At 45.8% G+C, this 139891-nt stretch overlaps 6 protein-coding genes and 1 pseudogene across 15 annotated transcripts in view; 5 read left to right on the forward strand and 2 right to left on the reverse strand.

Annotated features, from left to right (window-relative positions):
- Nucleotides 1-305: 305 nt before the first annotated feature.
- RTF1 (RTF1 homolog, Paf1/RNA polymerase II complex component) lies at nucleotides 306-40795 on the forward strand. The gene is made up of 18 exons (XM_043985218.1): nucleotides 306-500; nucleotides 13527-13637; nucleotides 20810-20957; nucleotides 21898-22102; nucleotides 24786-24900; nucleotides 27236-27347; nucleotides 27862-27997; nucleotides 29389-29566; nucleotides 31087-31169; nucleotides 35325-35412; nucleotides 35576-35683; nucleotides 36289-36366; nucleotides 37019-37140; nucleotides 37301-37358; nucleotides 37588-37665; nucleotides 38061-38156; nucleotides 38763-38874; nucleotides 39914-40795. Exons 1-18 carry the CDS (start codon nucleotides 306-308, stop codon nucleotides 40018-40020), a joined length of 2130 nt encoding a protein of 709 aa, XP_043841153.1. The 3' UTR covers nucleotides 40021-40795.
- Nucleotides 40796-44173: 3378 nt separating this feature from the next.
- LOC122738552 (carbohydrate sulfotransferase 8-like) lies at nucleotides 44174-50547 on the forward strand. Its single transcript, XM_043980558.1, has 4 exons — nucleotides 44174-44274; nucleotides 45879-45937; nucleotides 48455-48574; nucleotides 49533-50547. Exons 1-4 carry the CDS (start codon nucleotides 44174-44176, stop codon nucleotides 50366-50368), a joined length of 1116 nt encoding a protein of 371 aa, XP_043836493.1. The 3' UTR covers nucleotides 50369-50547.
- Nucleotides 50548-56678: 6131 nt separating this feature from the next.
- ITPKA (inositol-trisphosphate 3-kinase A) lies at nucleotides 56679-68995 on the forward strand. 3 transcript variants are annotated; one of them, XM_043989143.1, is made up of 8 exons: nucleotides 56679-57331; nucleotides 62408-62446; nucleotides 66769-66865; nucleotides 67051-67267; nucleotides 67436-67640; nucleotides 67828-67929; nucleotides 68076-68147; nucleotides 68248-68995. In XM_043989143.1, exons 1-8 carry the CDS (start codon nucleotides 56798-56800, stop codon nucleotides 68449-68451), a joined length of 1470 nt encoding a protein of 489 aa, XP_043845078.1. In that variant the 5' UTR covers nucleotides 56679-56797; the 3' UTR covers nucleotides 68452-68995. The 3 variants fall into 3 exon arrangements, with proteins under 3 accessions (XP_043845078.1, XP_043845079.1, XP_043845080.1); XM_043989144.1 differs by having other exon boundaries at nucleotides 56680-57331; nucleotides 62429-62446; nucleotides 68248-68991; XM_043989145.1 differs by lacking the exon at nucleotides 62408-62446 and having other exon boundaries at nucleotides 56680-57331; nucleotides 68248-68992.
- A 528-nt stretch (nucleotides 68996-69523) lies between these two features.
- On the reverse strand, nucleotides 69524-80507 carry LTK (leukocyte receptor tyrosine kinase). Of its 5 annotated transcripts, none has more exons than XM_043980364.1 (20): nucleotides 80388-80507; nucleotides 78948-79094; nucleotides 78477-78642; nucleotides 77956-78073; nucleotides 77642-77788; nucleotides 77317-77476; nucleotides 77023-77205; nucleotides 76048-76146; nucleotides 74858-75010; nucleotides 74109-74207; nucleotides 73532-73727; nucleotides 73114-73204; nucleotides 72459-72523; nucleotides 72027-72156; nucleotides 71788-71885; nucleotides 71454-71546; nucleotides 71222-71323; nucleotides 70834-70968; nucleotides 70639-70729; nucleotides 69524-70263 (listed from the first exon to the last, which is right to left on the reverse strand). In XM_043980364.1, the coding sequence occupies exons 1-20, from the start codon at nucleotides 80428-80430 to the stop codon at nucleotides 69838-69840; spliced, it is 2742 nt and encodes a 913-aa protein (XP_043836299.1). In that variant the 5' UTR covers nucleotides 80431-80507; the 3' UTR covers nucleotides 69524-69837. The 5 variants fall into 5 exon arrangements, with proteins under 5 accessions (XP_043836299.1, XP_043836300.1, XP_043836297.1 ...); XM_043980365.1 differs by having other exon boundaries at nucleotides 72027-72114; nucleotides 77923-78073; XM_043980362.1 differs by having other exon boundaries at nucleotides 77923-78073.
- A 3969-nt stretch (nucleotides 80508-84476) lies between these two features.
- Nucleotides 84477-114067, reverse strand: RPAP1 (RNA polymerase II associated protein 1). Of its 4 annotated transcripts, none has more exons than XM_043986724.1 (25): nucleotides 113976-114067; nucleotides 101039-101304; nucleotides 100550-100698; nucleotides 100170-100262; nucleotides 99822-99942; nucleotides 97353-97520; nucleotides 96820-96996; nucleotides 95765-95880; nucleotides 95410-95511; nucleotides 95113-95214; nucleotides 94695-94862; nucleotides 94206-94379; nucleotides 93885-94019; nucleotides 93625-93795; nucleotides 92149-92306; nucleotides 90748-90918; nucleotides 90369-90570; nucleotides 89853-89962; nucleotides 88064-88259; nucleotides 87710-87862; nucleotides 87243-87385; nucleotides 86321-87077; nucleotides 85310-85486; nucleotides 85061-85120; nucleotides 84477-84951 (listed from the first exon to the last, which is right to left on the reverse strand). In XM_043986724.1, the coding sequence occupies exons 2-25, from the start codon at nucleotides 101214-101216 to the stop codon at nucleotides 84802-84804; spliced, it is 4131 nt and encodes a 1376-aa protein (XP_043842659.1). In that variant the 5' UTR covers nucleotides 101217-101304; nucleotides 113976-114067; the 3' UTR covers nucleotides 84477-84801. The 4 variants fall into 4 exon arrangements, with proteins under 4 accessions (XP_043842659.1, XP_043842658.1, XP_043842660.1 ...); XM_043986723.1 differs by having other exon boundaries at nucleotides 97353-97574; XM_043986725.1 differs by lacking the exon at nucleotides 101039-101304 and having other exon boundaries at nucleotides 97353-97574; nucleotides 113976-114039.
- On the forward strand, nucleotides 102743-103440 carry LOC122738553 (annotated as a pseudogene).
- A 19344-nt stretch (nucleotides 114068-133411) lies between the features above and the next one.
- Nucleotides 133412-139891, forward strand: part of TYRO3 (TYRO3 protein tyrosine kinase) — a 20139-nt gene continuing 13659 nt past the window's right edge. The window contains exons 1-5 of the mRNA XM_043983885.1: nucleotides 133412-133559; nucleotides 135909-136092; nucleotides 136405-136505; nucleotides 137451-137621; nucleotides 139245-139331. Of these exons, the coding sequence (XP_043839820.1) occupies nucleotides 133412-133559; nucleotides 135909-136092; nucleotides 136405-136505; nucleotides 137451-137621; nucleotides 139245-139331 (691 nt within the window). The remainder of the gene's footprint in view (nucleotides 133560-135908; nucleotides 136093-136404; nucleotides 136506-137450; nucleotides 137622-139244; nucleotides 139332-139891) is intronic.

Here is a 139891-nt window from a genome sequence, read left to right on the forward strand (position 1 = left end):
TGTGAACTCAAGGCGGGGGCGTGGCGAGGGGGGGGTTGTCCCATGAATAAAAAGGCGCCTGCAGTGCGGATAGCAAGCCATTCTCCTTAAATAAATCCCCCCCCCCCCCAGATGAAGCAGCACGAGGGAACGCGGACTCTCCACGCCACCGGTCCCGCCTCTTACTCTCCGCGCCTCCTCTCCCACTCCCTCCCCCCGCTGCGTTCCGTCGGGTGAAGGGGTGGATCTCTCGGCGACAGTGGGGCGGGGCGAACGGCGTGCCTCGGAGGAGAGGGGGCGGGGCCTGACGGCGGAGAGGAGCGCGCATGCGCGGTCGCCTTTGTGTGGGTCGAGCGGCGGCGGCGGCGGTGGCGGTCGCACTGGCTGGCGGGCAAGAGGGGAGTCCGGGCGGCGGCGTCCGGCGCGGGAGCCGGGGTGCCACCATGGTCAAGAAGCGGAAAGGCCGCGTTGTGATCGACTCGGACACGGAGGACAGCGGCAGTGACGAGAACCTGGATCAGGTAAAGGGGCAGGCCGCGGCGGGGGCGGGAAGGAAAGGGCTGAGTGGGGGCCGGGCCCCGGAGCCAGGACGGAGCCGGAGCCGGAGCCGGAGCCGGGGCCGGGGCCGGGGCCGGGGCCGGGGCCGGGCCCGGGCCGCGGGGCCTCCTCCTCCGAGCGTCCGGCCCTCCCTCCCTTCTGCCGGCTTCCTCTCCTACCCGTCTCAGCCTTTTCCTGGGGCTCCCGGGCCCGGAGAAGCCCGGCCCGGGCCTGAAGCCGGAGTCTCCGAGTACTTGGCGCCGTGAACCTGGGTGGTGGGGCGGGGACGGGAGCGAAGCGCCCCGGGGCATCGGGGGCCGGGAGAGCTGGGGGAGGGGTCTGTGCCAGGGGCACCGGAGGACTGGGGGCGGTGAGCGGGAGGGGGAAGTGGGGCCGGCCCGCCGATCCCTCTCTGGGGGGCTCTCTCTTTTCCAGCCCGGAGGAGAGAGTTAGGAAGTAGCGCTGTGCCTCTTCCTCCCCGAGGCTGGGAGGTTTCTATGAGTGAGTGTGTGTGTGCGTTCATGTAAAGGATCGAGTTTGGCAGGCCGGGGACTTGGGGCGCTGAGGGCACACTCAGGACTGTTTCTGGGCCGGGATGGGGGGTCCCTGCTGCATGTGCCAGGCAGAGAGATGAGATGGGGTTTGGTTGTGGTTCCGGAGTTCTGGAGACCAGAGCCATTTGTGGTTGTGAAGGCCCCCGAATGGGATGTCAAAACAAAGTTAACTGTAACGAGAGAAGGAAGCAGGTCAGATGCTGTGTACAGCCCTGGAGAGTTTTGTAAGGTGGCATGGAGGGCCTGTGGCAGAGGCCTGCTGGGAGGACCTTTTTACCCAGGCATCCCAGAATCCTTTCCTACTTGGGGTTTATGCAAGAGATATTAAAAAAACAACTTTTAGCCTAATGGCTTTGGAGTTATCTGGGATGGTTCTGTCCTCTTGAAAGTGCTGTAGGGAGGAAGCAGTCACATCCAAGGCACTTCCATTGCTAGCAGTGTATGCCAGAAACTAAGCTGTAGTGGGAAAAGCACGTTCTGTGTTTAATTAAAATACTAGAAAGGAAGGGAAGTTGGAAAGTGGGCTTCTCTAATGCGTTTATACCCACAATGAATTCTGGAGAAGCTTGGTCTTGAAGGAGGGGTGGGCAGTCTGTTTTATTGAGACCCAAATCCTAAGGACCAGAAAAGATATTAGGAGCTCAGGGATTACCGGGGCTTTGGGAGAGAGAGGGAAGCAAGGGCTATTTTGGAATTTAAGGTGAAGGAAAGAAAAAACCCAAAATTTTATTTGGAGACAAATGGGAGGAGAATTTCAGATATTCAAATAGAAAAGAGGTTCTATTTTGTTACAGATTTTAGGGTTGTTAGCAGAAGTTTGGAAAATGTTGGTAGAGAGAAATCTGGAAATCAGTAGGATTAAAGTCTAACATTCTCAAGTTGTAAAAATAATACTGTGTTGTAGTATCTGTAAAATATCTGAACTCCTTAGAGGAAACTAGCATAAAAATGAAAAAGATAGTTTTAAGATACCCAAGCCCCATAATAAACACTTGCTAGATACCTGTCCTTTTGGTGAATGAACAAGATCCTTGGCATGGGAGGTAAGAAGGGAACAGTAAGTTCAGTTCTTTCTTTCTCTCCCTCTCTCTCTCTCTCTCTCTCTCTCTCTCTCTCTCTCTCTCTCTCTCTCTCTCTCTCTCTCTCTCTCTCTGTCTTTTTCCAAAGTTTTGAAAAAGTATATGAAAGAATCAAGAATGTGGTGATGGTGCTAGTGGAGGTAAGAATTTTCCAGGACACTCTGAAGATGGGGGGGGGGGTGGGCCTTCACCTGACATAGATAACTTTAGAGTGGGTGTCAACACTTAAACTTAGAGGATTTCAAAGTAGAAAGGACCTTAGAAATCTAACCCTAACCCCTCATTTTACAGATGAGGAAACTAAGACTCCAAAAAGTAAAATGACTTGACCATTTAATTCATTCTCCTCTACTTCCACCTTGTTAAAAATCAGTGATCAGAATAAAATCAAAATTCCTTTCCCTAGTACATGTATCCACTAATAGAGGTGCTAATGAGTAGTAAATCAATAAGCATTTATTGAGTTTTTTACTGTGTGCCCAGCAAAAAGTATTCATCAAAAAGGCCTTCTGGAAGGGGGGGTTCTTTACAGTGTAATTTAGAACTATACTTTTAGTAATTTGGTTTTTTACCTTTTGTATTTTAGGCATTCTGAGCATTTAATTTAATTTACTAGTGTAATACTCAGTTTAAATTTGTGTCCTGATGAACTGAACAGTTTGAGTGACAGTTGTTTTATGTCCTGGTCCATGTGGAAAAGGCAGTAAACCATGAAATATTACTTAGTATTTTAGTGTCAAGATCAGAAATCTGTGCTTCATGAGGTAGGGCTAGTTCTTTGGGTGAAGAATGGCTCTTTTAAGTGAATATTTCTCCAGTCATATCACTTCATACCCTTTCCCTATCCTACTTAATGCTAGGGCCCTCCCTCTATGATTATCTCCAGTTTTTCTTGTTAGTGCCTTGTTTGTATATAGTCATTTGCATATTGCTTTCCTGTTAACTGTGGACTTCTTGAGGGGCACTTGTTTTCTTTGTAATCCCCTGGTACTTAGCACAGTGCCTGGCATTTAGTAGTTGCTTAATAAATGCTTGTTGACTTAACTTTTCCTAAAGGACAGTGGGGTGGGTGCTTCCTAAATTCTTTGAGCCTAGTGCCTTTTTGTTTGCTCACTCCAGCCAGTAGTTTAAAAATTAGTTTTAGAAGGTGTTTGTAAGCAAATTGGATTGGAAGGAAACCCATTCAACTTCCTTTCTCAGTTTATGTGCTCCAAGGTTGCAGGGACATCAAAGTATAAACACAAAAGTAACCTGGCAAATGGTGTTTAAACTTCTGTGGCATCTCTAAGTCCAATTGAAATTAGAGGAGGTTCTTGTTTGGGTAGAACCATCTTTACTTCAGGTTCATCTGTCTCTTCTCTCTATCCTATCTAAATATCTCTTCTGTCTATTTCAGAAGCAGGGGAGAAAAGTTTAAGTGTAGGATTAAGCGAGGATGGCTTGAAAAACTTCAGATTTGGGGCTGTTTTTTTTTTTTTAGAAATCCCTGATATAAAGCTTGAAAAAATTGTAAGCACAGGAATCTGCCTTAGTAAGCAGTAATCAAGTGGACTGCTTGTGTAGCTACATTTAAATTTAGGCAAATCTGTAAACTCTTTAGTTGGATTTTGTTGAAGAACCTTTCCACTTTGAATAAAAACCCTTTGGCCTTTTACCTCTAGCCTCTAGCTATACCAAAATGGTGTGCCTCCCATTCTGGCTTGGCATTTTGGTTCTATGTCGTTATGAAACAAATAGTATCCGAGGGGCTAGAAAAAGAAGCCTAAGTTATTTACTTTAGAGATCAGTGCAGTTTCTGGTGGTGTTTTTATATATATGCTAATACAATCTTTCCCAACCTTTTTGACTAAAATTTCAGTCTTAAATATATACATTCTTAACCCTTGCAACAATTCCAACACACTATCTCTCTGTGTCTTTCTGTCTCTGTCTCACGGGAGTCTGAAGCCCACTGGATGGGAACCTATTCTGTACTTTTATTTATAAATTTCTTGTTTTCCTTATGGTTTTATTGCTTTTACCTTGTTTTTCTGTACTCCTTGCTTCTGCTTTGTGCCTGGCAGAGAGAGAGAGATAGGGGCCCTTCCCTCAAGGAGTTTATAACTTGGTGTAGCTTCAATTACATTTATCTTTGAATAAGCCCATGAGTATTTTTAGGAAGTTTTCTTAGATACAAATACAAAAGAGCCTTCTTGTCCTCAAGGAACTTATAACTTCTAATAGCGTTAATTGCATTTCCTTTAAGAGACCAGGCCCATAAGTATCTTTAAGAAACTGTCTTAGGGGCAGCTAGGTGGCGCAGTGGATAAATCACTAGCCTTGGATTCAGGAGGACCTGAGTTCAAATCTAGCTTCAGACACTTGACACTTAACTAGCTGTGTGACCCTGGGCAAGTCACTTAACCCCCATTGGCCCCCCCCCAAAAAAAAGAAACTGTCTTTTGGAATTACATGTAAAATTTGTTGTTATAAACTGGCCAAGAAAAAAGCTAGAAAATTTTAAAGTCATATTTCTTATTATTAAATGTAGTTTTTATATTTTATGGGGTACATTTTTGAAGTGCACTCTGAACTTGTATGTGAGCAGTGTCATGTTAGAGTCTTACATTTTAGTCTTAATGTTGCATTAGTGGAGCCTGTTTGCTAATTTCATTTGAGTTTTCTTGAATAGCAGCGCAGGGAGAAGGAGAAGGCTGCTTGGGTTTAGACATATAGGAATTTGGGAATATATATATATATAAACAATTCTAACAAGAGTTAGCCAATTATCCCCTAAAAGTTCGTTATAATCTGACACTACCTGTACCATCCATCACACTTTCAAATCAAGTGTCTACTGTCCCTGGTCAGAGCATATCTGGAAGTATTATCTTCAGATTTCAAAACCATATTTTAGGGAAGACATTGATAAGCTGGAAGGCGTTCACAAGGCCAACTAGGATGTTAAGGGACCTCAAAGAAATTTAGTTGAAGGAATTGACACTGTTTATTCTGGAGAATAGAAGATGTGGGGGGAACATAATAGTTGTCTTCAAGTATTTGAAGGGTTATCTCGAGGAAGACGCATTAGATTTGTTCTTTGTCCCCTGATACATCCCCTACCCACCAGGAGACAACACCATCTTTCTAGGCCCACAATCTTACACTCTAAGTCTCATCCTTAATTCTCACCCTTACTCCTAACCTCCTCTCCTCCCCCTTTCCCCCAATGTGTTGCCAAAGTCTGTCAGTTTCACCTTTGCAACATCTCTGGAAAACTGCCCCCTTCTCTCCCTTGACAGGGCCAATACTTTAGTGCAGGTCCTCATCACCTCATGCCTTAATGATTGAAATAGCCTGCCTAAGTCTCTCACCATTCCAGTCCATTCTCCATTTAGCTACTAAAGTGATTTTCTGAAAGTACAGGTTCAATCATGTCACATACATCCCCACATTTCTCCCCCCCCCCCAATAAATTTGAGTGATTCCCTATTGCTTCTAGGATCAAATACAAAATGCTCTGTTTGGCATTCAGAGCCCTTTGTAAACTAGCCCCCTCCTCTCTTTCCAGTCCTATACCTGGCCTCCTGGCTATTCCCAAAACAAAACGAATTCCCTCCCCCCAACCCCCAAATGCCTGGGACTCTCCCTCATACACTGACTCATTTTGCAGGCTTCCTTTAAGACCCAATTAAAATCCCATCTTGTACTGGAAGCCTTTCCCAAACCCTCTGGTAATTATTTCTTATTTGTCCTGCATATAGCTTGCTTTGTACATATTTGTTTGCTTATTGTCTCATTAAATTGTGAGTTCCTTGAGGGCAGGGACTATCTTTTGCCTCTTTCTGTATCCCCAGTGTTTAGCATAGTACCTGGCACATTGCTTAATAAATGTATATTGATCGATTACTTTTTTTTCTTTTGGTGAGGCACTTGGGGTTAAGTGACTTGCCCAGGGTTGCACAGCTAGTAAGTGTCCAGGTCCTCCTGAATCCAGGGCTGTAGCTCTATGCACTGCACCACCTAGCTGCCCCGATTGATTACTTTCTAATATACAAGAAACTAAAAATATTGCATATGAAACTGTAAATGTAAATACACAAAGACCAAAAAAGAATTGTGCATGAAATGATAGTAAACTTCTTGTATCTATGTTTTTTTAAAAGCACATATTAAATTTGGCAAAGTTATAGCAAAATTTCCCTCTTTGATTCTGTTTCCTTCTGGACTTCATTTTCTGCGTATTTTTTTGTCTCTTCCTTTTTTTGTTTGTTTTTTTAAAGGGTTGACTTATTTAGATAATTGCTTAGCACCTCCCCTGAAGTCTGAAGGGGACTTTACTTACTGAGGCTGTAAGATGAAATGTATGACATTTAGTTAACAGTCAGTATATATTTATTTAATTTTGGGGGGTGGGGGTGGGGCTATGGGGAATTAAGTGACTTGCCCAGGGTCACACAGCTAGTATAAAGTATCTGAGGCCCGATTTGAACTCAGGTCCTCCTGAGTCCAGGGCCGGTGTTCTATCCACTGCGCCACCTAGCTGCCGTCTCTCCCTTTAAAAAAAAAAATCTGTCACTTTACACTGACTCGATCCATCCAAACTTCATCCAACCAAATATGACCCTCACTTGGAATAAATAAATATAGTTAGGCAAAACAGATCAGCACACTGGCTCTGAAAATGTATGTCTCATTCTGTCACCTCTATGTCAAGAAGTGGGGGTTATGCTTCACCATCAATGTCTTCTAGAACTTAGCATAGTGCCTGACACATAGTAGGTATTCTCAAGAGACCTTGTTTTGAAATTCTTTTTGGAGAAAGAGAAATAAGTAGCTCTGCTAAAGTATAGGAGGTTGTTTGAAATATTAAATATTTAATTTTCTAAGTTACTTAAAAAAGATGAATAGAAGATCTCTTAAAATAAATATCTCAAGATTTGTTGTCTTCACATGCTGAGACTAGAAGAAGGAAGCTAAGGATTCTAAGAGGTAAAGGTGAGAAAAGAGTGCATTCTAAGCATGGGGATGGCTTTTGCAAAGGTACAGAAATGGGAGGTGACATGCAAAAAGGTTGGTGATGAGAAGATGAAGGGAGGTGGTATGAAATGAGCTTAGGTGAAATTTCACTTAAGTGTAAATAAACTTCAAGGATTTTATCAGTGGTAGTCTTCTTGTCTTGTCATTTAATGATAAATATGATTCATTAGTGATACTAAAGAAGCTGTTCAAGAAGCTGAGTATGGCTCCTTGACCACATCTTAGTCCTTGGGTCACCTAGCTAGAAGCTCATGTTTTTTTGTGGGGTTTTTTTGGTGGGGCAATGGGGGTTGTGACTTGCCCAGGGTCACACAGCTAGTAAGTGTCAAGTGTCTGAGACTGGATCTGAACTCAGGTACTCCCTAATCCAGGGCCAGTGCTTTATCCACTGTGCCACCTAGCTGCCCCGAAGCTCATGTTTTATGTAGATCTTTGGTTTTTCTGAATGTTGTATTCCTACATTGCCTGTCTCTTAAAGGCATGTAAAATAGATCTTTGTAGATAATGGATAGCCTGAAAAAAAAAAGAAAGAAAGAAAAAAAAAGATAATGGATAGCCTGGTTGCTGTCGGGCAAACTGAAGTGAGGGAAGTGCAGGCATTTGACAGAAGAACCCCTAAAGCACATGGATGATTTTGTTAATGTAGAATTTCCTGGTATTGGCATTCCATCTGCCCATGAGATCATGACCCATCTATGGCTTAGTAGATAAGTCCTAGGGAGTTGCCTAGAGTCCATAGAAGTTATGACTTGCCTAAAGTTACACCTCTTGGTAACTGGGTTTTTAATATTTAAATGGAATATCTTTGTAGTGTGGAGATGGGATGCATTTCTGTATTGCTGGCTAACTAGTAACAGAATTTTAGGGTTTGTTATGTTTCAGGGGAAATTATTTAACTGGTATATACAAATCATTCAAGATCCAACAAATGTTTTTTAAGAGGCTGTGGTGGGGCAGCTAGGTGGCGCAGTGGATAGAGCACTGGCCTTGGATTCAGGAGGACCTGAGTTCAAATCCAGCCTCAGACACTTGACACTTAACTAGCTGTGTGACCCTGGACAAGTCACTTAACCCTCATTGCCCTGCAAAAAAAAAAAGGGACTGTGGTGTGGAAAGCTCTGTGCTTGGAGCTGGGGGGGGGGGGAAGAAGTTTAGATAAGATAAAGATCATCTAAATCCATCATATCCATATATATTTTGGGAGGGGCAGGGCAATGAGGGTTAAGTGACTTGCTGAGGGTCACACAACTAGTAAGTATCAAGTGTCTGAGGCTGGGTTTGAACTTGTGAGAGTTGGAATAACCCTTGCTGGGAGGAACATTTTGTGAGCTCTGGCCTGTGGACATAGCCATGTGAGACCAGAAGTTACATCTATAGAACCACCTGAGGGACTTGTCAATCAGAGCTACCAGCCAATTAGCTTGGAATGGGTGTGGGGGGGCCTGTTTCCGGTTGGAGAGAAGGTTTCTGGGACGAGGAAGGGGCATGGGAGCTCTCTTTCCCCTGGGACCTCGGTTTGAGTGGAACAGAGATGCTGGCTCCTGGAGATAGATAGATGAAGGGATCTTGGCCTCTTTCTCTCTCCTCTCCAAATTCTTATGCTCCTTAATAAATACTTAAAAGTCTAAACTCTTGCTAAAGTTTCTAATTTATGGCGACCACTCGTTAGATTTTTAGACAGTCTAGTTAGAATTTTAGCCACCATACAGATAGCAACTTTACAGACTCAGGTCCTCCTGAATCCAGGGCCGGTGCTTTATCCATTGCACCACCTAGCTGCCCCCTTCCATCTAGATCTTGATAGAATTTTACTGTATTTGTATACCTCCTGGAAAAGATTATTTACTGGTTGCCCTTTTCTACTTGTCTCCAAGGTTACTTGAGGTATTTAATTTAGTTGTTCATTTTTCATTAATATCAAAAATTACATTAATGGCTGAGAAAGAGTGCTGGGCCTGAAGTCAGGAAGACCTGAGTTCAAATTCAGTCTCAGATATGTTATGATGCTCAGCAAGTTACTTAACCCCACTGGCTGCTTCACTTTCCTGAAGAGACAGTATCTTTACATAGAGTATTCCAAAGCTATCTGGTACAGCCAAAGCCATAAACATCCCCAGGAGCTTCTCTGATTTGGTTTAGGTGTATGAAGATGATGTTATGATATGAGAGAGTTTTTTGGGTTCAATTTTTTTCTTTGGAATTGGTATGTCAACTCTGATATTGTAGACAGTAACATTTCAAGGGCCAGGGGAAAAAAAGAGCAGATGGTATTGACCTGAGAAAGTAATTTTATCACCTTGCTTTTTTTTTTTTTTTTTGGTAAGGCAATTGGGGTTAAGTGACTTGCCCAGGGTCACACAGCTAGTAAGTGTTAAGTGTCTGAGGCCGGATTTGAACTCAGGTACTTCTGAATCCAGGGCCGGTGCTTTATCCACTGCACCACCTAGCTGCCCCATCACCTTGCTTTCTAAGAGGAAATGACCTCAAAGTAAGGAGGCTATGAAGGAGGGAAAGAAATTCATTGTCAGTTTATTATTTTTCATTTATTGTCACAGGATTTGACAAGCAACCTATATGGATGGTACCAGAAGGATACGATAGTTAGTTGTGATGAATGAATTGTAATGCTCTCTGCACATCTGAGTTCCATTTTTCCCTTTTTTACAGATGGATAAAATGAGGCATAAAGTAGTCAATTAACTTTCTCCAACCACGAGTGTAACAACTATATTTAAATATGTTTCAGTAGCCTCTTTTTTTGGGGGGGGAGGCCAGGGCAATGAGGGTTAAGCGACTTGCCCAGGGTCACACAGCTAGTAGTGTCAAGTGTCTGAGGCCAGATTTGAGTTCAGGTCCTCCTGAATTCAGGGCCGGTGCTTTATCCATTGTGCCACCTGGCTACCCCCTCAGTAGCCTCTTTTTTGTTGCTTATGGAAGAAGCAGTAGAGAATATGTAGGTGGTGATGTCATTACTGAAAGTGCCATTCCCCCATGAAAGTATATTTCTGCCTCCTAAATTCAAACAGAGGTATATGGTGATAATGTGGGGATTATCGGTTTGGGTCTGCACAATAGTGATAGAATCATAGAATTTCAAAATTGAAAGAAACTTCAGAAACCATTTAATCCATCTTCTTACTTATAATTTGTTTTTCTATAACCTTCATGTGAGAGAGCTGCCTCTATTATAACAAAAAAAAAATTAAAAGAGGAGAAAAAGTAAAGCAATTCAATAAAACCAACACATTAACTGAGTCTATGATAAGGAGTGTTCCATACCCAGAGAAAGTAGGGAGGTGCATTTTCTTACCTCTTTGGAGCCAGATTTGTTCATCATTACACAGCCTTCAAGTATTTGTACTTTCCATTTTCATTGTTGTGACCATTGTGTCTATTTTCTTGATTGTCCTTACCTCACTTAACATCGTTACATGTCTTCTGTGACATGCGCCTCTTCCAGTTCTTCATAGTTGGATTGTTGTTGTTTTTTACAACCCAGTAATATTATGTACCACATTATGGGGTTTGGTTTTTGGGTTTTTTTTTGCGGGGCAATGGGGGTTGAGTGACTTGCCCAGGGTCACACAGCTAGTAAGTGTCAAATGTCTGAGGCCGGATTTGAACTCAGGTCCTCCTGAATCCAGGGCCGGTGCTTTATCCACTGTGCCACCTAGCCACCCCCACATTATGTTTTACCATTATCCAGTTGATAGGCACCTACTTTATTCCTAGTTCTTTGCACAAAAAGGTATGCAATGGATATTTTGATATGTATAGGACCCTTCTGTCTGGGATCTCTAGGTCTGTAGGCATTTTAGTTACTTTTCTTTTCCTTTTCTTTTTTTCTTAAATTACTTCCAGGGTGCAACTCGTACTTGAAAAGAATCTCCATTAGAACACATTTGATAAACGTCTGTCTAGACTTTCCTTGGAGAGCTTAAGTGAGAAGAAATCCACAACCTTTGAAGGCAGCTCAGTCCATTTTTGGATAATTCTTAATTGTTGGAAGTTTTTTCTTAGACAAACCTAAATTTGCTTCTTTGTAACTTCTGTCCATTGTTCTTCTTTCTGCTCTCTGAGATCAGACAGAACCAGTATAATTCCTCTTCCAACAGATAGGCTTTCAAGTATTCTAAGACGGATATTACGTTTCACCTCTATTCCCTCAAGCCACTTTCCCCCCTTTCTCTTCTCTGGGTTAAACTTTCAATTGATACTCAAGTGTCATGAACTTAAGGCCCAGTGTCTTTGATTGTGTGGTGCCCAGTACTGAATACAAGATTACTTATGTGGTCTGACCAGGGCAGAGTACAATGGCAGTATCACTTCCTTACTCACCAGGAAGCTGTACATCTCCTAAAGTCAATTAAGGTGGGTTTAACTTTTTTTGGCTGCTATACCATGTTTAACACACATTGACCTTACAGTCAACTAAACAACTAGGTATTTCTTAGATAAACGGTTTAATTTTCCCTCATCTTGTACTTGTGAATTCAAATTCTTGAACCCACATGTAAGAGTTATATATTAGGGGGGCAGCTAGGTGGCACAGTGGATAGAGCACTGACCCTGGAGTCAGGAGTACCCGAGTTCAAATCCAGCCTCAGACATTTAACACTTACTAGCTGTGTGACCTTGGGCAAGTCACTTAACCCCAATTGCCTCACTAAAAAAAAAAGAAGTTACATATAGGGACAATAACTAGACCCGTTAATTTCATTAATATAGGGAACTCCCAGGTGAGGAAATTTCCCCTACCAATGCAGGTAGAGGCACATTCTCACAACTTTGAGAATATATATTCCTATGAAATTCAGTCTTATTAGAATTAGCTTTGGTTTCTAACCTGTTACTCATTATGATAGCCCTCCTTTCCCCTACCTCCACATCTCCCAGCTTTATGCCATCTGAAAATTTGATAAAATTCCATTTTTGCCTTTATCCAAATCATTCATAAAAGTTAATAAATAACAGAATCAATCATAGATCCTTGGGAAACACCACTGGAAGGAAACCTTACAAGTTGACATTGAATCATTCATGAATAATATTTGAGTTCCTCCATTCAACCATTTCTAAATCCCAGTTGTATTACTATCTAGCCTATTTCTCTAGCTTTTACACAATAATAGTAGGAGATATTTTATCAAGCACTTTGCTAAAATCTGGGTAAACCAAATAGCTTTCCTTTGGTCTGCCACTTTAGTGACCTTGTCAGGAAAAAAAAAGGAAATGGGGTTAATCTGTTCTTAATAAAGCCTTTTCTAGTATTCCCTGTCTCTTTTATATATTAGACTTTCCCCAGGAATTAAAGTCAAGCTTGCTGGCTTATTGTTTGCATTTTCTCCTCTTTTAGTATCTTCTTACTTATCTTGGACATGAACTCCCTTTTGGCCATTTTGTTCTGTCCTTCATGGTCAAAAGTCATTCTCCTTGACCAAGAAAGCAGAAGCAAAGTAAGAATTGACTAGTTTATACCTTCTTTGATTCTTTTCTTTTCCCCAATATACCTTAAAATAAACTCTCCTCAAAATTCCTTTTCCTTATCTTCCTTTGTTGCCCTCAGCTTATACTGAGTTGGAGCATTCTGATTCTTTTCTTGCCAGGATCATGCTATGCTTTTTTGTTCTGTTCCCTATTATCTTCAGAAATAAACAGATCATGAACACTAGTAAATTAGTAAATTCTTCAGTTTACTAAACACCTAGTATGTGTAACACTGGAAAGAAGAGAATCTTGAAGTCCTAATTACTAGAAAAATAAAGTAGCCTCAAACTTGATTAGATTTGTCAGTAAAGATAGCCCATTTGGAATAGAACTGACAAGTATGGCATATGGTTACTATATGCCATAGTGGTTTTCTGGTGCAAGAAAACAAGAATTTGTCTAAAACCAAAGCTCATCTTTGTGGTTGTGGTTTGCTAAAATTCCAGATTGTAATAAGATTAGCAATCACGGAGGTCATGGTAACCGTGCTCCTTAGACCAATGAGAGCAGTTTTATTGTAAAGTTTGCTCCGATAAGATGTGGATTAACAGCATTAACTATGTGGTTCTCCCCAAGAGATAGTGACATATTTGGAATAACTTCCAGTTTGGTTTCTCAACTGCTTTTTCGTTTTTTTAGACATGTAAGTATATACAAGTAATTTAAGAGAAACTTGATTGTGAGCATTTCGGTCCAATAATTTGAAAACCCAGAAGCTCTGGCAGCATAGTCAGGTGGCAACTTCTAGATGGTGTTCTTGGATTAGAAGTACTTAAATATGGGAATAGTTTAGGTAATGCACATATTTTGCCATTCACAGATATATTTTTCTCTGTTGAAAAAAGCTCGTTATTCTTTCTATTCTATCCAGGAGCTCTTGTCCCTGGCCAAACGGAAACGTAGTGACTCTGAAGAGAAGGAGCAACCTGTTAGTCAGCCTGCAGCTTCTTCAGACTCTGAAACATCAGACAGTGATGATGAGGTAGGTTGCCAATGGAGTCCATTAATTTTAACAGAATTCTTACTCTCTGAGGTTTTCTTTTTCTGACGGTCATGTAGTATACTCCTAAAATAAGAAGCAGGGGCTTAGATCTAGGAGAGGACTTGGGGGGGCAGAAAATTTGAATGACTTGCTTATGGTCACATAGCTAATAAGCAGGCAAAGAGGGATTTGAACCCAGGTCCTCTGGCTCCAAATCCAGCAATCTTTCCAGTGCGGATGACCATCATGCCTCCTCTCCCCTAAGTGTTCTGTTCTCCAGCTTAAACATCTCGGATTCCTTCAGCTTGTCCTCACGTGGGATTATCTCAAGGTCATTAACCCTCTTGGAATTCTTCCTCCGAACTTGCCAGTTTTTCCTTTTTCAAATGTGGCATCTGGTATTTAACACAATACTAGAAATTTTCAATGGAAGAGTGGGCCCAAGACCCTGATAATCCTGTTCAGGATGATTCAGGTATCCAGTGTATCACTAAGAAATAAATGACAACACTCCCCCTTTTTTTTACTGAACTTTCCAATTCATTTTGGAGGAAGGAGATAGAGCTGCTTAAATGACACTCCCTCTTTCCCCCAATAAAACCTAAAGCAGTTCTTTTTATTGGTTCATTGACTGGAAGCTCTGTTTCATCTCTAGGCCCCATAGATTGGGACAATATACTTTTTTTATTTTAAAAAATTCGATTAAAACACGATATTTAGAAATACTTGGAGTTTGTCATAAAGGGATTTTACAACCAGTCCTGTGAATATTCAAATAAAGACTGCACTCTGGTTAGGTTTAGTGTTCCCATAATTTTGAATCATTTAACAAACAAAATCGCTTTTCATAGCGATTGTTGTTTCCTGACTTTAAATAAAAAAGAATTATACCCTTTAAGTTAGCAAAATAATTCCATCTGTTACCTGCCTAATGTTTAAGAAGTCAGGCACCATTACATTTTAATCCTGTGGTGGTAGTTTTAATCTATACTTTTGTGAGATGTGCTTGAAGTCTTTTTTTAAAGTTATTTTAAAAACTACAGCTTAGCAAGCTATATCCCCAAAGGGGAGTATAAACCAAGGCAGAGTCTCTGTGGGAGCTGTGAGGGGGGCAAAGGACTCCTAACCTCTTATGGTTCTCACCTCCAGAAAGGTATGACCCTTACAGCCTTTTAGCTGCCACACAAATACCTCTTGTTATTTCCGTGTTAAGTCTCTTTTTTGTTTTACTCTTCTTCAGTAGGATGTGGAGTTTTGTCATTCCTATAAGCTACAAGTGAGCCAGACAAGATAAGCAACCTGTTTTGACCTCCACAAAAGTAGAACTCATGAGGAATGAAACTTTCCTTACTTACTGAGATAGTCTTTTAGCTATGTCAGGCCCCTGACTTTGCTGAATCATTTTTTTCTGGTAAAGGTATTGCTTGACCTGACCGACAAACCACACCCTTCCTTTTGTCAAATAAGCCTTGATCCCCAGTTCTGGCTCTGTTGACTTCTGGACACCCTCCTTATCCTCCCATCTCTCCATTTTCTCCTCCTCCATGTCAGTTGAGGGTTCATGCTCTCATTTGCCTTAACTTTTTGCAACATCAGTAACCATTTATTAAGTACTTATGTTTTGCCAGGCACTGTGCTAAGTGCTGAGGATACTCTCAAAAAAAAGGCAAAAACAGCTCCACCCTCAAGAAATTTTTGAATAGGGGAGGCAACATGCAAATAACTATGTACAAACAAGATATATGGTGTATAAATGAAAGAAAATCTCAAAGGGAAAGCACTAGAATTAATGGGGAAAGGTTTCTTGCAGAAGAAAACCAGGAGGCAGAGGTGAGGAGGGGAGAGTATTCCAGGCATTGGGAGACATCTAGTGAAAAATGCATAGCTGGGAAATGGAGTGGCTTGTTGGAGGAACCACAGAGACTGCTATGTCACTAGATCATAGAACGAGGTGGGAAGGTGTAAGACTTGGAAGTATGGGAAGGGTTCAGGTTACAAAGGGCTTTAAAAGCCAAACAGAAGGGTTTCTGTTTAATAGTAGAGGCAATAGCAAGTCACTGGAGTTTGTTGGTGTGCGTCTGTGTGTGTTACTCAGACCTGTATCCTGTACCTGTACCAAATCCTGCCATGTGTCAATTTTTGAAAGGTTACTTACCCTTGGCCTATGCCATTTACCATACCTGATTCAGTTGCTACTGATTTATTAGCAAAGCATACTTCAGAAATTGAGGATGTATCCCAGTCTCAAGCTATAGAAAAAGATAACTCAGGAATTACTGTTTTTAAATGAGGTGCTAAATCATCTTGCTAACACAAATTCTTCACATCCTTGGAGACTTTATGGGAGGGGAAGTTGCCTTCTGAGAGATATTCAAGATTTCAAGTTATCTGAATCAGGATCTTGTTTGCTCCTTTCTCCTTTTTCATGCATCAGGAGGCATGCCTTTCCATGTGGTTGTGGTTGACCTTATCTATAAAAAGAAGAGTTTGGATTAGATGAGCAGTTACTAGGATAACAGTCTATATACAGCAGAAACCTGGTTTCCAAATGTGAAAGCAGACAGTTGTGTACTGAAGTTATCCTTTCTAGCTCTCATTTGAATGTTCTAACCCATCTTCAAGCCAGTTTATTAGAGCAGTTAGGTGTTAAAGGGTCCGTGGATACTTTATCATATGCTAGAGCAAGAAATCACTAGCCGATGGTTAGAAAGGGCACAGTGAGGGGCAGCTAGGTGGCACAGTGGATAGAGCACAGGCCCTGGAGTCAGGAGTACCTGAGTTCAAATCCGGCCTCAGACACTTAACACTTACTAGCTGTGTGACCCTGGGCAAGTCACTTAACCCCAATTGCCTCACTTAAAAAAAAAGAAAAAAAAAGAAAGGGCACAGTGGGGGAAAAGCAAAAATTGTTCAAAATTGTTCTCTTTGACAGTGAGTAGGTGCTGAGGGCTTCATGTATCGGGTTTATCTAGGATGCAAAGAAGGATATAGTTCAAAAGCATTAAGGTTTTATATGTGTAGTTTGTGTGTGTAGATAGATATTTGCAAGGAGGAAAGTTTGAGGTTAATTATGAGTATTGTGGTTAGAGAATGATACATTTTTATGTTTTGCTCTAGGCTCATTGGGTTGTTTTTGTTTTTTAACATACCTGAAAATACAAAATTGGAGTTCTAAGAAAGCCCTAAACCTCCTAAAATATGTAAAAGATTGAAATGTTATAGCACTTTGTTTTGTGTATTTGACAGAAACATTGTAACTAGTAAAAGTGAGGTCCTGGTGGTCACTATAGCTCTATTAAGCAGTTTGCGTAACTTTTTTTTTTTTTGGTAAGGCAATTGGTGTTAAGTGACTTGCCTAGGGTCACACCACTAGTAAGTGCTTAACCTTTTTTTTTTTTTTGTGAGGCAATTGGGGTTAAGTGACTTGCCCAGGGTCACAAAGCTAGTAAGTGTTAAGTGTCTGAGGCCAGATTTGAACTCAGGTACTCCTGACTCCAGGGCCGGTGCTCTATCCACTGCGCCACCTAGCTGCCCCAAGTGCTTAACTTTTTAATGGCAAGGTTCTGTGGGGGAGTCATTAGGAAATGACTGTGCTACAACAAAATGTATCATTAAAAAAAGAAATCACGTAAGTGACAAGGAGGAGAAGAACAAGTACAGGAGGATGTGAAATAGTAGCTTTAAACTTACTGGGCTGGGGTTGGGAACCATACACTATTATAGCTAAAAGGAAACTTGAAGTCTTAAGGTCTAGAGCCCTCCCCTCTTTTTATAGAGGCCAGCAGAGGTGGCATGATTGGCCTAAGGAGCAGCCTGCTGATTGGTGGGCTCTGGTTCATGCTGTGCATTGAAACCAAATTTATACTGGCATTAACATGCCAGTCCCTTATGACAGCAGGACTGCAGACTTCCAGCCTTTCTTTTAAGCTGTGGTTACTTGCCTTGTGAGCTAAATAATTGGATAAAGAGCCATGCCTATACTCCTGCTTCATACTCTTGGAACTTTCTATTGGCTGTGACAATTGTAACTGAATGTTTAAAGTTGAAAATACAAGCAGGGTCGACTCTAGGCAAAATGGCTAAATATATAGTCTGTGTTGATTCCCCTGGCTCCCAGCATCTTATTTTAAGGTAAAATTAATGTAAAGAGAAACTTCAGTAACAGTGATAGAACAGGCTGGTCAGGTGTCCCTAATTCCTCTTTGTCTTTGCTTCCTAGCACTGCAGGCCCCTTCTTCTCTCTTCTCTTACTCCTTTTGGTAACTTCACGTTCGATTTCCCTCTCAATTTTACATCTCTCAGAATCTGCCTTTTCCTCCAAATTGCTCTACAGTGACTTTTCCTGTCATCCACATCTGTTCCAGGTGTCTGCTAGTAATTGTCTTTGCTCTCTGTTGTTGGCCTCAACGTTTTTAGATTCAGTAAAGCCTCAGCAATTTGACCTAATAGGGGATGGAAGGGAGAGTGTGGGGTATGTGTAGGAGGTTCTATCTAAATTAATGATAATTATGAATAATATAACATTATTTTTGCATTGTTAATAACAGTAACAATAATGTTGACACAGGAAATAAAACTATATGTAGTAAAAGAATTTTCTAAGTACTCTAGATCATTTATATTAACACCTTGAATGCAATGCTATTCCTACAGACTTAACTCTGATCACTTCTGACCAAGTGCCACATGTTCTTGCAGTTTCTTAACTTGTCATCATATTGTTTCCAAATTGCTGCAAGGATTCAACATTCAAGTGCAAACTGATTTCCAGCAGATAGTAAGATGTATATACATACTCTCATTTGGGTTCTGTACACTTCACCAGAGTCTAAAATTTTATAATTATATAATATACATCTTAATTTGGTGTTTTGGGGGCAGAATTTTCATCATTGCAGTTAATGTAAGCACTGAATGAATAAATTTGAAAGAATATTATGAGTAGTACATCGGGTTATCCCGGGGATTTACAAAACACTTTTTTGTTGTTAAAAGAGTTCTACTGATCTAGTCCAAACTCTGCCCTCATTTTACAGATTGTGAAACTGGAACCCAGAGAGGCATAGTCAATTGCCCAAGGTCCTACAACTAATCAGTAGCAGAGCCCAGATGGGAGCCCAGTTTCTTTCGCTTCAAATCCACAGATTTTCAGATTTATTATATTTAGCTTCAAGAGGTATCATGATACAGTGACTAGTGAATGCCCTTTGGGGTCAGGAAAATTGGGTTCAGGTCCTGCCCCTGATTTGTATAGGGTTAGTCAGTTGACCTTAGTGCCTCCAGGCAGTTCAGAACTATAAACTGTAAGATATTTTTATGTTTGCACTGGCCTAGAAATCATCCCTAGATCAGTGAAGTCAAAGAACAGTCCAAACCCCACACTGATTTACATATTGTATCCCCAGAAGAATAGAAATCCCTTGGGTGCAGGGACTGTTTACTTTTAGATTTTGTGTTTCTGAATCAACTTTGAGATCACAGAATTAGCACTGCAGTAGGACCTAAAATCAGGTCTTAATTATAGCTTTGCTTATACTAACTGTGAACTTCATCAGTAAACCTCTCTGACCCTCAGTTTTTTCATCTGCAGAATAGAAGAGATCTCTGTCTTTTCCTTTTAGGATTCTTGTGAGAATTAGTGATGTAATGTATATGCAAGTTGTGAGATTTAAAATTGGATATTAGATCATAAATCTCCCCTACTTAACCTTTCCCTTAATTTATCTCCCAGACTAGTAAATGGAAGAAGCTTTTGGATTTCTAGATAGACCTTTTATTTATTGTTATGGTAGTCACAAGGTGATGTTGATTAAAAGGATAGGAAAGTAGAAACACAATACAAATCGTCTTAAGTCTAAGCTTAGTCTATATTCCTTATAAAAACTCACCAAACCGAAAAGGCCACCTTTGGAGAGAGACCGTCTGTGCCGTGCCGTCCGGAGCCCAGCCAAGCAGGAAAAGCCCCCACTTCCATTCTCTCCACCCCGGAAGTCGAGTGCCCCCCAGGCAGTCTGGGCTGCAGCAGGCGGGCTGTTCATCTCCTCCCCAAAAGGGTGGTCCTTCCAAAACTGGCGTCTTTCAGTTATCCTAACCGACTGTTAAAAACTTTCATATTTTTTTACCACAAAGTACTATCCAGATGTAAAGGTATAGTAGTGGTGCTATCCTTGGGGCTTTCTTCATCAGTGGATATCCAAAGTATTAATATAGCAAACCTCTTTTGGTTTCCCAGTTAAGAACCTTGCAGCCAGTCTGCTGCTTGACTTGCAGTTTTCATGATCATTCTCTGTATGCACTTATAAAATTTGTCTTCTCTTATTGTTATTTGGTATTGGCAAATACCTACACAGTAGGGTTGCTTGTGGGAATGCTTCACGAACATTGTCCTCCCTCACTTTCCCAGACTAATCCTGAGCAAGCCCTATTCAGTAAGATTCTTCTCCTTTGCCCCTTTCCTTTTCATTTAGGCTTCAGGTGCAATGCAAGCTGCACACATTCTCATAAAAACAATGTTCATTCTCTCTTTACTCGTGTTTGATGCCTTCTAAGTTCTCATTCGGGTTATGTGTTCTCTGATCAACAATATCCAAAAAGCATGTTAAAGGCACAAACTATCCTAGAGTAGTTTATTTCAGTATCAGTGTCACTTCTCCTAACAGCCCCTCCAGGATGAGAGGAGAAGAGCTTCCGTTCAGCCCAGTCCCACATTCTCCAGCTTCTCTACTCTGGCTGCTCTTTAATTTTGTTTCACTTCAAGTTTGTCATACATGACTTCAGTTTGAGTGCTCTGTGGTAGAGCCAATCCAGCCTTGTTACTCCTCACACATGACACTCCATTTCTTGTCTTTGCATATGCTGTCCCCCATGCCTAGAATCTTCTGCATGAGACCTTTCCTGGTCCCTCTCTCTCTCTCCCTCTCCAAATTACCTTGTGTTTATTTGACTATATTATAGTGTCTGAAGAGCTTATACAATATCCAAAACAATGACTGCTTCTTGAAGAAAGGGATTGTTTTGTTTCTTTCTCTTGAATCCCCATGGTCTAACACAGTATTAGGCACATGGCCGGTACTTAATTCATGTTTCATTCTCTTGGTATGAACTACATAATATTTTTTGTCCTCCTTTGGAAATTTGACTCCCTCTGTTATTTTTTCCCCTTCTCCTTGCAGTGGACAGTTGGAGGTTCAAAAAATAAGAAAAAAGGAAAAACTGGGAAGATAGAGAAGAAAGGAACCATGAAGAAACAGACAAACAAAGCTGCTTCCTCTGGTAGCTCTGACAAAGACAGCTCAGCTGAGAGTTCAGCCCCCGAAGAAGGTAAGACAGCAGTCTCTAGACCTAGATGGTAAAATCACTTCTCCACTTGAGAGTGCTACAGTTGTTAAAAAATGAAGTTGGACAATCTATATCATAGAGTAAGACTTTATCTGCAGTTTGTTAGGATTGCCATATCTTGTCATCTGCAGATGCTGAGAAAGCATATCAGCTGAGCTCCTTTTCTTCATTATTCAAGACATGATAGAAAGGAAAAGTCCCTGTGTGTGTGTCTCACTCACACACACACACACACACACACACAATAACTTTTAGAAATTCTTTTTTTTCAAAGCCAATTCCTGGAATCAGTTGCCATAACTAGATCTTAATATGAAATTACTAAGCAATTGATTATTGCTATTAATATTGAAATTGCTATTCTAATAATAAACTTAAATTTTCCTTCAAAATAACTTTGCCATTTATAACTGGCCTGAGCACAGACTTCCCCATGATAAATTGCTAATTTAATTTATGCCTTATGAGCACAAATTGGCATAGATTCTCTCTTCCTTTTCCATACCACTCTTCTCATCCTATTCTGTTTTAGAGTCTTTGCACTCTGGCTCATTGAGAATTCACGTTTGTTCTCCCATGTTTTAAATTTTCTTTCCTGTTTTTGCAATGAGCCAGAACTTGTGATAGAGCTTTGAACCATTATGGGGGGGGGGGGGGCGCGATGAGGCAATTGGGGTTAAGTAACTTGCCCAGGGTCACACAGCTAGTTGTGTCAAGTGTTTGAGGCCGGATTTGAACTCAGGTCCTCCTGACTCCAGGGCCAGTGCTCTATCCACTGTGCCACCTAGCTGTCCCTGTGAACCATTTTTAATTCGAATAGCAATGGGCGAAAGGATAGCAAGTCACGTCTTATACAACATGTGTGGTTTCATCAACTTCATTCAAGTATATTATCCTCTTAACATTTAGAATTTCATTTTAGGTGAAGTGTCGGACTCTGACAGTAACAGTTCCTCCTCCAGCTCGGATTCGGATTCTTCCTCTGAAGATGAGGAATTCCATGATGGTTATGGAGAAGACCTCATGGGGGATGAAGAAGATAGGGCCCGTTTAGAACAAATGACAGAGAAGGAGAGGGAACAGGAACTGTTTAACAGGATAGAAAAGAGAGAGGTGCTGAAGAGAAGGTAAAAGCTATGATTCCTGTGTCCTTTCTTCTCTTTTTTTTCTCTCCTCTTCTTCCCCTCCAATCAAACCCTACCTCCAAATCGAAGCTAACCTTTGGAAGTGTGGCTATTGCTGTAGAGCATTTAGACTGTGTCTTAGCTATATCTCATTGGTTAGTTATGTTCTGGAATCTAGTCCAACTTTCCTAGCCATGTCTCTGGGAGGAAAGGCAAAGTCTCATGCTTGATGTCCATCAGAGAGTATATTATAGTATCTTTGCTTTGTTCCTTATCTTCCTTTCTCTTTTCCTCTATTACAAATAATAATTCATAAAGATTCCTATACTGAAAACCAGTCTTCTGTTTAGAACAGAATTTGGTGGACATGTTTGATTTGCTAAAGAAAGTCATGAGAAAATAATAAAACAGACCTTAATTTTCAGGTATCAAAAAACAAATTTAAAACCCAGAACTTATGAGGTAAATATGCAGGCAGGCATATTAATATATTCAGGGATTCTGCATACCTTTGTGGTATTTAACAGATTTATCAATGACTTTGAGTAAAGATACAAATGGCTTGCTTATCAGATTTATAGGTACCAGAAAACTTTAAGCAGGAATTGGTCTCCCAGCCCACAAGTGATTCATGGATAGATTTCAAGGGGTTTGTGAACTTATATGGGAGAAAAAAAATACATCTTTAAATTTCAGTAATTTCTAACTGGAATTTAGTATTTCCTTCAATTATGAATGTATGCAACAAGCATTTTTCTGAGAAGCGGTCCATAGGTTTCACACACAAAGTAACTGCTAAAAGGGGTCTATGACACAGAAGAGGTGAAGAACCCCTGCTTTAGAGGGATAACTAACCTGATAGATGACAGTGTCTAAAAAGATCCTGATAGGGTAGAGCATTACACCGAATCTGTCATGGTGAAGTTTAATAGGAATAGATGCAAAATTGTTCACTTGGGTTCCAAAAAATCAGCTTCAGGTACAAACTAGAGGACACTTGGCTATAAAGTAGCAGTTCAGTCAAGAATGACCTAGGGCAGGTCTTTAGTGAGCTGCATGAGAGGCATAGGTGTCCAAGATTAAGGAAATGATCCCTCTGTACAGGTTAGACCCCATCTACTGTGTAATGTTCAATTATAGGCACTACGTTTTAAGAAAAATAATGACAAGCTAGAATATCCAGAGAAGGGAACCAGGATAATAAAGGACCTTAAGGCCATCTCCTGTAAGAATCTGTTGACTTGATTAAGAGTACTTAACCCAGAAAAGAGAAGGGAGGATCATTATAGCTGTCTGGGAGTAATCTGCAAAAGTTGTAGAAATGTAGATTTAAGCTTGATGGTAAAGGAAAAACTTCCTATAGGGGCTATCAGAAATGGAATGGCTATCTCAGGAAATGATAGATTCTCCCTCTTAGTTTTGCAAGCAAAGGTTAGATGAAGATGTCACGGTTGTTGTGGAAGGGATTTGTGTTCAGGAACTATATGGGCTGGTGAGATCTTTTCTACCTTTTTGATTTTGTGAAATTATTTTAAGATGAGCAAAACTTTTTCATAGCAGTTTGGTTTTACAAATTGGCTTTTGAAATTTTTGCATTCTAAATTAATAAGTGTATTCTTTCCCAAAATGAAGGCATTTAGCCCTGCTACTTAAATTTAAGATTTGGCAGTTCTCCTGTTACTTATCTATGGAATAGCTGACTGCCCTCCTGGCCCACTTTTCAATGTATTTGTTTAAGAGCCAAAATGAAATTTTTTTATGTTAATTGAAAATTGAGGGCAGCTAGGTGGTGCAGTGGATAAAGCACCGGCCCTGGATTCAGGAGGACCTGAGTTCAAATCTGGCCTCAGACACGTGACACTTACTAGCTACGTGATCTTGGGCAAGTCACTTAACCTCCATTGCACGCCCCCCCCCCCCAAAAAAAACCACACCCCAAAAAAGAAGAATCAATCTCAGGTATAATCACTGATGAAAATTGATTAGCAAATGCTTAGCTGATTCCATGTCCCCATTTTTAAATTTGAAAATTTTTTTTATCTCCTGGCAGGATTTTAAGGCAAGACTAGATTTAGGACTGGTCTCAGTGATAATGGCATCACATGTTTAAAATAAATATAAGGGATTTTAGAGTTCAGGGAAGGCAAGAGATTTGCTCAGTGTTTCAGTATTGCTGCTTCTTTTTTTTTTTTAAAGTGAGGCAGTTGGGGTTAAGTGACTTGCCCAGGGTCACACAGCTAGTAAGTGTCACGTGTCTGAGGCTGGATTTGAACTCGGGTCCTCCTGAATCCAGGGCCAGTGCTTTATCCACTGTGCCACCTAGCTGCCCCTCAGTATTGCTTCTGACATAGTAATATCCTCATCTATGACATTGAGTTGAAACTGGAAAGAACTTGGTGTCATAAAGATCTGAAGACAGTTATTCCTGGTTTCAAATTGTTTTGTTCTATTTACTGGGATTTTTCTCCCAATTCCTTCAGTGATTGTTATTTTTTTTTTAAGTATAGTTCCCTTATTCACTAATTTGTGTTAAGTGTACGGGTTTTTGAAGTCCTATTTCCAAAGGCCAAACCACTTATTAGCAGCTTCCTCCCATATCAAAATTTGCATTTCAGGTCATGAACATTCTTTATTATTAGCCTTTATATTTTATAGATTCTTTACGATTTTGAATATCTTTTCCTAGGTTTGAAATTAAGAAAAAATTAAAAACCGCCAAGAAAAAAGAAAAGAAAGAAAAAAAGAAAAAACAAGAAGAAGAACAAGAGAAGAAAAAACTCACACAGATTCAAGAGTCCCAGGTAGGACATTCATACAACTTCTGTGTCCTCTGAAAGACTGTATTGTCATGTAAAGATAGTTGATGAGAAACTTTTAATAAGATTAATGTTATGCTTGTCATATGTTCAATTTGTACCTGTTAAAGCATTTTACACCAGTTCTGTCTCAAGTTTCATTCAGCTCTGGAGATGTTTGTTTTTGGTTTTGATTTTTTGTTTGTTTTTTTCATTCCCACACAGTGTTAGTTCTGGCTTTGGAGCCATCCTTTAGGATTTCCTAGGATAAATATAGGGCTTGAGAAAATATCGTCTTTTCATCTTGGCCTTTCCTTGAAAGATTTTATTCTGGATTATGGCAAAAAATCAGGAGTCAACAAACTATAGCCTGAGACAAGTCCAGCCCACTGCCTGTTTCTATATGGCCTGAGAACTAAGAATGGTTTTTGCATTTTTAAGTAAAGATTTATTGGAACACAGCCACTTTTATTCATTGGTTTATTGTCTGTGGCTGCTTTTGCACTACAATGGCAGAGTGGAGTAGGTGTGACAGATTGTATGTGGGGCTTTTATCGTGTCACACTGCTGCTCAGTATGCTACAAATCCAAGTGACACAATTATAACTCAACTGTGTTTCAATAACATGAGGATTGTCATTCCATGACATTTTAATTTTAATCACTCATCCATACCCATCATGTCAAAACAAGAAAAGAAGTGAAAAAAAAGTTTTATGATTTTTTTTTTTAAAGCACAGGGCCCCACGATTGAAATGTATATGAACGAGAAGAACCATCCTCAGTCACCATCATTGAATACTGACTGGCTTTGGAAATTAGCTTTTTCATCAGACTCGATCATGTCTCTTAATGAATTTAATCCAAAATGGCAAAACAGCACAGTTATCCCTTCCATACTGCGGCTTTCCCCATTGTGGTTTTGATATATCACAGGTTGACCTAAGAAATTAAATGGGAATTTTGGGAGAGTTTTATAGAAGCTGCAGACAACACACAGAGGCCAGCAGATGACACAGAAAAAGTTTAGAAACTCAGAAATGCATAAAATGTGTGTGTGGTATTCTATGATATCAGCATATTTTATCTTTTAATACCATAATAATTCTTCTCTGGTACAAAGGGGGGGCCAAAAAATTTTACACAGATTTTCCAGATCATGGAGGCTCCATACTCCTGACCCCCGCAATGCGAAAGGGATAACTGTACCCATGCAAAATTTTTATTGAGGTAAAGTCAATTCGATGAGAACTAATGTTTGAAACAAAAGCAATGCTGAATTGCTTTATATATACATTTCCCCTGCTATCAAAAGTCAAAACAAGAACAAGATCTCCACTCTAGCCATACATTTTCAATGAATATATTTTCTGAGCTCAAACTATGGTTCTAGCAGCAATTTTTGTACTTCAGTGTAAGTGCAAAAGAAATCTCCACATTTTGAAATCCTTTTAATTGTGTAATTGAGGATCTTTCACCTGACTTTCAGTTGGAAGTTACTAATCTGAAATGTAATGACTTGATAAAAGGCAAGTATCAAGAAAAGAATGTAATAGCATTCTATAAATGCCTTCAAAAAATTAATATGCTCAGTTAAAAACATATATTTATGGGCTAATATCAGTATTTGGCAATACCTGTCTTATTGGAAAGATATTTTCAAAGTTGAAATATGTAAAGTCTTGTTACAGTTTAGTATTGGCAGATGAGCTTTTGCAATCAATTTTGATGGTAGGGAACACTAAATTTGATCCACAATTAAGTGAAAGGTCATCCCCAGATAAAGAATTCTATCCTTCTAATTAGTTCACCTGCATAACAAACAAATTGTTCTTTATAATAATTATTATTATATTTTTATTTTGTTAATAATAACTTTGTGGAAATTTGTTTTACCTCATTATACAAGTACCTGTGTAATATCCTCAATTTTGCCTCTTGGCCTGCAACACCTAAAATATTTACTATCTGGCCCTTTACATGTTGACCTCTGACATAGATCCATTTTTCTATTCACTACAAAATTCTGTACTTAACATTATCTTCACTCAGCAAATCACAGCCAAGCAAGCTTTGTGATACAAGTTTCTGTTTCATTCTAGAAATCAGGAACATAAAAATGGCTTCTGAAACATAACAAATTTTTATCACTCTACCTTGTTTGTTTACATGGAAATGTACTTTCCTTTCAGATTAAAGCTTAAATTTAAAAAGAATAATAATAAACTCAATATAATTTAAAGTAAGGAAAAGTGATTAATGCTATGTGTGTGGAAATTATCCATTGAGCTGCTAATTTAAAAGCAAGACATTATGCATATTCATCCCATCAATCTCCTAGGTCATGAGCCATAACAAGGAGCGACGGTCCAAGCGGGATGAAAAACTAGACAAAAAGTCTCAGGCCATGGAAGAACTGAAAGCAGAGAGAGAAAAACGGAAGAATAGAACAGGTGAGACAGAGTTGGTGATGATTTTGAACCTGATTTGACTTTGTGTAGGGATGGCATTTTATGACTAGTCCATCAGGGTGTCACTTCCAAGAGTGGTTAATTTCTCTACTTCAGGTCCCCCAGGCCCACAGTGAGATTTTCCCAAAAAATATGGTCTTGAGACTCTTGAAATTTTTTTACCTTACTTTTTCAAGTATCTTGAGTCCATCAAAAACTAAAGGAGAACACTAATATGAGATGATCAATTTATGCTCTGGTACACAGAGACTTATTTTCTAGGCATTCATTAATGTAGATAGTATTCAGTGCCTAGCACAATACCATGGGATCCTTGTATCATATTCTGAGATAATAGAATCTGGACAATTTTGAGAATCTGCCTCTTTAATTGATGTGCTGACCAAAACAGACATTTCCACTCCCTTCCCCACTGTGATTTTCTTGTAAGAATGAATGCTATTTTGGCCTCCAGTGTCATTGAGAGCCAAGCCAATGATTCTCCTTTTCTTTTCAGCTGAGCTGCTTGCCAAAAAACAGCCATTAAAAACAAGTGAAGTCTACTCTGATGACGAAGAAGAGGAAGAGGATGATAAGTCCAGTGAGAAGACTGATCGCTCCTCTAGGACGACATCATCTGATGAAGAAGAGGAGTAAGTGGGCAGTATCTTAGTTTGATGGGCTCTAGTCAAGTGTGTCTGATCATGAGGAAGAGCCAGGAGCTTCCCAGTATTGTGAAAAACCCCTCTGTTTCACTTGTGAACTTCCTGTCTGAGCTTCCTTACATTAGTACACCTGAGCTGAGGCTGTCTCTGGTCCTGGCTGACACACCCAAGCCACTTTGCCATCTGGCTACTAGGAGATAAGAGAACAGATTCTAAATCATTTCAACAAGTTCCTGTACTTTCCTGACTATCAGACCATCAGCTGTCTTAGAACAACCTGCTTTTTTTCTTGTTGGGGAGGTTGGGGGCAGGGGGTGGGGAGTGGCATGGGACACTACTGATGCAATGTGTGATAATTTGTCTTTTCTTTACAGTTCCTAATCAGTGATCATTTTCCTAAAGCTTGTATTTTTGCAAAGAATTACAGGATTTTTTTTTGATGAGGTTAATTCTGTGTGTCCATTCTCATAAATTCAATTTATCTGCTAGCACCTTTTGGGTTTGTTTGTTTTTTTTAATTTTAAATAGAATTTTATTTTCCAAAATATATGTAAAAAGAAATTTTAACATCAGTTTTTTAAAACTTTGTTTTCCAACTTCTCTTCTTCCCTCCATTCCCACCCCCCACTCACAAGAACTCAAGCAATTCAAAATAAGTTATACATGAGTAGTCATAGAAAACATTCCCATATTAGCTGCTAGCATCTTTTGTTTTTGTTTTTTTTTTGTTTTTTTGAGGGGCAATTGGGGTTAAGTGACTTGCCCAGGGTCACACAACTAGTAAGTGTTAAGTGTCTGAGGCTGGATTTGAACTCAGGTCCTCCTGACTCCAGGGCTGGTGCTCTATCCACTGCACCACCTAGCTGCCCCTAGCATCTTTTGTAATTTCTTTGAACTTATATATTATAGTTTACATTACAATACTTATATACTATCTTACCTCCCTTATTCATTGATAAATTACTTGAGGGCAAGGACTTTGCCTATTTCAGTCTTGCTCTCTCCAGTGTCTAGCAGGGTGATTCAGTGGATAAGAACACTGGACTTAGAAGCAGAAAGATCTGAGTCCAAATCCAGTCTCACAGACACTTGGATCGTCCTCTCTGCCTGCCTCATTTTCCTTATCTGTAAAATAGGGATAATAATGAAACCTACCTCATAGTGTTGTTGTGAGAATCCAATAAGATAATATCTGTAAAGCACTTTGCAAAACTTAAAGCATTATATCAATGCTAGTTAGCCATTATTACTAACAGTGCTTTACACAGAACAGGCATTTTTTTTTGGTTTAATTATATTTAGGGAGTTTGTGTACCTCACTTCCTGTAAAGCTTGATCATTATGAAGGCTTTTATCTAATCCTCCTATATCCATCCCAGAAAAGAAGAGGTTCCTCCAAAGTCACAGCCAGTTTCTCTGCCTGAAGAGTTGAACCGGGTGCGGTTATCACGGCACAAGCTGGAACGATGGTGTCATATGCCTTTCTTCGCTAAGACAGTAACAGGATGCTTTGTACGAATTGGCATAGGGAATCACAACAGTAAACCTGTCTATCGGGTGAGCATTTATTTTCTTGGCTTCATGGGGTGGTGAAGCATTGCCACAACATTGGAAAAGGATAGGGGTTTTTTTTGCCTGAAGAAAGTTGGGACATGTGCAGCATATTAAGGTTGTGATCTGAGTTGGTTGGTTGGTGACATCCACATCACACAGCATGTTCTATTTCCTTCTAGATCAGAGATAGGAAATGAGTCGTTGATATTTGAATAAAGAGCTATATAGCAGTTACTGCTCTTTTTTTCATACTCAAAAATTACTGGATTAGAAGCTGTTGCTGCAGTTGTGCCCTAGTTGGGATGGGTTGTTTTATCTCTTTGTTGTAATCATAAATTAGATTTCAGAGTTGTGCTAAGCTACCGTGCCTTATATTCCCTTCTACTGCTTGACCTTACACATGAGCACCATGGAAGATTTGTTTGCAAACAAAGTACAATAAAAAAATTATTAGCTACCCGAGAGAGATGCCTCGAGATCTCTCTCTTGCTGGCTTAACCCATGTGGTTCTTGAGGAAATCTCTTCCTGCTAACTTAGCTGCCAGATGACTCTTAGAATCCAGGAATAATTTCTTTAGAGATGCTTCTTTTTGGGGCAGCTAGGTGGCACAGTGGATAGAGCACCGGCCCTGAAGTCAGGAGTACCTGAGTTCAAATCCGGCCTCAGACACCTAACACTTACTAGCTGTGTGACCCTGGGCAAGTCACTTAACCCCAATTGCCTCACTAAAAAAAAAAAAAAAAAAAAAGAAATGCTTCTTTTTTGTCTTCAGGGCAAGGAGGAGGTTTGTCAGAATCTGGAAGGGAAATAAAGTTGGTTTTTTTCTTACGCAAAAGCACTTTGAGGAGCAGTGTGCCATAATGTCTAGAGGTCTGACTTTGGAGTCAAGAAGACCTGGGTTCAAGTCTGGCCTTTAACATGTATTAACCTGTCACTACTCCAGTCATCTCTCTTAAGACTAAATTTCAGAAGAATTGCCAGTCTGCATTAGTGGAGGGAGTTTCTATATGGGGAGCTTCCTATAAAAATGAAATCATAGACACCTTAAAAAATAAAATAATGGGGGCAGCTAGGTGATGCAGTGGATAAAAGCATCAGTCCTGGATTCAGGAGTACCCGAGTTCAAATCCGGCCTCAGACACTTGACACTTACTAGCTGTGTGACCCTGGACAAGTCACTTAACCCCCATTGCCCCGTAAAAAAGTAAATAAATAATAAAATAAAATAATGAAAAATTTCGGTATGATATAGATTAGGTATCTGAGGCCCTAAATGAATCTTATCAGTAAAATAAAAATCACATTAGATCTGAAATACTTGAGTCCCTAGAATTTTATACGTTGGCATAATTAAATATGTTTCCCTTATGTTTGTTTTCTATTCATAATAATTTGAGGGGTCTAACTCTACTATGTTCTTGTCAGAAGGGAGTCAAGTATCTACTTTCTTAGGTTTACTGTAAGAAAATTGTATATCTGGAGCTCTTAAGTATATTTTTGACTGGTGTTTCCTTCACTTTAGGTTGCTGAAATCACTGGTGTTGTGGAGACAGCCAAGGTTTACCAGTTGGGTGGCACTAGGACAAACAAAGGATTACAGTTGAGGTAAGAGAATCAGGATTCTTGTCCTTTATCATGTAGTACCTTTTGTCATTTGTTATGTTCCTGTTTAATGTTGAGGGTTAGAAATCAAGATAAGATAATGGATAGTGTTCATACAGGCATACACTCATTATATGGGTGTGGTAGACAACTTCTACTTTTTCTTGTCTACCTTTCCAGAGATATGTGAGAAAGCACTTATTCACAGGTAGGAAAACTGACACATAGAGAAAAACTTGACCCATGATGGCACAGCAAGTCATTAGTAAAGGTTAGAAGTAACCCTTCCATTACTTAGTTCAAAGTCTCAATATATTTTTGTCTTTATTTTCCATTATGCGTAAAGAGAACTAATGTGGGATGGGGTGAAGGAAATATAGAAGACTTTAAGGAAAATGGTTGACTAACCATCCTAAGAAAGTCAAGCTCTTTACGTGTGGTCTCCCTATTAAAATAGCAACAGAAATGCTGAAAAGAAACAATAGCCAGTACTTTTTACAAGAAAATTAAAACTTGCCAAAAATATATTTTAACAAGCCAAAAGAAAGCTTTGATATTTTATAAATCATTGTTTAAGAGAGTAGGAAACAAATGTTGAGAGCTGTCATTGCATGTAACTGGAAAATAATAAAATACTTTTTATTCAAAAAAAAGAGAGAGAGTAGGAAAGATGTCAGAAGTAACACTATCAGTATCAGAATAGCTTCAGCAGAAGGGAAATCTTGAGAAAGATGCTCAGATGGATAATGCAATGAAAGAATTAAGAGAAGAGTCCAACTTATCCAAAATAAATGAAAATGAAAAAGGGAATGAAAAGAAGTAGCTCCACCTAAGAATCTTAGGAAGAAAGCATTTGACATTTTCATTGGGTATAACCAAAAAGTGTAAGAAATTAGGAGCTGGAAAAGGAAAAGCAGCTCAGAAAATAACTTGTCTAGCAGAAGAGGTAGAAGTGGTGCAGAAAGAGGCTAAATCTCTGAGAGGAGGATCCACCAAAGGGAGCCTTACACTTCTTGGTGCTCCAGCATACTGTTTTGGTTTTTTTTAAGAAAATAATTGTGATTTTTATGTTATTAGGAAAAATTCCAAAAACTATTAAAAACAAGAAAATGAGTGAAGTCTAACCATCATAATGTAAATGGGTAAACAATATCAGAGGGTACATATCTGAAATTTTAAAATGATGTATTTAACCCATGCATTTTGAGATTCAGTATTCTGGGCTGGGCCATCCTCAGGCCAGGTCCCTGGTAGTTTCGAATCAACACTGGAACACAGTGAAATACTTTTAGGTCCTCCAACAGTTAATGGGAGGAGATTACTTCGCCCTGGTAACAGATTGGACAGGTGGCACTGAGGACACCTCAGTTGGTTCAGCAGGGCACAGTTGGAGCCTCTTTGTCCTCAGCCATCAGCAACCTCAGTGTCTAGGCCCATGAACCAGCCAGGACTCCCATGGTGGTGGACTCTCAGTACTCTTTAAAGCTTAATTTGGGTGAAGGATGGGGGGGGGGGGTATAGCGTTAGGATATTGCTCCTATTGCATTAGGCTTTTAAAAAATGAGAACAATAAGTATTGCGTGTCAAGTTTTATAGCGTGCACCCAAAGAAGTACTTCAACACTTGAATTAATCTGGGTTTTTGTTAATGTAGAGGGACTATCCAGCTGCCTCCCTTCTTTCTCTCTCTCTCACACACACTACAGAGCACACAACCCATCTGTGACTTCTCATCTGTTGTGATTTTTGGCCATGTCTCACTGTGAATATTCCATTCAGGGGTGTATGCAACATGTAGGGGAACTTCTATATCACATGAATGAAAACTTTTATTAAGCACTTAATTTGTGCTAGGCTCTGTTCTAAGTAAGGGCTGAGGATACAGATAAAAAATGATCCTACCTGCCCCCAAGGAGCTTACATTTTAGGGCAAGATAACACCGTAACGAGATAATGCTTACTAGGGAAGAGAGTCCATTTATAAAACATTTTCTAACTCAAAAACAAACCCTCTTCATCTCTCCCAGGAACCCTAGCTGAGTATGTGCTCTATCTGTGTTTTTTCTCTGATACTTTGCTTGTAGATTCTTTGGATTCATTCTCTTCTTTTTTTTTCTTTTTCTTTTTCCTTTTTTCTTTTTTTTGTTTTTTTGCGGGGCAGTGGGGGTTAAGTGACTTGCCCAGGGTCACATAGCTAGTAAGTGTCAAGTGTCTGAGGCTGGATTTGAACTCAGGTACTCCTGAATCCAGGGCCGGTGCTTTATCCACTGTGCCACCTAGCTGCCCCCATTCTCTTCTTCTTCATGCATGTCTTGAGCTTCCCTGCCACCATGATCATTCATTATGGTGTGTTTTTTTGTTGTTTGGTTTTTTTTGCTTGGCCATTCTTCATTCCTACTTCCTAGCTTTGGACTTGATGTGTAACTTCTGGAGGGAAGGTCTGAGCTGGTCCTGTTGCTGCTTCTTGGGTTATTAAATGTTTTGTTATTCCAGGATCTCAGGGACAGGCTGGAGAACTGAAAGCTTTCAATGTTCCCAGAGTGATCTGATCCAGGGCAAAGTCTGATGACTGTTCCCCTGACCTGAGCTCTGCAAGTTCCTGACTTGTGTTTGGGTCTAAGCAAGAGTAGCCTGCTGCTGGATTCAGCCCCATCAGCCAGCTGCAGAGCTGTGTTGGTTCACTGTGGCAGAATTGTAGGCTTCCCTTTGGTCTGGAATTCTTGCCCTGGTTATTCCTCTGCAGACAGTGACCCTTCCAACTCTAAATTATCTTGCTATACATCAGATATGAAAGTTAGCATTAGTGACATGCCTAAACCTACTTAGAGTTACTATATGTCTCTCCATTTCCTTTTGAGTCACCCATAATTTTGATTGTTCAAAGATTGTAGTGTTCCGTAATTGACAGCTCTGTAGCATCACCAAAAAAATAGTAGATGTTTAAAAAATGGATTTTTGTGTCTAGGAATATCTTGCCATCCTTCCAATGACAAACCCCCTTGCACTTAACTAGCTTGGTCTTCAGACACGACACACATATTCTTCACTTGACACACTCAGAGCCTTTTCAGATTACTAGAACTTTCCCCAATGGCATAGCCTTGAGCCTTCAGGAAACCAGGATCACCTCAGCATAAGGCATTGTATTAGGACTTCATCAAAGATAAAAGAAGATTATCAATAACAGCCTATCTCTCTAGCCTCTACCTATCTCTGGCCTTCTATCTATATCTTTCTCTCAACTCAGAAATATATACATATTGGTTGTGGAATGAATGAATAAATTGTAGTTTATTAATGTAGTGGGGCATTGCTACACTATTAAAAATACTGGAATACTTTGATGGATCTGTGATTTCATCAAGTTAGATATTCCCTTCAGTAATGCAAATCAGTCAGTCAATGCTTTTTTACCCTGTACAGCTCTTTCTACATGACCTTTTATAAATCCTTCAATGGAGGGATCCCACCAACATGCTCTGAGGTACTTCCTCTCTATCTTGACAGTTCATTAATGCCAGTGGAGCAAATAGACTGTGCATTAGTTGTCTTTCATTATAGTTATCTGACCAGCCCACCTCCTTTCTTTGGCCCTTCCTTTCTCAAACTTATAAATATGAAGACTATATAAAACATTGAAATAATGCCAAGCAAAGAAAGCAGAACTAGAGTAATGACATTGACTAAACCACAACAAAACTTTGTGTAAAGATAAGAAATTGGCAGGAAATACAAAGTAAAAAAGTTCTTCAAGGTATTTCTTTTATGTAAGTAGTTCTTATTTGCATTTGATATTGAACTTTTTTCCTCCTACTTTTATTTGTTGAGATGATCATTTTTGAGAAACATTTTTTAAAAAAATAACAATTTTAGGCCCTCCCGTCCCCCAACTGTGGGTCATTTCCCCTATGGCTTCCTGAGAGTCTACAAGAGGTAGAACCTCTATCCTCTCCAGTGTTCATTCCATTCAGAAGACAGGAAGGTACTAGGTTCTGGATTGATTGATGGAATTTAGTGAAAATTGTATTAGGACAGCACTGATCAGAATAGTATATAACTATGATTTAACTCTGTGCTGCCTTCGATAGTCACCATTTGTATACAGTTTGAATAGTGCTCTCTCTTTTCTTTTGTTTGTTTTTTTTTTTTTTTGTCTTAGGCATGGCAGTGACCAGCGAGTGTTTCGCCTGGAGTTTGTCTCAAACCAAGAGTTCACAGAAAGTGAATTCATGAAGTGGAAAGAAGCGGTAAGTTCATAGACTTCAGGTAACTAAAGATGTAACACAGTGACATTTAGAGCCTTTTTGTTTGTTTGCTTTGGTTTGTTTGTTTTTGGTTTTGTTTTTATAGAGCTGTTCTTGACAGATTATCTTTTTTTTCCCCCTTTTCCCTGGTGGTGGGGATATTCAGATGTTTTCTGCTGGCATGCAGCTGCCTACCTTGGATGAAATCAACAAGAAGGAAGTGTCCATTAAAGAAGCTTTGAATTACAAATTCAATGATCAGGATATTGAAGAGGTGAGAAGCTGATAACCCAGGGACTAACTGTTCATCAAGGACCGATGTCTAGTGAGGGCCAAGTTTCTAGGCTCTGCTAGATTTGTAGGTCTGACACCTTTTTTTAGCTATTTTGTTTTCTTAATGAGTGGGTAAGAAGATTCCAAGAAGAAAGTCATAGTTGAAGGAAATAAACTCAGGGTTTGGGGGTCTGAGTGCCTGACTATTCTGCCATGACTTGGTGCTTCACTGATTTTCCTTCTCCAGAGCATTTTGCTGAAGTTCCTCCTCCATCTTCTGCTCCCTCTAGTTCTACAGATCTTCTCTTTGTGTTCTTCAGTTTCTGTAGTTTTCTCCTAGGCAGCAGCTAGCATTACAATCCTAGATCCACAGGCTGCTGCAGAGCTTATTGGTATATACTCCTTTTTCAGACTGTCCCTGAAACTTCTCCATAGCTCAGTCAGCACCAGCCTATCCCTTGGAATGAACTCTTTCTGTGGGGCCTGGCTCAACCCTAGGAAGAGAAGCTGCTTCCAGGAAGGACTTTGTTTATCTCATCTGCAAAGATATTTTTAAAATAACAAGACTCTTACCTCATTCCTGATGTCTCCTCCTCTCCGGTACAGATTGTAAAAGAGAAAGAGAGATTCAGAAAAGCTCCACCCAACTATGCCATGAAAAAAACGCAGCTCCTGAAGGAGAAGGTAAGGAATAGTCCTTAGGCTGGGCCTCAGGATCCCCAGTGATGCTGTATTGAGGTGATAGGGAGACAACTGTTGTTTTGTGGAGTGAAGGGCTTGGGAAAGTCTCTGAACCCATTTGCTAAGCATTTAGCCTACTCTGACTGCAAATGTAGGTGCAGCTTGGCCCTTTTCACTTCCACAAACTAATCAGGATCATTTTCTTTTCATAAATTGATGGGTTCCTTTTGAAATTCTCTACCCTTGAGTTTACGCCTATAAAACCAACCCCTGAAGTAACAGGCAGTAATGTTGAACCTGGCAACATAAGTGGTATTGGCAAGCAGGGATAGATTGGATTTTCTTTGTTTCCCAGTGGTAACATTAAAATCCTGTATATCTCTTGCTGGCATTTCATCCTCCTTAAGAATTGGCTAGATGGATGTTGTTAACCATCTTGATCGCTAGGTGTCCCCGAGGAGCCAGACAAGTGGGTAGGGAAGGTCATCATATTACAATTAACAAACTTTTTCAGAGTACTTCCAGTGTGATTTTTATCTTGAAAACACCCCTCTTCCAGTAGGGATCATTGCCTTTACTGTGCCTAGAGTGAAAAAATGTCATTTATAACCTACTGTAAAGGAGGACTGTCAGACAGATGACTTTGTGTTTGCAGGCCATGGCAGAAGACTTGGGAGACCAAGACAAGGCAAAGCAAATCCAAGATCAGCTGAATGAGCTGGAGGAAAGGGCAGAGGCCTTAGACCGGCAACGAACAAAAAATATTTCTGCCATCAGGTGAGTTCATGAATTAGTCACTTACCTTTCCCATGGCCCCCTGGAGCAAAATCATTGAGAGCATTGATAGCCTCCTTCTGCACACCTCTGGACTACTGCTATCTCATTCCTTGTTTTAATCCACCACTTGCCTCTTTCTCATATTCTGCTTTCTCCACAGTTACATCAACCAACGAAATCGGGAATGGAACATTGTTGAATCAGAGAAGGCCCTTGTGGTGAGTGGGGCTAAGATGATGGGATTTCATTTTTGTGATTTGAGTTCTTTTTGTCACCTCTCTGTCACTAAATACACTGAGTTCTGAAGTTCAGGAAAAAGGGAAGCTTGGACATTAGGGAACATAACTGATATTTCTGACTCATCTCAAACCAACATGAACTTATCGCGGGTAACAAGGGAAGGTAACAAGGGATTCCGCTTCTGTAACTCATTGTTCTCTGTTTCAGGCTGAAAGTCACAACATGAAAAATCAGCAGATGGACCCCTTCACCAGGCGGCAATGCAAACCAACTATCGTCTCCAATGTAAGTGTAGGAGTCAGAACCAAAGAAAGCTTTTCTTTGGGCTTGAGTACACCCTGGAGATTAAGGGAGAGATGGCTAGTATTTGGCTTTTCTCGGGCTCAGGATTCAAACACTCTGATATTTCTTAAGCCAACGCCTCTGAAAGTCTGTCGTAGATGCAAAAGAGAATAGCTTTGCTGGGAGTTTGTATGGATTTATCCCCTGTCACAGAACTGGAATGACAGAATAAGTTCTGAAAATCCTATAGATTCAGTTACTTAGGAACCTGACAGAATGTGACTTTCAGGGTGGGGTGGGTTGTTTAGGGAAAAGGTGTTGGAAGGGGGGCAGTATTTCTGGCAGGCAGGGTGAGTGCTGAAGAGCCTTAAATGTAATTTTGTTGTTGTTGTTCTCAGTCCAGAGATCCTGCTGTTCAAGCTGCCATCCTGGCTCAGCTGAATGCAAAATATGGCTCTGGTGCAATACCAGATGCTCCAAAGGAGATGAACAAGGCAAGTACCAAAGTGGCCTTCTGGACCAAGTAGCTAGCTTGTATGAATACGTTTTCCCCTAGTTCACCATTCAGACACTACCTGAAGGAAAAGTATGTTGAAGCTCAAACTTGCCCTACTATCCATCGTTTATGAAGCTAATAAATAACTTCATGTCTCCTTATTAGAAAGAAATTATCTAATTAAAAGCAGCTTTTCTGCTTAGGCACCGGTGAGCCTTAAATCTTGTAAATGTAAATTATGTGGTTTACTCCCTTTCTCAGTGCAATCATCCAGATTGAAGGGGCCCGTTCCCTCTTGAAGCAATTGAAACCCTGAATGTTGAGAGGAACATACTTCTAGTCCTCATGTCAAGTTCACTTCTATCTCCCTCCTTCTGGGCTTCAAAGAAGTGACTTTCTTGTCCCTGACTCCATATACTTTCCTTTGAAATTGAGTAACTATCTGGGAAAGTGTGATTGAGCAGCTTTTCTTTAGTACTTGAGTTAGAGAAAAGAGACATTACCAAAAACTGTTGCTTTTCTCCCTTACTCTGTGTCTTGCCAGGGGCTCTCAGTTTTTCTTTAGCACTGTTCTTCAGTTTTCAGACATCTGTCTACATTACAGGGTCAAGGAAAGGACAAAGACATCAACTCTAAGTCAGCCAGTGACCTCTCAGAGGACCTGTTCAAAGTGCATGACTTTGATGTGAAGATTGACTTGCAAGTTCCCAGTTCAGGTAGGCCAGGGTGATGGGGGCCTGGAGATGGTCTTTAGAAATCTCAACAGGGTGGGCAGCTAGATGGTGCAGTGGATAAAGCACCGGCCCTGGATTCAGGAGGACCTGAGTTCAAATATGACCTCAGACACTTGATACTTACTAGCTGGGTGACCCTGGGCAAGTCACTTAACTCCCGTTGCGCCCCCCCCCCCACCCCCAAAGAAGAAATCTCAGCAGGACTGGTTTTTGGCGGGGGGGCTAGTGGCCTACTGATCTCTAATCTGGAGCAGTACTTAAAGACCCAAATAGATAGCATGTTTTTTGGGGGTTTTTTGTTTTTTGGGTTTTTTAGTGAGGCAATTGGGGTTAAGTGACTTGCCCAGGGTCACACAGCTAGTAAGTGCTAAGTGTCTGAGGTCAGATTTGAACTCAGGTCCTCCTGAATCCAGGGCTGGTGCTCTATCTACTGTGCCACCTAGCTGCCCCTAGATAGCATGTTTTGAATAGGCACAAGTGGCATTTAGAAGGTAGTTTACTTTTCTCATCCTAAAATTGTTTCCAAACCTGGGATGAACACATGCAAAGTGAAGTGAGCAGAACCTTCTCCTAAACATTGTACAAAGTAGCAGCAATGTTGTAAGGATGATCTCCATTGTGAAAAATTAGCCATTCTGATCACAACAGTAATATATATGACATTTCCAAAGGCACATGATGGAAAATGCTCTTTACCTCCAGAGAAGGAACTGGTGAACTTGGAATGTAGATTGAAACATACTTTTTTTTAAAACTTTATTTTTATTATTTTATTTTGTTTATGTTTTCTTTTGCAATGGATATATGTTTTGTACGACATCACATCAAAATCAAACTGCATGACTTAACAGAGGAGAGAGGGCTGGGATGGGGAGAATTTGGGATTCAAAAGCTGAAAAAAAAATTTTTTTTAAGTTGTCACCATGTAATTGGGAACTATTTAATGAAATAAATAAAAATTAATTTTAAAAAGCAAGAAAACTTTGCAGTCACTGAAAATTTCCATGATCTTTCCACATAGAATCCAAGACGCTGGCCATCACCTCAAAGGCTCCCCCAGCCAAGGATGGTGCTCCAAGAAGGTCTCTGAACTTAGAAGACTATAAGAAACGACGAGGACTTATTTGAGCCAGCCCAGCCTGCTGCTTCTGACCCTGCATGCACCATGATGATGTTCCTCTTCTCCTCTTCTCCCTTGGTTTGCCCTCTTTGGGCTGAAGCAGCAGGGGTGCTGGGAAGAGACTCTTTCAACTGCCAGTCATCTGTAACATACAACCCATTTACTGTATAGATCTCCCTCATCTGCCCACCCTCCCTCCCCTCCCGCTGCCCCACACCTGTGTGCATTCGAGCTCTCTTGGCTTTTAGCCATGTCTTTCAGTTTGCATTTTACTTTTGATTTTTATCATCACCACAGTTTGTTGGGCCACTCTGCCTATGTTCAGTATTATAGCAGAGTCAGGATTCCTGCCAGAGCCTGTGGGTGGCGGCAGCAGCCCTGGGCAAGCTTCTCCCTGTACCACCCTGGGCATGGCCATCAAGCTTTGGCACCCGGCCCACGTTGGTAGGGATCGGGACTGGTCACCTACAGTCTTCCTTCTCTCCTCTACATCTTTCTCCACCTCTGCAGAAGGGAGTTTTTGAAAACTGGTTTAGTTTCCAAAAAGTGTACATTTTAAGAGGGAGGTGTGTATATGTGTGTGTATATGTGTGTGTGTGTGTGTGTGTGTGTGTGTGTGTGTGTGGATTTTTTCCAGGTGTTTTTTTTATCATTTTTAAGATGCAGTACTCTTTGTATCAGTCTGTTATGGTTCTCTACGGCTGTTTCAAATTTCTATCAGCTGTATTTGAGCATCTGAAATTACAAGAAAGAAACTTATTAAATGTGATTCTTCTTATTAAACAGGCCTGGCTACTGTAGCTGTGTGACTCCCTCCCTGATTCCCTGTCACCTCTTTGAACTCAGAAAAACTCCCCAGTAAAGTCCCTACCCAGTGGATGGGGAAGGGTTGAGGGTGGGGACAACAGTCCAGAGCCAGGGTTCAAGGGAGGGCAGTGAGACTTAACTCCTCACTGATCCATGGAATTCAGAAAGTGGCTTCTCTGCTACAATGTGGAGTCTCTGCCCTCAGCCCTGTGCACATGTCTGCTCTTTCTATGCCCCATAATCCCAAGTTCCTAGAAATTTTTTTTGCTCTTTGAGCAATTCTCAAGTTAGCTTTTTTTAAAAAAAAGAGAAATTGTTGAACATGAGTGGAAAGGACACAAAAAGGCAAATTGAAAATGTTACAAGCATGTGCAGTTGTGTGTATGCATATATATACATAATGATATATATCCGATATACACATATAACTGTGTATATATATATGCACATGTGTGTGTGATATGATTCACATATATATGTGTGTGTGTATATATATCTTTATATATCTAGTTGGTGCAGCTAACGTGATGCCAGCACAAAAGTGTGTGTGTGTGTGTATGTCTTTATGGAATGTTTGAAAAGAGATCAGCCGACTGCTTGATAATCATTCTCAGGTGTAAAGCTCCAAATGTAAATAAACGTGGCATTTAACAAATCTTTTCAGAACAAAGTACAGCTAAATATACTAAACCAAGAACTAAGCTAAAGGAACAACTGAGGGCTTGATGCATTTCTTTGGAGGGAAGGGGAATTGGACGTTCTGCTTAAGCACCTCTCTAGTCTCTGACAACAGGGAGTTGGGGGCGGGGCGGGGGGGGGGGGGGAGAAAAGATCAGGGTTAAGTTGTATTTAATCTTAGAAATGAAATGGATAGCTTTCCCAAGTTTATCAGATCCTCAGTGTTTTTTTTAACTTAGTTTACATTTTTCCTTTAAAAAAAATAAGCAGGGGATAATTTTGAAGAAAGAGTCCATCGCGATTGTGTCATATTAGCAAATGGACTAAAACAGAGCTGCAGCTCGGCTCTATGGTGTGAAGGAGAATTGATGGGCTTATTTTAAAAAACAAAAAACAAACAAAAAAACAAAACAAATTTATTTACTTGAATAGTCCACTGACTGAAACCCTTTGTGGACTATTGTGTAAATATGGAATCACAGACTGTTAAACATTTTCTGGACTCTGTGCCTGAGTCAGGGCCTCTCAAATAACTATGTACTTGGACTTTTTTGGTTTTGGTTTTAAAAGAAGTGAATTTACAGAATCAACCAGAATTGCTGGAGTCATTTTGATCCACCATGTAGATCTGTATTTAGCAACATTTGGATTTGGAGAAGTGCGCCGATGTTACAGCTGTGTAATAAAATTTGTATTAAAAAGAATTCCCATTTGCATCACAGTGTAGCTGGTTTGCCACAATCTTCCCCACATACTACAGATGAAACCTTCAGCCTGAGACACTGAAGCACAGAGGGGCTTCCATTTGGACTGACTGCAATATAGTTAGAAAAAAAAAATCAACCAAAGAAGACTCAAGGGTGAACTCTGCTCATCACCTGAACAGCCCACCTGTGGTTGGCCTCCCTCCCCCACTAAGACTGCTAACTCTTCTCCAGGCTCGTTCGAAGCAGGTGTATCACTTGGTTCCAACAAACTGGCATTGTCACAAAGCTGTGGTCTCTGGGACCGTGCACAGTTGTTTCACACACTGTGGTGCTTCGGTGATGATGGGAACATTGGCAGAAGGGCTGGTTTACACAAATTTTCTTGTTTCTTCCAGGAAAATTAACACCTTCCCTTCTGTCCATTTGCTGAGCTCATGATGTACAGATCTGAATGTCAGTCTTGCTTTTCCTCTTCTGACAGGTGTGGGGTGAAGCCTCGTTTCCCTTCAGAAGGGATGATTTTATTTGCTTTTGTTTGTGTGGAGTCCTGACTTGTCACTCAAACTGTACAGATATCTGTAAATAAACTTTATGCCCTGTTTTAACAAGGGGATCAGATTTAATCCAATGATTACATCCCAAGTGGCAAAGTCTGGGGAATTCATCTCCCCTTCCTCCTGTTGCCTCACTTCCCCTTGCTCATGGGATAGATATGAAGCTTTGCTCTTTTTCAACCCTTAGGTGACCTGGTTCCCTAAGACCCGCCCCTCTCACCTTTTCATCACCCTCCAAACGGTAAGGCAGCTAGTTGATGGGGAAAATAGTAATATCCTACCTTAGCTATTCAGCAAAGGCTCTTCCCAGTGTAGTGGGAGAGAACACAATATCGCTGCTTTCTTCAGCACTTGTATTCGATGGAAGTGATGCCTCCTGAGGCCCTCACACACTGCAGAAAGTCCAAGCCTTGTAGGAGGTAGCTCTCCATTAAAGTAAAATTTGCTGCCTTCTTCCTATAACATGACTCTTCCTCTCTCCAGTCCTACTAGCACACTGCTTTGCAGAGTCTACATTTGAAAGAGGAGGATACATGGCAGCCTTCAGCTGAACTAAGTATCAAGAAAGCCCAGCCGGGGACTAGAGTCATCATCTGTGGGCTATAGGATTATGAGAGGTGTGGTAGATGTTGATTTGAAGATATTAACTTGTTCAAAGCCCTTAGAGGGAAATTCTAAGACCCCACCTTACTGTAAGGTGATAGTCCCGATCCAATTCTACAAAATCCACTTAGAATTTTTCCAGGGAGGGAAATTTGGACATTGTTGGTTAAGGTCACAGTCAGTGACAGGTGGGACTCTGCCTAGCATTGTTTCTGCTGCCTTAAGCTAGACTTAAGTTTGATTGATTCTATCTCCTGGTGTCAGGTTTTGTGAGAAAAAATTCCCAGAGAGCATCCGGTCCTGGGGGAGGGAATCCTTAATCTAGCCTGACACATTAGCTCAGGAAGCTGAGACCTGTCTTGTTCTTTATCACTTTGCTCCAAAAAGAGCTGAAACAATTTCCTAAGTTCCTAACTTTCCTCTTTGGAGGACTCCCTCCCTCCTTGCTTACACATCCACAGCGTAGCCCAAATAGTCCTTGCACTAGTTCATCCTACCCTCTTCCCAGCTGGTTTTCACTCCCTCAGCCCAAATGGGAGGAGGTCTAGGCCCACCCTTCTTCCCCTCCCTCTCCTGGAAGGGCTTGGCTCAGAAATGGGCACTGCCCTATTGGCGGGGGAGGTGCCTGGCAGAGCTGGGAGCAGCAGGCAGATTTTCCCAAGCATTGTTTGCAGCAGGGGATCCGGACGTTCCCAAGGTCAGGTTGGACCGGATTTGACTAATTTGAGGATGGGATGGGGTGGGGGATGGGATGAAGATGGGAAGGGAAGGAGCTCCTAAGAGCCCTGAAGGTTAGGTCAGGTATAAACAGCATGCATCCCTGCAGCGTAGACAAGAAGGGGAGACTTGGTTCTGGACCAGACTCTCTGGATAGACAAGAGACAGCCTATGTTACCAGCCCACACCTGAGAAGGTAACCCAGCAGTCAAATCCAAGGGACTAAAGTTTTAAGGTCCCAGGGAATATGGAAGTGGTAAAGGAACAAAGGAGAAGTAGCAAAATTGAAGTAAAAAATAGAAAATCCTGCTAAGAATTCATTTTTACCAGGAAGATTAGGATTCCAAGGGCATATAAAAAGTAGTAAGAGCTGAGGAAAGTTCTGGATGAACAAACAGCCCAACAGAGACTCAGAACCTGAAGGAGGCGGAAAGTGGGGGGAGGGGGGGCAGAAGGAAGAAATGTTGGGCTGAACCACTCAGAATAGGCTAATAGATGGAGGGGCCCTCAGACTGTCTTGTCCAACTCTTATTTTTTGTTTTTTGTCTTTTACAGATAAATATACTGAGTTCTAGAGAATGAAATGGCTTGCCCCAAGTCACAGTATAGTCCCAACTATGCCTGTAACTCAGGTGTGGCATTCATTTTGGTTACAACCCACCCCACCTCGAAAAGACCCAGGGCCAGAAAAGGCAAGTGTGGTATAGTGGAAAGCAATGGAATTGGGTTCAGAAGACCAACCTAGATTATATTCCATTTCTGCCACTTACTTACAATGTGACTTGTTTAAAAAAGGCAAGTGGAGTAAAGTGACTTGCCCAGTGTTACACACCAAGTGTCTGAGGTTGGATTTGAACTCAGGGCCTCCTGACTCAAGAGCCAGCGCTCCATCCACTGCACCACCTAGCTGTCCCCTTACTGAGTGACTTGGGAAGAACCACAACCCCTCTTGGCCTCTGTTTCCTCATCTATAAAAGGCTACAAGATTTGGGGGCAGCTAGGTGGCGCAGTGGATAGAGCACCGGCCCTGGAGTCAGGAGTACCTGAGTTCAAATCCAGCCTCAGACACTTAACACTTACTAGCTGTGTGACCTTGGGCAAGTCACTTAACCCCAATTGCCTCACAAAAAAAAAAAAAAAAGGCTATAAGATTTGGAGCCAGAATGGACTTTACAGGTGGTTATCTGTTCCAAACCGGCTCCCTTCATTTTACAGAGGAAAATGGAGAGAAATTGACTCATCAAAGGTCACAGAGGAGCTCAGTGGCCAGGGAGGGAGCTGAAAGCAGGTCTCCCTACACCACTACCTCAGGCTACCCCTTTTCGCTACTTCTATAAAAGAAATAGGCTAAATAACCTCTAAGGAGCAGCTGGAGCAGTTATATCTGGAAGGCGGGGGGGAGAGGGGGGGCGGTGCAGACAGCTCGGGGAAACAAGAAACAAATCAAACAAGTTTCCCTTCACACCCAGATAGCTTGAACTGCTAGGGCTGGGGATTTGCCCCCCAGCCCGGGATATATGAGAGGACAGAGCAGTGACCCTGCCTGGTCCTGGCAGATAAGGCAGCTTGGTGGGGAGGGGAACCAGAAGGGCTGAACCTCCAGCCTGCGAAGGGAGTGCTCAACCAGCTCCCAAGGGAGGATCGAAGGTCGAGGGTGTGTCTGTCCTAGGGATGAGCCAGCTGGGATTGAGGATCACTGCACTGTGCCAGGATCCTGGGACCCCTCCCAGCCCTTTCTCCACCCTCCCAGGGCACGCTTCGTTTTTGATTCGGGGTCCCTCCGCACGACCCTTCTTCCAGTCCTCAGCTCCTCCCTCATCCCTTGAGAGCTTTCTGTGGCTACTCTGACATCATTCCAGGTGAGACTCGGGAAAGCTCCAGATAACTCTTTCCTAGGGATATCTGAACCTAGAGCTGACTTGGCTCCCCCAACCCCCGACCTGGGGCAGAGGAATGGGAAAGGAGCCAGAGTACAGTCTTAAACTCTGGCTGAGCTGGGAGAGGGGGGTATCCTGTTCTTCCTGTCCCACTCCCATCCTTCTCTGGTCCAAAACCTTTGCCCTCTCCTGAGCCACCTTTATCCTCAAACTCCCCAAACTCTCCTTCCTCACCCACCCTGGGGGCCCAAGGCCTTGAATGCCAAAACCTCTGCATGCTTGAGGAAAGAAATGTCTCCCTCGCCACCTCTATGTAGAAGCCCCGGCTCACAGCCCTCACCACTCCCGCCCTAGTCCGGATTCTGCCTAGACACAGGGCTATTTTGACTGCATTGTCTAAACCATAAGGAAGGCACTTAAGGAAGTTAATTAAGCCCTTTGGCTGAAACCCAGAAGGCCAGAGGAATGCAATTTAACCTAGCCACAACCACTGTCTGTCGGACAGTGGGTCCCCGGACCAATAACTAAATCCTGAAGATAACCCCAGCAGCTCGGAGGACCTGTCAGGTGGGCCAAGAGTCAAGTGAAGTCCTGAGCTAGCAGCAGAGTTCAACCAGGATCCTAATTCTCCCAGGAAGAGAAGGATCAGCAATAGCACTCTTTCTTGTCCCCTAGTCCTCACCTTTTACTTTTCTCAGAGACAAAGCAACTCAAAGACGTTTATGCAGGCATGCTGGGTCAAAGGTGTGTATGTATTCACACTGGGGAGGGTGGAGATTCCCAGTAAAATGTCAGCTCTTTGAAAGTGGGGACTCTTCTTCCTTTTTGTCCTTCTATCTCCAGCACTTAGCATGTGGTAGGTGGCTTTGGTTTTGAATTTTTTTTTTTTAGTGAGGCAATTGGGGTTAAGTGACTTGCCCAGGGTCACACAGCTAGTAAGTGTTAAGTGTCTGAGGCCGGATTTGAACTCAGGTCCTCCTGACTCCAGGGCTGGTGCTCTATTCACTGCGCCATCTAGCTGCCCCCTGCTTTTGATTTTGATTTGTACTCCCAGGGAATAGCACAGGGCCTGTTGCATTCATAAATGTTTGGTTGGATTGGATTGGATTGGATTGGATGGTGCATCTCCAACTGCTGCTACCACACAGCCTTTGGAGGCTCTGTTCCCTCCACTCCTGCAGGAAGTGTGGTCCAAAAGCTCCACCTATCTTCAAATCAAAGGGGACAAGATTGACATCTTTCAAAAAGAGTTTTATGAGAAAGGCAGAGAGACAGGAGAACAAGATGGGAGGGGCAAGGAGAGGAGAGAGGGAGATAAAAGAGGAAAGGAAGAGGAGAAAGGAAGAAGACAGAGAATAGGGAGAGGAGAGAAAAGGGAAAGGAGAGAGAGAAGCAGGAGAATGAGATAAAAAAGAAAGGGAGAGGAGAGAGAGAAGAGGGAGTAGAAGAGGAAGAGAAGGAGAAGGAAGAGGAGGAGGAAGGAGAGAGAGAGAGAGAGAGAAAGAGAGAGAGAGAGAAAGAAAGAGAAAAAGAAAGAGAGAGAGAGAAAGAAAGAGAGAGAGAGAGAAATTTTACAGAGCACCAGAATTTTGTGTTGTGTAGTCACAGGTTATCTTAACAACCATAGTTTGAGGAGGTTACTCCTTTTATAATTCATCCCTACTGCCTAAGACCCCACTCTCAATTCCCTTCTCCCTCCCAATAAAAAAGTAAACCCTCAGGATAATAAACCTGTTAATGAGTGATCCTGGGTAGCTGTGTGACCCTGGTCAAGTCTGTCTTGGATTCCTCACCTGTGAGGTAGAAGATTAGATTGCAACTCTCCTCTGTTCCTATAGACAAGCCTTTATTTTATTTTATTTTTTGGTGGGGCAATGAGGATTAAGTGACTTGCCCAGGGTCACACAGCTAGTGTCAAATGTCTGAGGTCAGATTTTGAACTCAGGTGCTCCAGAATCTAGGGTGGGTGCTCTCTCCACTTCACCATCTAGCTGCTTCCTAGACAAGCCTTTACATGGAGTCACTTAATTTAGCTGTAGTAGGGGGTGGGAGGTGTGGGAAGGAGGGGGGAAAGGACGGGAAAAGGAAAGTGACAAGATATATCTATTCTGAATCAGTAGATGGTTCCAAGCCCTCAGAAAACTGGACAGGGAAGTGTAGTTCCAAGCCTGGACAGGTGGAGGAGCTCCTGCTGGAGGTATCTGTTCCAAGGTGGATTTGGAAACACAAGAATTTGGGTTCCAATGCCAGATCTACCATTTAGTCCTCGTGTGACCTCAAGTCTCACTCACACTCACACACACACACAGAAACAAGCCCACTTGACAGCCTGGGTTGATTGACTGAAACTCTGGTGCACAAGGGAGCCAGGGGAGACATTGGGGAGGGAAGGAAAATGCCAGGATAGAGGCCCTGAAATCCCTGCAGCTCTGTGGAAATAGGGAGGGAAGCTCGGGCTATATCTTTAGTCCTACTGATTCCTTCCTATGGGTTCCCCAGAGCTCTTGAAAGCCAGGATGGATCAGTTCTGCAAACTGCACTTTCTTTTTGGCCTGTGTCTCTTGTTGCTCTGGATCTATTATCGACAACTGCAAACTCCCCAAACTGGTAAGCCACTTAGGCAAAGGTGTGGTGGAGGGAAACAAGGGCCTAATTGGTGTATTACCACATTGCTTTCTTTTATATTTTTTTGGTGGGGAGGGGTTGGTTGGGAATGGTTGGCAGTAGAACTTCTTGTAAGGAAATTCCTTCTACTAATAAACTTATTTTCTAAGACTGCATTATAATTGCTTGAGGTCACCTAGATAATATGAGTCAGAAAAGATATTTGAACCTGTACCTTCCTGACTTGGAGGCTAGCTACACCCCAATGCTTCTCCAGCAAGATTGCTCAGTTGTAAACTCCTTGAGAGGCAGGAGCTGTATTTGATTCCTGAGTTTCTTCTGTAAAAGGAAAAGATTGTGGGAGTAACCTGGTACCCCCCCCATAGTAATAGCTAGCATTTAAAGACTTTTGTTTATTTTTCCCCCCAGGAGCAATGAGGGTTAAGTGACTTGCCCAGGGTCACACAGCTAGTAAGTGTCAAGTCTCTGAGATTGGATTTGAACTCAGGTCCTACTGAATCCAGGGCCAGTACTTTATTCACTGCGCCACCTAGCTGCCCCTAATAGCTAGCATTTATATAGTGCTTTAAGACTTGCAAAAGGGGGGCAGCTGGGTGGAGCAGTAGATAAAGCACTGGACCTAGATTCCGGAGGACTCGAGTTCAAATTCGGCCTCAGATACTTGACACGTACTAGCTGTGTGACCCTGGGCAAGTCACTTAACCCTCACTGCCCCGCCAAAAAAACAAACCCCACAAAGACTTGCAAAACGCTTTCCGTATATTAACTCGTTTGATCATCACAACAGCCCTGAAACGTAGGTGATATTATCCTCGTTTTACAGAAGGGGAAACTAAGGAACAGAAAGGTCACCCAGTTAAGTAACTAGGTCAAGATTCGAACGCAGAACGTCCTAATGCCAGATCCTGGGTTCTCTCCACAGCGCCCCCTGACGCCACCCCACCCTTTCCTCTCCGCACAGACACCCACGTCCCTTGGAAGCGCACGCAGCAGCAACGCCTGGCTCAGCTGAGCGCCGCCTGCAAGAGGTACGGACTCTGGAATTCCAGCAGCCTCCCCTTGCCCAAGCAAGTGGCCCGGCAGCTGCTGGTGGAGCCCAATCACCACCTGCTGTACTGCGAGGTGCCCAAGGCGGGCTGCTCCAACTGGAGGCGCGTGCTGCTGCTGCTCACCCTCAACCTGAGCGGCTGGGACCCGGCCGACGTGGAGTCCGCCACCCTGCACCAGACGCGCCTCCTTCGGCGGCTCAGCTCCTTCCCGCGCCCCGAGGGTGACCTCGTGCTGCAGAACTACACCCGGGTGCTGGTCACCCGGCACCCGCTCGAGCGCCTCGTCTCCGCCTATCGAGACAAGCTCCTGCACTCGGAGCCCTACTACATTCAGGTAGCAAACCGCATGCGCGCCGCCGTCCGCGGGGCCGGGGACCAGCAGAAGCAGCGCAACCTCACCTTCCCCGAGTTCGTGACTTTCGTGCTGCGCCAGGAGCCGGCCAAGCTGGACGTGCACTGGAAGCCCATAGAGTTGCTCTGCTTGCCTTGCACCATGCGCTACGACATGCTCATCCGCCACGAGAACTTGAGCTCGGAGGCGGGGCACGCGCTGAGCTTCCTGGGAATCCCCGGCCAGGGGCTCTTCCCCTCCATCAAGGAGCACTTGAGCGAAAGGCGCACGAACGTCGATCTCACTCTCCACTACCTTCGGCAGCTCAGCCCCAAACAGCTGAGTGGCCTCTACAGCCTCTACTTCCTCGACTTTTCGCTCTTTGGGTACCAACCACTGATCCCCTGACTCCCGTCGTGCCCTGGATGGGAGCAGGAGGTTAACGGCAATTCAGTCCGTTTCTGCTCAACGCGCCTTTGTGCAGTTCCTACACTGTGCCAAGCGCTGTGCCAAGCGGGGGGAAATACAGACCTAAAACCAAACAGCCCCTGCCTTCAAAAAGCTTACATGCACCTGGGTGTAAAACAATAAGTACACAGAGATGTAAATACAAGATAAGTGCAAAATAAAGAAAAAGCAAATTTCGTTGGGCCAAAACACTAAAAATTGAGAGGGATCTAGAAAGACCTTTTTTTTAGGAGGCAGAATTCGAGCCTCAACGATCCTTGAAGGCAGGTAGGGATTCAAAGAACAAAAAGCAGGAAGGTGGGGCGCGGGGAAGGGCATTCCTCCTGTGGAAAGGCACGAAGTCGGGAAATGGAGTGTGATGAACTGGGGAGCAGCGGGGATGCCAGTGTAACGAGCATAAAGCCCGTCTGACGGTAAAGAAGTAGGATCCCAACTGGGCTTCTAAACCTCAAGGGGCTGGAGCTGCCCCCCCCCCCCCCACACACACACACTTAGGGAAATTGCCTCTCAGTGACTCAGTCAGTGAGTGAGTAACATTATAGTGGCTTGTAAATCGGCTACGGGTGGGGACGGCGGGGAGGAGTCTTGCGGCCACAACACCCAGCCACTGGCTGGCAAACCACACACGCCTTTCCCAAGCCTGAATTATAACCCTGTTTGTTAAACACGCGCAGGGGAAAGTGTATTTACCTCCCAATTACAGGAATGCCCTCTGGGAGGAGCAGAGGGTTTTCTTGGATTAACTCGTTCCTTCCTTCTTTTCTTCCCTCCCTCCCTCCCTCCCTCCTTTCCCTCCCTCCCTCCCTCCCTCTATTTCTTCCTTCCTTCCTTCCTTCCTTCCTTCCTTCCTTCCTTCCTTCCTTCCTTCCTTCCTTCCTTCCTTCCTTCCTTCCTTCCTTCCTTCCTTCCTTCCTTCCTTCCCTTCCCAAACCCTTGCTTTTGGGTTACCAATTATGTCTGGACGTCCTGTTCCTTTGGTACTCTCTCACCTGAACTTCCACTAAAACAGATGATTTTGCCAACGGGTCTTTCTAGCTTCCAACTCCTTGGGGCTTCTGGGAAATTTGCACCTGAGAGAGTTAGGAATTTTTTTTTTTACTGTGTCATGAGAGTAAATGTTCTTATTCTGCATCCACAGGAGTGGTGACACATTTTGTTCATCATAGGTGAGAGTGATTTAGGGCCTTCAGGAACATTACTTTCAGAGAGGTGGATCCTGCTATCCTATCCTCACCCTTCTCCCATTCTCTATGAAGGGGTTCTCTGGAAAACCCATGATTTTGTTTGGGATTGGAAAGGTTAAAATATTCCAGAGAAATGAAAAATGGGTTTGAGTGTCAGAGCCTTAGAGACATCCTTAGATCTGAAGCGGTTGAGGACACACTGTGGGGCCACAACAGGGGCTCTTCATCTTTGGGATGTGTCACAGACCCACCATGGACAGTCAGTCAAAGCCTATGGACCGGAATGTTTTGAAATGTATAAAATAAGGGGGCAGCTAGGTGGTGCAGTGGGTAGAGCCCTGGCCCTGGATTCAGAAGGACCTGAGTTCAATCTGACCTCAGACACTTGACACTTACTAGCTGTGTGACCCTGGGCAAGTCACTTAACCCCCCATTGCCCCGCAAAAAAAAAAAAAGAAAGAAAGAAAAGAAAAAAGAAAGGAAAAGAAACATATAAAATAAAATGTGCAGAATGACAAAGGATATGATATTAATACTGAAATGATATTGAAATAGTTAGCAAAAACCATTTTTTTTTTAAGTTCATGAATCCCAGGTTAAGAACCCAGGCAAGAGGCCAGACCCCTAGTCCCTGGGTCCATGAGCTAGCCCAAGCTCTTTGCCTCTGATAAGCCAGCTTTCTTCCTCACCTTCCTCACACCCTTTCCAAGCCTCGTGTCTCTTTATAGAGCTGTACTAGATGACCTGAGCAAAGAGGATGTAGGTTTCAGGATGTAGACCTTCAAGGCTTAGGCCTTGAACTTGGACTGAAAAGTGTGGGGGGAGGGGGGAGGCTAGCAGCCAAGCTATGAAAATATTCACTGAGGGTGCTACAGAGTAAGTTGTACCATAGCAGGCACCTTTGCTTCTACTACTGCTTTTAGGGCTCAGAAGGGTCTGACCTAGCAACTCCCTGATCTTTTCCCAGAAAACACAGCTGCCTTGGATATCACAGATCCCCATCCCAGGGGACATCCTGCATCAGTGATGGAAGTAGGGCATTGTCTGGCACCATACAAGCGAGGGCAAGTTTACTTCTGTATTAAAAGCCCTCCTTTAACAGGAGGGAGCACAATGTCTCCTCTTGGCCTTCTCCTGGGTCAGTTTGCATCCTTCCTTCTCTCCCTCACAGACCCTTCCTTCTCAATTATGCTCCTTTCTAATCCCCAAGTAGAATCACACTCCTAACTCAGTTTGTAAAGGGCAGGAATGATCCAAGCCTGGGGAATAGTGAAAGTAACTCTAAGGCCTGGCAGGGGTCTGGGGTCCAGCTGTATTTGGGTTATGCCTCTCCTCTGGTGGCTTTAAAAGAGATACTTAGGGGGGCAGCTAGGTGGCACAGTGGATAGAGCACTGGCCCTGGATTCAGGAGGACCTGAGTTCAAATCCGGGCCTCAGACACTTAACACTTACTAGCTGTGTGACCCTGGGCAAGTCACTTAACCCCAATTGCCTCACCAAAAAAAAAAAAAAAAAGGAAAAAGAGATACTTAAGTCTTAAGTCCTCCACAAAAATGTATACTTTGCCCCTTCTCCCTCACCCATGAAAACTAGGGGGGCTAGATAGCAAAATCAATAGAGCACTGGGCCTAGAATCAGAAGGACCTGAATTCAAATCCAGTCCCAGACACTTACTAGCTCTGTGATCCTGGGCAAGTCATTCAACTGCTGTCTGCCTCAGTTTCCTTATCTGTAAAATGGGGATAATAATGGCAGCCACTTCACAAGGCTATTGTGAAGATCAAATTAGATAATACTTGTAAAGTGCTTTGTAGTTTCTGAGCCAATAGGCACTTAAATACTTGTTTCCTTCCTCCCTCCCTCCCACCCTCCCTCCCTTCCTTCCTTCCTTCCTTCCCATCCCGCTACCTGCCAAGCACAAGAGGAATAAACTTCAGAAAGGGCTTAGAGACAGGAACTCCATTCCCACTTGCAGCCTCTCATTCCCGTATCCTAAAAATAATAGATTAAATCATTCAACAAACATGTATAAGGACCTTGAATGCCAGTTTAAGGAGTATGGACATTATTCTGTAGTCAACTAAGGTGTAATCAAAAGTTTCTGAACAGGGGGCAGCTAGGTGGCACAGTGAATGAAGAAGCACTGGCCCTGGATTCAGGAGGACCTGAGTTCAAATCCAGCCTCAGACACTTGACACTTACTAGCTGTGTGACCCTGGGCAAATCACTTAACCCCCACTGCCCAGCCAAAAAAAAAAGTTTCTGAGCAGTAGATCAAATGCATTCATATCAAAGCATTAAAGAAATTAATGTTATAGTGGATAAGATGGAATGGAGAGGACAGACTGAAGGTGGGGAGATCAGTTAGGAAGCTACTGCAGTAGTTGAATGGGTAAATGATAAGTTCCTAAAGTATGAGAGATATATTGTGGGATGAGTAAAAATGAGAAGACAAGGGGCAGCTAGATGGCGCAGTGGATAGAGCACCTGCCTTGGATTCAGGAGGACCTGAGTTCAAATCCGGCCTCAGACACTTGACACTTACTGTATGACCCTGGGCAAGTCACTTAACCCTAATTGCCTCACCAAGAAAAGAAAAAGATGAGGAGACAAAGATAAACCTAAGGTTGCAAGCAAAGATAGAGATAGGGAAGTCAGGTTTCAGGTGTAAATGTTAATTCAGTTTTAGATTTTGCTTGAGTTAAACATACACTTAACCCTCTTTGCCTCAAATTCCTCATCTATAAGATGGACTGGAGAAGGAAATGGAAAACCAATCCAGTAGCTGGAGTTCTTAGCTCCCAAGGTGGTCTATGGTTAGATTTCAAGGGATTGGGGCAGCTAGGTGGCACAGTGAATAAAGCACTGGCCCTGGATTCAAGGAGAACCTGAGTTCAAAATCTGGCCTCAAACACTTGACACTAGCTGTGTGACCCTGGGAAAGTCACTTAATTCTCATTGGCCAGACCAAAAAAAAAAAAGGCAAACGTCAAAGAAATGATTTTTTTAAAGAAGGGGGAATCTTATCATATACATAGAGCCGGTGGAAAAGTAAAAGTTGAAGAGAGGAGAGGAGGGATGGTTGATGGAGTGAGGTCTTGGAGAAAATGGGATAGACCAAAGGCACAGGTAGAGTAGTTAGCCATGACCAGAATGAACCCCATCTCTTCCTTAGATATGGAAATCGAGGAGGGGAGAATGAATAAAAAGAGTTTCTAGGTGAGGAGAGGAATTGGGGACACTTCCATCAAGTATACTGGGTCTTCTCATTCCCACACTTTTCCAACTTTGCCAACCTTCTCCTAACATGGCTGCTACCCTGGGGCATGGGGAGGCATTGGACTGCTTAACCCAAGTTAACACTTATTAACGCTTTATAAATATTAGAGTATTCAAGTCTGAGGTCTTCCAAGGAAAAGGTATCCATCTCCCGGAAGGAATCAGCCCACTTCAGTTGTAACCTACACAAGAAAAGACACAGAACACTTCCAAAGCCGCAAAGCCATTCATTTGGGTTGTGTGACCCTGGGCGAGTCACTTAACTTGCCTCAGTTTCTTCATCTGTAAAATGGATGATACTAGTACCTACCTCTCATGGAAAGTGATGCGTCAATAGTAAAGCTCTCTAGAAATTTAAGTTGTTATTTTAGAGATGAGGACACTGAGTTACAACTTCTGTTTCTTCATCTGTAAAATTACATTCTCTAAGGTCTCTTCCAACACTCATATTCCATGACTTATTATATTCCACATAATAATAACAGCTCACATTTATCGAGACTTTAAGGTTTGCAAGTTGGTTTACACTTATTCTGTCAATTGAGCCCCACAACGATTCTGTGAGATAGATGAGTGATCCTCATTTTATAGATTAGGAAAAAGAGGCTCACAGAGCCTTGCCCAGCATCACCCACGAAGTATCGGAGACATGATCTGAATCCTCTATCTACTACATCAAGCCTCCCTAAATTTGCAAGGCTCTTTTAAAAGAGTTTTCATATCTTATTTTATCTCACAACAGTTCTTTGAGGTAGATGCTGTATATTTTTATTGCAATTTATTTCATAGATGAGAGAAATCCGTTAAGTGACCTGCCTCGGGTGACACAATTAATGGGAGATCTGGGACAAGAATCTGGTCTTGTAACTCACAGGCCTGGGTGAGTCCTGAGGCAAGTAGCGTGCCTATACTGAGGGGCTTTGGATTTAAGGAGCAATCAGTGAGACGGCCTATCTCTCTCTCTACAAGCCTGTCAGGGTCTCCACAAGCATAGGCCTGTGCTCCCAGGCCACGGGGAAGCTCTTGGTACCTGGGGAGGTAAAGTTTCCGCCCCCTGACCTTGTTCTATGCCGAAGGGTGGAGAAACCCGGCTAGAAGAGAAACCTTGGCTTAGGTAGTCCAGTTCCTTCTCCAGGGCAGAGTCCCTAGCTTTCCTGCCCACGCCCACAGGGTGGGAGCCCTGTAAGGGAGTCGGGTGGCAGAGAACCTTCAGCAGAAAAGAGAAGGAGGCGAGAAGGAGCCTGGAAAAGCACTGGAGACAGCGGGGAGTGTGAAACAATCTGAGCGAGGAACAGCCAAGGAATGCAAGAGGGAAGGCGACTGAAGGAATAGGTGGTCCCAGGAAGATCTGGGCTCCTCCTCCGCCCCCGCCGTCGCCGCCCCGCCTCTCCTCCCGTACAGAGGTAAAGGCACGTGGCCTTGAGCTGAGGGTCGGCGCAGGAACAAGCCCCCAGACTCCCGGAATCGCTTCCAGCCCCGAAGCCTCTGGACGCTGCGAGGGACTGGGCAGGCCTCCAGCTATCCTCCACCAAACGCCTGGAGGCGGAGACTGAGTCGCTGGGAAGTGGGCCTCCTCCCCACGGACGCCGCTGGGGGCTGGGCCCCAGGTTTCGCGTCTCCTCCTAGGCCCCTCCCCCGCAGGCCCCCGCGGGGTTTCCCAGAGCGCGGGGCGGAGCTGGGGCCCCAATTTCTGCCCGCCCCCCCTCGCCGCGAAGAGACCCGCTCCGCCCAGCCCAGGGTTTCTCCAAAAATGAAAGGAGAGGCCAGGGGGTGGGGACCGTGCGAGGTAGCTCCGCCCCCACGCAGCCCCGCCCCTCGGGGCGACCGGAGCTGTGGGCGCCGAGCCGCCCCAGTCCCCGCGGCGCCGCGGGCTGGTGGGCTCGCCTTCTGCTGCTCCGCCCGGGACATGACACTCCCCGGTGGCCCGACGGGCATGGCGCAGCCGGGGGACCCTGGGCACGGCAGCCCGGCGCTGGCTCGGGCCCCGCGGCGGAGCGTCGGGGAGCTGCGCCTGCTCTTCGAGGCTCGGTGCGCCGCGGCGGCGGCGGCGGCGGCGGCCGGGGCCCCTCGGGCTCCCCGGGGTAAGCGGCGCGGGGGACGGGTCCCTAACGGGCTGTCGCACCCGGCCCCTACAGCGACCCCGCCCCCGGCCCCGGCCCCAGCCCCGGCCCCAGCCCCGGTGATGATTCCCCAGCTGACTGTGACCGCCGAGGAGCCGGACGGGGCTCCGTCGAGCCCGGGGCCGCCGGAGCCAGAGGGCGACTGGCTCAACACCGCGGGCTCCACGCACCTGCAGCAGCCCCGCCGCCTCTCCACCTCGTCCGTCTCCTCCACCGGCTCCTCGTCGCTGCCCGAGGACTCCGAGGACGATCTGCTGAGCGACAGCGAGAGCCGGAGCCGCGGCAACGTGCAGCTGGAGCAGAGTGAAGAAGTGGTCCAGGTACGGGGAAGGGGGAAGGGGGGGGGAGCGGCGACAGGGACCGGGGTGGGGCGGGGCAGGGCAGGGTCGACCTTGGGGGCGGGGTAGGGTAAGAAGAGGCGACAGCGCTGGGGGCTGTGCCCTGGGGACACATCACCTCCTTGGTAGGTGACTGGCAGGGAGACCCCTTGGGATTATCGGAGGGGAGACGAGGAAGCCAAACGCCAGGGGGACGCTAAATCTGGGGTCTGGGCTGCATTAAAACGTATCTCCAGCCCCCTACCCCTTGGTTCCTATCCGGCTCCTGGTGCAGTCTGCTGCCCATATGCCCTAGAACGCCTGTTGGTAGAACTAGGAGAAAATTAGAGATGAGCTCCCCCACCCGGGAGTGGGCGGGCCAGCCTGGGCGGACTGGTCCCTTCAGGTTTTGAGGGAGGACCCCAGAGCCCCTGGGAATGGGTGAAATGATGTTGTCTCAGAAACTTCTCCAGGAGATGGGCCACGCGGACAGTGTCTCAACTCCGGGATGGAGTATCTGGAGGATGAGTAGATGGTCAGCAGCCCTTGCCCCAAGCCTGATTCCCCCTAATGTGGCTGTAAACTCCCGGAAAGAAGAGCTTGAATTTGGAGCTACACCCTAAGCCTTTGCACACAGTAGGCGTTTAATTAATGTTTATTGCATTGAATTGAATGGTGGAGAAGCGTGACATAACACACTCCACCAGTTCTGGCTCTCAGAGGGAGGGGTCACGGGTACTGGAGAAGCTCACTTGTCCTATTCTGGCGCAGGATTCCTCTTGGAATGGAGGGTGCTACCTCCCCCACCCCAGGGCGTCGTCTTTCCCATCCTCCGCAGTTGCTACGGTTTCTCTCTCCCGAGTGGGTGTGGAGTGGCTCTCCTGGCTCCTGCTCTCAGAACCGCCGCCGTCTGCTCTGGGCTCCCGGCAGGCAGCTTATTCCCTGACGTGGGAACAGGGGACCATTTGGGTTGGGGGAGGGCTTAGAATCCGCCCAGCGAGAAGGTGACCCCCAGTTTCCCCCAGTCCAGGCCTTGGGGAGAAACTTGCGAGAGTCCACCTGTGGTTCAAAACCCTGTCCTGCTGTAGGGGAGAGGGGAGGGTGTCATTCTGTAAGGAGGTAAATTGAGGCGGAGCACCTCTTTCTTGCTTCTGCTTTGACTGGAGGCTCCTGGAGATGGGAAAACTCAGGAATCAAAGAGCTCTCTTTCCCTGCCACTGCTTGAAACACATTCGACCCTTCCCCACACCCAGGTCTTCCTTCCTTGGGTCAGCGGGCCTAGGGATTTGACCACAGATGGGGTTCAGTCCTACTCTGCTCTCGTGGACTGGTTGGGCGGAGCCCGCCCCCACCTTGTGTCTGTGCGCTCCGGTGTGCGTGCCGGACGCTGCTCACGTGTGGACCCCAACTGGGGAGCAATCTCTCCTGTCCCTTTCTCTTTCTGACCAAAGCACCTTAAAATACTTAAAATAGGCGCCCACGTTTCATAACTGAGGCCAGAATGAGGGAGCTGTTCCATCTTCGAGCTTACATAAGAGCCCCGGGGAGTGGAATGGTGAAGGGGGGGAGCCAGGGGCACTCACTTTAGAGAGGAGGGAGAAGTTAGGATCCTTCAATTTAAAGCAACCTTCTTTCTCAGCGCCTGGTCTTTCTGGCTCTTCTGACCGAGGTGGCTCCCTGCCTACCCCGAGAGTAAAGGACCACTTTCTTTGGCTGCTTGGAAGCAAGGGTACAGGAGCAGGGCCTAGGAATAGGGCAGAGGGTGGGCACGGTGGAGTGCCAGACCTATCCGTGGGAACCTATGCTTAAGACAGTCCTGGTCCTGTTCCTGACTTTGCGGCAAACTTGGTGTACGTTGTTGGGCAAGTCACGTAATCTCTCCGTGACTCAATTCCCCACCATCTAGAGCTAAAAATACCTGTCTCCTGGGAATTTTGAGGGGGTTAATGACAAAAGAAGGAATAAAAAAGTCTTCTTAGAAGGACGCTGGTGCGCGCGTACACACACACACACACACACACACACACACACACACACACACTTCTTTTCCCAAGGTGTGCCTGAGCACAAGACAGGTTGCTCTAGGGACTGAGGTAGGGCCAAAAGCCTGGGAAGGCCTCATGCCGCCGAGTCAGAATAGGAAACTAGGAGACCGGAGAAGGAATGTGGGTGGGTGGACCATCCCGGAATGGGGCGGTGGGACTCCTTTGGTCTCCTTCCCTCCTAGGCCTTAGTCTCGACTCCTCTTCCCTCTCTATTCCCATCCCCCCTACTAGAAAAGCAGTAGCAGCATTTCGGGGGCGGCCGCTGTGCCACTCAAACCCGACAGCTGAGAGGCAGGCGGGGGCGCAGCCGGTGGGTGCAAGAGGTGTGAGGAGGGTCTCGCGGGGGCAGCCACTCGCTGTTCCCCCTCCCTCCTCTCCTTCCCCCCTTCCTACTTGGACTCGACGATACAGTTACTTGGGGAGACGTGGGTCATGAGGGAGCGAGAGACCTGGACTCGTGACTGTGAGGGGGTTGCCCGCAGTCCTGGCTTAAGTACGGACTGGGTGAGGCCCAGAAAGGCCTACTATGGTCCCGGTCCTTGGGAACTCTGGGCTGCTCTCCCCGGTCTCTTACCATCCCCCAGCCTAGCAGTGGGCCTCCCCGAAGGCAAACAGCGGCGGCGGGAGATAAGCTGGGGAATGTTGACCGAAGCTGCCTGGGGGACGGGGGAGGGACACAGGCGGACTTTGCTTCCCCACCCAGGAGTTTCGAGGCCTTACGCTGGCCCTAGCCTGACTCGGGACGGTGGGGATCCCTTCTGCCTTTTCTTACACCATGCTTTACCCTGGGACCCGCCGCCACTCAGCTCAACATCACCCTGGCCACAGGGCAGGAAGCGGCGCCCGGGGAGGATGCACCTGCCAGGGGAAGGGGCCGGATGCGCTTGAAGGCGGGGCCCCCAGGTTCGGCCCGGCTTCCCCAACACCAGAAGGGCACGGGCTCCGCTGTTGACTCTAGCCGGGTCTTGGTCAGACTCCCAGCACAGCGGGACTTGCTCAGCCTGGTCCAGACTGGAGCTGGCTTGTGGCCAGTCCACTGGGTTCTGATTCAGACAGGGGTTACCAACGACAGTCATCTCAGGTCCCCCGCCCCTTCCTTGTCCCAACTTGGGTTGTGCCAGGAAACTACTTTCAGGAGGGCGGGGAGCAGACGGGCAAAGGCGAAGGCTTGCACAGGAACAGAGGTGGAGGTTCGCCTCTTTGCGTATCTGTGCTAGCCAAGGAGTATCCCCCCTACCTATACCTAAGGCTTCTGATCCTGGAAGCCAAGTGACCTAGAACCTGGGCCTCTCTGACCTTGCAGTACAGTCTGGCCTGAGCCTAAAAGCTAGGACCATGGGTGCACAGCCAGCCTCCAATTTGGAAGAGGAGAGAGTCTTGGGGACAGGGGAGATGAGAGGAGCACTTTGGGGTCTTTTTCCAAACTTCGTGACTTTGGAGGTTGGCGTGAGGGATTAGGGACTGGAACTTGGATGGAGTCAGAGTAATAGACCAAGCATCAAGAGCAGGCTGGTAGATGAAGCCCCTGCTTTTATAAATGGGGAATTTAGAGGGAGTGATTAGTGTCTGAGGCTGGATTTGAAATCCATTGCACCGCATAGCTGCTCCCCCGCCCCCCCTTTTTTTTTTTTTTAGGAAGGAAGCTCCCTTCATAAATGCAGAAAGTGGTCTGGGGCATTAAAATGTTAAGTGATTTGCCCAAGGTCACATCACCTTTATGTGTTGTAATATGACTATAAAATCCGGGTCTTCCTGACTCCGCTTCGGGCTTTCTTAGCCTCTAGGCCACCCTCACTCTCCACACTTTCCCCACTTCCCAACAATTAGAGATTCATCTGGATAGTCCACAAGCTCCTTTTTCAAATGCAAATACCCTCTAGGGAGGGTTAGGTCTGCGAAATGTGAATTACTTGATCTGATTAGGCAAATTGCTTTCTTCTTACCTGTGGGAATGGAGATTTTTATTTGATGTCGCCCGTGGAAGTGCAGGTAATTTTAGAGTGGGGGGTGGGGAGGCGAGGGGGCCTCTTAGAGGCCTGGCTGACAAAGTCAGCATTGAAGAAGAGGCAAGAGGCTGCAAAGGGGAAGGCATCCAGAGACGTGGTAGGGGACCGTGAGACAAATGTCATCGTTTTGCTGAGGGTGGAGAGGAAAGGGAGCCTTGCAGTCACCTCCTGTGTCTGAAAATTCTCTCCAGGCAAAAGTGCAATACCTGACCCACATAATTGAGGGAACCCTTAGAAGGGGTTCGTTTTCATCTGCCGGCAATGGAGGTAACCTAACCTAACTGGGCTTTTTCTTGCGGTATTTCTTTTGATCCCCACCCCAAGCATATAAGATACGTAGGGCAAGGGTGCTGTTAACCCCATTTTGCAGGTGAGAAAAATCAAAGTAGTCTCTGAGAGATTAAGTGACTTGTGCCCAAGGTCACAGACTAGTAAATTAAAAGAATGAGGAGCAGAAGCTAATTCTTACTATCACAAATTTAGAAATAGAAAGACTTGGGGGGCAGCTAGGTAGTGCACTAAAGCACCTGCCCTGGATTCCGGAGGATCTGAGTTCAAATCCTACCTCAGACACTTGACACTAGCTGTGTGACCCTGAACAAATCACTTAACCCTCATTGCCCCGCCAAAAGAAAAAAAAATAATAAAAAGACTTCAAGAGGTAATATAGCCCAGCCCCCCCTTTTTTTTTCGGGGCAATGAGGGTTAAGTGATTTGCTCAGGGTCACACAGCTAGTAAGTGTCAAGTGTCTGAGGCTGGATTTGAACTCAGGTTCTCCTGAATCCAGAGCCGGTGCTTTACCCACTGCGCCACCTAGCTGCCTCACCCCCTTCATTTTACAGATGAGGATCTTCTGAGGTCCAGAGAGGATAAGAGACTTGCCCAGGGTCACACAAGGGGTAAATGACTGAAACTCAGCTCCTCTGAACCTAAAGCTACTGTGCTTTCCTTATGTGTCACCATGATTCCTACTGACTTCTGTATGTTTTTAATGTTATATCATGCTACGTAATGCTGCCAATTGAAGTGCCATCTCTGTATTCCCCAGCCCTGGAAGGCATCACAGGTAGGTTGAGTAGAACCCCTAAGAAGCACGAGAACTTCTGTTTTCACCAAACTTTAGCAATCAGATCTCTCCCCCCTTCTCCTCTACCCCTCCCAGTTACCCAGTCTGTCAATACGCATTTATTAATTGCCTTCTATGTGCCAGGCGCAGGGCTAAGCACTGAAGATGCAAAGAATGACCAAAGATAGTCCCTGCCTTTGAGGAGTGCGCAGTCTAATGACAGAGACAACTAACAACTATGTACAAACAAGCTGTATACAAGACAAATAGGAAACCATCAACAGAGAATTAAGCGTTAGAATGGAGTGTTTGAAAGCGGCTGCTGTAGAAGCCGGGATTTTAGATGGGACTTGAAGGAAGCCAAGAAATCCTGAAGGCAGAGATGAAGAGGGGGAGAGAGCAGCTATCCAGTTGTGGGGCTCTGCCTGTTAATTTGTTCAGACTCTTGTGTAAGGAGCAGCCAGGAGACCAGTGTCACTGGATCAAAATGGGGTGGGGTAGTAGGGATTTGTATCAAGTGTAAGAAGACTGGAAAGGTAAGGGAGGGGGGCTAGGTAATGAAGAGCTTTGAATACCAAACAAAGAATTTTTTAAAATTGATCCTGGAGAAGATAGAAGATTTATTTAGTGGGGGCTGGGGGTTGTGACATGGTAAGACCTATGCTTTAGGAAAATCTCTGGTGGCTGAATGGAGAGAGGATGGACCAACTAACGGCCTATTTGAGTAGCCCAGGCTTGAAAAAATGAGGGCCTTCGCCAGGGTGGTGGCAGTATAAGAGGAGAAAGGGGGTTGTATTGGAGCGGAGTTACAAAGGTGAAATCATCCATGCCTTAGTTCATAGACTGTGAGGAGTGGCTATGAGTGGCAAGACTGCTAGCTAACTCCCTGGGCTGGCCTCCAGGGAAGGGGTAATAGAGCCCTCCCTGTCCAAAAACCTATTGAAACTGCTCCTTCCACCCCACCCCAGCCCCTGGAGTAGCCATTCACTAGAAATACATTCACTAGAAATACATTCCTATATGTTTTGCATGATTTCATATGTATATTTGATATCTTATTGCTTGCCTTCTCAATGGGTAGGAGGAGGGACTGGAGGAATGGAGAGCATTTAGAACTTAAACATTTTTAAGTGAATGTTAAAAACAATAATTGGAGGGGCAGGGCAATGAGGGTTAAGTGACTTGCCCAGAGTCACACAGCTAGTAATTGTCAAATGTCTGAGGCAGGATTTGAACTCAGGTCCTCCTGAATCCAGGGCCACTGCTTTATCCACTGCACCACCTAGCTGCCCCTAATAAATTTACTTTTAAAAAAGGAAATACACTTTTTTAGAAAAGGCAATGATCCTCTTAGCCAGTAGATTGACTGTCCACCCCTACTTTGATCTCACAGCATTATTTAATAAATAGATCTATGGTTTGATTGCTGATGCCACAGGATTATTTGGCAAGCTTCCCACAGGGAGCAGATGGAACCTCCTCCCCTAAACACCCTACCCCAGTTTCTACTTCCTACCTCCCCAAAATGATATAATCATAGTATTTAGAGCTGCATGGGACCTTGGAGACCATCTTTAGTCCAACTCCATTATTTTCCAGATTTATTTATTTATTTATGCTCAGAGGCTTTTAAGTGACTTACCCAAGGTCACACAGGTAGCAAATAGCAGAGTAAGGAGGAGAACCCAGGTCTTCTGACTCTAGATAACAAATGACATTTTAAGTTTTATAAAGCACTTGATATAATCATCTCATCTGATCTTTTCAAAGACATGTAAGATAGTTTCTTCTTGTTGTTCAGTGGTGTTCTACTTTCATAACCCCGTATGCAAGTTTTCTTGGCAAAGATACTGGAGTGGTTTGCCATTTCTCCTGTCTAAGTCAGAGGTTAAGTGGCTTGCTCAAGGTCACACAGCTAGTGAGGGTCTGAGGCCACATTTGAATTCGGGTCTTCCTGTTTTCTGGCCCAGAGAGCTCTATCCATTGAGTCACCCAGATGCCTGTAAGATAGCTACTAGAGGTATGTAGTAATCACTTTAAGATTTATAAAGCACTTAAAATAATCATGTCAAGACTGGCTAAGTCTTGGCAGGAGGGATCTGACCACTAAGTTAGTCCTATAAGACAGTGGTATCATTATCCTCATTTCACAGATAAGGAATCCAAGGTCACCGAGCTAATGTGTGGAATCCCGTGGGAATTCAGGTTTCACTGGGTGGAGGATCTAGCAATCCTTTCCATACCCCCAGGCTGTCGATAAATCACAGCACTCACACCTCATTTCCCCTGCTCTAGGCTCATTGCTCAGAGGAAAAAGAAAGGATAGGTCTCCTTCTCAAAAAGCCCTAGGATCCCGGGGTTAAGCAACTGCCCCATCCTCAGAGATCCTCTTTTAAAAGGCATATATCGGAGGAAGAAAACATGGGAACACACCATTCACCTTCACACCCTCTACTTTTCGAGTTAGACTGGCCTACTTTACTGTTGCTCGTCAATGACTTGCCATCTCCCCTTTGCTTGGGTTTTTTTTTGTTGTTGTTGTTTTGTTTTGTTTTGTTTTTACTGTCTGTACCCTGAGCCAGTAATGCATTCCTTCCTCCCTGCTGCAGAATGCTTGCTTCCCTCAAAGGTTAGCTCAAGATCCATCACCTACAGGAAGACTTTCTTAATCCTCCCAATTACTAGTGTCCCCTCAGTTACTAAACACACACATATAGTATTACATTTCATCTGGTTTTTTTGTTTGTTTGTTTTGCGGGGCAATTGGGGTTAAGTGACTTGCCCAGGGTCACACAGCTAGTAAGTGTCAAGTGTCTGAGGCCGGATTTGAACTCAGGTCCTCGTGAATCCAGGGATGGTGCTTTATCCACTGCACCACCTAGCTGCCCCCAGTATTACATTTCAACTGTGTGACCCTGGGCCACTCATTTAAGCTCTCAGTGATTAAATAAGATTTGTTTATATACATATATACATCTATGTATATGTATTGATGTATTATGTATTTTCAAATCTTATGCTCTACATAAATGCTATTAGCCATTATCAGTGTCCCAGGAAACTCTCTAAGACTAAAATGGAGAGATTAGGCCAGTCTGTACCTGTGTAGGAACCTACACAGATGAAATCACAGGGCTGTCATGTATGTGTGTTTGCATATCTATCTATATAATATTTACTTATGTGGGGGCAGCGAATAAAGCACTGGCCCTGGATTCAGGAGGACCTGAGTTCAAATCTGACCTGAGACCTTTGACACTAGCTGTGTGACCTTGGGCAAGTTACTTAACCCCACTTGCCTCACCAAAATACATACATACATACATATATACATACACACATACACACACATACATACATATGTGTGTGTATATATATATATAAAAATATATATATTTACTTATATGTCTTTGCTGCTTGTCGTTCCCCTCTCCCCTACCCTCTCCCCCTGTGTAAACTCCTGGAAGGGACTGTTTTTTGTCTTTTTATCCTTAGTGCCTAGTACTGTGCCTAACATTGTAAGGGCTTCGTTAGTGCTTGTTGGTTAATTAATTAGTAGACTGATTGAATTAAGTGGTTAACAGCATGCTGGGAATGTGTTTGAGTAGCAAGCTGATCGCTTTAGAAATGCCCTTAACGAACCGGGACACTAAGTTTCTACGGAGAGAGAAGATGCAGGGCTGTGATTGGTGGGGTGGGGGTGGGAAGAAGACTGATACCTAGGGAGGTAAGATCTGGGGCGGGGTTAATGGAAGGGGCAGGGGTGGTAGGAAGGACAAGTAAAACTGCCAGACTACTGGCACCAGGAGCGTTTGTCCCTAAACGTTCCCTCTCCTTAATTTTACTCAACCCCTGGGGCTACTCCCGCTCTGATCGCAATCCCATGCAGGTTGGGAAGCAGGGTAGTTCGGTCTCTGTTACTGCCCTACGGTCCCTAACCACGTGGCAAAGCTCCAATGCACACGACTGCTGTCAGATAAGAGGCAAGGTCTTTAGCCGGATGCTAAAGTGGAAGAGAAGACACCATGAGAGTAGGAGCCAGTGCTCATGGTGTAGCTATGCGGGGGTATTGCCTCCCTCCTAATCGCCCCCACCCCACCCCCTATGCTAAAGCGTGTAGGGCGGGTAGGGTGAGACCTTTTGTCCCTAAGTCCCGCCCCTACTTGGAAAGCTCTCGGACTTGTGGACTGAAGGGGGCGGGAAGTCGACCCCAAGGGGAGGGGCCGTGGGGCATTGCATTTAAGTGTGTGGGACTGAGAGCCCCGCCCAGGACAGCAGAGCTCACCAGCCTCTATTCCTGCCCCCTTGTCTTTCTTCCTCAGAGAAACCCCTGGCAGAAGATCCGAACCATGGTGAACCTGCCGGTTATCAGTCCTTTTAAAAAGCGCTACGCCTGGGTGCAGCTGGCGGGTCACACGGGTGAGGAGACGAAATGGGCCCGACGTGGGCGCTGAGCCCCCACCTGGGATGGCCTGTGGGTCAGGGAAAGGAAAACTTCTGCCATCGAACTGGGTGCTGGAGGAGGGAAGGGGGGAAGTAACAATACTCAGGGGCTCGTCCTGGCTGGGTCAGGGAGGCTGATCGATGACCCTCTCGCTCCTCAGGAAGTTTCAAGGCTGCAGGAACAAACGGGATGATCTTGAAGCGCTGTTCAGAGCCGGAGCGCAGCTGCTTAGCCCGTCTGATGGGCGACGCGCTTCGAGGCTGCGTGCCCATGTTCCACGGCGTAGTGGAGCGCGACGGTGAAAGCTACCTGCAGCTTCAGGACCTGCTGGCCGGCTTCGACGGGCCCTGCGTGCTTGACTGCAAGATGGGCGTCAGGTGAGCGCCCTGCGGAGTGGCTGGGTGCCCAGCGGGGAGGGCAAGGGGCCGAGAGGGAAGGGCCAGCCCTGGCGCGCAGGCTTGGACTCAGACCTAGATGCCTAGGTGGGCACACCTTCCTTCACCCCGCCGTCTCCCGCCCGTCGCCTCATGGCACCTTTACGGCAGGACTTACCTGGAAGAAGAGCTGACCAAGGCGCGAGAGCGGCCCAAGCTTCGCAAGGATATGTACAAGAAGATGGTGGCTGTGGACCCCTCGGCCCCGACGGATGAAGAACACGCGCAGCGAGCGGTTACCAAGCCACGCTACATGCAGTGGCGGGAGGGGATCAGCTCCAGCACCACGTTGGGCTTCCGCATCGAGGGCATCAAGGTGAGCGCCTTGGGCCCGCGTCGCCAGGCATCCCCCGAATAGAGGTGCCAGGGCTTTTTAGTGGCCATAAGAGGAGGCATCTGTCCCCTCAGCCGCCAGACCTTCCCCAGCCGGAGCCCATTCGCCTACTTCCCTTCCGTCAGTGCTGATCCCACTCCCCAACCCATTCCCTTCCTTCTTCCTTTAGAAAGCCGATGGCTCCTGCAGCACCGACTTCAAGACTACCCGAAGCAGGGAGCAGGTGATTCGAGTGTTCGCCGAATTTGTAGAAGAGGATGCTGAGGTCTTGGTGAGAGAGGGAGATATGGCCGGGGGTGAGGGTGGAAATGGGGTTGTTTAGAATCTGGAATCCCGGATCCACAACCTGGAGTAGACCCTCTGCTCTCCCTGTTTCTTACCTCTTTTTGACACTGTCCCTTCCTTTCCCCTGTCCAGAGAAAATATCTGAACCGACTGCAACAGATCAGAGACACCCTAAGCGTGTCAGAGTTCTTCCGGAGACACGAGGTGAGAAGCACCCGGGGTAGGGTGGGCTGGGAAGGGGTTGGGCACACTTCGTGGAGCACGGTCTGTTACGCTGGTGGCCTCTGAGCATACTCCATTTCAGGTAATCGGCAGCTCCCTTCTCTTCGTGCACGATCATAGTCGTCGCACGGGCGTGTGGCTCATTGACTTCGGCAAGACCACTCAGCTGCCTGATGGGCAAACCCTGGACCACAGGAGGCCCTGGGAAGAAGGCAACCGAGAGGATGGGTACCTAATGGGGCTGGACAATCTCATCAGCATCCTGGCGAGCTTGGCTGAGAGATGAGGCTGGTCCCGTCCCCACCCCAGAGTTCCTCGGGTCGCCATCGGATAGACCTTCGGCTGCTGCTGCCCGCTGGTCTTGCATGCACAGGACTTAAGGAATCCAGGCTTGCAATCCCAAGGATTCCAAGATAGACCCTGCAGTACTCCCGGCCTCCACTGGGAGGGGGGGCTTGCAGATTGACTGACGGCTAGGAGTGTACATATGCCACAGCTCCGGCCCTCCTAAAGAGGAATGACACTAATTGGGAGGAAGAAGCAACAGTTTCTTTCTTCCTCCTTCCCCTTGCCCATCCCTGGGAGAGAGGGACTGCTATGGAGCCCTTTGGGTAGGGGGAGGGGGGAGGAAGGGAGACGATTTGGGAGTTTTAATTCACAACTGACCTGTATGGTCCCGCCTTTCAACACTAGGGGGAAGGGGCGAGTTGCCTCTCTCCTTCCCTTCCCTTCCCTTTCCAATAAAACTCACTGATGCAGGTTCCTGTGTCTTCTTACCCCACTCCCCTCCCGTAGAATCCAATAATTTAGGATTTGAAAGAAAATTTGGCTGTTATCAAGTCCTGACCTGACCAGCAGCAAGGTCTAACACAAAGACTAATAGCAATGGAGACATGAATCCAGTCCTGTCTCAGACACTTATTAGCTAGTGTGATCCTGAACGAAATTGCTTGTCTCTGGGCCTCAGTTTCTTCATCTGTAAACTGGGGGGGGGGGTGGCTGTGACCTCGGAAGTTCCATCCAACATACTCTGTAATCCTATCACCCCTTTCTCTCCCAGCCAGCAGTACTGTCTGTCCAAGCCCAGAAGCAAGGGTGAAGCGCTGGAAGGAGGAAAAGGATGGTGAGGTCTAAAATCAGCCTGAAGCGGCCAGATGGGGACAGAAACTAGAGCCAGCTGTGCATCCAGCCTTGTCTTTCCTGGTCCAGTCTGCAGCCCTTCACTTGGGCAGCAGCCTGGGCAAATGGAGCTTAGCTGATAAGTTGGGTCCACCCAACCCTTCCAACACAGTAACCTAGGGTGCTGGCAACAGCGTTTTATTCCAATGCACTATAGATACAAGTTCAGAGGGCAGACGTGGCAAAGGTAAAGGAACCCCCCCCCCCCCGTTTGGAGTCTCAGGCCTGCCACAACTTCAGGAAGCAAGAGCTGCAGCGGGGACTGGGAGCTGCTGCTCTGGCCACAGGCCGTCCTGGGGAGGTATGGATGTGAAGGAAGGAGCGGGGCACTCCTTGCTGCAACAGGGCCAAGCTTGAGGTGACTGGAGGGGGAGGGAATCATGTCCCTTAGAAGGCAGTGCTGGCTTATGATGGGCTAGGCCCCTCTGTGTCAGCCTGAGAGACTCCCCCGATGTCTCCCAGCTCCCACCCTGACAAGCAGCATGACCCCTCATCACAGGCTGGGGGGGTGGTGAGTCAGAGACAGGAGGGAATTGGGATTTGGACTACCAGGGTAGCTAGGAAAGGTGGGGGAGGGGCTGGGGGAGGAAGTGCTGCTCTCTTCGATGCCTGAGTCTTCGCCCTCAGCCATGGGGGTGGCCCAGGACCCATATGTGGGATTCCATAGACTCTGCCTCTTGTCCAGCAACTGGAGCCCCTTAGGCTTAGGGGGTTTGGAGCTGGGAAGGAGGCAGAGTTCCGGGGAACTCACTGCCCAAGTCTCAAGGTTGTCAACCCGTAGCTCCTGAGGCTGGGGAGTGTCTATGCTGCTGGTAGCTAGCAGGGGATGGGAGAGACCATTCCCCAGCACAGAGATCCCCTCTTCCTCTGGGGCTGGCCCGAGGTCCACTGGCAGAGGTGTGGTCAGCACATCCGGGTCCTGGAACAGGAGGGGATAGTTGTGCCTAATTTCATTGTGGAGAAATTTGTTTCTGAGAAAGGGGATAAGGGTTACTCAGGGATCTGAGGAGGTCTCTTAGACCTCTCTGTTTCCATTATGTGTGACCTGAGACATCATGAGAAGAAGCATCACAGTGTAATGGAAAGAGCATTCTTGGTTCCAGAATTAGGGAACCCAGGTTCGAATCCCACCTGTTTTGATGATGAACAAGTCACATGACCCTGCTGAGGCTTGGTTTCCTTCTCTGTAACATGACGGGGTTGGACTGCATAGTTTCTGAGGTCCCTTCAAGCTCTAGGTCTTGAGGTCTGAGGACCCCAAAGAATAAAGAACATGAAGGCAGCGACATCCCACCTGGGTGCAATACTGGAGCCGTTCCAGGATACTAGCAAAGTTGGGCCGGTGGTCAGGCTGATGTTGCCAGCACTGGGTCATGATCTGGTACCTGGAATACATCTGGGTTTTACTGCCCTGATGTAGTGGCTGGCTAGGTGCTCCCACCCCCACTCTCTGGGCATCACCCACCCAATGATAGCACCCATTACTCACACAGGGCCAGGGCAGCTCCGAGGCGGGTCCATCCTGCCTCCTCCAATGACAAAGTCCAGCACCTCCTGGTTGGTGCGGCCAGGGTAAGGCATGTAGCCCAGCGAAAAGATCTCCCATAACAGAACCCCAAAAGACCTGTGCCACAGCCAGGAATTAGCCTAACAGCACCTGGGCATGGCAGCTACACCTTTAGACTTTCTTTGCTCCTCAGGCTACTGGATCTTGTTGCCTCCCCCCAGACCCCCTCACTTCCAGGTCATCTTCAGTCCCTAGACAGACACCAGCTAGGGCTGCATTGCAATAAGTCCACTTAAGGAAATAAAAGAAAAGCCCTGCCCAAAGGGCTTCTTCCCTATACTTATCTATCCAGCTGATAGGATACTGTTACCAGGAGTCAGTCTTAGAGGTGAATATGCCCTCCAGGAAAGCCTCAGGAGGCATCCACTTGACAGGTAGCATAGCACGGCCTCCCTTTCGATAATAACTTGCTCTATAAAAAGGAAGCATGAAATTGGTGCCAACACATCCTCCGCAGGACATGTGATCCCCTCTGTTCCTGCTATTCTAACCATTTATAAGTACGATCTCTTTCCCTCCTTTAGGTATCCAAATCCCCTCACCGGTAGATGTCCCGAGCCATCCCGAAGTCACCAATCTTAGCTACTCGGCCAGGCCCACTGCAGGTCAGGAGGCAGTTCCGGGCTGCAATATCCCTGTAGAATCATTGCCTCAGTTCCCAGGAAAGGCGGTATCTGATAGATATCCCCAACCTCCCGGCCCATCATTGGCCCCTGGACACAAGGACTTCTTTGCCCCTCCCTCCTAAGACATTTCCTTCTTCTTTATCTGTCTTCCCCAACCTGTGATGTATACAGACTTGAAGCTCCCATGGGGCCTGGGGCTAAGGTTTTGTGTCCCTCTGAGCCAAAATTTCCTCCCCCTAGTCTCCCCAACCTGTGGATGAAGTGATTTTCTTCCAGGTAGTGACAGCCCTGGGCCACATCATGAGCTAGGTGAAGTAGATCTTGCATGGTCAGAGGGGAAGCCTGGCCCTGGGAACCAAGGGGCCAAAGATGAATCAGAGATTAATTGGGCTGGATAGGGAATTTGGCATCTCCAGGTGGGAGCAAGGGGGTAGTAAGATCACTCAAGATTTCGTGGTCTCTTCAGGTATTTGGGGGAGGGGTGCTCACCAGGTGAGGCCGGCTGTGCCTCAGGAAGCTCTTCATATCCCCACCAGCCATCAACTCCAGTAGAATGAGTCGAGGTGTAACCCGGAGGCTAAGGCCGACACACCGCACAATGTTCTGGTGGCTGAACTTACTGAGGGCATCCAGAAAGCCACACATGAGCATGCAAACCAAACCAACATCACATAACCAGACACAAAAATACAGTCACTTACAGAGAAGGAGATGTGCATGTCAGTGGGCACACACACGTACTCATACATGCCAGTATATATTTCTGGGTGCTAGAGAGGGTGGAGTGAAGGATGCCCCCTCTGTTCATCCACCCAGATACTGGGAGTCAGCCCATGGAACCAGTGGAGTCTGGGGGTGCCACTGCCTCCCCTTAGGTCTTTCTCAATCAGGCATCTAGTCCCCCCAAGTCCTAAGGGATACCTGATGATAAGAGCTTCCATCAGGAAATCCATTTCATCTTGTTGGGAGCAGAGCTCTGGGAGGGTCTAAAGAGAAGGGGAAAGAGGAGATTAGATGAAGAGACACCATCACTCCATAATATTCCTGGTCAGCATCAATTGAGAGAAGCTGGGCCTTCTTAGTGCCCCTTTCTAGACCCTAGTACCCACACGTGGAACCTCCCTCCCTCCCTCTATCACTTTTATGATCCAATGCTATGATGATTGTAAAGTGCTTTGCACAGTGCCTGACACATAGTAGGCGCTTAATAAATGTTTGTTTCAGTTCTTATATAGTAAATTGTGTAGTGGATAGAGAACTGGACGAACACTAGCTGTGTGACCCTGAGAGTGATAGGGCTTCAGCTTCCTAGAGTTTAAAATGATAGGGTTGGGGGCAGCTAGGTGGCGCAGTGGATAGAGCACCGGCCCTGGAGTCAGGAGTACCTGAGTTCAAATTCGGCCTCAGACACTTAACACTAACTAGCTGTGTGACCCTGGGCAAGTCACTTAACCCCAATTGCCTCACTAAAAAAAAAAAAAAAGATAGGGTTGGCTTCTAATGTTCCTTCCAACTCTAAGTCTCTGATCTTATGATAATCCTGAGCATCCTGGGTCTAGATCAGATTCCTTCTCACCTTGATAGCCACCTGAAGTGGGGTGGGGCCACCAGCGATGCCTAGCACCAACCCCTCGTACACCTCACCAAAGGCACCATGCCCCAGCGCTCTGTAGGAAGGCAAATCAGAATCAGGGGAAAGGCTAGGAATTTGGGAAGAACCTCAAAGGACTGGCAATTGCATGGAGGGAACAAGAGACTGCATTTCATTTATTCATACGGACATTTATTGAGCACCTCCTGCATATCCAGCTGGGTGGACCTGGAATAACTGAGCTCTCAGTGGCCCCTTGAAACGTTCCCATTCTTTAAAACCCAAGTGCTAGAAAATAATTCTGTCTGTTGAGGAACAACAGGGTTTGAAGGAAGAAAAGAAGGAAGGAGGTGGGGAGGTGAGGTAGTACCTGCCTTAGGAGAAGAGCTTTGAGGAGTCTCACCTGAGCAGAGTGATATTGCCTCTGGGAACCTCGAGAAGCCCTGGTGGGAGGGGCAAGGACAGGGGTGGACAAAGTCCAACCTGGCAGTAGTTGGGGTTAGGGGCAGTTCTGATGGCTGATGTGCGAAGTTTGCTGAGAGAATACTCGGTGCCTGGCAGCCTTGTCCTCCACAAGCCCCACCACTTCTGTTGGTGTGCTGTAGAGGGCAAGCATTGGTTTGGCACATATTCTCCCAAACCCATCTCCCAAGCTCTTCCCTCCCTCCACTAAGAATGCTGCCTCCAGGAGCAGCTAGGTGGCCCAGTGGATAAAGCACCTGCCCTGGATTCAGGAGGACCTGAGTTCAAATCCAGCCTCAGACACTTGACACTTACTAGCTGTGTAACCCTGGGCAAGTCACTTAACCCTCATAGCCCTGCCAAAAATTTTTTTAAAATTAAAAAGAATGCTGCCTCCTACTGAACCTCTTACCTCCTGGAGGCCCTGCCCATCTTCAATGGCTCCCCTAGGCTCTTTTGCCTTCATGGCTCAGCCCTCAATGGAATCTTATATGGATGGCCCAATAGGAGTTCCTTACCTACTACTATCAGACCTCCACAGATCAAAAGTAGACTCAGGGTTGAAGCCACCACCAACACCATGGTCAGAATCAGAGGGCTCAGAGGAGAGGGCAGTGCTGTGAAGAGAAGTCCCTTTATGGCTAGACCCCCTAACTATATCTATATGAGAAACCCTGCAGAAAAGAAAAGAGCTCCCCTCCCAGGAGACGAGACTGAAATCCTTCCAACCTAGAAGGTTATTCCGGGTTAGGCCCCCTTACAGCCACAACTAGCAGTTTCTTGGTGGCAATTGGCACAAAGTATTCCCTAGGAAAGGAGTGGGGAGAGTGGAGAACATGGCAGAGATCCTTAGACACTGTAAGGTCCCTGCAAACCAAGGCAGGGCCAGGTGGGAGAAGAGCTTACCTGGCCTGTCTGAGGTATAGGGCAAGGCTTCCTATTTTAACTATTTTTGACAGGTAGGTTCTAAGCATGTTTGTTTCTATGTTGCTGAAGGACTGAAAAATTCTTCAAAATTTTGGTAGCTTGGGGAAAAGTCCCAGTGACCTTGCCATAGTTCAGATTCTGGACCGTCTAATAATTAATGGATTGTGCCTCACCCCAGCTGGAAGATGAGGAAATAAGGCTTCTTTGTCCACCTTTCCTGGATCTTAGCCCTGCCCTATCCTACCCTAGACTTTGTATGCTCTGGTCTGAAAGCACTGGAGGAGGGGTTGGTGTGAGGTGATATGCCTTGAGGAGAGGTAGGGAGGGGAAAGGGTGGTACCTGTGCAGGTAATGTTATCTCCAACCAACATGGTGCCTTCTGGGCACATGCAAACAGCCTCTCTGAGCTCAGCCTTCCAATGACATTCTTTCAAAGGACAGTGGCTGCAGTTGAGGTGTAGCCTGATATCGACCTCACCGTGGTTCTCCGTGACTGTTGAGCACCAGAACAAGAAATGTCAGAGTAAGATGAAGTCAGAGATAGGAGAAGAGTCTGGGGAAGCCTCATCACAAGGTAGGGGAGAAGCACAGAGAGAGAGAGAGAGAGACCTTCTTGCCATTCCATTAGGGATATTCATGAGTCTAGAAGCATATCAGGTTTCTGTCAATTTTGCAGGCAGAATTAGGTGTTATCAGAACAGTCCTGAGGATGGGTAGCCTTGAAGGACCCCAGCCTCAGTTAACAAACAGCCCACACACCTCGCAGCTCAGATCAAAAGAGATGTATACTCTCTGGACCTCAGACCCAGTGTTTTTTTTCTTTCGTTCGTTCGTTCGTTCGTTCCTTCCTTTCTGTGGGGCAATGAGGGTTAGGTGAGTTGCCCCAGGGTCACACAGCTAGTGTCAAGTGTCTGAGGTGGGATTTGAACTCAGGTCCTCCTGAATCCAGAGCCCGTGCTTTATCCACTGTGCCACCTAGCTGCCCCTGGACCCAGTATTTCTGATGGGAGTACAGGTGGCATAAGGGATAACAGGACCTGAAGTCAGTCAAACCTGTCTTAGACGCATATCCTATGAATGACCCAAGACAAGTCACTTAACTTTCCTCTGTAAAATGGGGATAATAATAGTACCTATCTCAAAGGTAGGGTTATTGTGATGGTCAAATGAGACAATGTATGTAAAGCTTTTTAGGTGCAATATAAATGCAGCTGGGGCAGCTAGGTGGTGCAGTGGATAGAGCTAGTGCTCTAGGCCTGCCGTCAGGAAGACTTGAGTTCAAATCCAGCCTCAGACACTCACTAGCTGTGTGACCCTGGGCGAATCACTTCACCCTGTTTGCCTCAGTTTCCTCATCTGTAAAAGTGAACTGGAGAAAGAAATGGTAAGCCACTCCATTATCTTTGCCAAGAAAATCCCAAAAGGGGTCACAGAGAGTCAGATAGGCCTGAACAACAATAATAAATTTGGAGGACTTCTAAGAAGGTTAAGGGTAAAGGTTAGGAATATGAAGAGAGCAGAGCCTTTTACCCGTCAAAGGGTGCAGGTAGAGCTCACTGCTGGGATGTACAAAGGAAACACCATCTTCCCCATCTGTCCAAAGATCATCTGTCTCTGAAGTATCACCCCCTGGGGAGGGAGGGAGGGATAGAGGGATAGACAGACAGAGATAATCGGATTTAGGCTAGTAAGGACCTTAGATATCACAGAGTCCAACCACCTCACTTTACAAATGAGGATATTCAGACCCAGGGAGTTTAAGTGACATTCCCAACATCACACAGGTCATTTGAAAAAACACAGTGGGACTTCAGTCAAGGAACTCAGGGGTCCCATGGGCTAGGGTCCCTTCCATCTAGCACACAATTTTTGCAAATCTGAGGAGAGGGAGCAGGGGTATTGGACAATGGAAAACTAAGGGTTTTGAGGAAGAGTATGGAGTGAGTGCTGTCACAATCTCACTGTCTGTCTGTGGATTTGAAGGGAGAAAGCAAGTCACACTGGCCTAAACAACATTTTCAGAGATGTTTATGAAACAAGGGAGTTCATAAATCTTTTCCTCGGATGCCCCTCTCATATTTCAAAGAATGGGTTCTCTCTTCCTGAGCTTATCAAATAATAAGATGCAGTGTGATTTTAGAGGTGCCAGGAAAAACCCTGTTGTGTTCAACTGAACATCGAGAGTAGAAATGAAGATGGGGATGTCCATTTGCCTGGTAGATCCCAGAGCAGAGTCCTCAAAGGGAAAGTGGGGGAAATGGAAGAGTTTACAAGCTAAGGACAATAATATTTTACGGTTCATTTTACTGTTTGATTGCTGTCCCCTCCTCTCACCCCGCAGCCCCAAATCACTGGGTAGCTCTCGATTCTTGAAATGGGGCACTCCATCCTTGATCCCACAAATCATGGTCGTGCGTGCCCAAAGATAGGGCGAGCTACCGATTTTCCCCACTCATTACCCAGGGAGACCTCTTTCCGAGCCAGCCCCGTTGGGGAGTCACCTACCCCTGTAGCCTCCGCCGCCGCCTCCCGCGGTGCAGGGTCCGCCCCCGCCCCCAAAGCCGCCTGTTGGAGCCCAGCGGAGTGCAGCCCAGGCTCCGGGACAGCCTTGGCCACCCTCCGCTCCCTCCAGGAGCGAGCGACCGCCCTGGGCCGAGAGAGCCCCAGATCGCCATCCACCTCCTCCACCTGCAGAGCGGACAAGAGCCTGGGTTGGAGCAGGCAGCCTCAGGAAAGTGGACCCGTGGGGATGGACGCCAAGCTCCAGCCGGTCATTTAGGGACCCGGCCACCCCCTCACCTGCGGCCCCGCCCCTCCCGCCAATCCCAGGCGCAGAGGTCCGGTTCTCCAGCTTCTCCTGGGTCTGTCTCAGCCAGCCTCTCTGTAGCCTTCTCAGGTAGGCTCGGCCCCCGCCGCCCGCAGCCACTAGCAGAGGCTCCAATTCCCCGGACTGCAGCTGCTGAGAAGGGTATGGGCGCTATCAGGGGATCGGTCTCCCAAGGACCCTCCTTCATGTGAAGCCGGGAGGATAAAGGAGAGCCCTTGGGTCCTGGGGATGGAGACACGAGCTAGGAAGAAGGATCCAGGGAGTCCTGGGGTCGGTGGGAAAGTAGATGGGACCTACCCGGAAGACGTAGGAGGCGCCCCCACCGCCCCCGCCCCCTCCAGCCCAGCGCCTGGGACCCAGGGGCCCTGGGACTCCAGCCGCCTTCTCTTCCTCCTCTGCTGCTGAAGACTCCCCGAGGCAAACGTCTTGGCTCTCCGGGCTCCCCTGCCAGCACAGAGTGGGACAGGACAAGGAGGGAGCAGACAGTGGGTTCCGACAGCCCCTCCCTTCCCTAAACACTCCAGGCCTCCTCCGCTCCCCCGCCCGCCCCTTTCCCATACCCCGCCCCCATTGCTCACTCCGGGACAGGCATCCCCTCCCTGCTGCCCCACCAGGATGTAGAGCAGCTCCCCTTGGCGCAAGGTGAAGATCGACGAGATGAAGACCCCGTGGGACCGGGAGTTGTGATTCTTGGCGCCTTTGCCTCCTGCGGCCCCGTAAGCAGAGATCCTGGGGGAAGCCAGCCTGGGCTCCTTAGCCATCCCTAAGCATCCCTCCCGACGGCAAAGTTAAGGCTCGGGTTAAGTGCCTATGTTGGTGACTTCAGGGCGATGAATCTGCTCACTAGACGTATGTCCGTCTCCCTAAAGGGCTGGGTTTGGGCGTCGGGAGCAGGGCAGAGAAGGGGGCGAGGTGAGGCCGGGGTTCGCTGGGATGGGTTTTCTAGCCAAAGACCCTAGGCTTGCTGGACCAGGAGGTCGGAACCGGGAGGGATCCGGGCCCCGTTGCCTCCTCTCTCCATCACTTATGCTCCCTAACAGCAGTAGGGGCAGTCCCTTGACCAACACAGTGTCTGGGCTAGCGTGAGGCACTCTAAGCCTCCGCCCTGCCCTCCCTCAGCCCAGGCACTTACAGATAACGGGCGAGGGCCGGCACCTTCCAGAGCTGCACTCCTCGCAAGGAGCCCTCTGCTCCCACGGTCACCGCCACGTTGCCGCCCGCGTACGCCCCGTCGCACTGCGCCTGCGTGGGGCCGCGCCTCCCGCTAGCTCCGCAGGTGGAGAACTGCCACTGCCAGTCTAGTCCGGGGAACAGGGGGGAGGGGAAGGGGGAAAGGAGGGTCATTGAGGCCTGGGCATCTCCCACTTACGCCTGTCCAGCCGCTCATGGCTGATGTCCTAGAAAAGCTCGCAAGAGCGAGCCCAAAGCGGCTTCCTTTTGGGGCTCCCATGAGTTAGAGTAGTGAGACCGAGGTGGGGTGGCGGGGCTAGGAGTGTGTGGGCGTGGGCTCGGGATTTTGAGACTAGGAGAACGGGAGTAGGGGGGAGCCGTGGGGTTTGGGAGGGAGGGGCGGTCTTGCAGCTAGGAAGAACCGAGGTCTCACCGGAAAGGCCATGGGAAGCTGCGGGCTCCTGAGTGCCACTCTGGGAGGCGACACCCGTCCTCTCGAGTCCTGAGACAGAAGAAGGCAGAGGCGGGGGTGGCCGGGAAGGGACCGGAGACTTGGAACTCGAGGAGCAGAGAATGATACCTGCAGAAGAAATCCAGAAGTAACAGGGGGAGGGGTGGGGTGTGGATTCGAAAGATGTGCCAGCTGGGGTTGGCTTGAGTTTCAGCCCTGCCACGAACGGCTGTGTGAGCAAGGGCATGGGCCTCAGTTTCCTAGTCTGTAAAATTAGGTCTAGATCAGAGATGCTTAGCCTTTTTTTGTCATAAACCCTCTGGCATTCTCGTGAGGCCTATGGACGCTTTCTCAGAATAAAATAAAAGAGAGGATGACAAAGAAAACCAATGACGATGAAATAAAGATGTAATTCCCCCCCCCCCCATCCAAGTTATCTGGACCCCATGGAATCTATCCACAGGTTTGTAGACCCCAGGTTAAGAACCGCTAGTCGAGATGGTCTTTAAGGTTCCTTCTGGCTCCAAAATCCTATAATCTCTGTGGTTCTACGCTATTAGTCTTGGGCAGATAAAGCAGGGGATCCCTTAGGCTTAACCCCTCAAAACCTGCTTCCCAATCTTAAGGTTAAAGAGCGCTCTACCTTCAAAGCGTGGTGAGAAGTAGGGGGAGATAGAGATGCCTTACTGGGCAGGGAAGTAAGAAGGATCAAGGGTCAGGAAGCCCTCGGCAGAACCCTCTTGCCTCACTGCATTGGTAAAATTATCCAGACCCTCACGAAGGACGCACAAAGAGATGCCTATCTGTGTGGCCCCCTCCTCACATCACACTCTCCTTCTCCTCTCCCTAGTACTTGATTCTTCTTTTGCTCCTGGTGGGCAGAATCCAGAGCTCCGAGACATACTGATCTTGCATCCCATCGGCTCAGTGACCTACTGGGCTGGGCCCCTTCTCTCCCAATCCTCAGTTCCCAGTCACACCATTCTCCCCCATCTCCCCCCAAACTGAGTCTCCCCCAGCTCCCCCAGGGTCTCAGATCTATTCCGAGCGAAAGGACCGGAGCCAGGCGTGCCCCTGATCTTCTGGGACTTGGATGCAGGTGAACTACTCAGGGAAGGGCCCCCTGGAGAGTAGAGACACCACGGGAATAGTGGAGGGGCCATCTGGGCCACGCTACCCGCCCTGGCTACGGTAGGACGCCCTAGTGTGGACCTGGGAGGTGCAGGCGGTTTCCGGGTCCTTCCCAACACTCTTGCCCACCCTCTTTCACCCTGATAGGGTGCAGGAGAGTAGGAGCTTCTGGGCTCGGGGTCGGAAGACTCAGCTTGCCCCCGGTCCAGTCCAGACCTCCTGAAGGGTGGGTGAGGCCGGGTGGGGCCCCTCAGGGGCTGGATATGAGCAGTCGATGGCGATGGCGCTTACCCCCAGAGCTGAGCCACAGCAGCAAGTGGACCAGGCCTTCCATCACCCCGCCTGCCCTGGCCAGCCAGGTGCGGGCTTGGACTCCACAGCAGCCGTGCTGGACTGTCAGACAGCCCGAGGCTTATAGGAGTGTCCGGCCGCCCCAGGGTACCTCAGGGTCCTAGAGTCCGCCCCAGCCACACCCGTCTCAGACTGGTGGCCAGAGTAGCTGAGGAACCAGGGAAGTGGAGGGGACCGGTGTGTCTGCCCCAGGGTCCTGCCTACTGCTTTAGCTGGGTCCTGAGAGGAAAGAGCCAATTCCACTTTTGACCAAAAAAGCACTTTGCCCTCTGGCCATTGACAGGTCTTTGGATGCCTGGGATTGTTGGGTTGAAGCCAAACAGCAGCTCCCAACGCCCTGGGTTTCTGTGCCTCAGTTACTTAGGTGTGCTAGGGAGCGAAGGAAGGAAATTAAGAGGCAGAGCAGTCGGACAACCGAGTCTGTCCTCCTGCCTCATTGATGGTGAGTGGCAGGTGTGATGTCAGGTGTAGTTTTATCAGAGATTGCCTGGGAGGAATGGAGTGGCCCTTTATGTGTTCCCTGGCATGTAGGTTTTTTTGTTTTTGTTTTAACTTTGTGACCGTCCTATCCTCTGGATTAGGGTTTGACGGAACTAGAGGTTTCCATACTGCATACTACACCCTCCTACACACCCATAGCATAAACCCCTTTGCTCACAGTCACTTCATGCAAGGATTTGCACCCTGTTGGGAGCACTAGAGTAAACAGTCAGATTACTGGAGTTCTAGTTTCTTCTGGTGTGAGCTAGGGCAAATTCTTACTCTCTCAGTTTTGTTTCCTCAACTGTAAAGTGGGGATACCACCTGCCCTGCTTATCTCTCAAGGCTGTATGTTTGAAAGTTTTGTAAGAAACAAATTTAAGGCATGGTGTGGGGTAATGCATAGTATGAAGGACGAAGTCAGGGAGAGAGTTCAAATTTTGCCTCAGACACTTACTAGCTATGTGACCCTAGGCAAGTCACAGAACCTCTCAATCTGTTTCCTCATCTGTAATGGCATAATAGATAATATTAGTGCCTCTCTCATAAAAGTATCCTGAGAATCAAATGAGATAATACTTGTAAAGTGCTTTGTAAACTTAAAAGAACTATAAAAATGCTAGCTAATTATCATTGTTGTATCCTAAATTGTTATTGTAAACTCTTAGACGTCAAGGATTGTTTGGTGCACTTAACTTTATAAGGTCAAAATATTCAAATAGAGACCTTGTCACTATTTACAAAGTGTGGGGAGGAGTAATCTGATTGAATAGGAAGGGCAGCTAGCCACTAGCTGGATAGAGATTGACCACGTCCCTGGAAGACTTTAAATAGCTAATTCAGAACCATATGGAAAAATAACTCTCCAAAACACTATTAGAGATATGTAAATTTTAAAGCAACTTTGAGGTTCCATTTTACACCCATCACATTGGGCAATTGGGGTTAAGTGACTTGCCCAGGGTCACACAGCTAGTAACTGTCAGGTGTCTGAGATTGGTTTTGAACTCAGGTCCTCCTGAATCCGGGGCCTGTGCTTTATCCACTGCCCCACATCACTGCCTCCCAAAATAAATGCTTCTTAATTGAAAATAAAAAAGAAATCATTTTTTAAAAAAGTCTAACCCTGCCAAATCTTGAAGACAGTTTGATTTAGCATGACATCTTGGAGGCAGGGAGCAGCTTAGTGCAATATGGCTCTGAGTTTCTACCAGAAGTCAGTCAGGGATTTTTTTCCCCTCCCCAAACCTATCATCATCCATGTCATCCAGCCTTGGAGCTACTCAATCAATCGGGGCCACCAAAGGAAGGAGCAGTTCAGAGGGTTCGGTGATTCAAGTCAGAAAACAGAAACACACGCACTCCAGATAGTCATAGACATAGAGGCACATTCAAGACAAGAAATTACCTTTAATGGGGCAGCTAGGTGGTGCAGCGGATAAAGCACTGGCTCTGGATTCAGGAGGACCTGAGTTCAAATTCAGCCTCAGACAGTTGACACTAGCTGTGTGACCCTGGGCAAGTCACTTAACCCTCATTGCCCCGCTTTTAAAACAAAAAACCTTTAAAAAGTATGACCTTTGAGAACAGAGAATCGATTTCGGATTCAATCAAAAACTCTCTGTCAGAGCTTTGGGAGGTAGCAGACCCAGGGATCCTGACTGAGCACCTTACCCAGCAGAGACCCAGAGTGGAGCAGGGTTCCATGAAGAGAAATTACATTAGGGCATAAGATGCCCTGATTGTATGGGTCCTGATGCTGGTGTCTCAGGACTAGTGTACTCTAAATTTGTCCCCACTCTTTCTAGGGATGTGTGAATAGGTGGGAAATTGTACCCCAGGCTTATTGGAGGGGGTTATTTTGTAGCTAGTTCTTACTATGGTAAATGACTTTGCTTTGAACTTGTGTCTATTGGCTATTGAACTCACCACATGGATCTTTTGAACTGTAGCTTTGGGAGCCCCTGACTACCCTAAGGATCTGTGAGAGTAGTTACAATCTGGAGAGCCAGTCTGCAAACTTGAGAGTGCTGAGTTTGAGAGGTAGCCCAGGGACCGTTGAATGAACGTGTCAGTTGTGACTCCCTTATGGTTCTGGGTGCTCATAACAAAATATTCCTTTTATATATGTTGTCTCCCCCTATCAGAAATAGAATGGAGGGGCAGCTAGGTGGCGCAGTGGATAGAGCACCGGCCCTGGAGTCAGGAGTACCTGAGTTCAAATCCGGCCTCAGATGCTTGACACTTACTAGCTGTGTGACCCTGGGCAAGTCACTTAACCCCAACTGCCTCAAAAAAAAAAGAAAGAAAAGAAAAGAAAAAAGAGCCTCTCCAAGGCTACAAGATACAGTGAAAGGAAATGCCTACACTGATGAAATTAAACATCCCTTCCACCACCAAAGCCCTCTTTTTTTTTTTTTTGGTGGGGCAATGGGGGTTAAGTGACTTGCCCAGGGTCACACAGCTAGTAAGGGTCAAGTGTCTGAGGCCAGATTTGAACTCAGGTACTCCTGAATCCAGGGCCAGTGCTTTAACTACTGTGCCACCTAGCTGCCCTGACCAAAGCCATCTTAAAGAACACAAAAATATCTTAAACAGGGTGATTTGAGGCATCTTGTCCAAAGGCACAGGAGGGCATGTTGTTCTTGTGTATCTGCCCAGGAAAAAGAATGTGTGTTGTTCAGTACTCTACTATTATCACAGCTGAACAAGGAGGGGGCCTGGCTTTATACTGTGTTTATTGTTTTTGCTAACAAACCACTTGAGCCTTGGTTTTACATGACAGAAAGTTCAAAGTTAAAATGGAAACTGAAGGAAGGCTATGAAAAAGCTGAGAACACCGATTATATCTATCTGTACATGCAGATGGTGCGATATCTCCCATTACTGCCTCTGAACCAATTTCCTTCCCTCCACTCCCTATGTCTGGATTAGAGGTTGATGGAGACACCGACCAATTGTTATTAATGAGGCCACCGATGACTCCAATTGGGCCATTGAGAGCACTGGGGAAAAGATCCAGAAGCAGTGATTTACATCAAGAGGGTATAATACCCTCCCATGCTCATCACACCCAGCACTGATGGAAAGTGGCTTCCAATCTGGAGGGTGGGCTTACAGGGGAAATCAATCTGCCGCATGTTCCTGCTCTCCTCATTCCAGACATGGCCCAAGTAACCCTACCCTCCTTTGCTCGTACAAATGCCCCTCAGCACAACTCATCCCTATTACCCGTCACAACCTCCCGCCACATGCTCTTATTCATCCTGTGACCATCAGGTCCTGATATGGCATCCACTTGGAAAGATGTGGGTGGAGATGAGCAATAACAGGAAATCTGAAACAGAAGTATCAACAGACAGGGCTGTCCCCAAACCCAGACCCTACAGCACTGAGTTATCAATAACAAGTGGTCTGGTCCAAGAATACAGGGCCAGAGATGGGCCTACCCAAGCACAGGCTTATCCGGCTGTGGCTGGCTGCGCCATCCCTAATGGAAAGATGCTGCCGTCAATGATCAACATAAGAGGTCATGTGACTAAAAGAGCATAAAGGAAGAAAATTTTATTTCAGCGCATATACACAGCCACTGAACTATTTGACCTTGGCCTTTGAGGAAGGGCAGCCAGGCCTGCCTAGTCCCTGGCGCTGCCCCAGGGCGGCCGTCCTCGGTCTCCATAGAAAGGAGTGAAGTGCAAAGGTCCACTGGGCCCTCCCTTCTGCTCTTGTCTCTGCAGGATAAGCTGTTCTGTCCGACTGACTCTTGGAGTGGCATCTCCCGAGGACATCAAGGACATCTGTACATACTTAGGACAGTGGATCCCTCTTTGGGCCCCCGGGAGAACACACACAGTCATCTGTCCATCCAGGGGCATTACGACCCTAAACCCCCATCCTTGAGTAGTCTGTCGGTTACGTCCTGGAGGCGGTTTTTTCGCAAGGGGGGCAACTGAGGGTACAGTTCAAAGCCCTCAGGCAGGGCCACATTGGGAAGCTTGTAGTAAAGAAGGTGCTGCTTAAGACTCTGAGGAAAGTAACAGGCAGTGTGACATGAGCAGGAGGAAACTCCCTCCTCCCGCCCTGACCTCCTAGAACCCTGCTCTCCCTCCAGCCCCAACCTCTGCCGAACTCACCTCATTGGCCAGGAGCCAAGTCTTCTGAAGCATCCACTTGCTGGCGGCTCCCATCACACCCTGGAAGCATAAAGACACAGACAGAGCTGTGGAAGGCCCTGCCCTACTGGGATCCAGGCAGGGACATCCATCCCCCCCCCCCAAACCCCAAATTCTTCTTAACCACCTAACACTGTTCTTCCCTTCCCCAGAGACACCGGGGACTTCTTCCCCATCAAACCTCCCCACTGAAATGAGGGCATAACCTACAGAGCTCTTTGGGTCCTGGGAGAAGATGAAGCTATTGACGTGCGCCACAGCCACAGCATAGAGCACTGGACACCACTGAGGGCACAGAGCCCCTGTCACCAGTGCTTGGAAATAGAGTTTCAGGAGCTCTAGGTTGTCTTCAGGGGGTGCTGTGTAGTTTTCCAGGGACACGGGCAACTGTAAGGGACAAAGAAGTCATTTGGCAATGAAGTTCCCTCTATGTAGCTGCCCCCAATTAGCCTCTCCCCTTCTGAAAGGAGACCCTTCAGGGCCAGGGGCAAGTACACCAAGCCAGGAAGGGGAACTAGACTTCTGCTGGGCTCATTGAGCCCAGGGACCCATCCACAGGGACTCTTGCTCTGAAACGATTACAACTGTGGCATACAAAAGAGAAGCAGTTATGAATTCCTTCTGCACACTAATACCACAACACTCTTCCTAAGAGGAACACCACCATGCTCAGGAATGTATGACCGGCTCCCTTGCTGCCTACAGGAGGGAGCAGCTCAATTCTAGGCCCTTTAGAAGCTGGCCCCTATTCCTTCCTGTTCCCCAACCTCTGACCTTTGTTCTGGTCAGGTCAGACTCCTCACCGTGCTCCCTTGCACATCTTTCCTTTCTACCTTTCCCAGGCCTACTCATCCTTCAAGGCCCAGAGCAAGCCCATGTTCTGTAATTGCTAGACAAGGTGTCCCAAAAGTCTTGGTGCAGTTTTTCAATGCTTTAGTAGCTTAAGTCTGTACCAAGACTTGTGGGACACACTGTATGAAGCCTTCCTGGCCTACTCCAGCCTGCATTCACCTCTCTTACTCTGCAAGCTTAAAGCACTCATGGTCAGAACCATATAATTCAGCAGCACTGGGTTGCAGTGTGTTCTATTGGCCTTATTCTGTGTACTGTGTTCAGGTCGACTGTAAGCTCCTCAGGGGCAGGACGGTGGGTTTTGTGCTTCTTGGCACCTCCTACAATGTTCCAAAGGGCTCAGGCATAAGAGAGGAGCTCAAATGCTACCTGGGCAAGGGGCAATCCAAGGGCTCGAAGGGCTCCCACGTGTTCCCCGAAAAGGGAGAGGCGTAAGGTGACGCTGTGTTGGCGCTGCAAGGGAAGCAGAACCAGTGCGCCAAAGAGAGGGTCCCCAAAGGAGACGGCTTCAAAGTGCTCCAGGAAGCTGCTGTAGAGGTCCGGGAAGGAGGCCAGGCCAGGCAAAGGACAGTCCAGTTTCAGGAGAGACAGTGCCTGGGGCTGGCAGAGCTGGGCAAGCAGGGCTGTGATGACCTGCTGGATGGGGGCTTCACGGAACAGGTCACTGTCCATCAGGAATACACACATGAGCCTAGCTAGACGGGCAGCAGGAAGCACCGCCCGCAGGCTGGAAGGGCGCCAGCTCTCCAGGACCAGCACCCACTGCAGGGCCCGGGTGACCGTGCCCAAGGAGCAGAGGTGCAGGGCCTCGGAGGTAGGGCCTGAGGCCTGGTGGTAGAGGTGAATAAGAGGGAGGAAGGGCCAGTCCACAGGCAGCAGTGGCTCCTTTGGCACAGGGAGGAGCAGGGAAGGAATGTGAAGGGGTTCTCCCTGGTACAGGGCCTGGGAATGCAGCAGGGCGGGGCGGGGCAGGGTGCAATGTGCCAGGTAGCAGCCACGAATGCTGGGGAGGTCTCGGCATGCTTCTGCCAGCAGGGCCCCTCGTCCTGATGCAGGGCTCCTGCCACTTCCCAGGTTCAGCTTGTCAGAAAAGTCAGCTGCCTCAGGGCCCCCTGAAGCTCCTTCCCTGCAGCACAATGAAATAAGGAGAGAAGATATGGGTGGCTACCTCTCTAGCAGCAGACAAACAGCCCTGACCATCCTTGAGATAGCACCCAAAGGGGCACAGCTTCCTGAAGGCTCCCCACCCCCACCCTCAGTTACGTTCTTCCCCACCAAGCCCCAAACTTACGGGAGAAATTCTGGCCGGAAGACAGAGCCCAACAACAGTTCATGGGCCAGGTACTCACTGCCCGGCAGCAGGTGACTCAGAAGGTTCAGTGCCACAGTGTGATAGAGAACAGCATCTGGGGTCGGCTCTGTCCTGAGTCCAGCCTGTAGAACAGAGGACGTGAGGAAGGAGATGGATGGGGGGTAACAACAGAAGTAGAGAGAGAGCCAAGGCAGGAGACCACGAGGGAGGCAAGGCTGATACACACTTGGGGGTTTGGTTTTATACTGACGACAGAGGATAGGAAATGGTTTGACTGGACTGGAGCAGGCTACCTAGGGAGAGACTCTGGTAGGGTTGGGAAGGGGGAGGCTAGCAAGAGGGACCAATGAAAATGGGAAAGTAAGTAAAGGTAACAGGAAAGTTAGAATCATATGTGAGATGAAGGTAAGAAAGGGAAAAGAATAAGAGGGGGAAAACAGACCTACCGTTCTCTGTGCCAGTGTGAGCACCAGGTATTGTAGGTGGTATTCATGTCTCAGAGCCCATGCAAAGAACGGGGTGAGTCGGGGGACACGAGAGGGTGCTCCACAATGACGCAAGTAATCTTGGAGCCCGGGGGCACCCAACACTGAAGCAAACTGTGGAGGGAACCTGCTTAGCCTCTGGGACCCAGCTTCTGTCCCTTCCCAAGGCTGCCTGGTGTACACCACTCCCTCCTGTCTAATCCCAAGGGAAAGCAAGACAGAAGGGGAATCAGTCTTGCTTTCCCACTTGCTCCCTTCTTTTTCCCTTTCTTTCATCCAAATCCCCACCCAGAAACTCATTGTCCAAGGACTTACCTGGCCACAGAGCCCCTTGTGAATTCGGGCCAGGGTGTTGAGAAGAGAGAGAAGGGAGGTGAGGAAAGGGAAGGATGAAGATGATCCAGCCAGACTGAGTGGGGGACAGCCTCCCACACACCCCAGTGAGATGAGGTTAGGGATGAACTCTGGAGCTGGGGCACAGGACAGTGGATTGCAGAGGGGAGAGCAGTGCCTGCAGAGAGCAGAACAAAGACTAAAGTTAAACCCCATCAAAGCACTCCAAATGATGGAGTCCTTATAAGTTCTGTTCTGGCCTTACTCCTTTCTCTATAGCCTCTCCTCTGATGACCCATGAGCCTCCATAGGCACATGACTCTCAAATCTACATCTTCAGCTCCATTACTCTTCAAAGCTTCAGATGTCTGTTGGACCATCCCCTCCAGATGTGCTGCAGGTGTCTCAAAACCTCACTCACCCAAAATGAAACTGATTTCTCTTCTTCTACCCAACCACACCCTCCTGCAGAGTTCTGTTTTTCAGTGGAGGGCACCCTCAGCCTCTCAGGTGTTTCCCAACTTCTCTCTCTCGCCCTACACTGAACCAGTTCCCAAGGCGTGTAGATCCTACCTTGGCAGGTTCACCCCCTCTTCACACACATCTCCCTAATCCAAGTTCAGGCCCTTACCACCTATCACCCAGACAATTACTGCAGCTTCTGACTCTACTTCCTGATCCCAATTTCTCCCCTCTCTGATCCATCCTTCACACAACTGCCCCAGAAGCCCTCCTCAGGCCCAGATCTGATCCAAAAATCCTCTGTGGTTCCCAATGCTTCTCCCCAAAGGCCTTTAAAGGCCTCCCCCAGGCCAGCTACTACAATATTCCCTATGTAGCAACCAACCTGAACTACAGGCTGTCCCCCAAACTGGACAGTCTCTCCCCTCCCCATGTTTCTGCCCAGGCTGTGTCCCTCACACCTAGAAATCAATTTCTGCTCCCCATCTCTGACTCTGGAGCCCTGCTCTTGTAGGCTAAGCTCAGATGCCACCTTTCTACAATCCTCCCCCACCCCAAATGGTAGTCCTCTCTCCTCCCTCCCCCACTGACCTCTCTTCTACTTACCCTAGGCCTACCCTACTTCTCCAGTAGAATGTAAGTGTTTGGAGAGCAGAGACTCATGTGTTTTTGGTGTTGTATTCCCAGCACCCAGACTGCCGCCCTGGTGCTTAATAAATGTATGTAAATAAACTGAACTGAAAAAAGCCAGGGATGAGGAAAAAAAGGGCTTTGTTTTGCTTTTCCTGGCATCTTCCCTTGAGAAGAGATGGACTTTAGGGGCAGCTAGGTGGTGCAGTGGATAAAGCACTGGCCCTGAATTCAGGAGGACCTGAGTTCAAATCCAGCCTCAGACACTTGCCACTTACTAGCTGTGTGACCCTGGGCAAGTCACTTAACCCTTCTTGCCCTGCAAAAAAAAAAAAGAAAGAAAGAAAGAAAGAAAGAAAGGACCTGGGCCCAAGGCTGAACCAGGAGTTTCTGTGAAGGAGGGCCACTCCTTCATGGACTTGCAGCTAAGATCTGGGGGGTGGGCCACATGGGCTCTGCTGAGATACACAACGGCCTAAAGTGTAGGCCTGCCCCGCTAAGCATACCCAGCTCCCCAGAGTAGGAGCTCTTCAGGCAGTATCAGGGCTGCAGTGAATATGTAGCCATGTCCCATCTGCTTGTGCTCAGACCTCTTCCCAGAAGGCCTCAGTACTCAGGAAAGATGAGACAGGTGAGAGCTACTACTTGGTAGTTGGGACCTTGCTCCAGGCAACTATACCTGAGAGAATCCCACAGGCCCTGAAAGGTGGGCTGACTCAGCAGGGGCAATACCAACTCCTCTGAAAGTCGCTCCACATCCTGAAGACATTCTCCAGGGCACAGCTTTGGCTGGAAGGAACCAACAGATATTTAAATTAGCTGAATTTGAGTGAAAGCCATCAACCCTACTGCAAAAGTTGGTGTCCAGAGCTCCTCCTTCATCCTCAGTTCTATCTCATTATCCTCCCTGGACTGGCTGGATGGAGAAGACAGAAATAACCCTACTCTACCAACAGAGTGAAATAAAGTAGGGAGGAGCTCTAGGCTCCTCACCCTGAGGATGAAATATCCAGGGGTCTGCCAGAGAAAGGTAAGGTAGAGGCCCTCTTTGGATGGCTCAGGTCTTCCATGAAAACCCAACACGCTCCTTTGAAGTTCATTTGGCAGAAGGGAGACAAAAAGAGGCAAGAGGGGAAAAAAAGGTGAACTAGTCCCAGGCAGGGCTGTGGACATGTGGTGCAGTGTAAGGGCTCACCTGCTGGCTCCAGGCCTGATAGTGGGCTGCTAGGTAGAGCAGGCAGGCAGTGGGCAGTGGGGCCAGGGCCCTCCAGGTGTCAGTTTGGGGCAACTCCTTCAAGACTTGCCTGAGAATTGGTTCTATAAGAGGGCGCAGCCCAGACACTTGCACCCAAGTGATGGAGGGAGGGACAGGTGACTGGTTGGACTCCACAGGGTAACTGTAGGGACAAAAGAAATATGTGGAAAGTGAGTCCCCTTCTTCTTCATCTCTACTCAAGTGCTCAAGGAATGTGGAAGCCCTGGAGGGAAGCAGGTTCAGGGCTGGAGCCGTCATTTCCCTGAGGCAATGCACTGCAGACAGCACAGGGCCCACAGGCTCCCAGGTGCAAACTCACGGGCTGGCTGGTGCAGGGAGCTCCACGTTGCTGCTGCTTGATGCCTGGGTCAAGTGGGCTAGCAGGGTGATTAAGGCTGAGATTCGCTGCATGGCAAGCGGGCTGTGGGGCCGGATGCTCAACTCCTGGGGCAGGCCCTGCAGAGCCTGAATCAGCACCGGATAGAGCTCTCTGTTAATAAAAGATGGGGAAGGGACAGGGTCCAATAGTTATCCAACGCCTTTTGTGTGAAGGGCCCTGAAGTTAGCTCTGAAAATAGGAACTGGCAAAGGACCCAGTATTTGCCTTCAAGTCTCTCTCGCTATCCCGCTGGAGGGCCATGAGGTGTCATCACTCCAGTACAGGCTAAGCACCAAGTGAGGGGTGACTTGAGGAATTAAATAACTGGAGAGAAGAAGGGAAATGACAGGCAGAGAGACCATATCCTTCAGGCTGTACGTAACCTTTTCTGTGACTTCTTTCCCAAGGCTTTCCTTCCATTTGACTCAAGAAACCTGGAATCATCAGTTACGACATGCAAAACTGCTCTGCACATGGCTCAGAGAGACGCAAATAGAAAAGGCGTCCGTCATGCCTTCACGCTGGGATGGCGCACCCACAGACTATGACTTGCCCTGGTGTGCAGTGACGGATGGCCCCCAGGCAGGATCCCCACAGGGCAGGGTGCACTGGTTTTGGAGTCAGGAGACCTGGTCCCAATTCTGGCTCTCCTGGGGGACCCAGAGGAAGTTATTTCACTTCTCTGGGCCTCTCTTTCCTCACCTGTGTGTGTGTGTGTGTGTGAATTAACAATAACAGCTAGCTAGCAGATGTAGGATGCGATATGGTGGACTACGTACTTTACAGAGATGATCTCTTGATTCTCACAGCAGTCCTGCAAGGTAGGTGCTGTTATTATCTCCATTTTACAGGTGGGAAAACTAAATCAAAAGGAGGTGAAGTGACTTGCCCGGAGTCTAGCTAGTAAGTGTCTAAGGCTGTATTTTTTTTTTTTGTGGGGCAATGGGGGTTAAGTGACTTGTCTAGGGTCACACAGCTAGTAAGTGTTAAGTGTCTGAGGCCGGATTTGAACTCAGGTACTCCTAAATCCAGGGCTGGTGCTTTATCCACTGCGCCACCTAGCCACCCCTTAGGCTGTATTTGAACTCAGGTCTTTCTATCTACTGTACTACCTAGCTAATCTCTATGGTCTTTTTCATTTCTAATTTCCATAATCCCTGCCATACGTATGCAAAGAGCTCCCCCAAATCTTACTCATACCCTATAGATAATACCCTAGCATGCTATAGACAGAAAGACTGACTGGGGTCCCCAATATTGATGCCAGAGGTGAATACGGGAGGAGTCAAAGAGGATGTTCCCTATCCCACACAGAACATTTGTTTCTCAAACCATTCTCACCTGTAAAGGTCTCCACCTTGGCCATAGGTAGCGGCTACTGCCCAGAGCCTAAAGGACTCTGTGTTCAGTTGCTCAGCCTCCTGGATGGGCATGGCCAATTCCTGAGGGGCCTCAGACACAAATCGACACAGGCGACTTCGAAGATCAAAACCACTCATCTAGGAAACAGTACCCGGAGACCAGAAGGCAGATCAGAGCTCCAGTCCCACCATGTCTCTGGACAATACACCCCTTAGCCTCAGGGGGAATACAACATTTGTGGCTTTTGAATAGGGACAATGGCTTAATTCTATGGATTTTCTGTCCACATCCATAGTACAACTTGGTCCAAGAGAGCCCTGACCTTTCCTTTCTCCCCTGTGGTGTGACACTGCAGGTGCAGGGGCAAGGATTAATTAATTCATTCACTCATTCCCATCTGTAGGGCTCTGACAAATGTGTGTAAGGCACAATGTATAGGGACTACAAAGATCTATGCAAAGGAGTCCAGTAGCGGGGGAAGGACACTGGTAGGACTTGATGGAGACAAAAGATTTTTGCTTCAGGTGAGAGATGAGTATGTATTTATAAGTGCCTGAGTTGATTGCAAAGAATTGGAAACAAAATAGATGACCATCAACTGGAGAATGGCCAAACAAATTGTGGTACATGAATGTAGTGGAATGTTACTGTGCCATAAGAAACAATGTGTGTGATGAAGAACAGAGATGCATGGAAAAATACACGTAAACTAATGAAGAATGAAGTAAGCAGAGCCAAGAAAACAATATGCACAGTGACTACAACAACGGAAATGGAAAGAACACACCAAAAAATCAGGAGTGAGTAAAAAAAAACTATAGAGATCAAGCTGGATTTGAAGAGACAAGAGAGGACACGCTCCCAAACAGGCTAAAAGGTGATAGACACTGCACATTTGGGGACTTTTTCAATGGACTGATCAACTGTGATGATAAAAAAAAAATTGTTATATGGGATGGCTTTCTTGGGAGGGGGAGGAAGGATACTGGGGATAACTAGGATGATTAAAAAACCAGAAGACATTAATAAAAACTTATTTAAAGAAATAAGAGGGGCAGCTAGGTGGTGCAGTGGATAGAGCACCAGCCCTGGAGTCAGGAGGACCTGAGTTCAAATCCAGCCTCAGACACTTAACACTTACTAGCTGTGTGACCCTGGGCAAGTCACTTAATCCCAATTGCCTCACCAAAAAAAAAAAAAAAGAAATAAGAAGTATCCTGATCCCTTCTGGCCTAGGGCTCTATGAACCCACAAGGCACCAACCAGAAAGGAAGGGGAGGGGAGGGGGGGAGGGGAGGAGAAGAGAGGAAGAGGAGGGATGGGGAGGATCTGGGACCTGGTTTAAATCACAGGGATGCCTCTTTAATTGCTACACTCAGGCCTTCTCAATCTTGTTTTTTTGGTGACCCATTCTGTACTGTCTGTTCCCAGTTTTGGCCTTCATGCCTTGCTTACCAGACGGGCAGAAATATTCCTGCCAGCTGATGCCAGGACACGAAGCAGCTTCATGGCCGCAGCACAGGGCACACCGTGTAGGCGGGAAATTGGTCCTTCCCCCACAGGTGACCAGCTAGAAGGCAAGAACTCTCGAACCAGGGTGTCTATCAGCCGAGGGCACTCTAGGACCTAGAGGGGGGAGGACAAAGACACTAGGAGTGAAGGCACAGATTCTGATTGCATCTCTCCTTCACCCCCACCTCCTACCTTTCCATCACCTTTGTGGCTGACTCTAGAGAGTGCCGTGCCACTCGGATCAGCACAGCAAGAATGTCCTGGACCACAGTGGGGGAAGGGCAGGTCACCTCGAGTAGGTATCGAAGTCTAGGCAGCAGCTGAGTAGCCAGGAGACCCTAGGTGGGGTCAAAGGAGACAGAAATACTGACAAAAATGGATAATCCAAGGAAGCCAAAGCTTCCTGCCCTCTGGGGGCTTCCATCCCCTCCTCAGCCCTTTACTGCTGCATGCACCCCCAGATCCTGAGGCCTACTGTTCAATGTGTTTGTACAGACACCAACCTGGCCCCCAGCCATCTCTACCTTGATAACATCGTGTCGGGCTAAGTCTGGTGGGGGCCGGGTCTCTTGGGGGTTCTTCTTTCTTGCTTTTTCTGCCAGGGTTTCTTCATCCTCCTCTTCTTCTTCTTCTTGGGATGGCATCAAGGGGAAAACAGCTGCTCCCTGATACCAGGAGAAGGTGCGGTCCAGGAGTTCCTGCCAGAAGAAGTGTCTGGAGATGAGAGCAGGCCTCCTAACCTAGGCTCCAAAACAAAGCTAACTGTCCCGTACTTCCCAGGGACATTGGCACTGAATGACTACTGTGTGCGGGACGATCTACAGAGAAAGAGGAGGATGAGGCAGGGGACCTGGAATGAGGCAGATCTGTCCCACTGCTGTGACGGAGGGGCTCAACCCAGCTCTTCAGTCCAAGGCCCACAGGAGGAGAAGGAAACATGTGCATCTCCTTGCTAGCCCCCACCCATAGCTGCTTCTTCCCTTTGCACCTTCTCTCCTATAGCCAAAGGTTACCTCGTCTCCAGGAGCCACTAATAGGGCACGCAGGGCCCACACAGCGGCTGCAATAACACTGTCCACACTGTCATCCAGTGAAAAACGCAGCAGGAAGAGGAAACCAGCATCCAAGAGAAGGCGCAGGACACTGTCTGTCAGCTGGCTCCCAAATTCACCTGCCTGGGCCTGGAAAGAGTTGGAGGAGGGGAGGGAGACAAGGGAATGGAGAACTCTCAGAGAGGACAATGACCTCAGCAGGTCTTCGGTCTTTCCATTCACCACCCTGGGCCCTGCATCCCCTCATTGCTTGCGCTGACTCACATGAAGGAATTTTTCTGAATTAGTGAGAGAGGTCAGAAAGAGGCAGGATACCAGGGAGAGAAAAGAGCTGGGAGAGAAAGGAAGTAGCCAGGGGAGGGAGAGAAGGCTCACTCACTTTAGAGATGATTCGGGCCAACACCTGCAGGGCCAGCGCTCTCTGCTGGGAGATCTGGCTCCGGGCCAGATGGAATAGCTCTTGAAGGGAGTATCCTGCTCTCTGGGAGGAAATGAATTGATGAGCTTGGTGCTCAGACCCAGCCTGGGGCTTCTTGGCATCCCTTGCTCCATGATGGCAAAGAACCAGAGAGTGCTTTTCCCAATACTATCAGTGTTAAAAACCCTTGGCAAGGCTTCCCCAGGCACACCAGCAGCATAGCTTCCATGATACCATACCCCTGGGCCCAGGGTTCACCTCTGCCTCCTCGCCGTGATGATGCAGGCCTAGATGAGTGGGCAGGTCGACATCAGGGGCCAGAAGCTCTCCCTGGAGACCAAAACGTGCCTGCTGCATCCCCTGATGATGCGAAGAGAGAAGAGGTTGTGACCCTGGGTACCAGCACCACCCTCCCTCTCCTCCTCCCACCTACTATAATCTAATCCTCCACCTTCATCCTCTCAGTAAGTTAGGGCTCCAACTCCTCTTCCAGGCTGGAGGTCCAAGGGTGGCGACAGGAGAAGAGACGGCCAAGAAGCAGCAGAAACTGTCCCACAGATCCCCCCATCTAGTCTTACCTTCTTGGGAAGCCTCTGGGACCCACCCTCCTCACCTCCTGGGTTTTCTGCCGCCGGAGCTGGGGCAGGTCCTGGGTCCACTGAAGCTTTTCCAACTCCACGGTGCCCATGTGAAGCCACTCCTTGTGAGGGGTCACAGGCAATTCTGGAGCTGGGGAGGAACACTGGATTAGATCATCCATTGAGGGTTCTGGGGGCCCCGACTCCTAGGTTTCGCTTTCCTCGAGGGGATTGAATCAGAAGCCAGAAGGTGCCACACCCAGCCTCCCAACTCAGACCCAGGCAGCTAGTGTTGGCCAGTGGCTAGAAGACTCACACTGGCCTGGAGCCCTAGGGACTCTGAGGCTGCCTCCATGAGACCCAAGCAGTGGGCCCTGCACAGTGCTTCCTGCTGACCTCACTCTAAAGAGAGATCCTTTGGGAAGAGGAGGAATAAGAGGGTCTGGCCCTCCTTCTCCCTGTGCCTGCAGAATACCATGTGGATACCATGTGTGGACTGACCTTGGGGCATAGGAAGACACTGCCCCTTGGGGGCAGGCTGGTTACTCCCCTCCTCCACTACCAAGCCCAGAGACATAATCTCTGTCTCATCTCCATCCTTCAACCTCCTGCCAGTCCTGCTCAGCTGCCCTGGAGCTGTGCTCAGGGCAGGAGGTTCCCAGCGCCAGTAATCAGGTTTGGTCTTTTGTTAATCACTAATGAAATCATCCTGTTCCTGGAAGATGATCGCTCCCATTGGCCCCTCTGCTTCTGGTTAGGCATACACACACAGATCCAAGGCAGGCTCACGATGGCAACTTCCTTTCCCCACCCCCACCAAAAGCACAGGCAGAAGGAGCCACAGAGGTGGAACCAGCCCCAGCACCTAGCTCTAAAGACTGGCTCAGTGCCTATGTTCTTACACTGTAGCGAATCTCCCCAAGAAATGAGAGCGGGTAGAGCATGAGAGACCTAGAAAGAGGCAATGCAAAGAGCAGAGCATGCATGCCTACAGAGGACCTGTCATGGTGGGGCTGGACTCTCAGGATGGGTGTGCTGCCCCTCTGACAGGCTTGGGACACGGGGCGCTCTTTCCCTCACTCCTCCAAACCTGAGGCGGCCGGCTCTGGCTGTTTCCTCTTGTACCCACTGGGAGGTGGTGGCCCCACTGGCTCCTCTTTGGGCGTTTCATGAACAACAGTCCCAGAATTCTGTTCTTCCATACTTTCCACTCCCGTCTGACCATTGGTGCCATGTCGAGACTTCAGGAAAGCAACCAAGCTGGGATCTGGGAGGCACAGGGAAGGGCAGGCAGGGAGAATGAAGAGAGCATACGTGACAGGCTGACCTCTCCTAGATGACATGGTCTCTACCCTTGAGAGCTGAGAATAAAACAATTCTCCACACAGCGGCAGCTCCAGCTCTGTTGTGTTCTGTGTGCTCCCTGTTCTTTCTCCATTCAGCCACCAATCCTATGCAGCTCATTAGCAGGGACACAGAGAAGGGCTTTATGGAAGAAGTCATCATTAGGAGAACGAACGTCCCTCTCACTTCCTCCCAACTAAGCAATGTGACCGGTCTTTCAACATTATGAGAGCTGAGTTTCCAGGAAGGCTCCAGCCAAAATGACCCTGATCCCCCTACCTAGCTGGGCCAGCAGCCTCTGTTGTTCCTGAAGGATCTCCTCTGGGCCCAAGGCATGCAGCTTTGCCAAGTTCTCCTCATGGATGGTCTGGACCTCACGCCTGGCATCTTCACTCTGGAGGCCCTCCCCAGTGATGAGCTGGAGCCCCTGGGAGCTCTTGCCAGTCTCTGGAACACACAAGCCCTGCTCCCTGAGTCCCAGTGCCTCAGATGTCAGAGATCCTGAAAAAGGTTGATGGTTTGATTCAATCAATAAGCATTTATTAAGTACTTACTGTGTGTCAGACAACGTACTAGGCTATGAGGACAGAAATAAGAACAATCTCTATCTTCTACAGTTACTTTAAATGGAATTTCTCTTTCTATCTCTTGCTGCTGAGCCTTGTTGGTCATGTATAGAAATGCTGATGATTTATGTGGATTTATTTTATATCCTGCAACTTTGCTAAAGTTGTTCATTGTTTCAAGCAGTTTTTAAGTTGATTCTCTAAGTATACTATCATATCATCTGCAAAGAGTGATAGTTTTGTTTCCTCCTTGCCTATTCTAATTCCTTTAGTTCCTTTTTCTTCTCTTATTGCTATAGTTAACATTTCTAGTACAATATTAAATAACATAGGTGATAATGGACATCCTTGTTTCATCCCTGTTCTTATTGGGAATGCCTCTAACTCACCCCCATTACATATACTATTTGGTGATGGTTTTAGGTAGATACTGCTTATTTTTTATGTGGGGCAATGAAGGTTAAGTGACTTGTCCAGGGTCACACAGCTAGTAAGTGTCAAGTGTCTGAGGCCGGATTTGAACTCAAGTACCCCTGAGTCCAGGGCCAATGCTTTATCTACTGTACCACTTAGCTCCACTTATTCCTATGTTCTCTGGTGTTTTTAATAGGAATGGTCACTCTATTTTGTCAAAATCTTTCTCTGTATCTATTGAGATAATCATATGATTTTGGTTAGTTTTGTTATTGATGTGGCTGAACAATATCTTCAGAAAAGCTTGCATTCTACTGGGAGGAAACAACATGTAAACAAACACGTAAATCTAAAAGAAACACAATTTAGTCTAGGGGGAGGGACAGATAAGAAATAAAACCCAAGGGTATCAAAAATGTCCCCTGCAAGAGGTGGCATCTGACCTGAGTCTAGAAAGGGGATTGAGGGCTCTAAGAGACATTAGTGAGGTAGGAGAACATTCTGGCATTGGAGGAGAGTCAGGAGTATCACAGTGTCCTTAGGGCCCACCCAATTCTGTGAAACTAGTGCATCCTCACACATGCTCAGCATCTCCTCTCTCTCATCCCTGATGTGTCTCCTCAGACACAGGGCTTCCTAGAGGCTGGGAGCACCTAAGAGCTGCCTTTATATGATGCATTAAAAGGTGCTTAGAAGCATCTCCTAGACAGTTTGTCACTGTATCCTCACAACCACCCAGAGCTAAGTACTTCAGACACCACTAGGACCAACTTACAAACGAGGCACCAAGAACTTAAGAGAAAGCCGGGATCACTGAGCTGTTAGTGCCACAGGCAGGATTTCAACCCAGCTTTCTGCCACCTCAAAGTCCAGGTCACTTTTCTTTCTTTTTGAGGGGTGTAAGCTGCAGCAAGCCTTGCCTTGTGGCAAAAATTTTAAATGAAAAGAAAACCAGTTCAGGAACTACCAAAAAATGCCCCTGTGTCTGACAGCCTAATGCCCATCTTCTGCCCTGGTCAGCATCATCCCCAGCACTGGTTTCATCTTCCTGTGTTTCATTGGCACAATCGGCTTATTTCACTTTCTATCAGCTCACTCTGTCTTTCCATGGCAAGCTCCCCCTTCACTGCCACACTGCCTGGCTCTCAGCTCAACCTCTTTCTGGAGGTTTCTCCTCCACCTTTCGAGCTACAATCTGACCCCAGACTCCTGTCAGAAGTTTGGGGGATGAAGGCGGGATCCTTCTCTCACATCACTGTCACTACAATTTTTGAATGAGGTTCACTTATTCCCGGAGTCTTCTCCAATAAACAGATGATTTCTTGCCTCTTCTCCTTTAGGACCTAAAATTGAACCCATGCCCACAATCACTATCTGCCCTGTGAATGGGAGGTTAATCAAGGACACTGAGACAATTGCTACTGAGATCTGGCTCCCGCCCCAGTGCTGTTTTTCTGACCAGGGCAGATTCACCCCTCCCTAAGTAGCCTGGTGGCCTTCTGCTCCCAGGAACGTACCATATTTGTGCCAACTTAGTGCAGAAACAGGATCTGCAGTGGCCCTGCCATAGCTCAGAACTCTTAAACTCAAGTGATCCATCCGCCCCAGCCACCACAGCAGTAGGGATTACAGACATATGCCACAATGGCTGGTTCCAATGCACTTTCCAAATGGGAAGGGAAAAGAGTATATGCCACAGATACCTCCCTGAAAGTTCTCATTCTAAAGAGCCTTGTCCACCAGCTAAGCCTCTCCGATGCGAGCTCACCTTCCTGTTGGCCCTGGGTAGGCACGGTCATCCCTGGGGGTGTGCTGTTTGCCTCAGCATTTCTCCTTGCTTCAATCTCCTGGGCAAAGATGCTTCTCTTTCCAGATGTTGCTGTTTTCCCCTGGGGAGCAAGGTAAAAAAGCTGGGGTGACTACCACCTCACCATGCTTCCACTCAGGTATTTCTAAGACAAAATACAAGAAGCCATACTTGGCCTTGGAGGACCACAACCACAGCCCTTGGGGAAGGGAGGGCAGTCTAAAGAAATGTCTTCTTAGCCTCCCACACAGGTTCAACAATCTCACCTACCTCTTTCCACCATCTTTCTGGGATCCCACCCTTGTTTACCTGGGGGCCCTTCTGTGAGCGATGGAAAACACGGGGAAAAGCCACTCCACTGGGAAGGGGCATGGTCACAGTCATCGCACTGGTATCATGTTCCTGAGGAAGCAAAACAAAACATACTAGAGAGGTAACGTCTCCACTGGTCATCTCTGAGCCCATTGAAAAGCAAGGGATGAGCAGGCCCACAGATGAGAAGCAAATTCTCACCCTTCACCCTTATAGAGTGGTGCCTACCACTGTATCCTGCCTGGCAGGAGAAAAAAAAAATTCTTCTTATAATGGTTTTCTCTCCCTTCCTTTAACAAGGAGAACTGAAGTACTGCCAGCATCCCCCGCCCCCCCCCCCCATCCTTTTTCCCAACTAAGGTAGGGGGAAGACGCACAATTATTTTAGTGAAGATAGCTGTGATATGCTGGTCATGCTGATCGAGTCTCTCTTCAGGGTCCTGTTCCTCAGGGAGTGTAAAGTTCGGACTGGGTCTGGCCCTCTTTGGGGGAGCAGGGACTAGAGTAGGGGGTAAATCTGGAAGCTCTAATAAGACAAAAAAACCCCAAACAAACATGAGGACACCCAGCGCTTCGCAAAAAATCAGGGTTGAGAGGAGAATATAATGAAAATGAACAAACTAAGAGTTCAGAGCAAGAAAAGGGAGAGTCATCTACACTAGTTAGAGACACTATGCGACCTAGAAGGAAAGAGTTATAGCAACAGAGGATGTGGTGAGTCTGACGAAGTGGGGAAGAAGAGAGAAGAGAGGAGAGGAAAGGAAGAGGAAAAGAAGAGAAGGGAAGAGAGAGAGTTTTCAGGAGGCAGAGTCCCAAGAGATGAATGCTAAGTCCCTCCATCCCATCCCTGCAACATGACAACTTACTGTCTAAGGTCACCACATCCCGCTGATCCTGCAGAACAGGCAGCTCCTCACCAGCCGGCCACTCCTTCTTTACCTTCTTCACTATTCGTACAGCTGGGGTGGCCCCTGAAGAAAGGAACTGATTCTGGAATCGCAACAAGTCCACCTCGGACTCTCCTGGTTTTGGCCTTGACAACATTTTGTATCTGCAGAGTCCTGCCACCTGAGATCTATTCCAAGCCTTGGGGTTCTCCTCTCATTCCCACGCAGGAGCCACACAACAGTCCCTGGGAGGATTTCAGCACAGTGGATACAATTTAGCCAGGCTCCTAGAGGTCCGAGTCACTTGACCCTTGCCTCTTCTCTGTGGGCTATTTTGGGCACACTGCCCCAACATAAGTCTGTATCAACTAAGTCCTTCCTATGTCCTTTTATTCTCACTCCATTCTAACCAACTGTCCCTACTAGGCTTGTACATTTACATAGGACTCAATAGTGTGCAAATGCCATGAGACAGCTAACAGATGTCTTATTCCCATTTCCCAGAGCTTCAAGGCCTCGCCCTGGGCTGCAGGGATACTCCTCACCTGAAATGGAACTTGGGCCCTTCTGTTCTTTTATGTTTATTCTATTATTGTACATCATGTTTCTTTGCCTTTATCATCATTTAATAAGTATTTGCTGAACCCTTCACATCCTCAAAACTGTGCTATGAGGAGGATTATAAAAAAAACATAGGCCACAGTTTCTGTGCTTAAGGAGTTGAAAATCTCAAAAGATATACACGAAACAACTGGAGAACAATTGTCTGGTGGTGAATAGGAGTGTAACAGGTAAAAATGACTATTTTTCAAAGCCAAAAAATTGGGACACGGAACCTGACAAAGGATATTCCTCGTGCAAAACATCACTAAAAGTACACTTTCTTTTCGGAATTAGGTCTGTCCTGGAAAATCCAGGGCATGTAGCTGCTAAAGATAGCAATTTAAAGAAGGAAGAGATCAGAGCAGGCTACAGAAGGTGGAGGATGGAGGAGACAAGTGAGACAATGAAAGATCACAGAAGGTAATACTAAAGAAAGTATTTTGTCATTTCTGTGCAGATAATAATAATAATAATAATAGTTAATATTTACAAAGCACTTACTATGTGCCAGGCTTTACAATTATTATCTCTTCTGATCCTCACAAAACCTCTTGAAAAATGACTTCCAAATCTAACCACAACCCTCATCTCTCTCCTGAGCTCCAATCTCCCATCACTTACTGCCGACAGACACCTCTGACTGGATGTCCCACAGGCACCTCAAACCAACTCGTCCCAAGTGGAATTTCCAATTTTGTTATTTCAGTTGAGGGCACTGCCATCCTTTCAGTCACATGGATTTTCAACCTCCATGTCACCTCCTCTATACCCCTCTCTAGCTGTGATTTCATGATACTGCTCTTTCCTGATTCTCTACCTGCTTCACTGTACCAGGCCCTCTTAGTCTCCTTTGCTGTCTCTCCATACCCACCACGTTCATTAAGAGTATCTCCAAAGCTCTTTTTGCCCTATACTTTCTCACTTGCTTTCATTGGTTCCCATGGGCCCAAATCTATATATCTGGCCCTAGTCTTTCTCCTGAATTATAACCTCATATTACCACCTGCCATTTGGACATCTTGAAATGGATGAAATGGCTGTCCCATAAACATCTCAAACTCAACACATTCAAAACCAAATTTATCTTTTCCCCGAGCCCTCTTCTGAACTTTCTTATAATTGTCAAGAGTCCCACCATCCAACTCATCTGTGAGGTGAGTGAAGCTGGAGATGAGATCCTCAGGGTGAATTTCAGATCAGACAAGATGGCTGGGCTGCCTGGAAGAATTATTGAGGAAACCCAGTGTTTACTGGCAGAACCAGTTCCTGGGATAAAAGCAGAACCAGACAAAAGCAACACACATTATTTCCATGTGGTTTTGCAGGCCCACGGGATTCCTCCTTCGAAGAAGAGACTTTTAAACTTCAACTACTTCTTCCAAAAGAACACCCAATGGCAGCTCCTAAAGTATACTTCATGACCAAAATTCACCGCCCTAATGTAGACAAGGTAGGGAAAACAAGTTTGGGTATTTTGAAAGATAAATGGTCCTTACGGTGCTGCTCTCAATCCAGAAGATCCATTAGCAAATGATGTAGCAGAACAGTGGAAGAACATAGAAGCCCAAGTCACAGAAAGAGTCAGAGCCTGGACTAAGCCACATGCCATGAAAAATATTTCAATTCAATCTCAACCTCAAGTGCCCATCACTTCTATTCTGTCAAGCCCCTTTCCTTCTTTGCATCCAATGGACAGTCCTAGAAACATTTTACAGAACAAAAACGAAGAGTCCTTTGGTGATCAAATGTACCTGAGCAATCACTGTTGTGGTGCATGAGGAAAGGCTAGAAGTATCATCTGGATCGTTGTGAAATTATTTAAAAACATATAGAGGCGGAGCCAAGATGGCAGAGGATAGGTTGTGACTCCCACAAGCTCCAGATAAACCCGTCCATTCACGCCCAAATAATGCGGTAAAAATCAAAACCCAGAACAGCCTAATGCACATAAGAACAGAGTGAGACTATTTCTCTGCAAAAGAGGGCAATTCTGATCACCTACTGATCAGGCTGAACAGCTCAGGGCGCAGTCCGGACCCAGCCAAGGACACTGCTTCCAGCGCATGTCAGAGTCTTCAGCACCAGCAGCTTCTGAGGCTCCGATTACGGACTGGTGAGGGGGTTCAGAGGCAGGCTGGGGTGAAGTGGAGGCAGTATCTACTGGAGTTGGGGCAAAGCGCCCTGGGTCTGAACCAGTGGGCTGAATCAAGTGGTGGTGGCCCAGTGGGGGAGGGGTAAAAGCACGCCAAGCTTCCGACCATAGAGAATCAGAGTTCAATCAGACTTCTGTTTCCGGGTCAAAGAGAAAGCGGCTGTGATTACTCACAAGCCAGGCAGGCTGAGAAGAAGCCCAATCACCCCCTGGGCCACGCTGCAGCACAAACAGTGTGTCCTGGAAGCAACGCTACACTTTAAGGAGTAAAAAGCCAAGAAATAGTAAGCCAGGATGAGTAGGCAGAGAAAGCAGAAGACCACTGAAAACTTCTTTGGGGGAAAGGTAGACCACAATACATCCTCAGAAGAAGAAGATAATAATAGGGTCAAAGCTCCAACATCCAAAGCTTTCAAGAAAAATATGGGGGGGCGGCTAGGTAGCACAGTGGATAAAGCACCGGCCCTGGATTCAGGAGTACCTGAGTTCAAATCCGGCCTCAGGCACTTGACACTTACTAGCTGTGTGACCTTGGGCAAGTCACTTAACCCCCATTGCCCTGCAAAAAAAAAAAAAAAGAAAAATATGAACTGGTCTCAGGCCATGGAAGTTCTCAAAAGGGACTTTGAAGAGAAAGTAGGAGCAATAGAATGAAGATGTAGAGAAAGAGAGGAAGGAATGGAAAGAGAAATGAGAGCAATGCAGGAGAGTCATGAGAAAAAAGTCAACAGTTTGAAAAGCCAAATGGAAAAGGAGATTAAAAAACTGTCTGCTGAAAATAATTGCCTAAGAATTAGGATTGAACAAATGGAAGCTAGTAATTTTATGAGAAACCAAGACACAGTAAAGCAAATCCAATTGAATGAAAAAATAGAGGGCAATGTGAAATATTTCCTTGGAAAAACAACTGACCTAGAAAATAAATCTAGGAGAGATAATTTGAAAATCATTGGACTACCTGAAAACCATGACCAAAACAAGAGCTTAGACACCATCCTCCAAGAGATTGTGAGGGAAAATTGCCTGGATATTCTAGAAGCAGAAGCTAAAACAGAAATGGAAAGAATCCACCAATCACCTCCTGAAAGATATCCCAAAAGGAAAACCTCCAGGAATATTATAGCCAAATTCCAGAACTCCCAGGTCAAGGAGAAAATATTGCAAGCAGCTAGAAAAAAGGAATTTAAATACTGTGGAGCTCCAATAAGGATAAAGCAAGATCTAGCAGCTTCTACATTAAAGGACCGGAGGGCATGGAATATGATATTCCAGAGGGCAAAGGAACTGGGACTTCAGCCAAAAGTCACATACCCAGCAAAACTAAGCATCATCTTTCAGAGGCAAACATGGAATTTCAAGGAGAAAGAAGACTTTCAGGCATTTGTTATGAAAAGACCTGAACTGAATAGAAAATTTGACTTTCAAATACAAGACCCTGGAGAAGCATAAAAAGATAAACAGGAAAAAGACTTCATGAGGATATTAAAAGATCAAACTATTTATATTCCTACATGGGAAGATAATATTTCAAACTCATAAGAACTATCTCAGTAAGGATTTAACAGAGGACACAGATCTGAACTGAATATGAAGGGATGTTATGTTTTGTTCTTTGTGGGTTGTCTTATGTCTGGGGCCGGATTTGGGCTTGGGGCCTCCTGGGTCCGGGGCTGGTGCACTGTCCACTGTGCCACCTAACCCATAATGACATCCTTAAAATAGGGTTGAGGTATAGGAGAAATAGACTGGGGGAGGGGGAAGGGGAGAGATAGTCTGGGGAGAGGTTGTTCACATGAAAAAAGCTTATGAAGGGGAGGGGAAGAGAGGGAAGGAATTGGGGAGTGAGTGAACCTTAATATCATCAGAATTGGCTCAAAGGACTAACATACATACTCAAGTGGGTATAGTAATACATTTTTGCCCTGAGGGAGGGGAGGGAGATGATAAGGGAGAGGGGGAGAGGGGAAGGAGGGAAGGGCAGGTTTGGGAAGAGAGTAGTAAAAAGCAAAATACTTTCCAGGAGGGTAAAGATGTTCTGCATAACAGCACAAGTATGACATACTGAATTGCTTGATTTCATAGGGAGGGTTGAGGAAAGAGGGAGGAAGAAAATTTGGAACACAGAATTAGCTCAAAGACCTTAAACTCATCAGAGTTGGCTCATGGAGGAATAACATTCACACCCAGTTGAGAGGAGTAATCTATTTAACCCACAGGAAAGTATGAGGGGAAGAGGATAAGGAAGGAAGGGTGAAAAAAAAAAAGGCAGTGCAGAGTAGGGGAGGGGACAGTCAGAAGTAAAACACTTTTGAGGAGGAATAGTTTAAAAGAAGACAGAAAATAGAGTAAATATCATGGGAAGGGAATAGGATAGAGGGAAATAGTTATGATGATTGAATATAATGGCAAAACATATGGTACCTACTTTGCTGGGCTAATATGAAGAAAATTCTTTGTCAAGTTTAAGGTACTTTATTTAGGTTATGATGAACAGGATACTATCAGAAAAACCTGGAAAGACCTACATGAACTGAAGCAGAGTGAAATATACTGTATACAAAATAACAGCAATAGTGTAAGATGATCTGCTGGGAAGCATGTGGTTATTTTCAGCAAGGAAATGGTTCAATATAACCCTGAAGGACTTATGAAAATGACAACCCATCTACAGAGAAAGAAGTGATAGTATCTGAAAATAGATGGAAACACATTTTTTTCTTTTCTTTTTTTTTTTTTGGTGAGGCAATTGGGGTTGGGTGGCTTGCCCAGGGTCACATGGCTGGTGGGTGTTGGGTGTCTGGGGCCGGATTTGGGCTCGGGTGCTCCTGGTTCCAGGGCCGGTGCTCTGTCCACTGCGCCACCTAGCTGCCCCTGGAAACTCTTTGGGAGTTTTTTGACTGTTTTCTCTCACAACCTAGCTAATGTGGGAATGTTTTCCATGACTACTCATGTATAATGGGTGGGTGGGGGTGGGAATGGAGGAAGAAGAGAAGTTAGAACACAATTTTTTTAAAAAATTGAGGTTAAAATTTGTTTTTACATATATTTTGGAAAATAAAATTCTATTCAATTAAAAAAAACACATATAGGAGTGGGCGGCTAGGTGGCGCAGTGGATAGAGCACTGGCCCTGGATTCAGGAGGACCTGAGTTCAAATCTGCCCTCAGAAACAAGACACTAGCTGTGTGACCCTGGGCAAGTCACTTAACCCTCATTGCCCCACAAAAACAAACAAACAAATAAATAAAAGCCTCTTAGCTTCCACTCTCTCCTATTACCAATACATCCTTCACACAGGCACAAGCCTGACTATGTCAATGACCTTCTCAATAATTTTCAATGTCTCCTATTCCTTTTAGAATAAAATGCAAAATCCTTGATTGGCATATAAAACCCCTCACAATCATGCTTCATCCAACCTTTCCAGGCTTATGTCACTTTACTTCATTTTATTTACTCCACGTTTCAATCAAACTGGACTTCCATTTACCTGAACCCAGTAGCTGATTCTCCTACTTCAATGCCTTTACATAAGTGTGTTCTAAGATTGGGCCTGGTGGTCTTGAGGCTATCATGACAGTAATGGAAAAATACTGACAATAACATTTTTCGAAGGTTGGTTCAGCTATCCCTCAAAAATATTTTGTCTACCCCAAGCTTCTTTTTCTCCCTGATAACCAACCTTCCAAAATAATATTTTGCCTTGACCCCAGGAGGGCCATACAAAATCAGAATATAAGAACCCCTCTCCTGCTAGAGCACTCTCTTCCTGCCGGAGCACCCCCCTCCCCTCCAATAGGAGCACTCCCATCTGCTGAATAGACCCATGTCTTGAGACTCCCTAATGCAGCATGCCCCTGCATGACTTGTGCTTCATGTTGGTGTATATGCTTGAATTATGTGTTGGGTCTCCTTTTCCTTTCTCCCCTTTCTCCTCTTTCCCCACAGCTTGCAATAAAACCTTGCATTGAACTGACTGCCATTGTTTTTACATGCTGTCCTCAGCACTGGAACCCCTTAAAGGGTTATTTCCCCCAGTGTCTCTGGTTGGCTCATGGGCTTTTCCTTAGACAATAAACTGGGCATCCAGGCAAGGACTTAACCTACTCACAAGCTACCCCTCCACTGCGGGGAAGAGGGGCACTGAGAACCCAACTACAGAAAGCAAGGGTCAATAGGGGAATCCCACATCTTTCCAGGAGGGGCTCCCTTACAACTGTCAAGAACAGAGTGCTTGGATGATTTTGATTATATTAATTTTAAAAAATTTTGTACAAACAGAAGCAATGCATCCAAAATTAGAAGGGAGGCAGAAAGCTGGGAAACAATTTTTGAGGCCAGTACTTCTGATAAAGGCCTCATCTCTAAAATATATAGGGAACTAAATCAAATTTATAAGAATCCAAGTCATTCCCCAATTGAGAAATGGTCAAAGGATATGAACAGGCAGTTTTCTGATGAAGAAACCAAAGCTATCTATTCCCATATGAAAAATGCTCTAAAGCTCTAATGATTAGAGAGATGCAAATTAAAACAACTCTGAGGTACCACCTGACACCTATCAGATTGGCTAAAATGACAAAAAAGGAAAATAATAAATGTTGGAGAAGCTGTGGGAAAATTGGAACACTAATTCATTGTTGGTGGAGCTGTGAACTGATCCAACCATTCTGGAGAGCAATTTGGAATTATGCCCAAAGGGCAATAAAGCTGTGCATACCCTTTGACCCAGCAATACCACTTTTAGGTCTTTTTCCCAAAGAAATCATGGAAAGGGGAAAAGGACCCACATGTACAAAAATATTTATAGCTGCTCTCTATGTGGTAGCAAGGAATTGGAAGTTGAGGGGGTGCCCATCAATTGGGGAATGGCTGGACAAGTTGTGGTATATGAATACAATGGAATACTATTGTGCTGTAAGAAATGATGAGCAGGAGGAGTTCAGAGAAACCTGGAGGGTCTTACATGAGCTGATGATGAGTGAGATGAGCAGAACCAGAAGAACATTGTACACAGTATCATCAACATTGAGTGTTGATCTACTGTGATGGACTATATTCTTCTCACCAGTGCAATGATATAGAAGAGTTCCAGGGAACTCATGATAGAAGAGGATCTCCAAATCCAAGGAAAAAAAAAAAAGAAGTGTGGAGTATACATGCTGATTGAACCATACTATTTCTTTTGTTTTTGGTGCTGTTGTTTTTTTTTCCTATTTTGAGGTTTTTCATCATTGCTCTGATTTTTTCTCTTATAACAGGACTAATGCAGAAATAGGATTAATGTTATTATGTGTATATATATGTATGTATATAGATATATATGGATATGTATATAGATATAACCTATATCAGATTACCTACTGTCTAGGGGAGGGGGGAGGGAGGGGAGGGAGAAAAATCTGAAATTGTAAAGCTTGTATAAACAAAAGTTGAGAACTATCTCTACATGTAACAGAAAAATAAAATACCTTATATGTAAAATTAAATTAAATTAAATTAAAAAAAAAAAAGAACAGAGTGCTTTCCGTTATCTCTACCTCCCTGGCTTCATTCAAGGTTCAGGTCATGTGCTACCACCTACCCCTAGTTATTAGTGCTTTTTCTCCCCTTGAATTATCATCTATGTATTTATAAACGCTGTATTTCTCTGTAGTGTTTTCCCTCTTGTCCTTGTACCCCCAGCAACTAGCCCATTGCTTTACACATAGTTGGCACTTAATACACCTTGGGTTAGACTGGATACAGAATGAACAAAGGTATACGATGAGATTGAGCATGGCTAACTAGAAGCAATAGTGAGGAGACTTGTCTTACTAGGGAGTAGGTATAACTGGGAAGGGTTTAGAAAAGGCAGTTGGATAAGTAGGATGGAGGGTATGGGAAGTTTGGAGAGCCAGGCAGAGGAGAATAAAGCTCTTTTTCAAATTAATTCTGTTCTTCATAAAACCGAAGCCAGAAGCAGAAACAATCTAGAAATTTTAAAAAAGGGGTGAAATGTCAAAACAAATTCAGGGAGTCAGAGAAAAAAAAAGATTTCGTGATCAAAAGGATGATGGACGATTATGAGCAGTATTGCCTCATAAGCAAAGAAAACTGGAGATTAAACTTATTTTAAAGAAAACTTGGTACAAGACAAAATGAAGCTGTCATTCAGGGGCACTTAAGGACAAAAATGAAGGAGGACAACAAACAAAATAAAAATGGAAAAGAACGGCAAAGATTTTTCTAAGAAACTTTTCTGTTTGTTCTAAAGGATACGAAGGACATTCCAGCTACCACAGTCAGACTCTAACATCACAGTTTCAGATGAGTTTACAGAGGAAGCAGAAATAGCATTGTAGGAGAAGAAAGCTGGGAAAAGCAGCCGATCTGACCAAGTGCTCATAAGGAGATCGGTACCAAAGATGGCAACGTTGTGAGGCCACTGATAGAATCACAAGGTGTCTGAGGGAGAAGATACCAATGGTGGAGAAAGAATCTTGTTAATAAGGAGAAAAATGATGGGAGAGAGAACACTGACAACTCTGAACCTGTCTGTCCTACTTTCCTTTTTTTTTTTTGGCTGGGCAATGAGGGTTAAGTGACTTGCCCAGGGTCACACAGCTAGTGTCAAGTGTCTGAGGCTGGATTTGAACTCAGGTACTCCTGAATCCAAGGCCAGTGCTTTATCCACTGCGCCACCTAGCTGCCCCCTACTTTCAATATAAAATTTTTGTGATAATCATCTTCACACATGCTGAAAACATGTTCAATGAGGGTATTAACTGGGAACAGTCAGGCTTTCACAAGCAATGGACCACATCTTGACCACTACACAATTGTCCCAAGGAGCTAGGGAATACAAGATCCCACTGCTCTGAATGCTTGTTATATAAAAAAACATTTAATTCAGTACAGCAAAATGCCACCCTTTACTCTCATGCCCTAAACTTGTTTTGGAACAAAACTTAGGGCAGGGATTTGAAACTAAACTTACTCTCTGTCTTTAGGGTACTGAGAAGAGTTCAAATATGGTCTTTTCGGGGGGCAGCTAGGTGGTGCAGTGAATAAAGCACTGGCCCTGGAGTGAGGAGTACCTGAGTTCAAATCCGGCCTCAGACACTTAACACCAGCTGTGTGACTCTGGGCAAGTCACTTAACCCCAATTGCCTCACTAAAAACAAAACAAAACAAATGTGGTCTTTTCTCTCAACGAAGAATGTCTAGCATGGAGCTCATGGTGAAGCATGGTGATGTTTTCTAGAGCAGGAGTTCTTAACTTGGGGGTCTGTGAGAGACATACACACCACAAAAAGAAAATACTTACATGCATATATGTAACTATTTCAGTATAATCGGTTTCCTTTCTATGTATTTGATTTTATGTACTTAAAAACATTTCTCTGAGGGGTCTATCCATAGGCTTCACCAGACTGCCAAAGGTAGCCATTACACACAAAAAGTTAGACACCTGTGTTCTAGAGGTTCCTGTTTTCATGCTGGTTGCATCAAGCTCCAGAACAATGCAGACCCTTCCTGGAAGAGACGCTGAAAAGTGCCTGGTCTGACTTCAAATACAGAATTCTTTCTACTACACATCACACTTCTGGGAGAGAAATGGGGACAGGGGGTTAGGGCAGGTTGGGAGGGGAGGTAATTAACAACAAATTGCACAAGGCCTTGAATGCCAGAAAAAAAAGTTTGGCTACTCTGTCTTATTCATTTGGTCCAAAATATGTGGAGTTTGGGACTCTAAGTTCTTATTTGGTAGGAACCATGTCTTTTTAGGTCTTGTATTTTGTAAAGCAGCTTGCACACTGTAAGCATTAAATGAATATTTATAGATTAACTGAACAAAACACCCACAGGTAGGTAGGCTGCTTACTTCAGAAAAGGCAACCATTCCAAGCTGGTCCTACATAAGTGGGGAAAAAAAGCACTGTTTCCTATTACATAACCGCATGGTGCAGTGAAAAGAACACCTACTCTGCAGCCATCTTCATACCATGCCTCCTCGACTCTAACCGGGCTCATCAATTTGCACCCTGGGGCCCTTCAACCTTGATTGGTTAAAGTTCTCCATAGCTACATAGAGTCACAACGCTGCTGCTCACCGGGTATCTTCATAGAACGGGCTTAGTAGATACCCTTTCTCCCTCTCCACCTCTCCTTTACAATTAACACTGGATGCCAATCATTTACCCCAAGGCAATGCTCAGCAGCCCTAAGACTTTCTTAACCAAAAGAACCATCCAGGCCACAACTCTCAGATTAGAATAAAAGCAACGTGAGGGTGGAGTCTTTCTTTTTCTATTTGTATCACCAGTAGCTAGGGGGCCCAGTGGATAGAGCGCCAGGCTTGGAGTCAGAAAGACTCAGCTTCCTGAGTTCAGATCTGACTTCCAACACTAGCTGTGTGTCTCAGTTTCCTTGTCTGTAAAACAAGCTGGAGAAGGGAATGGCAAACCACTCCATATCTTTGCCAAGGAAATGACAAATGACTCTCAGCCAGGATGTATAAGGAAGGAGAAGGCTTGTGCAGGTAGCTGAGTGCAAACTCCTGTGGGACTGGGTGCATATATATAGACGTTTCCTGGTCCATTCTAAAGGAATGGACCACAACTGAAACCACTCAAGAGTCAGACACAACTAAAACCAAACCACGTTAACAACAATGCCCCCAGGATTTAGCATCATACCAGGCACACGGTAAATACAAGTAATTCTCATTGTTGGGACAAAACTACAAATGCAAATACAAAAAAACCAAAAATCCCAACAACACAAAACCCAAGTGCTGGCAAGTCTTGGTGTATTCTCCCCCGTAAAAGTACAAATCTACTGGGGAAATTTAAATCAGAAGAGATGTTTAAATTTTGATGGGATCATAGACGGCATGTAGCATTTCTTCCCCCACACCCCTACACCATTCTGCTGAGAAACTGAAGCTCAGCAAATAAGGGACTAGACTAGACTAAGAACACATGTTTTACAAACACCAGAGCCAAGATTTGAATCTCACCCCAGTAAATCCAATACCCACTACGCCACACTGCAATAACATAAGCTATTTTCCTTAATTTTCAAAGAAGCTAAATGATCCAAAATTGAGTTCCAACTGCTTTAATAGAGATTTCCCAGACAGCACTTTGCAAATTACAAGCTGCCCACAGATTCTAACACTAAAGTTTGGCTCAAGAAAGCTTCCAGAATAGAAAGAATTAGAATCTATCCCTCGAAGTTGGAGACTTTAATTTTTTTTATACTTTTTTATCTTCTTCTCACCTAGTCCAATACTGGCACACGGTAGACTTAGAACAGACACGGGGAGCAGTAGATAGATAAAGTGTTAGGTCAGAAGACCTGGGTTCAAATTCGCCTTCCGACTTAAACTAGCTACGTGACCCTCGGCAAATCACTTAACTTGTCTGCCTCAGATTCATCAGCTTTAAAATTGGGCCAAGTGAGGTTAATGTTTGTAAAACACTTAGCACAGTACCTGGCGCGTAGTGAGAGGTAAATAAATGGCTCCTTAATAAATATTTGTCAAGTGGATGTGAAAAATCGTTTTTCTTTGCTCCTTTAGTCAAGTCGTTTTTCAATTAAATAAATGGTCGTGTGTATGTACTCTAAGTCGTTCAACAAATATTTATGAAGCATTTCCTATGGGGCAGGCACCATGCTAGGTGCTGGGAAAGCAAAAAAAAAAAAAAAAGACAAAAGACAGAAACACAGTCCCTGTCCTAAATTAGGGGACCCGCACGTAGCAGGTGCTTACTAAATGCTTGCTGAATTGAACGGGGCTTTTCTCTTGCCAAAGATTAACTGTCGGCGGCGTACACCAGAGAACCCACAAGGAAATAATAGGATTCATGAAAAGCCCACGGGGAAGAAAAACAAAGTGCCAGGTATCGGAGGGGCGAGCTCCCGGGCCTGGATTTCTCCTCCTTCCCTCCCAGAGCCCCAGAAGACTCCGCCGGCCCTGCACGCACCCCCGGCGAAGGCGTTCTCACGCCCCCCTCTCCCATGCGGACCCGCAGGTCTCCAACAGAAAAGGCGCCAGAATCGGGTAAGTGAGCCAAGAAGTGGATCCCCCGGCCCCCCGACCTCCGCCCCCGGGACGGGGGCTGAAACTGAAGTTCCACCTGGAAAACAGCCCGCTCGAGACCCCCACCTAACCTGGTCTAGCTCCCGCTGGGCGCCACCATCTTGCCCCCGCAGTAGCAACCACTTCCGCGGCCAAGAAATTACTTCCGCCCCGCAGCCCCGGGCTCCTCCCCTCTCGGACGCGGGATCCGCCCAGCGGGCGGGGGGGGGGGGGTTAGCCATAATAACATGATGGGCGGGGTCGGGAGTTCTGCTCTCCGAGCGAGACAGGACTAGGCGGTGTTCGTGCTCCGGCTCTTCGGTGCCCTTGGAATGGACCAGGAAACGGCCGTATATATGAACCCAGTCCCACACGAGTTTTCACTCAGCTACCTGCACACGCCTTCTCCTTCCTTAAACATTCTGGCTCCAGCCTTGTCGGTGCCCCCTCCCACGATCTGTGACCCGGTTCTTCCCGCTCACCATACATCTCTCCTCGACATCCTTTTGAACTGGCCGTGCCTCATGACATGCCACAACAAGGAGTCCCAGGCACCATTTTCTGCTTGAAGTCTTTACTGCTCCCTCCGACTCCTAATTAGATGAAGCAGTGGATAGCAGCACACTGGGTCTGGAGTCAGGAAGACCTGGTTTCAAATCCAGCCTCAGATATTTACAGCTAATACAATGGAAATAGCTTTAAAATCAAAAGACAGGGATTCAAATCTCCACATGTGTGACTATGCGCAAGTCATATAACCTAGATAACTAGAAGTCATATAACTGGTTAAGCGGCTTAACTTGTCTGCCTCAGTTTTCTCAGGTGCTAATAATAACACCTACCTCCTAGGATTGTTTTGTGGATCAAATGAGATATTTGTAAAGCACTTTAGAATAGTGACTGGCAGTTTCCTCGTGTGTACAATGAGCTGGAAAAGGAAATGGCAAACCACTCCAACAACGAAATATGAATTATTATTACTTTCCCTTCCTACTTTATATTGAACGACTTTATTTTATGTGTGTGTGTGTGTGTGTGTGTGTGTGTGTGTAGTTATTAACTTTTTGTTTATTCTGGATATGTTTTTAAATGTTCTTGTCTCCCCCATTAGTATGTAAGCTAATTGAGGAGCATGGATTGTTTCATTCTCTGTCCTTGCCCACACCTCCACCTAGTATGGAGCAGTCAGTAGGTAAGCATTTATTAAGTGCCTGTTGTCTGCCAGGCACTCAGCTAAGCTCCCGGGATTCAAAGAAAGCAAAAGATCTTGCCCTTAAGGATTTCACAGCCCAAGGAAGGAAACAACTATGTACAGACAAGCTATATAAGGGATCAATTGGAGGTGATCAAAAGAGGGAAGGAGCTTAATAAATAGTTGATGGATTGATAAGCTAAGCAGTAGGTGCCTGGATTCCTAAAACACTTCATACAAAGTGATTGCTACTTGTATACTCATATGTTCAACCAATCATGCCAGGCAATGTGTTAGAGTACAGTGGAAATAGCTTTAAAATCAAAAGACAGGGATTCAAATCTCCACACATGTGACTATGGGTGAATCATATAACCTCCCAGGACCCCAGTTCCCTCATCTGTAAGGAAGGTAGGGAACAAGTATTTAGTAAGCACCTACTATAAGTCAGGCATTATGCTAAGCCCCATACAAATCCCTCATTTGATCCTCACAACAACCCTAGGAGGTAGGGGGTATTATTGGTACCTGAGGAAACTGAGGCAGGCAGAAATTAAGTGACTTGCCCAAGAATACACAGGTAGAAGTATCTGAGGCCGAATTTGAATTCCTGTCTTCCTGATTTCAGGATCAGTGTTCTATTCATTATGCTACCTAGTTGCCTCTGAGGTCCTTTTCAGTCCCAAATCTACTTTATGGATAGAGAGACCTTCTCAGTCCAGAAAACCTGGGTTCAAGTTCCTGCCTTGGACATTGAATATGTGAGCCTGACCACATCATTTAACTCTTCAGTGTTCCCAGATAATCTTCATTGGGAAATTCCCTATCATGGTACTATAGCTGTAGCATCCCAACTCTCTCCTCTTCTCCAAGTGTGCCAAGAGCTGGTGATGCAAATACCAAGGTCATATATTCCCTGCTCTCAAAGAGTTTACATCCAATTCCTCAGATAACAGCTTGATGTACATATGCATTCTCATTAGTACCTATGCATTCCCCTGGATAACACCACCAGTTTCACACAACCTCTAACACATTGAGGCACCCAGCCCCTTTTCCAGATCTATACCTCTACTTTCAACCCTCCCAATACAAATAACCACGACCAGCAACAACCCACCTTATTCACATAGACCCACCTGAGTTTTTGTGAAGAAAGATTTTTATCACTGGAAAAGCACTGTATAAATAATCTTTAAAATTCTTTCTGCTGTGTGATGCTGGGCAAGTCACTTAACCCTCATTGCCCTGAGGTAGCTAGGTGGTGCAGTGGATAAAGCACCAGCCCTGGATGCAGGAGGACCTAAGTTCAAATCTAACCTCAGACACTTGACACTTATTAGCTGTGTGACCCTGGGCAAATCACTTAACCCTCATTTCCCTGCCAAAAAAAAAAAAAGTTCTGTTATATTAATGAGCATGGGAGAGAGGGAGGTTGGGGAAATAAGGCACCCCCTAACTGTCAATGTCCCTCCCTAGAGTCAAGTCGAAGTTAAAAGGGCGGGATCCAAGAAGAGTTGACTGTGGATATTCAAAGTATTTTAGCTAAGTTGAAGGCTTTCCTTAGGATCTGGATGTAGTCTGAGCCTTCTGTCAATGGGACCCAAGCCCTTCTATTTTCCCCAGAAATTCTGAAGCAGATCTTGGAAACTTTATAAAACAAGTCCTCAGGCTTGCAGTGGTGAGGGGCCCCGACAAATGTCAATGTAATATACAAAATAACTACGTTTTCAGATGATTCAGAATCCCAAATACTCTCTCTCTCCCTCTTAGTAAAGCTTATTTGCCATTTACCCAAATGTTAGAAAAAAAATAAAATTGTAGCTACACGATGTCCAAAAAGTCTTGGGCTTTAATAGGCTTTCAAACTGCATTAAGGCTTTTGGAACATTTTGTCCATATCTCTTTATGTTCAGGTCATCATATTTTCACATGGACCAGATGCTATCTACCTGTGTGACCCTGGGTAAGTCACTTTCCTTCCATTTGTATCATTTTCCTCATCTGTAAAATAGGGATAATGATAGGACTTACCTCCCAGAGCTGTTGTGAGGTTCAAATAAAAGAATAGTCAAGTGTTTTGGAAAGCTTAAAGTACCATATAAATGCTTGCTGTTATTTCACTTTTTGTCTTTGTATTCCCAGAGACTGGGACATATTAAGTAATTAATAAATAATAAATTGATTGGAACTCATCTGGTCTCAGCTCCACCAGTCCCCAGGATTATTTGCATTTTAAGTCTTTTTTTGGGGGGGGGGCAGGATAATGAACGTTAAGTGATTTGCCCAGGGTCACACAGCTAGTAAGTGTCAAGTGTCTGAAGTTGGATTTGAACTCAGATCCTCCTGAATTCAGGACCAGTGCTCTATCCACCGTGCCATCTATCTGCCCCCTGCATTTTAAGTCTTAACCTTAATTGTGAAATGAGGTCAAGTCAAATCAAATCAACAATCATTTTGTTGTTGTTATTGTTCCATTGTTTTTCAATCATGCCTGATGCTTCCTGATCCCATTTGGGGCTTTCTTGACAAAGATACTGGAGTGGTTTTTCCATTTCCTTCTCCAGTTCATTTTTTTTTTTTTTTTAGTGAGGCAATTGGGGTCAAGTGACTTGCCCAGGGTCACACAGCTAGTAAGTGTTAAGTATCTGAGGCCGGATTTGAACTCAGGTACTCCTGACTCCAAGGCCAGTACTCTATCCACTGCGCCATCTAGCTGCCCCTCCAGTTCATTTTTTACAGATGAGTAATTGAAGCAAACAGGGTGAAGTGACCTGCCCAGGATCACACAGCTAGGAAGTGTTTATCAAATGCCTACTATATGACAGGCACCATACTAAGCACTGATAATACAAAGAAAATCAAAAGACAATTCTTGTACAAAAAAATGAAAATTAAAAAAAAAGACAATTCTTGTTCTCAAAGAGCTTGGGCAAGACAACTTGCAAATTACTATGTACAAACAGGTTATGGTCAGAATAAACTGGAGATAATCAACAGAGGAAAGGCACTAACATTAAGATAATTTGGGAGAAGCTTCTTATAGAAGGTGAAAATTTAGTTGGGACTTGAGTTGTTGTTTGTCCTTCATTCTCGAAGAGGACCATGACATTGGGGTGATGTCATGACTTGCACTGAATTAGATTTAAGTGAGGCAGGGCTGTACAAGGTCACCAACCTCACTCGCCCTCCAGGGCCATCTAGGTTCAGTGGCAAGATATAGATCAGGACAACTGGAGATGGCCCTGGATGTTTAAGGCAATTGGGGTTAAGTGACTTTCCCAGGGTCACACAGCTTGTAGGTATCTGAGGTGAGATTTGAACTCAGGTCTTCCTGACTTTAGGGTCAGTGCTCTATCCACTGCACCACCTAACTGTCTCTCTGGGACTTGGAGGAAGCCAGGGAAATCAGAAAGTGGAGATGAGGTAGCAGGACATCTAGGCATGAAGGACAGCCAGTGAAAATGCACAATCAGAAGGTGGAGTGTTATATGAGAAAAATAACAAGAAAGTTAATGCCACCGGATCACAAAGTACATTGAAGGGAGTAAAGTATAAGAAGACCAGAAAGTTAGAAAGGAGACACTTTATAAAGCGTTTTGAAAGCCAAAAAGATTTCACATTTAAAAAAAAAGATTTTACATTTGATCCTGAAGGTAATAGGGAGCCACTTTTTAATGAATTAGGGTTAGACCTAAGCTTTAATTATTGTTCTTGTTCATCTTTTGTTTTTCTGAAGAGGACCAATGACATCACAATGTTGGGGGGTCAGAGTACAGAAAATAGTGCATAATGGGTGATGGCTTATCTTTTTTTTTTTTTTTTGGCAATGGCTTATCTTTTGAGTGAATTGGATTTAAGTGAGGCAGAGCTGTACAAAGTTGTTAGCTTCACTTTCTCTTCAGGTTATCAAAGTCCAGGGGCAAGACAAAAGTCAGGATAACTGGCCATGGTCTAGGATACAGAGAATGACCTTGTGTCTTCAATGTCTGACCAAGTTCTAAGCATGCCACAGTGGTAACTTCAATTTTCTCATTCACCCATTCTTCTGGGGGGGTATCTTCATATGTTTGGGGTAGGCATCCCTCTAACTCACTAACAGGTTTGGGGCCTATTGGTTACCCTCAACCTGGTTTAGCCCATCTGTTGATATGGTTTCATCAGCATGGCACGCTACAGTTTCTTGGAGTCTCAGGTGACAGGTAGACACCAAGGGTGGATGAGTAGACCTGAAAAAATGGTGTAAACTTTAGTAAGATCAATGTGATAACTGAGGGGAGAATGGACTGGAATGGAGAGAGGCTTGGGGTAGAGAGAACAACCAGCAGGTTATTGAGATAGTCCAGGTGATGACTCACAAGGTGATGAGGGCCTGAGCCAGGCTGGTGGCAGTGTCAGAGGAGAGAAGGGGGAGTGTATGAGAGATGTTGGCTTGGTAACTGATTGGCTAAGTGGAATTAGAGAGAGTGAGGAGTCAAGGATGATCCCTAAATTGTAAACCTGGGGCACTGGGAGAATTACTTGACAGTAATAGGGCAGCTGAGAAATTGAGAAGATTTGGGTGTGGGGCTCAGTCCTTGGACATATTAAAGATATCCAGTCCAAGATGTCCAATAGGCACTTTGTAGATTTAAGGCTAAAGGTCAGAAGAAAGGTTAGGGTTGGATAAAAAGATCTGAGAATTATCTTTCAGAGGGATAATAATTGTATTGATGGGAGCAGAAAAGTTCACCAAGGTGACATAGTATGGAGGGAAAAGAGGATGAAAAGTTTAGTCTCTTGTTTTGCAATTTCATCAGCGGCATCAATGAGCAGGTGAGGGTTTCAGAGACTAAAATCACAGAACAGGTGGCTGCTGATTTTGACTGGTCTTGCCATAAACGTAGGTTTTGTTCTTGTTGTTCAGTCATTCTTCAGTCATGTCTGACTTTTCCTGACCCCATTCTTGGCAAAGATACTAGAAGGGTTTGCCATTTCCTACTCATTTTACAGATAAGGAAACTGAGGCAAACAAGATTAAATGACTTGCCCAGGGTCACACAGCTAATAAGTATTTGAGGCCAGATTTGAATTCAGGAAGATGAATTTTCCTGACTCCATGCCCTGTATTCTATCCACTGTGCCACCTCATTATTATTATTATTTTTTTTTTTTGCAGGGCAATGAGGGTTAAGTGACTTGCCCAGGGTCACGCAGCTAGTAAGTGTTAAGTGTCTGAGGTCAGATTTGAACTCAGGGAGTCCTGAATCCAGGGCCAGTGCTCTATCCACTGCACCACCTAACTGCCCCTCATTATTATTTTTTTTTAATTTTTTTTTTTTAGTGAGGCAATTGGGGTTAAGTGACTTGCCCAGGGTCACACAGCTAGTAAGTGTTAAGTGTCTGAGGTCAGATTTGAACTCAGGTACTCCTGAATCCAGGGCCAGTGCTCTATCCACTGCGCCACCTAGCTGCCCCCTCATTATTTTTTTAATATAATATTTTATTTTCCCTCACTTATATGTTAAAATAATTTAAAAATTCTTTTTCAAGTTTTGAGTTCCAAATTCTATCCACCTCTCCTTCCATTTCCTCCCCTCTCCCTAAGATGGCAAGCAATCTGGTATAGGCTAGTAGGCTTCCGCCAGTCTTGGACAACCATGGATCAGCGCCTTGAAGAGCCATAGGCCACAGTGTGGCTGTGCAGTCCGATACAGGAGCCGCAGCTCCTGCCACAACAAGGACATTGGAAAACTGCACTCACATACACAATCATATAAAACATTTCCATATTAGTCATTTTGTACAAGAAGACTAGAATTAAATAAAAGAATGAAAGAAAGAAATAGAAAAATAACATGCTTCAGTCTGTATTCAAACAGTATCAGTTTCTTCTCTGGAAGTGGATAGCAGGTTTCATCAGAAGTCCCTTGGGATTATCTTGGATATTGCTGAGAATGTCAAAGTCCTTCATGGTACGACATTGCTGTTGTTGTGTACAAAGTTCTCCTGGCTCTGCTCACTTCACTAATATATCAGTTCATACAAGTCTTTCCAGGTTTTTCTGAAATCATCCTGCTTGTCCCTTCTTATAGCACAATAATATTCCATCACAATTATATATCACAGTTTGTTTGGCCATTTCCCAATTGATAAACAGTCTCTCAATTTCCGATTCTTAGCTACCACAAAAAGCTGTTATAAATATTTTTGTACAAACAGGTTCCCCCCCCTCCACACACACACACACTTTTTTTGGATGTCTTTGGGATATAGACCTAGCAATGGTATTGCTGGATCAAAGGGTATAGTGCCCTGCATTATATAGACCTAACCTCCATCCAAATAGGGAATTCCTTAATTCTTACCCCTTAGGACTGGGTGGATAGGGCAAGATAAATATAGACTGAAACTAACCAAAATCCTAATGGAGAACACACTGTCTTGGCCTCTCGGAAGCCCAGGATTCGGTGTAGTTCCCCACTGACCTGGCAGCTGAAGGGTAAATGCTAACACTGAGAACATTAAACAGATGTCCTGGTACCTGCTGAAAGCTTGCTATTAGAAAACCAGAAGATTCTGTTGTTCTGAAATGCTGATTTCTATGTCCAACTTTTTTTCCATTCCTTTCAGAGCCCTATGTTATTATTATCATCATCAACAACAACAACATATATTGGAGGGGGGGGGCAATGAGGGTTAAGTGACTTGCCCAGAGTCACACAGCTAGTTAGTAAATGTCAAGTATCTGAGGCCAGATTTGAACTCAGGTCCTCCTGAATCCAGGGTCGTTGCTCTATCCACTGCGCCACCTAGCTGCCCCCAGAGCCCTATATTATTGATGCACAAACTGTTCCATTATGGGACAAAAAAATCCCAACAGAGTAGTAGATGGAGAGGAGAGCAGCAACTAGGATGGAACACCAGGTCCTTTATCCCAGAGCCCCTATTTAGGGGGTGCCAAGATTAGATGGGACTGGCAGCACTTGTATAGTGTTTCAGCAGGTAGAAAAAAAACAGAGCTTAGCAGCTAATTAGTGAAATGATTAGCTAAAAATAGGAAGTCTAACTGCTCTGTAAGTATAGGATCATACGTGGATTGAAGAAAAGCAAAGGAGAAGCAAAAAAAATAATGTGCATAATTACTGCAATAGTGCAAATGGAAATACCAATGACAACAAAAAACCAAACCAAATTTTATAATTATAATGACCGAACTAGGCCCCAAAGAAGACATAAGAAAATATAACTGTCTTCCTTCTTTCCAGAGGTGGGGACTATGCAGAATAGTGAGTACACTGTCATTTTAACTGTTTCTTTCTTTTTTATTTTTATCTATATATTCATTCATTCATTTATGTATTTTTTCATCTATTCATTCATTTATTTGTTTGTTTGTTTTGTTTATTTATTTATTTCAGGGCAATGAGGGTGGAGTGACTTGCCCAGGGTCACACAGCTAGTACGTGTCAAGTGTCTGAGGCTGGATTTGAACTTAGGTACTCCTAAATCAAGGGCCGGTATTTTATCCACTGTGGCACCTAGCTGACCCCCTCTTTTTTATTTTTTGATACAAGGGTGAGGGTTGGCTCCCTCAGAAGGGAGAAGAAAAGACTATATTAAGAAATGTAGGTGACAGAAAAACCAAAAATATAAAGAATATTTTTAGAAACAAAATATGAAGTTCCCTATCTTGCTTTGTCCCCTCCCATATGGTCTCTCCAAGTGTCCCAGGGCCTCTGTTCACCCCTTCCCATGTGGGTTAGTGTCACAGGGGAAATAGGTGGTAGACATCCATAGGTATTCCTCTTTAAAGAATTACCACTCTTGGGGCAGCTAGGTGGTGCAATGGATAGAGCACTGGCCCTGGAGTCAGGAGGACATGAGTTCAAATCTAGCCTCAGACGCGTAACACTTACTAGCTGTGTGACCCTGGGCAAGTCACTTAACCCCAATTGCCTCACCCACACAAGAATTACAACTCATGTACACAATCCAATTAGAATAAAATGGCCTTTTATTTGGGCACTGGAGAAAGTGGGAATGAGGGAAGTCAAAGACTTCAAACATCTTTCTCCTTGAATGGAAGAAAGACCAAAAACTTTTCACTGTTTGGTGTTTTTTTTTTTGGGGGGGGGCAATAAGGGTTAAGTGACTTGCCCAGGGTCACACAGCTAAGTGTCAAGTGTCTAAGGCTGGATTTGAATTCAGGTCCTCCTGAATCCAGGGCTGGTGCTTCATCCACTGCGCCACCTAGCTGCCCCCCAAAAGCTTTTATAGAGGAGAAATAGGATGACCACCTGACAATGAAAAACTCCCTTTGGGGATTGGGTGAGAAAAGATTCCTGAGAGTCAGGGGGATTTTCTTTTGGAATGATAGTCCTGACCTCTGGAGTTATCTCTGTCTCCTAGCTCAGGTAGTAGCCACGCCTAACTGACTTTCCTAATATAAAGTTTATCTCCCCATATTTCTTAGGTGTGTCCATCCTGATAGCTAGTTGGCCAATTTAAACTTTAATAGTCCCTTAATTCCTCAATATGTCCCAACTCCCATATCAGATAGCATTCTCCCTGACCCCCAACTAAAGTTCCATATGAAGACTCAGTAGCTATTTGTGATAGTTGTCCCAGGTACAAAATTTCGTAGTAAGACCTGTGGCAGAGAGTCAGGACCCCCTGGATTAGAAAGGAGAGGCACAGGGGTGCCCAGCACAGTCCAGTATAGTCTCTTAGAGTTTGGTTCAAAACTTCATTAGGACTTATTCCTGCCCCTGCTCATTCACACTGCCTTCCACGGCACCTCATGTTCCCATGGGATTATCCAGGTCTGGCTCTGGACTATGTTCTAAGGACAGGAACTCCTGGGACAGCTGCTATTGCTGTTGCATTTGGTCAAATGCATTTCCTGTTGATTTGATTAGACTCCTTCCAAGCAATGAATTTCTGAAGTTGATGGAGCTTTTATAGGCATATATTTGTACAAGCAAATACATATACAAATATATTTTCTCCTTGTCCAGCCATAAAACTTAACAGAACTACTTCATACATAATGACCACAAAAATAGGCACTCTCTCACACTCATACTCACCTTACAAGGGTAAAATCATAATTTTTTATGATGTTATGACCCAGCAGGGACCTTAGAGACTGAAAGCTGACATTAGATAGTACTACAGACCTCAAATATATCTATGATCTCATTAGTTTGGATGCTAATGGAAACCCATCAATGAAAAAAATTAAAAATAATAAAATTAAACTTATAACAAAAAAAGAAACCCAGCTATGCCTGCCCATCCTGCTAAACTCTTGTCTACATCCTCTCACACAGTATACATAGCCAGTAAATGGTTCCCTTTTCAGTAGGATTTATCCTAACATCCCTGAATATACCAATGGAGCATTCTGAGAGTCTCCCTGTTATCCTTCACCTTTGACATGTGACTAGACCAATTAAGAAAAAATAATTCTTTCTCTTAGGCTTATACTCTAAGGAGGCCATTGATAAAAAGAAAGTCCCCATATACACAAAAATATTTATAATGGTGCTTTTTGTGATAACAAAGAAACGAAAACAAAGTTGATACTCATGGATTGGGGAATAGCTAAACAAATTGTGGTACATTAATATAATGGAATATTATTGTGCTGTAAGAAATGATGTGTGAGATAAATATAGAAAAACATGGGGGCAGCTAGGTGGCGCAGTGGATAGAGCACTGGCCCTGGATTCAGGAGGACCTGAGTTCAAATCCGGCCTCAGACACTTAACACTTACTAGCTGTGTGACCCTGGGCAAGTCACTTAACCCCAATTGCCTCACCAAAAAACAAACAAAAAAAGAAAAACATGGAAAGATCTACATGAATGGATGTAACTTAAAGTGAGCAAAATGAAGCAACCAACATATACAATGACTATAACCATGTAAACTCAAAGAACTACCACCACCACCCCAAATCGAAAGTAAACATTCTAAAATTATAAAGAACAAAGTATGGCTGGAAAGAAGAACTATGAGAAGACACCTCAACCATACCTCTTTGCAGACTGGAACTAATCCACAAATGTAGTACATTGCATATATTTTTAGACTTTTTTGATTCATTGGTCATTTATGCTGATTTTTTTTTAACCTGTTCTTTTTTGTCTTAGAAATGTATTATTTGCAGGGATGGCTAGGTGGCGCAGTGGATCAAGCACCAGCCTTGAGTCAGGAGGATCTGAGTTCAAATTCAACCTCAGACACTTTTTTGTTTTGTTTTGCGGGGCAATGAGGGTTAAGCCACTTGTCCAGGGTCACACAGTTAGTAAGCATCAAGTGTCTGAGGCTGGATTTTTTTTAAACTCAGGTCTTCCTAAATCCAGGGCCAGTGTTCTCTCCACTGCCGCCTAGCTGCCCCCCAACCTCAGACACTTGACACTAGCTGTGTGACCCTGGGTAAATCACTTAACTCTGCTTCAAAAAAAAAGTATTATTGATTATATGGGATGGTTCTCTGAGAGAGGAAGGAGGAACGACCAGAAAAAATATGGTGTTGCCAAAAAAAGAGACAACAATAATATTTATTTTAAATATTTTTTTCTTCTTTACCTCACCCTGCCATAGTGTCTTTTCCCCATAGGACTTTCAGAATCAAGAGGTTTCCTTGCATAGGAATAGAAGCAAAATCATGCCATTCCTCAGCAGATTTGCATGAAAACTGGAGAATCTTAAGATCAGGTACAATTCAAAGAGAAGATACTAGAGAAAGACCAAGAGGGAATTACAAAGAAAGGCCATGAGTTATGTTTTTATTCTGTATCAAGTTCAAGCACCTTATCTTTGATAAGAAGGAAATGCTGCTCCCATTTTGGAAGCTGTCTGCTGAGATACACACATTAAATACAACAAAAACAACAAAAATGCTATTAAAGAGACTAATCCTGTCTTTTTTTTTTTTGGCAGTGCAATGAGGGTTAAGTGACTTACCCAGGGTCATATAGCTAGTAAGTGTTAAGTGTCTAAGGCTGGATTTGAACTCAGGTCCTCCTGAATCCAGGGCTGGTGCTTTATCCACTGCTCCACTTATCTGCCCCCCTGTCTTTTTCTGAAAAATAGAATTGATTCAGTAATAAATGTGAATGTACAATTTTGTTTTGGTTTGGGTGAGGCAATTGGGGTTAAGTGACTTGCCCAGGGTCACACAGCTAAGTGTCAATTGTCTGAGGCTGGATTTGAACTCAGATTCTCCTGACTCGAGGGCCAGTGCTCTATCCACTGTGCCACCTAGCTGCCCTACAATTAAATTCTTTTTTTCCTTTCTTTTTCTTCCTTCCTCCTTCTTTATCTCTGTCTTTCTGTCTCTCTTTTTCTAGTGTACATTCAGACTTTGTTGTCACAGCCCCTCCCACCCAGTACTTCTTTTATATTTTCATAAGCATTTTAAAATTTGAATTTTAACAGTCCAAACAAAAGTCAGCTAGATAACATAAATATAGGGCATATGCACACCATTTACAGCCACACACATAGATGTAAGAATAGCAAACCTCACAAGAATGTCAAAGTATTTCAACTTTCAGGGAATCAACTATTTAGGTATAACTGATGGGTCATAATTTTCAAATTCACATATGCAGGGGTAAAAACTGAAAAAAAAATACAACACTACACAAACTCCTAAGTTTAGAATTTTCAGTTCCTAGAAGATTAGTATAAAAATGAGCACAGGGGGTGGCTAGATGGTACAGTGGATAAAGCACTAGTCCTGAATTCAGGAGGACCTAATTCAAATCTGGCCTCAGACACTTGATACTAACTAGCTGTGTGACCCTGGGCAAGTCATTTAATCCTCGTTGCCCTCCCTCCCCCAAAAAATGAGCACAGAGGTAAGTAACATGAAGGATAGGCAAGAAGGGTTGGATGGTCAGAAAGAAAGAGTACATTTGCCCAAGGGCGTTTCATTTTTGTTTTGTTTTGTTTTGTTTTTTTGCGGGGCAATGGGGGTTAAGTGACTTGCCCAGGGTCACACAGCTAGTAAGTGTCAAGTGTCTGAGGCCGAATTTGAACTCAGGTACTCCTGACTCCAGAGCCGGTGCTTTATCCACTGCCACTGCGCCACCTAGCTGCCCCAAGGGCGTTTCATTTTAAAGAGTTTTATACAAAAAGTCTTTTTCCAATTTAAATTCTTTGGAAGTAATATCTCAGGAATGTGACGTGTGCTATCACAAAAGGCATCCCTGTAATACTAACAGAATGGGAGAGGGTCAAGTAAACAACTAACAATGCCAAAAGATGAAGGGGTGCTCAGCTGCTTCTTCCCTCATGATTGGAGGAATAGCGGAAGGGTGTTAGGGTTATTTAATACTTTTGCTCACATGTCCCAATCAAGTGTGCTCCCCTCAAAATAAATCACCAGTTTGTATCTCCCTAATATCATTTAACCAATTAACATTAATTAGTTCTTACAAAATGATATTTATTTACTGAGAAGGTACCAGGACTACCCTTTTCTTTATCCCCTTGGTCCCTGGAGACAGTGGATTCAAATTTAAAGTAGTTGTTACAAAACATTCCCCCATCATCAAGTTTACTTCTGTGTACCATAGACAATGGACTAGTTGCTTCCTTACTTTTAGGACATGTTCATTCCGCTCAGGGTGAAGTAGGTCACTCCTCATGACTAGTTAGTTCTTCACTAGACTGGCTACTGCAGCTACCAACTCTGGCTATGAGGGGAACTTTGATGGCTCTTTCTTCCGATTGTTCAAAGATTACAAATTAATAATCTGGTCCATTCTGTCCCTGATACTTTTTCACTCAAGATTAAGATAGAATAAACACAACAGAAGAAGCACCGTGTGCTCATGACCACCTGGCAGCCAGGTAGGAAGAAAAGGAAGCTAGTGGAGGCAGAGAGGTTAACACTGCTTCTATGGCTGCCTTCTCTCTCCATATGAGGAGGTTCTTGCCTGGCTCATCACAAGGGAAGGACATGAAGGTTTATCATTCGAACTTGTAGTATGCACACTCAGTTCTTGCTCAACAACCACTTAAAAGGCTTGTCATAACTGTTCAGTAGAAACTGACAGGAAACAGAATACTTGTGCTGGCTCTGAACCATGGGGGAAGAGGGACCCTTCATCATTCATTTCTGGGAGCAGACTCACCAAACCTCCATGTGGGTTAATAGCAGGAAGAGCACATTGCTGTCAGTCAGTCGACCAGAATTTAAGTGCCTCCAAATGTACTAGACTCTGTCCTAAGTGCTGAGGATACAAAGAAAAGTGAAAACAGTCCTTGTTCTCAAGGAGCACACAGTCTAATGGGGGAGACAATATACAAACAATTATGTACAAACAACATATAGACAGGATAAACTGGAGAAAATCAACAGAGGGAAAGCATGTCCTTGTGGAAGGTCAGGTTTTAGTTGAGATTTGAAGGAAGCCAAGGAAATCAGGAAGTGGAGATGAGGAAGGAGATAATTCCAGGCATGGATTAACCAGTGAAAAGGCAAAGAATATCTTGTGAAAAGAACAGCAGTGAGTCCAGTGTCACTGGATGGCAGACTAGGGTTGTATATGTTATACTTTTTAAACTAGAGATTCTGAAAGTGTGGTTGAAGGACCCCACGGGAGGGGAGCATCTTTAAAGTTGAAAATCTTGTCATAATACTAAGATGCTATCTGCCTATTAAAATACTCCTCCTTTCCCCAACTACCTATCTATGTGAGGTTGAGTTTTCTTCTTAGGCTTTAACCAAAACCTCTCAAGAGATTGAACGCAGAAGCAGATAGGAGAATCCAACTGTCTTCTATTAAGCCAGACATTGAAGAGATTTGTGAAAATAAGTAAAACAACACTTCCCTGCAATAAATTTGTTTTAGAAAATATAGCTATTTCTTCATAATCCTTTATGTCAACATGTACTGGCTTTATTATTGTTATTTTGAAAGTAAATGAATAAATAATGGAGTTCCACATTCATGTTCACTTGCAACCCATGTCTAACGAACTTGTGATTTTGGGGGGTTAACAATACATATTTTAAAAATTTGTCAGTTTTAATTTCGAATATGGCAAATATAAACAGATATAACCCACATAAACAAAAGCTCTTTGGGGACCTCGGTGAATTTTAAGAGTGTAAAGGAATTGTGGACCAAAAAACTTGAGAATCACTGCTCTAAGGACTGACTCTCATTGGCCAGTCCCTCCATTATTTTTCCTTCCTTCCTTTTCTCCCTCTTTCTTTTGTTTTTTCTGTCTTTCTATCTTTCCATCTTTCCCAAGAATAACAGCACCCCTTAGGTCACTAGCACTGCTTCCAGTCTTGGTCCTGCTTTCATTAATTGGGCAGTAACTCTTATAAAGACCCTACCCAACAACTTCCTCTGAAGATTCTTTTTCCTGTTTTAATGTGAGATCCTTGAAAGCAGGGACTGTCTTGATTTTCTAGCTCTAGCCACACAGGGGCTGGCACATAGTAAATACTTAATACTTATTTATTCTTTCACTCATTTAATCCTCACAACATCTTTGTGAGTGACATGCTAGTTTATCTATTTTACAAATAAAGAGATCAAGGTTGGGAGAGCTTAAATGACTTCTGAAAGCTTAAGTGATTTCTAAAAGGTGAAGAAAACTAGTAAATGCCTAATGTAATAATTGAACCCAAGTTTTCCTTACTCCAAGTCCAGCAGGCTATCTACTACCCACATTGCCACCATTTCTTCTCTCTCTCTCTCTCTCTTTTTTTTTTTTTTTGGTGAGGCAATTGGGGTTAAGTGACTAGCCCAGGATCACACAGCTAATAAGTGTTAAGTGTCTGAGGTCGGATTTGAACTCAGGTACTCCTGAATCCAGGGCCAGTGCTTTATCCACTGTACCACGTAGTGGCCCTTATATCATTCCTTTTGTTAAAAATTATTTAATGTTTCCCTATTGCCTACTGTGTTAAGTAGGTACATCTTTTGCACTGGTGTTCTCCAGGTCATCACTCCTCAATATAAACTAATGTCCTAGGGAGTATAGAAACAGTAGAAAAATTACCAGAAAAATGTGCTAGAGCACAAGAGGGAGGGGATCCCATATAGAAATAGAAGGCTACTTGATGAATGTAGGCTGAGCTGTATTTTTAGAGTTCAAGGTCTGCTCAATGGAAAGACAATAAAAAGGCAAACTGATTCAGCAGCAAAGATGGGCAGTTTCCTGGTGGGATAAGGGAGGAGAAGGTGGAGAACAGAGCACAGAAAGTCAAGATGGGACCCAACATATCCTGATTTACAGAATGCCATATACCTCAGGCTCATGGTACCATTTTCAGGTTTAGGGCTCTATATGGGGGAAGGATGAAGAAGCAATGAATGGCATCTTTGAGGCAGCATAATAAATCCATATTCCTGAGGCAGTGGCAAAGGCTAATCCTAGAGCTGGATCTCCTTTCTTGAGCTCAGTAATAGATGGGGTGAAGAGTGAGAGAAAATATAAGAGTTAGGGAGTTGTTTGTGGTATGGGGTTGGATACCATACACAGAGGTTACAAGAAATCAGAGTCAGGGAAAGGGGGCTTATTAATATCTGAACAAACTTGTGAATGGATTCAATTAATAGATTATGCATACACATTCATAATTTATTTGGAGTTTAATGTTAATCTTAAAACATGTGTTTCCCTCCCATCATTAGTAAATTCCTACTGCAACCTCCATTTTGAGGAAGGGCCCAGTTTGTGTTTGTATTTCCAATGCTTAGCTCTAAATCTGGCACATAGTAAGCATTAAATGCTTACTTATTAAATAAGTGCTTGTTGACTTTGATCTTGGTTTAAGATGGAAATCAGACCTCCTACTTGGTGGTGGGGGGGCAGAATGTAGATTTCTTTGAAAAGTAATTAAGTAGGATGAGGGGCAGCTAGTTGGCACAATGGATAAAGCACTGGCCCTGGATTGAAGAGGATCTGAGTTCAAATCTGACTTCAGGCACTTGACACTAGCTGTGTGACCCTAGGCAAGTCACTTAACCCTCATTGCGCCCCCCCCAAGAAAAAGTCAGTAGGATGGAGTTTTGCCACTGCTAATGGATATAGCTTCTAACTTCCAGTCTCTCTTTCAGTTCTCTCTGTCACTTCTCCTGAGACCCTGTTCTTGATCCTGACTTAGCCCTCAGGTTGGAGGCTATAGTTCCTGGGAAGAAGTAGGCCTTTTCCTTTAGGACAAGTTTCTGGAAAAGATCCATAGTGCACAAGAAAGTTGGCAAGATGAGTTTAGCCAGCTGGAGACTGCAGACCCTCCTTGCCAATTATTTCTCAGTGGGTTCCTTGGGCTCCCCGGGGGCCACCACCTGGGGGCGCCCACAGCAGGCATCTGGGATTGCTGCTCTCCCTGCTGTTGTTATTAGCATAATTAATAAACAAGCACTGATGGGGCCAAGTAGGGGAAGTGACAGCAGGCCTCTTTTGCTCAGGAAGAGATTCCCTAGAAGAGATGGGAGCAGAGAGGGCTGACTGGGACATTGGGAGGGATAGGGCTTGATTCATTTCTTGAAGAAAGAAACCTGGGAGGGTGAAGGATAGGCTGGAGGAAAGTTTTAGAGGCAGAAAGGGATAGACAGAGAAAAAAGAGGAGATAGCCTTAGTCTGAGGAGCTAGCTTTGCATCTGTGTAACAGGATGTCTGTGGGCATAGCCACCCCCATGATTCCTGGTGGTGGGGCAGGCCAAAGTCACGAAGCATTCATTCACTCATTCATTTTCTCATTTAGTAAATACTATATCTATTGAGTGCCTACTATGGACAAAGCATTGAATTAAATGCTGTTTACAATCAATTTTTCAGTCCATGTCCAGGAAATGCAGTGAGGATGGGAAAAGGAATCAGAAGAGCAATTGAGAAGACTCACAACAGAAAAGGGGCATTTCAACGTCAATCATGGACATAAGATTATACAATAATAATTGGCCCTTTGAGTTTTGCAAAATCCATTATTTCATTTGAACTTCATAGCAATGTAGTGAAGTTGGTGCTATTATTACCCTCATTTTACAGATAAGGAAACTGAGGCTGAGAGGTAAAATGACTTGCCCAGGATTACTCAGCTACTAAATATATGAAATAGGATTTTAACCTAAATCTTCCTGACTCCAAGTTCAACATTATGTCAAATTTAGGGATTACAGAGGGCCTTGATTAAGAAATCTGGGACTGCAGAATTCTGGGGCAAAATAAGTGGAGAGAAAAAAAAAGAGAGAATATTTTAGGATAGGAAAATTTTGATGGACATTCTTAAAAGGACTCAGGGGCAGATATTGAGCTATCACAGGGGCTGCTGGGATGAAACAGGGTTCATGATGGAGACTTTAGAAGATAATGAAAGGTGCTAGGATCAGGGGTGTTTTAATTCAATCCGACAAGAATTAATTGTGTATATTATGTATAAGGTACTGTGCTAGGTAGCTGGGACATATATAAAAAAGGGAAAAGCAATGCCTGCCCTTAAGGAGTTAACATTCCATGGGAAAGCTAGAGGATTTAAGTAAATATAAAATAATTTAAGGAGACACTGTAATCAGTCAGTGGCCAGTGACCCTGTTATATAGCATGGTTCAACTAGTGTTACCCGGGAACTGTGATGTGCCTAGAAATGTCTAGTAGGACCAGAGTGTGGGGAGGGGAGGAAGGGGTGGTGGAGGACTGAAATGGGAAGGGGACAAGGTGAAGCTTTGAGGGAAGAACCCTAAAGTGTTGCTGCTAGTGAGAATGACTATGTTGGAATGTCAGGGGAAATGGTTTGACTAGGGGCCAGGACGTAAGGGGGAGCGGCTGCAGCACGAGCAAGTATCGATGGGGTCCTGGTGCCAGCAGGGGTTACCGGGTGTTGGGGTGAGGCTTTCCGGAACGTCCCGCCAGGCTGAGACGCTGGGGCATCGGCGTGGGGCCGAGGGGCCGTGGTGGGCCGGAGCGGGGTGTGAAGTGAGGCGCTCAGAGGCTCCGCGGGGGGGCGGTAGGAGCTCGGGGCTGCAGCCGGCCCGGGCCGGGCTGGGCCGGGCCGGGGGAGGAGGCGGCGGCTCCCGGAGAAAACCATGAATCAGCGGCGACGGAGGCAGCGGCGGCAGCAGCGGCAGGAGCAGCAGTGGCAGCAGCAGCAACGGCAGCGGCGGCAGCAGCAGCAGAGGCGGCCGCGAGCTCGCGCCCAGGACTTGGCGGTGGGAGCAGCTCTGAGTGCGCGCGGGTCTCCCCCAGCCCCGGGCAGCGGCCGGCTCGCAGGCTCCCGCCCCCTCGGGCCCCCCCGCCCCTCGCCCCCGTCCCCGCCCCCGCCCCCTCCGTCGCGGGCCGGGTCTGGCCGGACGGGCATGGTGCGGCGGCGCCGCGGATGGCGCTGAGGCGGAGCATGGAGTGGTCGCGGCTCCGGCTCCGGCTCCGGCTCCGGCTCCGGCTCCAGCTCCGGCTCCGGCTGCGGTTCCCGCAGCTGTTGCTGGCGGGACTGGCCACGCTGCTGCTCCTGGAGCTTCCAGCCGCAGGTAGGAGCTGGGGTCTGGGGGGAGGGGGCGGCTGGGGCAGCAAAGCCAGGGACCGGGGAGGGGCTGGAGTCGGAGCAAAGGCGGGCGGGCGGGGGTCCGGCTCCCCGAGCCCGAGACTGGGCAGCCGAGGCCTGCGGGGCTGGACGTGGGGTGGCCGGAGGGGCCGAGGCGGGGGGTCCCGGGGGCCATGGTGGCAGCGGAAGGCCGAGCGAGCGAGCGCTGGGGAGGGGGAGGGCGGCAGCCACTGGCATCTGGCCGCCTGTGTCCCCACCCCCAACTTTCTTCTCTGGGGTGGACTGAGTAGCAGCGAGGGAATCGGTCGGGGGGCTGCAGGGCTCTTGATTTTCCCGCCTCCTTCTCCAGGGGAAACAGTTTCTTTCCTCGGGCGTCCTAAGGACCCTCGCCCTCTCCCAAATACCATACACACGGGTCCCCCTTTTAGCCACAGCTACCTCGTACCGAAGTGGGTACCCCCACCCCCACTCCGGACATCTCAGGTATGTAGGATTTACAGTTGGTGGGAAACGTGATACCCTAGTGCCCAGCTCCATGCTCGATCACCACACATTTGATTACACGGGAACATTTGGGCACACCCTTGATAAAAACCACACCAGAATGTGGGCGAAGACACCTGCGAGAATTTTAGAGGCTTTGGACTGAGCAGTTTATCAAGTCGGGGCTAAGCCTAAAGCCTCTGCCGGCACCAGCACCAATCTAGGAACCTCATCTTCAGATTTGCTTGAGTCACAGGGCAAGTCTGGGAGAGGGACTCTTGGTTCTCAAACTCTCAGACCACACCCCCCTGCTTGGTACTTGGTGCATTCTGCTATTTGGGGTGAAAAGAGCCTAGGGTCCATGGACATGGACCGAGTAGTGAGTAATCGTCCTGTGCACCCCACCTTCTAGCTTTCTGGTGAAGCAGAAAGACAGTAGAAGTGTTTTTCAAGCTTCCAGCAGAGAACCTTATACAGAGAACAGACAGACAGACAGAGTGTCAGGGTAACAAAGCAAAGGAGAAGAGAAAAAACCAGAAATGGAACTCCGATATCCTTAAACACAGCTTCTCTCCACAAAGCAATGTGGGGTTGGAAGGGAGGATTTATCTGTTAGGCAACTGAATTCTAGCACTTGCAGAGGCTTGGGGCACTGGAGAACTGTGTTGTGGAAATACAATGTGGTGTGTTGAAAAGAACTCTGGATGTGTAGTTAGGAAGTACCTGTGTTCATGCCGAACCAGCTGTGAAGAGATCATGGGCAGGTTACTTAACTCTGAGCCTCAGTTTCCCCATCTACAAAATGGGGGTAATAGTACCTACCTTATGAGTTGTTGTTGTGAGGATCAAACGAGATGTTTGTGAAGAGCTTTAAAAACCAGGCTTTATATGTGCCGGTTATAATTATGTTTCAAATGAGGAGAAAGGGTTTAGAGATCTGGTTTTGACCCTAATCCCAAGTAGGGACCCCTGTCCCTACTGTTTCTACAAAACTCACTCTTCCCTATTTTGTAGACCTTTCACACCCACAGCCTTTCAGACATTCAGGTATTAATAGAGTGGATGGCTGCCATGTATGTGATCTGACCTGTTTCTGCAAACATATGGTTATCTGCTTCCAGGAAACACTCCCCTATTCCCTTTTTTCTACTTTTACTTGGCAAGGTGGGATGGAGAGAGCTAACTCTAAGCGAGTGAGGAGTAAGTCCGTCACATAGAGTAGCAGAGTTGAGGAGGCACAGAGATATGGAGCATCTTCTAGGCAGTTATCCTTCTCATCCTCATTGCAGCTTCCAGCCACAATCTGGGTAAGAATTCCTGACCACTTTCCAGTTCTGCTAGAACAATCTGGAACCTGAGTGGTAAAATGCTTGCTGTTCACCAGACCCACTACCTTCCCTGTTGGTTTAGGAAATTCTTTTTGTTTTGTTGTTGTTGTTGTTGTTTAGGAATTGGGGGGGAAGGGGAGATGCTTAGACATCACCCTCATATGAGTTTGGCTTACCTTTCCTCCTAGGCAAGCATGGCTAGGGACAGAACAACAAGAATTGGCTTTGCTTGGCAGACAGGAATGGTAGAGAAAGTGTTTCCAGGGAGCTGGCACTGGAAGAAACTGCACCCAGAGAATCTGTCTTACCTCCTTTCTTCTGATGACTGTATCTATGCCACCTGCCCTCTCACAGGCAGTCCATCCTTGCCAATGTCCATGAGGATACGAATCCCAAAGTGATGAAACCTGGGTCCTAGAAACTGGCCTGAAATAGTCCCAGAGATGGGACAGGGAGAAGGGGGTAGAGCAGTGGGCTCTGTCACTTTCACCCTAGCGTCTGAGTTCTACTTCCCCTTCTCTCAGGCCTGAAGCTTATTGGGGCCCCTCTGAAACTGACAGTATCTCAAGGACAGCTGGTGAAGTTGAACTGCAGTGTGGAGGGATTAGAGGAACCAGAGATCCAGTGGATCAAGGATGGAACGGTGGTGCAGAGTGTGGACCAAGTCTATATTCCTATCAGTGAGCTGCACTGGATTGGCTTCCTCAGGTACAAGACAGGAGGGGGCCTGAGGATGTCAAAAGATGGTTATTTCAGTTGGTCTTTAAGGGATGAGTAAGAATAAGCAGAGAAAGCTGGCCTCATGAAACACAGACTTTTAGGTTTCATGATGATTTCTTTTTGTTATGGTGGTGGGGACCACTTCATTCCATGAAATCTTTGGTTTTATTTAGTTTTTTTGGGGGGGGACTTGCAGAGAAGGAATTCAAGCAGTCCACATCCCCTGGGGTCTGACTAGCAGAGCCCCTCCCCCTCAACCCCACCCCTGTTGGTGAACTGGATTCCTTGTCCTCACTGCAGCCTGAAGTCAGTAGATCGATCAGATGCCGGGCGGTACTGGTGCCAGGTGGAAGATCGGGGAGAAACAGAGACATCCCAGCCAGTGTGGCTTACAGTAGAAGGTGAGGAGAGGGGTTGATGGAATACCAGGGACACTCTGGCAAAGACATGCCCCATGTCTCCTGGTGCCCATGGCCCCTGAAAGCAAATGGGAAGGCTGCATTCCCCTCTTGCTTGGCTCAGGGATAAGCTAGGCTACCCTGGTCTTCCTTCTACCCATGACAACACATGGACTCAGAAGGAAATAAGGTCTCTGACTTCCCAGGACAGCTTCTGGTATAGGTAGACCCCTCCCCTCAAAAACTTGGAGATTGTGGTTCAAAGTAGAGCTTTAGGGAGCATCGGGGGCCCTGTGATATGCCACAGATGAAGGCTCTCTCTGTTCTTTGGGCAGCAGGCCTGATGCACCCTGTCCCTGGCCAGACTGCCCTGACAAGCTTGCCTGGGACCGAGAGAAGAGTCGAGGAGCAGGGTGGGGGGAAGGGGGAGGAGGAAGATATGCAGCTGCACCAGCTCAGTTCTGCTCAGCTGAAGAAAACAAAGTGACTAAGAAGTAACAAAGGCCTTGGAACTGTAGCTGGGGCTAGGGCTGGGGCCTGCCAGCACAGCCCTCTGCAGCTCCCCCACCTCCCCGCCCCTGCAAGCCCTCCTTCCCTCTCCCTTATTCTTTTAGAAACTTTGATACAGCAATGCTTTTGTCGGGGGATGCCTTCTGTGACTGGGGCAGGGAAGAGAGCAGGAATGAACAGCTAGGAGGGGGACGGGACTCACTCCTGCTGTGGGACCCATGGGGCAGAGGGCCTTCCTGGGGGACCCTTCCAGATGTGCAGATTCCATAGCCCTTCAGACAGCTGGAGCCCCTTTCATCTGGAGATCCATTATTCCACATTTAACCAAAAAGGCTCTCGGGGGGCCTTCTGTTTTGGGGATCCCTTTATATGTGGGTGTGTTAGCATGTTTAAGGAGGTGGCAAAAATCAGCCTGTGCCTGCTACCCTTTCTTCCTAGGTGTGCCATATTTCACCGTGGAGCCCGAGGATCTCACAGTGCCCCCTAATGCTCCTTTCCAACTGTCTTGTGAAGCAGTGGGGCCCCCTGAACCTGTGACCATCTTCTGGTGGAGGGGGGGCACAAAGGTGGGAGGACCGGCTCCCTCTCCCTCCATTTTGAATGTTACAGGTGAGATCACTCTCAGGAAGGGAGGAGAGAGGGTAGAACTACTCTGGGAGGAAGCCAGCCATGTTGTGACTTGGGAGGTTGACAGGAGAGGGAACTGTCGCTGTCTGAGGAGCCCTCCTCTTAAAGCCTGTCTCTGAATTTGTCCCAGATAAGTGCTCCCAGGCTTCCTGACCCCTGCACCTTGCTGTATGCTCTGGTTGGTTCATTAGTCAGGTGTGTCTTTCTGGGCAGAGAATGCACCCATTACTTGTAACTCAGACTGTGCAAGCAGAGGCAGGGGCTAGTTTATTCCTCTTTGAAAGTGGGGACCGAGAAGACACAATCCTCCCTGAGAAGAGGAATAGGGGGACTTGTTGCAGCCCTGCCCCCAAGGAAGGAATCAGGAATCAGCCCATGTTGGAGTAGGAGGAAAGTCTGGCAGAAGGGGAGAAGCCAGACGGTAGCTTTTTTAGCCTGATCAGTTCCTTCATCTGATCAATTCCATTCCCCCCAAACAGCCTTATTCCCATCATATCCATACAGAGGCAGTATAGTGAATAGTGTGTTGGACCTGGAGTCTGGAAGACCTGGGTTTGAATCCTGCCACAGATATTTAATGGCTGTGTAATCCTAGGCAAGTCACTTAAACTTGTCTGCTCCACAGTTTCCTCATCAATAAAATGGGAATAATAATAGTACCCACCTCACAGAGTCAATTGTGAGACTTCTAGGAGAAAAAGTTCATTTTTTTAGTCATAAACCTTAAAATGCTGATTAAATGTGAACTATTATTCTTGTTGTGGTTGTACCCAGAAGCATCTGCATACACAATCACTGCACCTACATTTGTGTAACACCATTTCATGAAACAAGATTTACATTTTTCTCATTGAGTTTTGAATGGGGGTGGGAGGAAAAGACTGGAGTTGGTCTGAGCGAGTTTGGCAGGGAGTGGAATTGGCTTCTGTCTGGGTTAATTTCACAAGTCTCCAAACTACTGAGGGTCTTGAGAAGAGAGCAAGAAGTGGGAGGGCTGCTGGTCGGGGTGGATGGGAGTTAAGGAAAGGAGACAGTTGTTGGCTGGGCTGACAGGTGGGAAGTGCCTGGCTTTCCAAGATGACTCCAATGATGAGGGGTGGGACAGTAAGCTTTGGGATGGATGCTTGGGATGAGAAGAAACCCAGGCTCTCTTCAGGTTTTATTTGGTTAGAAACTACAAGAGAATCCTTCAGTCAAGAAGCATTTATTGCATATTTGTTCCTAATAGTAAAGCATCCTAGTCCCCATAGTGGGTTACTAAAGACATTGAAGACATAGTCTCTTTCCCCAGGTTGCTTACAGTCTATTTAGGAAGGTATAATATAGAGAAATTTGGAGAAGAATTGCAAAGCCTAGAATCAGTGAGGGCAGATTAAATTTGGAAGGCCTGGTGGGTTATGCAGGGAGGAGGGAATTGAGCTTTTCTTCCTTATAGAGGGAAGGACAACTGGAGCCATCCTTAACTTCCATGTTATTTGACCCCAAAGTTCTGAGTTATCCCCTCCCCTCATCTCCTCACCAGTTCTGTGAACCCACACATCACCTATTATTCCTAGACTCAGTAGCCACCTTGATTCTGACCAGAGTTCTCTGTGTGGTCCCCAGGGGTGACCCAGAGCACTGTGTTCTCCTGTGAAGCCCATAATGTGAAAGGTTTGGCTTCTTCCCGCCCAGCTACAGTCTATCTTCAAGGTAAGGGTGTGTGTGTGTGTGTGTGTGTGTGTGTGTGTGTGTGTGTGTGTGTGTGTGTGTGTATGTAGGGGTGCACGCTCCCAGCGGATCTATCTGAAGAGAAGGAGGGGAGGTGGGGTGGAGTGAGCGATTATAATTGCAAACCGAAAGGAAGCTTTACCTCTTGGCCTCAAGCTCTTCTCACTCCTGGGAGCTTTCTTGGCTGAGGTCTCTGGAAGGAGGGGCTACTACTTGGCATGTGTCCCCAGCCCCTGTAGTGGGAGCACCTGAGGCACAGCCATAGCTGAGATAAGAATAGAAACCTGACGTCACAGAGCAGATTCCCCATCACGAAGCCGATTCCCTGTCAGGGAGGAACAGCTGGAGCCGGCCAGGACTCTGGCTTGGCCTCTGCCTCTTTCATCCCTTTCAGAGGGAAGAATGGTGGTAGTGGAGCTTTGCTCAGGTTGGTGATCAGTGGGGTGTTGTTGGATTCCACTTTGCCTCTGAAAGAAGGGATGTGAAAAATGGGCTCTGTGAGTGTAAATGTGTGTGTGTGTGTGTGTGTGTGTGTGTGTGTG

Source organism: Dromiciops gliroides, chromosome 2 (genome assembly GCF_019393635.1).
Source record: "Dromiciops gliroides isolate mDroGli1 chromosome 2, mDroGli1.pri, whole genome shotgun sequence".
NCBI lineage: Eukaryota > Metazoa > Chordata > Mammalia > Microbiotheria > Microbiotheriidae > Dromiciops > Dromiciops gliroides.

Bases quoted from the DNA above. Each gene is read 5' to 3' on its own strand.
- RTF1 (XM_043985218.1), top strand. From the start codon at position 306: ATGCGCGGTCGCCTTTGTGTGGGTCGAGCGGCGGCGGCGGCGGTGGCG. The intron at 36,367-37,018 runs GTAAGGAATAGT...TTGTGTTTGCAG, and splicing joins CGCAGCTCCTGAAGGAGAAG to GCCATGGCAGAAGACTTGGG. The intron at 37,666-38,060 runs GTAAGTGTAGGA...TGTTGTTCTCAG, and splicing joins AACCAACTATCGTCTCCAAT to TCCAGAGATCCTGCTGTTCA.
- LOC122738552 (XM_043980558.1), top strand. From the start codon at position 44,174: ATGCATCCCTGCAGCGTAGACAAGAAGGGGAGACTTGGTTCTGGACCA. The intron at 45,938-48,454 runs GTGAGACTCGGG...TGGGTTCCCCAG, and splicing joins CTACTCTGACATCATTCCAG to AGCTCTTGAAAGCCAGGATG. The intron at 48,575-49,532 runs GGCAAAGGTGTG...CACCCTTTCCTC, and splicing joins CCAAACTGGTAAGCCACTTA to TCCGCACAGACACCCACGTC.
- ITPKA (XM_043989143.1), top strand. From the start codon at position 56,798: ATGACACTCCCCGGTGGCCCGACGGGCATGGCGCAGCCGGGGGACCCT. The intron at 66,866-67,050 runs GTGAGGAGACGA...CTCGCTCCTCAG, and splicing joins GCAGCTGGCGGGTCACACGG to GAAGTTTCAAGGCTGCAGGA. The intron at 67,641-67,827 runs GTGAGCGCCTTG...TTCTTCCTTTAG, and splicing joins TCCGCATCGAGGGCATCAAG to AAAGCCGATGGCTCCTGCAG.
- LTK (XM_043980362.1), bottom strand. From the start codon at position 80,430: ATGGAAGGCCTGGTCCACTTGCTGCTGTGGCTCAGCTCTGGGG. The intron at 78,074-78,476 runs GTAAGTGCCTGG...GGCTTCCCCCAG, and splicing joins CCGGCCCTCGCCCGTTATCT to GATCTCTGCTTACGGGGCCG. The intron at 73,728-74,108 runs GTAAGGAACTCC...TGCCCTCTACAG, and splicing joins TGGAGGTCTGATAGTAGTAG to CACACCAACAGAAGTGGTGG.
- RPAP1 (XM_043986723.1), bottom strand. From the start codon at position 101,216: ATGTTGTCAAGGCCAAAACCAGGAGAGTCCGAGGTGGACTTGTTGCGA. The intron at 97,575-99,821 runs GTGAGCTCGCAT...AACCTTTTTCAG, and splicing joins TACCCAGGGCCAACAGGAAG to GATCTCTGACATCTGAGGCA. The intron at 85,487-86,320 runs GTAGCATTTGAG...TGTCCCTTACAG, and splicing joins TTGGATTGCCCCTTGCCCAG to TTGCCCGTGTCCCTGGAAAA.